The sequence below is a fragment of the Esox lucius genome, chromosome 10, assembly GCF_011004845.1.
Source record: "Esox lucius isolate fEsoLuc1 chromosome 10, fEsoLuc1.pri, whole genome shotgun sequence".
Taxonomy (NCBI): domain Eukaryota; kingdom Metazoa; phylum Chordata; class Actinopteri; order Esociformes; family Esocidae; genus Esox; species Esox lucius.
Genome location: NC_047578.1, coordinates 25,091,084 through 25,235,262, shown reverse-complemented (window position 1 = coordinate 25,235,262; position 144,179 = coordinate 25,091,084). Strand labels below are relative to the sequence as shown.

At 40.8% G+C, this 144,179-nt stretch overlaps 3 protein-coding genes and 2 long non-coding RNA genes across 14 annotated transcripts; 2 read left to right on the top strand and 3 right to left on the bottom strand.

Annotated features, from left to right (window-relative positions):
* Positions 1-17,623: 17,623 nt before the first annotated feature.
* On the top strand, positions 17,624-23,072 carry eomesa (eomesodermin homolog a). Of its 3 annotated transcripts, none has more exons than XM_010873860.4 (7): positions 17,624-17,957; positions 18,837-19,460; positions 19,974-20,128; positions 20,987-21,108; positions 21,476-21,634; positions 21,781-21,842; positions 21,985-23,072. In XM_010873860.4, exons 2-7 carry the CDS (start codon positions 18,943-18,945, stop codon positions 22,733-22,735), a joined length of 1,767 nt encoding a protein of 588 aa, XP_010872162.2. In that variant the 5' UTR covers positions 17,624-17,957; positions 18,837-18,942; the 3' UTR covers positions 22,736-23,072. The 3 variants fall into 3 exon arrangements, with proteins under 3 accessions (XP_010872162.2, XP_010872164.2, XP_010872160.2); XM_010873862.4 differs by lacking the exon at positions 17,624-17,957 and adding an exon at positions 17,988-18,088; XM_010873858.5 differs by lacking the exon at positions 17,624-17,957 and having other exon boundaries at positions 18,528-19,460.
* A 16,930-nt stretch (positions 23,073-40,002) lies between these two features.
* Positions 40,003-107,291, top strand: LOC105012779 (sodium bicarbonate cotransporter 3). Of its 6 annotated transcripts, none has more exons than XM_010873851.5 (27): positions 40,003-40,084; positions 64,855-64,936; positions 70,044-70,190; positions 72,184-72,322; positions 73,927-74,087; positions 74,635-74,823; positions 76,091-76,480; positions 80,070-80,152; positions 81,638-81,795; positions 83,390-83,477; positions 83,619-83,765; positions 86,650-86,762; positions 87,601-87,775; positions 88,586-88,719; positions 93,918-94,163; positions 94,740-94,845; positions 95,007-95,168; positions 95,397-95,510; positions 95,733-95,894; positions 96,508-96,633; positions 97,334-97,459; positions 99,353-99,421; positions 99,613-99,786; positions 99,991-100,128; positions 102,379-102,488; positions 102,630-102,681; positions 104,932-107,291. In XM_010873851.5, the coding sequence occupies exons 1-27, from the start codon at positions 40,043-40,045 to the stop codon at positions 104,974-104,976; spliced, it is 3,678 nt and encodes a 1,225-aa protein (XP_010872153.1). In that variant the 5' UTR covers positions 40,003-40,042; the 3' UTR covers positions 104,977-107,291. The 6 variants fall into 6 exon arrangements, with proteins under 6 accessions (XP_010872153.1, XP_010872154.1, XP_019905888.1 ...); XM_010873852.5 differs by lacking the exon at positions 40,003-40,084 and adding an exon at positions 45,951-46,306; XM_020050329.3 differs by lacking the exon at positions 40,003-40,084 and adding an exon at positions 63,194-63,317.
* Positions 84,325-85,559, bottom strand: LOC105012778. Its single transcript, XR_828178.3, has 3 exons — positions 85,443-85,559; positions 85,148-85,201; positions 84,325-84,772 (listed from the first exon to the last, which is right to left on the bottom strand). It is a non-coding gene; the product is annotated as an uncharacterized LOC105012778 (long non-coding RNA).
* A 3,317-nt stretch (positions 107,292-110,608) lies between the features above and the next one.
* LOC105012777 lies at positions 110,609-116,917 on the bottom strand. 3 transcript variants are annotated; one of them, XR_002197283.2, is made up of 10 exons: positions 116,742-116,917; positions 116,337-116,474; positions 116,063-116,168; positions 115,867-115,939; positions 115,581-115,638; positions 113,677-113,768; positions 113,209-113,281; positions 111,284-111,308; positions 110,900-111,019; positions 110,609-110,695 (listed from the first exon to the last, which is right to left on the bottom strand). It is a non-coding gene; the product is annotated as an uncharacterized LOC105012777 (long non-coding RNA). The 3 variants fall into 3 exon arrangements; XR_002197284.2 differs by having other exon boundaries at positions 116,395-116,474; XR_828177.2 differs by lacking the exons at positions 110,609-110,695; positions 110,900-111,019; positions 111,284-111,308 and adding an exon at positions 112,315-112,910.
* A 4,292-nt stretch (positions 116,918-121,209) lies between these two features.
* Positions 121,210-129,647, bottom strand: LOC105012776 (homocysteine-responsive endoplasmic reticulum-resident ubiquitin-like domain member 2 protein). Its single transcript, XM_010873849.4, has 9 exons — positions 129,496-129,647; positions 128,660-128,963; positions 126,058-126,135; positions 125,796-125,912; positions 125,362-125,495; positions 125,096-125,212; positions 124,667-124,960; positions 122,807-122,918; positions 121,210-121,946 (listed from the first exon to the last, which is right to left on the bottom strand). Exons 2-9 carry the CDS (start codon positions 128,816-128,818, stop codon positions 121,776-121,778), a joined length of 1,182 nt encoding a protein of 393 aa, XP_010872151.2. The 5' UTR covers positions 128,819-128,963; positions 129,496-129,647; the 3' UTR covers positions 121,210-121,775.
* Between the last annotated feature and the right edge of the window lie 14,532 nt (positions 129,648-144,179).

Here is a 144,179-nt window from a genome sequence, read left to right as displayed (position 1 = left end):
AGCATCTCTGAAACAGCAAGGCTTGTGGGGTGCTCCTGGTCAGCAGTGGTGAGAACTTACAGACAACCGCAGAGTGCCTATAATGAGCCCTGTCCACCGTTGAAAGTACCTACAATGGACACATGAGCAATGGAACTGGACCTTGGAGCTGTGGAAGAAGGTTGCCTGGTCCGGCGAGTCACGTTTTCTTTTACATCATGTGGACGGCCATGTATGTGTGCCGTCCATGATGCTCAGGCAATGTTCTACTGGGAAATCCTGTTTCCGGGGATTCTTGTGGAGGTCAATTTGACACGTGCCACCAACCTAAACATTGTTGCATACCAGGTACACCCCTTCATAGCAATGGTATTTCCTGATGGCAGTGGCCTCTTTCAGCAGAATCATGCGCCATGCCACACTGCTCAGGAATGGTTTGAGGAACATGATGAAGAATTTAAGTTGTTGCCTTTGTCTCCAAATTCCCAAGATCTCAATCCGACTGAGAATTTGTGGGATGTGTGGGACCAACATGTCCGATCCACAGCATCTTTGTGCGTTGGCCTTGGATATAAGGGGTTTCCGAATAGAAATCCTTACATAAAGGCCAGCTTTGTGAAGCTTACGATGTTGTTTTTGTTGACCAATTCTGTGGTCATTTTCTAAGCCGTGCTTTTGCAGTGTGAACTACTATCTTGTTAAGTTTCCATCTATACCTGTCAGGCAGCTTTAATTTGCAATTATTGTTCTTCTTTGCCGATGCCATTTTTCCAAGTTCTGTATATGTTGTCATGATTTTTGAGACAGTTCTCTTTGACATACTGAACATTTTTAAACATTTTGTGACTGATGCATCTGCAATTTGGGTAACTATGAGGTCTTTTTGAACTTAGTTGCCTTTGAGAAGTCAAAAATAGTGCTAATTATGAGACCATTTATAAATTACACATACGTACGGCTAATTGGCAGTTAATCTAATGTGACATATTCAGCTGTTTTTTTAAATGTGATTTTGTTTTTTAACAGTAAAAGTACTTTTCAATATGTTTTTATCTTTAATTTGTCCACCCCCTGCATTTAATAGTGGCTGTACCATACACCTTTTACATTGATAATTGAGGTAATAGTTGTGTACACTTTCTTTAGGTTTATTTTTAACAAATGTATTAACCAACATCGCCTTTAGCTGACATCAACTTCACCTAACCATACTCAGATGATGGCTAACTTACTAGAGATTAAAATTAAACAACAAACCAAGTACATCGCCCCTAAAAAGACATTTCTGTATTGTACATTTTTCATTCTAATATTTTGAGATACTGGAATTTTCTTTTCCATGAGCTGTAAGTCATAATAATCAAGATTGAAACAAAAAAAGCTTGTAATGTTTCACTTTTTTTAATTAATCTAGAATATATGAAGGTGTCACTTTTTGATTTGAATTACAGGAAAAATTAATTTTACCACAATATTCACATTTTTTTAGATGTACCTGTAAATACAGTGGATATAAAATTCTACACACCTCTGTTAAAATGGCATGTTTTTGAAGCATGGTGGTGGCAGCATCATGCTTTGGGGCTGTTTTTCTTCAGCTGGAACCAGGGCCTTAGTAGAGGGAATTAGAGGGTAGAGGGAATTATGAACAGTTTCAAATACCAGGCAATTTTGGCACCAAAGCTTCAGGTGTCCGTTAGAAAGCTGAAGATGAAGAGGAAGTTCACCTTTCAGCACGACAACGACCCAAAGCACACTTCCAAATCCACAAAAGCATGTCTTCATCAGAAGAAGATTAACATTTTCGAATGGCCCAGCCAGAGCCCAGACCTGAATCCAATTGAACATCTGTGGGGTGATCTGAAGATGGCTGTGCCCAGGAGATGTCCTTGCAATCTGACAGATGTGGAGCGCTTTTGCCAAAAAGAGTGCCACGTCAAGATATGCCATGCTAATAGACTCCTACTCAAAAAGACGTTATGGTCACATTAAAGGTGGAAAACGTTCAAACATGTTTTATCTTTTACATCACAAGGACCTGGCAGGGGTGTGTAGACTTTTTATATTCACGGTAGGTGTACAGAGGCCCATTATCAGCAACCATCACTCCTGTGTTCCAATGGCACATTGTGTTTGCTAATCCAAATTTGTTATTTTAACAGGCTATTTGATAATTAGAAAACCCTTTTGTGATTATGATAGCACTGCTGAAAACTGCTGTGCTGATTAAACAAGAAAAAAAACTGGTCTTCTTTAGACTAGCTCATCTTCAACATCATCGTTTGTAGGTTCGATTACAGGCTCAAAATGGGCCAGAAATAATTAACTTTCTTCTTTGCACCTTCGATTTGAACATGCTACCTTGCACCTTCGATTAGCGTTCATTGCACAGTTAGATCACATTTGTAACATACATTGTTCTTAATTGTTTCACTTGTACATTTTCTACACTCTTCTATTTGCACTTCTGGTTAGTTGCTATCCGCATTTTGTTGTACTTTACTTGTACTTGTTTTATGACAATAAAGTAGAATCTAATCTTAAATGATGGCACATCCATTGGAAACTAATTAATGTAAACTAATACAGTAATGTGCAAATAATTCTGTAGCTAGTAGATTTGCTTCAAATCTTTTAGGAAAAGCTGGCTTAGACCGCAACTAGGAACCTATTATACTAGGGAGCTACCTATACTATTATACTTGGGAGTTACCTACCAACTAGCTTACCTTCAGCAGCAAAACGTGAAAAATAATTATATCGAACCCATACCAAAATCACGTTTTTCGTCAGCAAAGGGACGTGTACAATCTTTGTAGATTATGTTTACCATACAGGTGTCGTTCATTGCTACAAATTTAACAAATATTTTTTCACCAGGTAGTTCCAGTGAGAAACCATGCAGTTACCCATAAGTACAGACCATGTCATGAAACAACGAAAAAAATATATCACTCTTTTAAATAGCACTTCCTGGGGAAAAAAATGCTTCTCTAACAACTTTGCATATAGCAAGGAACAAATTTAATATTGTTCCTTGCGCAGTTGAAGCCAGGTAAGCTGATAGTTTCTTCAGTTGCGGGCAAGTTAACAATCAGCCAGAACTACTCAGCGATTCAACACATTCACTAGATAAAACCTGATACAGCTAGACTAAAAAGCCTAAAACTAGCAAAAAATTATACTACTAGCTAGCTAGGAGAATGTTTATAGTGAATTACGTTAATTCTAATGTAACTGTCAATGTATTTACACTGGATTTACACTGGAGCATCATCATCACTTATCGAGGTACACTGAGTGAAAGACTCCAGCTCCTGAGTCCTTTTCAAAATGAAAGTGCAACAACTCTGGCGATTCGTCTTATCACTCATTATAAAAGTATTACATTAATTATTATGATTAATTTCATTTTGTATTATTATTGAAGGACTTTTCAGCAAATTGCTTCAATAGAAACACAGCATGTTTTAGAAAAATGATTTTTTTGTATACCTGTCCCCCCGCAAAAAAATGTCAAGGCTTTGGTATGTTGTTGTTGTTTTTTTTGCATGAACTTTGGCATAAAAAATATTACCCTTGATTTATCTGATGCTTTTTGAGCAACATCATTAGCATGATTGCATTAATAAAAATGCAAGTATTTGTTTGCAGGAGTAACAGGTCTTTTGTTGCCAGTACAACACACTTTTTGAGAGAACCCGGAGGATTAGTGCTGGGTTTGGGTCAGATGTTTCCAGGCTTCTCTGCCTTTCTGCTTTGCTGAACCATTATTTGAGAAACAGGTGAGTCTATATTCCATTACATTTCTTGATTCTTACCTTGCTTTTGCACTCTAAATGGTGCTGATCTCCAGTCAATAGATATATGTTGAATGTGGGAGTCCCTGCTGTTTCACTGACTGCCAGGCTCTCCTTTTGGTTCTTTGGCTCTAGAGCCATGCAAGACCATCTGATGTGGTCCCTCCATCTGACTAGTCATCGCCCATCCATCCAGCCTGCTGGAGAGATCCTAGAGTATGGGAAGGACGCAGATTGTTGTAGGCCATTTGCATGTAAATACAGAGACGAACGGCCTGCGCCTATGTTCAATATTGAAGGGGTCCGCTGCATGCAGGTCTGTGTGTCTGCATATATGAGAGTGTGGCCTGCTCCAATACATTTAAAACTGGCAGCTGCCAAATTAGGGAATGTTTTAATACAATTCCATTCTGGGAGCCCTAATTGCATGTTATCACTGGATTCATTACTTCATAACAGAAAATTGAACCAAGGATTTTGTTTTAAATATTTTTTTGAACCAAAGTTCACTCAATTTTTTCCCAATTTCATTATTATATAGTGATAACCTTATCTTATAGCAGCAGTTCTCCAGTACGCTAGGGACATGGGAATATCTTGATGTGCATCCTTCAAAACATTCTTTACCAAACCTTGCAGCTCCTTATCCACATTGCTCGTTAACCCGGAAGTTAGCCGAACCAACGTGTCGTCGGCAACAGTGTGCAATCACCTGACCAAACATAGTCATTGGAGTGCAGTGAGTCAAGCAATATACTCATCCCTAACCCAGACAGGGCTATATCTATTGTTACAGGGACATTGGTGTTTTTTGGGGGGAAATGCTACTAAAAACATTATTGTATTACAATATTATTATATAACAAGGATAAAGTGATTTTGAATGATATGTCAATGCACTGCTTAATAAAAATGTTTTAGTAACTTGTAAAATGGTCATTAATCACTATTAACTACAAAATGTTTTATGATTCGTAATTTAAAAAATCACTTTACAGCCCCATTATTTCATTCCAGAGAATACAAGTTTTCTTCAAGTTAGTAAGTGATATTAGCAACACATTTACTGAGATTGACAAAAAAACTGCACTTGAGAGCCAAGTCTAGCATTGTGAGTGCAGGCCCCTAGAGAGAGCTAGAGACCTCTAGCCAGTGGAACTGTTTCACCATAGGGTCAGTCTTAAACCATTAAACATGTCTACACAGCCATCCTCTGACTAGCATATGCCGCTGTAGTCAGTTAGGGCTTTCCTCTATGTTCCTCTAGAAGCTTTCATACCAGGAGGAAAGAAGTGTTAAAACTTTACATTCTCACTTCTGACTCACTGATTTAAACACACTGAGACAGAGCAGGAATACTCCTGTGGTGTAAATCTGTTTGTGTTCCCTGTCCAGAAAGGGTGGGGGAGGATAAAGAGGGGACTGAAATGCAGTTTCTGAGTCAGGGTTAGCAATGTGATAAAAGCCCACCTTGTTCGGCTGTAATAGTGCTTGTGGGATAGAGTACTGGGGGTGAGTAGCGCTTGCCGTGTCTTGGCGGCTGTGAGTTCGCTGAAGTGCAAGGCCGCCTGCCCACTCCCCTCCCCCCTGGCCAATAGAGTGTGCCTGTCAATGGTGTGTTATCTTTCAAGGCTTGATGCAGAGTCGATACAACTCCTCCACACCCCTTACGCCTCACGTTCCACAGAAGACATATATTCAGTCCGCGCTGTCAAACTTTTAGCACCTGTCATTTTGCCTTGGCCCTTCATGTCGATTCATCTGGCATTTCTGAGGAATGGGGTGGACGGGTAGAAGTGGGTCGACAAAGGTTGACGTTAAAATGGGGATGAGGGTGAGATGGAGGTCAAAGGACTGGCATCCATCTTGGATTTCACAAGATCATGTGACTTACTTCAGAGAATATTAAGGGTTGGATACATGTGTCAAAAATGATACAGTGCTGATTTAAATCGACTGACTAGCCTGAATGTGTTCTGACATATAGTTAGCCTGACACTTCACCATGACGTCTTTCGTCCATATTCTGCGCTTGTCCCAGGAGGTCTGACGGTGACACCTTCCGTAATGCAGTAATCCAAAAATCATGTTTGCTTTTCTTTGGGATCAAATACAGTCTGTGCGCTTTTCAATCCTTTCTCTTTCAGTAGGCAGAATTGGTACTGGCTTTGGATATCTACGGATTATCATTACTCCATAAAAACGTCCTTCTCATTTAAGTATTGAGCCTCATTCTACTAGGCCATACGAGATACAGGATTCAGGAAATAATCCACCCTTCCCTCCATTCTGATATAGTATACTGAGGCTTATCTGTTGAACGTTAAGTATCATTTGTTTGATTTTATGCAGTCATCTTTTTATTTATTTTTATGTAGCTTCAGTTCATACATTGGATTACTTACATTTTGCTGCATACATAGTGAAAAATTCCCACTGCTCCCTCAGTGACTGGCTGGCGGAAGATGTAGACAGGAGATATTTATTTTACATGATAATTTCCTCTGCCAGAGTGGAATGACTTTCACATCAAGCATGAATACATTTCACATTTTGCACAATGTAATAGGGTAAGCTAGTTTATTTATTTATTTAGATAGCAGCATGCTATCAAGAATATTAAGAATGTATGCATGACCAATTAGGCAAACACGGACCTAGAATTAAGACCTTTTAAGCCATACATTTTACCATTGATTTTCCAGCTACTAAAGAGGAAAAGCAGATGACAGAAAACAGAAGCAATGCTAAATGCAATTTCATAGCGATTGATGAAAGCAATTTATAACCAAATATAATTTGTGGAATCTATTTTGTGTGTTTCAAAGAAACAAATGCTGGTAACATAAGCTTTAAGTTGCATAAACACCATCCCTTTGATTCAATGTATGTAATTCCAAACAGTGGAAAATATACTGAGGGACCTTACGTGATCGAATTGTAAGATAAATTCTTTACAATAAAAATGTTCAGGAGAGGATGATGATTTGCGGAGGAGAGTCTGGACACGATTGTGCTCAATGCAGTTGGCTCTTTTCCCATCATGCCTCCCGCTAGGGGTCTTGGTAGCAGGGATGCACTAATGAGCTTGTTGTTATTAATCCTTGCAATGGGGTACATGAATTCACTCGCGAGCAAAGGCTTCAGCAGCCACCTTAGCCCGTAAAATCTGGAATGTATTCCTTTCATGTGCTCTGCTGATTATCTACTGTGACAACAATATGGTAAGACTTCCCTTCCCCTGTCGTGCAGACCCTGGCCTGGGGCCAACCAAGGTCATCTCCAACACACTTGGACTTTTATGTGTGGTCAAGGAACACGCTGACAGGTCAGAACGGTAGCTCCTTTACGAGTCGACCTGAACATCGGTCTCATTTGGAATTAGTTTATGTATAGGTGCTGTATAAATCACATTTATTCTGTTTTCTACTTTGAAACGGCATCCGCAGCTTTGGAGTCATTTTGGAAAAGCCTACAAAACTTGAAGCCATGTGGTTATTCCCTATATAATCATAACGGTTGCATTTTATTGTATGTTTTATCGAGTTTTTCTTGCCACTTGTTCAAGTCATCTGTGAAATATAGCTGTAAAATATAATGATTGGTTGTGAAATTATTCAGATCAACTGATTTTAGTTTTTACTGTTTTTTTCTTGACCGGTTGAAAAAACACCACTGTTTCAGGCTGGACTAATGTATTGATTGTCAAGTAATATCTCTTAATGAAATGTGTTATATTGAATAGACTAACTTCCTCATCCCTGCATATTTCCCCTAACATAGATTACTTTCACTTATAGATTTATGACGGTTTACTGATCATTCTCCAACTCATAAAACGCACAGTTGTGAAGTTGGACTAACGAGGTGTTGACAGCTTTTTGCTGATAAATGGCCTAGTTTTAAATCAACAAGATCTCAAGGTCTGACTTCAATATTTGACATTTTCCATCATACATTTTAATAGGTTTAACCACTAATAATGGTTAATACGGGTTAAACTAAAGATTATGGTTTGAGATATGATTTAATCAGATATAACTACAACCCTGTTTCCAAAAATGTTGGGACCTGTTTAAAATGCAAATGAAACAGAATGCAATTATGTGCAAGTCATTTATCCCTATATGTAAGTGGAAATAGTACAAAGACAACATATCAATGTTAAAACTCTTCTTTTAACAATACTCTTCTTTCACCTCTTCTTTTAACAATACTCTGTAAGCATTTGGGGACTGAGGAGACCAATTGCTGTAGTTTTGAAAGTGAAATGTATTCCCATTCTTGCTTGATATAGAATTGCAGCTGCTCAACAGTTCAGGGTCTCCTTTGTCATATTTTTTATTTCATAATACACCAAATGTTTACAACAGGGGACAGGTCTGGACTGCAGGCAGGGCAGTTTAGCACCCAGACTCTTTTACTACGGAGCAATGTTGTAATAAGTGCAGAAAGTGGTTTGGCAGAGTCTTGCAAAAATGAGCTTTGTTCTTCCTGTCTGGATGGCAGCATTTGTTGCACCAAAACCTCTATATATTGTTCAGCATCAATGGTGCATTCACAGATGTGTAAGTCACCCACGGCATGTCCACAAATGCACCCCCATACTTTCACGAATGCTGGCTTTTGAACTGTGCGCTGATTGTTCCTCTCCTCTTTAGTCCGGAGGACGTGGCGTCCCTGACTAATTTCAGATTTTGATTAGTTAGACCACAGGACAGTTTTCCACTTTGCCTCAGTCTGTCTTAAATTATTTTTACATTTTTACATCAGCAATTGTCACAAAGCGCGTTTACAAAACACCCAGCCTGAAACCCCAAAGAACAAGCAACAACAATGTTGAAGCACAGTGGCTAGGAAAAACTCCAAAATGTATGAAGAAACCTAGAGAGGAACCAGGCTCAGTGGGGTGACCAGTCCTCTTCTGGCTGTGCCAGGTGAACATTTTAAGAGTACAAGTTGAAATAATCATGTTACTGACCTGTTGTCAATTGACTGAATTAGTTGTGTGATATTCCAGGTTTTGTTTTTTAGTATTGCACAACTTTCTCAGTCTTTTGTTGCCTCTGTTAGTACTTTTTTTAAACGTGTTGCTGGCATCAAATTCAAAGTGGGCATATACACTCACCTAAAGGATTATTAGGAACACCATACTAATACTGTGTTTGACCCCCTTTGGCCTTCAGAACTGCCTTAATTCTATGTGGCATTGATTCAACAAGGTGCTGAAAGCATTCTTTAGAAATGTTGGCCCATATTGATAGGATAGCATCTTGCAGTTGATGGAGATTTGTGGGATGCACATCCAGGGCACGAAGCTCCCGTTCCACCACATCCCAAAGATGCTCTATTGGGTTGAGATCTGGTGACTGTGGGGGCCATTTCAGTAGAGTGAACTCATTGTCATGTTCAAGAAACCAATTTGAAATGATTCGAGCTTTGTGACATGGTGCATTATCCTGCTGGAAGTAGGCATCAGAGGATGGGTACATGGTGGTCATAAAGGGATGGACATGGTCAGAAACAATGCTCAGGTAGGCCGTGGCATTTAAACGATGCCCCATTGGCACTAAGGGGCCTAAAGTGTGCCAAGAAAACATCCCCCACACCATTACACCACCACCACCAGCCTGCACAGTGGTAACAAGACATGATGGATGCATGTTCTCATTCTGTTTACCCCAAATTCTGACTCTACCATCTGAATGTCTCAACAGAAATCGAGACTCATCAGACCAGGCAACATTCTTCCAGTCTTCAACTGTCCAATTTTGGTGAGCTCGTGCAAATTGTAGCCTCTTTTTCCTATTTGTAGTGGAGATGAGTGGTACCCGGTGGCCTTCTGCTGTTGTAGCCCATCCGCCTCAAGGTTGTGCGTGTTGTGGCTTCACAAATGCTTTGCTGCATACCTCGGTTGTAACGAGTGGTTATTTCAGTCAAAGTTGCTCTTCTATCAGCTTGAATCAGTCGGCCCATTCTCCTCTGAACTCTAGCATCAACAAGGCATTTTCACCCACAGGACTGCTGCATACTGGATGTTTTTCCCTTTTCACACCATTCTTTGTAAACCCTAGAAATGGTTGTGCGTGAAAATCCCAGTAACTGAGCAGATTGTGAAATACCAGCCCGTCTGGCACCAACAACCATGCCATGCTCCAAATTGCTTAAATCACCTTTCCCATTCTGACATTCAGTTTGGAGTTCAGGAGTTTGTCTTGTCCAGGACCACACCCCTAAATGCATTGAAGCAACTGCCATGTGATTGGTTGATTAGATAATTGCATTAATGAGAAATTACAGGTGTTCCTAATAATCCTTTAGGTGAGTGTATTTTTTAAGAAACAATAAAATGTCTCAGTTTCTACATTTCATACTGTACATTGTCTTTGTACTATTTTCTATTAACTAACGATTTGCACATCATTGCATTCAGTTTTTATTTATATTTTATGCAGGGTCTCAAATTCTTTGGAAACCGAGTTGTATTTTGTTAAGTTCAGGCATTCATTCGCACATATTTATTGTATGGCTTGGGATAGTGCTGTGCCAATAAAACAATAATAATAATCATATATTTTAGATTGACAACAGCAACCCTGTCATGATAACTTGATAGGCAAGCCCATCAGCTGTGGAGCTCGACTGGTTACTTGCTCAGTCTAGTAATGGAAAGCATTGTGGTAGCTGTGTAGCTTTCTGACTAGTTTCTCTCGCATTTCATTAAAATATGCTATTGCTAACTAGACCAATAATTGTCCGGTTTAGTCTGTCGGACTAAAATGAAGTTGTCTGCCCGCACAATGTTTCGCTTGTGCAGTAACAAATTGTCACTTTCACTAGCTAGCCAAGATGTAGTAATATTGTGCTTCGCTGACGAAATTGTCACTTGATCGTGATGAGGTCCTGCATCTGCCGAAAGATGTACGCCACATACTTCCCCTTATCATTTCTAAAACCTTGCATGTCTTGACATTTGCCTTGTTTACTTTATGATCACACATTATGCTTAGCTGTACGGACTTAATTTGACTTCTGGCTCAATCTGTCGTTTTATGCAAATTTAGACGTTCATTTCTTTCTTTTGATTGTTAATGGGAGAAAACAAATTAAATGATTCCAAGTTACACAAATGTTTTGTCAAATTAAAGAGTACGTTTTCTTTAAAACAAAGTTAGCTTGTAATTGTAATTTGGTTTTGGTGCTATGTCTGTTTGTTTGAAATATGTGAGAAAATATAATTTATTTTGAGAATTTTCAGTAATCAACAGCAGTATTCTAGAATTCTATTGGGGTCTAAAGGGGGGCTATATTTAAAAGTTAGGGGTTCATTAGGAGTTGCTAATGGGGATTAGTTTGTCCCTTCAAGTATTTAGCCTAATATTATTCGAGGTTTTATTTAGCACTTCAATAAGTATTGTGATTCAGTTGTGATATCGTGATGAATCGTGATGTATTGAATCGTAACATGTGTATCGTGATATATCGTATCGCAAGGTACTTGCCAATACCCACCCTTAGTTTGGGATAGGGTAAAAAAGAATGAAATGCATAAATCAAGAATTCAACTTAAAATTCACAAAGCAGGAGCTTTTAGTTTACAACTAAAACAATATAGCATTGACATCACCACTAAAGGCATCTGCTATTTGAATGTAGTCAAATAGGTGTGACCTTCAATATTATTATCTTATGATTCTTGATGGGAGGGTCATCCTTTGATCAAAGTAGTAATGGATTTCTACCACACAAACAAAGAACAAACGCCAATTTTATTACATAGGGGCATTTTTGTGATAAGCATAAATGATGGTGATAATGGTTACTGTTATCCCTAGTGGCTGATATCAAAAGTATATCCTAACATCCTGGGGACCATGGACAAACGTTACATTTTGCATTGTATCCATCTGTGACACTTCTGCTTTAATGACACAGCCTAAAGAAAAGTGCCCTCACTCAGAGACATGGTCTCGTGCATTTCTGCCCTTAGTACCCTGGATGTCAACTTGCGGCTATGATATGGCCTACCATCGTTTAGGGGTGAAGTATAGGCTGGTGCCTGAGGAAAGTGAGACAGCTGCACGGGTACACAATGAGATTTTACTGTCACATCGACTCTCTATGTGGAAGTGTGATGTGACAGGTGAAAGGAGCCAGTCTCTGTGTGTGTGACTACAGTTCTCTCTACTTTTTTTTCTTCATACATTTTATTGAAAGATTTACACAAATACACAAATACAATTCACAGTATACAAAATACACAACATGAACAAACCAAAGCTTACATTTCAGGGGAATAATTCTCTACTTCCTGACCCTCTGCTTACTGAAAATACTACATCATTTTCATTAGTACACCATAATTTCAGCATTTCAGATGTTTCCAGAAGTCAAATGGATGGATGGAGAAAAATACAGGGAACTATTGCAGAAAAACTGTTTTAGTCAGCTAAATTTTTTTTTGAAAAGGTGAAGGAAATTCACCTTTCAGCCAGACAATGATCCCAAGGCAGAAGTAACATTGGAATGGCTCAAGAAAAAAAGTGAATGTCCTAGAGTCAAATTTCTGATCTCTATCTCCAATGAGAATTTGTGGAACTATTTGAAAGTGTCATCCAACCAACCTTAGTACCATGGAGTAAATCACACAAAATCACAATGTTTGCAAAGTTGGCACAGAAAGAATTTGTCTCTTACAGATATTAATACACAAATTCTCTTTTTTGTTATGAATATTTCCTAAGATGAAATGTATGTATATTTATAGTAAGGGATTTAGTGGCAGTTTCAAAATTAAATATAAAACAAAATTAAATTGTTTTTGAAAGAAAAATGTTGTCCATTAAAATAACATAACATTCTTTAGAAATACAATGTAGACATTATTAATGTTTTAAATGACAATTTTAGCTGGAAACAGCTGCTTTCCAATGGGATATCTACCCAGGTGTACAGAGGCCCATTATCAGCAACCATCACTTCTATGTTCCAGAAGCACGTTGTGTTTGCTAATCCAAGTTTACTATTTTAAAAGACTAATTGACCATTAGAAAACCCTTTTGCAATTATGTTATCACAGCTGAAAACTGTTGTGCTGATTAAAGAAGCAATAAAACCAACCTTCAGTAGACTAGTTCAATATATGGAGCATAAGCAATTGTGGGTCTGATTATAGGCTTAAAATGGCCAGAAACAAACTTTCTTCTAAAAGTCATCAGTCTATTATTATTCTGAGAAATTAAGGCTATTCAATGTGTGAAATTGTCAAGAAACTGAAGATCTTGTACAACGCAGAGTACAATTTCCTTCACAGAACTGCACAAACTGGATCTTACCAGAATAAAAAGACAAGTGGGAGGCACCGGTGCACAACTGAGCAAGAGGACAAATACATTAGTGTCTAGTTTGAGAAACAGACGCCTCACAGGTCCTGGCAGCTCCATTAAATAGTGCCCACAAAACTGTCAACGTCAACAGTGAAGAGGCGACTCCAGGATGCTAGCCTTCTAGGAAGAGTTGCAAAGAAAAAGCCATATCTGAGACTAGCCAACAACAAGAAAAGATTAAAATGGGCAAAAGGATCACAAAGAAGGACATTCGTGCAACACAGACCAAATGGAACGATGCTGGAGGAGTGCTTGACACCATCTGTCAAGCATGGTGGAGGCAATGTGATGGTCTGAGGGTGCTTTGGTGGTGCTGAAGTGGGAGATTTGTACCGGGTAAAAGGGATTGTGAAGGAAGATTAAAACTCCATTTTGCAACGCCATGCAATACCCTGTGGACAGCATTTGATTGGAGCCAATTTCCTCCGACAACAGGATAATGGCCAAAAGCACAGCCCCAAGCTATGCAAGAACTATTTAGGGAAGAAGCTGTCAGCTGGTATTCTGTCTATAATGGAGTGGCCAGCACAGTGACAGGATCTCAACCCAATTGAGCTGTTGTGGGTGCAGCTTGACCATATGATACGTAAGAAGTGCCTATCAAGACAATCCAACTTCTGGAAGGTGCTTCAGGAAGCATGGGGTGAAATCTCTTCAGGTAACCTCAACAAACTGACATCTAGAATGCCAAAGGTCTGCAAAACTGTAACTGCTTTAAATGTAGAATTATTTAACAAAAGCAAAGTTTGAAGTACATACTTAAAATTAAGAATCAACTATTTCCTATTCATTTTGCTATATTTCCTATTCAAACTAATTTCATGTATGTTTTCATGGAAAACAAGGACATTTCTAAGTGACCCCAAACTTTTGAACAGTAGTGTGTGTACATTCATCAGAAAGAGAGAGAGACTCCCTAAACCAGAAGCTAAGCATATTGGTCTCAGTGCCTGTTGTTGTTCCAAGATTTAGGACTTCCACAATAACAAGGTGCTTATCATTGCCTCATGTTCTGATTCACTGTGTCGACGTTTCCCTAAAGCCTCAGAGACATAGAGAAGACACATCCAAGACAGTCCCTCATGATTTCGCCCTAGTCTAAAAGCAAATTATTGATTTCAAGTTACCCTGTTTCACCTAACCCTTTAGCCAAGGCTCTCCAGTGTAATCGTTTAAGAAGTTCCCCAGTAGGATTCGTTGTTTAGGAGTGGAAAAATCAAATCAGTTCATGATAGATTTGTTGGTTTGAGTGCATCAACCTTAAGGGGGTTAGCTAGACTTTGACTGACATGTTGTTCTATTTATCCCCAAATGATCTAGTGGCCCCCTGTTCCTTTTTTATGCCACAAACCAATCTGCCCACCATCCATGCATTCTCCTATCACCTAGCTTTCACCAATGTGTGTCCTCCTTTCCCCCAAATTCATCACATTCCCCGATTCCAGCTCACAACCTTAATTAGCTGTAGTACCACATGGGAGTGAGTGCACACACTGCCAGTAAGTCCAAACAGACACACAGACACACACACACACACACAACAGTGCCCATATGCTTAAATGCTTAAACACACACACACACGCACGCATTCACAACTGGCTGACCTCTCATGACATAGCCTATTGATTTTGGTTATTTGCTCTTGTATCACTTTGAGATTCTACATGAATAGTGCTATAGAAGTTCAATAAATTATTATTATTACAATTATTCATATTATGATTATTATACCTCAGCTGTCAAGCAACATAAGGATCATTTAGAGATTGTTATAATTCCATGCCCTTCTATTGCCCTCTCTGATGCCACTGTGTCAGAAGCAGTAACGGCCCTTTTGAATCCCTTGGACTACACAGCACTGGGGGAATTGGAAGATGACAATATACAGAGACACTTCTGCATGTAGCTCCTCCACAAAGTCAGGCTGTTTTGTGGAATGAATGCAACCATAGTCTTTGCTGGGACAGGGGACTTTACTTTCGAGAACTGTTTGTCACTCTCATTTGTTTGAAACAAATATAAGCACCCCATACTGGTTACTTGAATAAAGAAATCTCTTACTGATACTCAACCTGCATTTAATTTTTTGTCAAACACACATTCATGGATTGAGTCTTAATTTAAGAAACATTTTGTCAAAACATTTACTTTATCCACCAGTTTCAAGTATAGGGTATATTTCACTAGTGAACGCTTCCTGACACGTACATCCAACCCAATCTCCAAACTAAGTGCCACCACTCTTCTTAACTGCATCAACAGAGATACAACGTGGCTTGATGTTATAATTGCATTGCGTGGTGCTGTCTGTGATGCCATTTGTAGATTATGGTGTGTGTTGATGTTTTAATAACATCACATTTTTATGTATTTTTGCCGATAGCCAAACGCTTTGAAAATAAAAACAGTAGTAACATTTAGACATTAATTCTTAATAAGGTTAAAGCTTGGGAAAGACTTAAAATGTGAAAAATAGTGCCTAGATATTTGACTGAACATTTCTATGTGTCTCAGAGTCCAGGGCTCCATAGAAAATGCCCAAGAAGCCAGGAGATTTTTATAGGTATCAATAGGCGCTCACATTTCCCCTAGTGGACGGTAGCATACCTTTTACATTTTACCAGGTACTTTTCAGTCAGACCAACCTGGCATATTCCTAAATTGGATCCGTATTTCATGTTTTCATCATCATAACCCTGGTAAATAGGTAATCCTCCATTAATACCAAAGTAAGAAATAGTATTTAGCCTACCACAAACAACTGGTAAAAATCAGTTTAAACACCCCTTCAACTGGTAATTACTAGCTGTAACTGTGTCCATCATTCCTGAGCCACATTTCTCCATAACTCTGACCTAAAGGAAATAGCATAGATAACCGCATTTTTGGCCGTTTTTAATGCAACAACAAAAACGTATTTTTGTAAAATAAATTAAATTAAAAAAAGAAATCTATTAATATACTAACTAGCACTATAATTTATTTACAAGCGTGCTATTCTAGTTTATGGATGATGCAGGTTGTTGGAATTAGCCAATTAGCCAAGTTATAAGCATGTGAATGCAACTGGTATTTGCAACACGTAATTTCCGCCTTCCCACCTGAACAGTCCAAAAATGTATTTAGCAACCGCTTTTTGTCGTTTTAAAGGGAAATTGAAACTAATCCAGAGTGTATTTTCCTGTAAAAGTGATAATTATTATTTAATGTTTTGACAATTGTATTTGCTCTGTACGATTATTCAATAATTTCTGCATCCACTGGAAAACATCTTGTGTTCACCATTTCTAGGCGCTTGGTTGAGAGGCATGTAATAGCTCACCCTTTGACACACGTTTTTATCATATTATTTAGGGTTGTTTACATTAAATGACTGAAAAGGGGAATACGCATTTAATGATATTGGAAGATAGTAGCGTGATGTTATTTATGTTTGAGCTGTTCAAAATGTGTTATCCCAGACTGCATCATTGTGAGGGGAAAAAGGCTGCTGCTGCTCCAGATAGGCTCCGCAGAATATTTATCTGCAAGACTTCACAGTCAGCCGTGAACATCATCGAGCTGTAGATTTTGTATTTATACTTTTGTGGGGGATATTCGTTTTAGTTTTTGGGGACAATTATTAATCAGGATATACCCTTTTAATGTGTACCTGTTTGTGTAATAATAAGTTTAACCTGTTTTATCTGAACTAACCTATTATGGAAAATGGTGTCTAATATTATGTTATTTTCATATTTTCTTTACCATAACCACACACAAAGGACACTAATAACATAGGGTTAAAATATAATTAGCAAACGTTAAGACATCAGTAAAGTAGATGTTTTACCAATGGCTTTAATCATTGTCAACGTGAAGTATCAGTGCTGTGCATGCGGACACCCACTGCCAAAACATAGATGTCCTTGTCTTATTTTGGTGTCACCGGCCAGCGCGTGCCTGATTTAGGAGTTTATAGAACGCGGAGGCTCTCTCCCGAGCTGTCTCTTTATTCTACATCACCCGTTACCTCAGACGGAAACATTTTGTCCGTTTTGTTTTTCTTGAACCAATTTACTTTTCATATAACCGTTTGATTATGAGTAGGCCTATACGATCAGATGTTTTATTCACTGAAATATAAGCCTAAATTATTTTCGTTTTTAAAAAAGTCAAATATATAATAAAATGTCAAGACTATCAACTTGCTATTCCATTCAATGAATTGCCAAAAGTAAATAAGTCTATAAGTATATATCACATGCCAACATATAATTTCGTTCACCATTAGCCTATTGTTAAGTATATTTATTCAAGTTTATTGAATAGTTCTCAATTGATTGTAATTAATTAGGTATGGTTTACGAGTAGCCTTTGTGTGAGAATATGAAAATGAAGGTGCTAGAAGGGATTTTGTTTTTTCATCGCGCGAACCGCAGACCTCAGGTGACGCTCACTTTTTCCACGGTTTCCTGTAAACAAGCTCACAGTCACATACTGTTGAAAATTCTGTCATTTCTTCAAAAAGAACAGATGAGGAATGGATATTTTGAAATCGCATGCGTTTTAATCAATAGGCTAAATATGAGCTTATTTAAAATCATGTTATGCACACTTTCATTTATGATCGGAAAATACGCTGTTCAATGCCAGACCTCTCCATTCAAAAGATGACACACGTAAATGGTTGTTAACCGAGAAAATCACCAATAAGACAGTCAGATTGTATATGGAGTTGATACCGGGAGCCTAGACGCGACGTTTAGCGCACGTGTGGACTAATTGGATTACAACCTGCAATGAATTAATTGTGAGGAAAATACTGTTTTAAGTTGTTGTTAACTGTTGTTTTAACTTCACACAGCATGTATGTAAAGTATTTCGTGCAAATATTGGACGAACCCGCAAAGTAAAAATAATTATACAATGTTATATAAATAGGTGAGTTGCGTTTTCAGTTTTGTAGGCTATAATGTGCGTGGATATCTCCCAATTAGCCTACCTTAATAGTTTTTGGGAAGAAACTCGCTTGATTTCCAGTCCTTCAGGCAAACTCAACACACTTTCAAATGTTTGGCCAAAGACGTTATAGCCTACTGTCTTTTCATCCAGAATATTCCCAAACATTGCGAATCAAAAAGTTTTGCTAATTTTATATTTGAATGCAGAATAGTCAAATGATTTTCAGAATATTAAGTGTTCTCTTGAAGAGACCCAATGTTACTGAAACTATGTAAGGGGTTTAAAATGTAAATGTCGATTATGGCAGACTGTCTAATTTAATTAAAATATTGAATTGGACAAACGGGCATGGGAAGGGCTCTCGCTTATTCCATGGTTCCCCAAAAGCTCCTCCCCTGACGCTTGCGGTGAGTAGGGTGTGTGAATAATGCGATCTTATAAGAGAGGTTGAACAATTCATGTCCAGACCATAATCGCAGTTGAGCGTGAATCCGTAGGTGCAACTGAGAAGGTTCACTTTGGTTAGCGGAGGAGGGACGCAAACTGAGAGAAACGACCTACCAGGGCGCCAGTATTGTAGCGTCTTGGTAGTTGTGATTGTAGCCTATTTTGGGATCCTTAATCTGTAGTGTTAGCAATAAAAAATAATGCAGTTGGAGAATATTATTCCCAGCGCATCGACCATCAATTTACCCAAGACTTTTTATAACCTCTCCTCGTCAAATAGTGCAAATAATAGCCCGGGCTCATCGCAGATCGAATATCAAGTTGACCGGACGGAATCCGACCCAAGTAACGGTCCCAAGAAATATTTGAGCGGAGTGGGGAACGCCATGATGGGTGAGGGAGAGGGCGACACATTCACTGGGACTAAACCTGCCCCAGACGGAAGAAAAGGCTCACCGGTGCTGGGTGAGGATGACCTGTCCACTGGCCGGCGATATAACATAGATGAACTTGGCTCTGAAAGATATTTTATCTCGTCGTCTCAGACGAGTGCCGAAGTGGCAAATCAATGTTCCCTCTTTCCATACGCGGGACAAACTGGGACAATGTACAGCGGTTCGAATGGATCCAGGTATTCCTCCCTTCATTATGGATCGGTCTTGCCACCTACGGGGTTTTCATCCTCCGTGTGCACTAGCCGGAGTCAATTTGGCAGCAGCTACCAGTTTGGGCAGGGTCCAGGTTGCCTGTACCCCTCTTATCCGGGAACGGGTTCCAGTATTGGCTCTATGGCTCTCCCTGGGTCCACACCTGGAGTGAGGGCTCAAGTTTATCTTTGCAACCGGCCCCTGTGGCTCAAGTTTCACCGACATCAGACCGAGATGATCATCACGAAACAGGGCAGGTGAGACGTCAATTGAAATGCAATGTTTATGGTCTATCCAAATATATATTCACGTGATTTTCCTCTATTGAGAACTATAGTCCTACTAGCCTGTATTCCGTGTACATTTTTCATGATTACCAACTGCGCCTTATTTGTTTTAATGACTGAAAAAGGACCCGTTCACCTGAAGATTATGTATATTTATATATATATTATTTTAAATATATATATTTTTATATATATATATATATATGTATGTTTTAGATATTTATATATTGGCTAATTAAATGTGGCTAACTGGATGGCTACTTGATGGATAACATCAAGTATGTTTGTTTATTTGCTATACGTCTATCGATTTCTAGCTTATTATTTGTTTTTCTCTGCTAGGTGTTAAATCAAGTCATTGATTATTTTTTGCGTCATGAACGGCAATATAATTATGTACTACATAATATTTTTGTTGACAGTACAATTAAACAAGTTATTCAAACCGATGTTCTAACCATGCATCAATCATGTTATTTTCAGGCGAATGTTTCCATTTCTCAGTTTCAACATCACCGGATTGAACTTGACTGCACATTACAATGTCTTTGTGGAGGTGGTTTTGGCGGATCCAAACCACTGGCGATTTCAAGGAGGAAAGTGGGTTACGTGTGGGAAAGCGGACAACAACATGCAAGGTTAGAATATTAACTGTATGTTTAATGTTAGTATATACACAGACACCATAACTTTATATATACTTATAATGTTATTATTTAGAGCTGATCTAAGCAAGATTTTCACTCCTCTGTAGACTTAAGCAGCACATTTCTATTAATAATGATTTTATTTCAACAATCCATTGGTGTCAGTCAGTCAGCCAAACCTATCGTTTAAGGTAAATACAGACATTACACCCTGCAATTTACACAGCTTAATAACTGTCTGTCTGTTGAATTTTTTCATTTTAGAAGGCCAATAATTGTATTACCGATATTCAAATATTAGTTGGTTGATTATTTTATATAGGATTTGTCTGTCTAGTCTTGTAATGACTAAAAAAACAAAATAATGAACACAATCCTGAACTAGGAAAACTATTCAAACATTAGCTGGTTACATTTATATACCTACAACATAATCAATCATCAATTAAACTGGCTTCCTAATGTAATATAGGAATTGTAAACCTCACACACAATGTGATTTCTCTGCAAAATTTTACATTTCTCTGTAAACATGCTCTTCCTAATGTAACATTCATATTGTTAACTTGAGCTTTGCACAGTAGATTCACAACCTTACAATGTGCAATGTTATTGCTGATCAATTAAAATCCTAAGCACTTCATTAAACAATGGTTTCACTGCAAGTAAGGTTTTGTAAAATAAAGCATTTCACTGACTCAAATTGTAACTTGTTTGGGAATATACAGTTCCAGATTCAAGAAATTTAAATTATTTAATATTTAAATGTTTGTTTTGCTTTTGTGCTGCATTGTACTGTTTTTTAATGTTTTATTTCCCCCATACTTTGTTCAATACATTCAATCACAGGTAATAAGATGTATGTTCATCCCGAATCCCCAAACACTGGTGCTCACTGGATGAGGCAAGAGATATCGTTTGGAAAACTCAAACTGACCAACAATAAGGGGGCAAACAACAACAACACACAGGTGAGGCCTACAATATCAGTTAACAATATATTAAAGTAGGACTTCAATACATTGAGCTGGACCACACATACCCCTTTAGGCATCAGGTTTATACCTGTTTTTGACTCTATCTGTACACATTTCTGTATTTGTCAGGATTCATAATAAAGTAAAAAAATAAGAAATAATACTGCTTTTGCTATTTCAGTTGGACTCCCTGGTCAGAATTTGTCCAGAATCATAAAGTAAATTATAACAGTACTATTGCCAATAGACTTTGAAATGTAATTGGGATGTTACAAACGACTAACCACAGCAATAGTTTGAATTTATTTCATTAGGACCCTTGGCACTGAAGTAATTTTTTTTACACTTGTTCTGGTTGTAGATGATAGTTTTGCAGTCCCTCCACAAATACCAGCCTCGGCTTCACATTGTGGAGGTTACAGAGGAAGGAGTGGAGGACATGAGCAATGAGGCCAAGACTCAAACCTTCACTTTCCCAGAAAACCAGTTCATTGCTGTCACTGCCTACCAGAACACAGATGTAAGACTCCTACCATTGATATATGTGCATATAAACACAGTATCTATAAAACAAGCCTATGATTTGGCTGTTTTTTTTTTCTCTATGAAATGTACACTTTTTTTGGCAAGTCTGCTGACCAGGGCTTGAATATGACTCCTTTCCAGATCACACAGCTGAAAATTGATCACAACCCTTTTGCTAAAGGCTTCAGGGACAACTATGACTCGTAAGTGACAACCGTTTGCATCCTTCTCACATAGGGTTAGATTCTCATTTTTCCCCCGAACTGCTCTTAGTCTATCAACTATGCAAATTGCTCATCTTTGGAATCTCTTGGTCTCTTTCTTTTCCTTTCACTTCTATCACAGGATGTACACTGCCCCGGAGGGTGACAGGTTGACCCCTTCCCCAACGGACTCCCCTCGCTCTCACCAGATAGTGCCTGGCGCCCGCTATGCCATGCAACCTTTCTTCCAGGACCAGTTTGTCAACAACCTACCCCAGAACCGTTTCTACACTGGGGAGCGGGCCGTGCCCCAAACAAACGGTCTCCTCTCCCCTCAGGCAGAAGATGCTGGGGCAACCTCGGCCCAGCGCTGGTTCGTCACCCCAGTCCAGCAGTCTGGTTCAAACAAGCTGGACCTGGCCTATGATCAGGACTACTCTGCAAGCAGCCTGCTGTCTTATGGCATCAAGCCCCTGCCCCTCCAGAGCTCGCATGCTCTCAGCTACTACCCCGACTCGGCGTTCGCCTCCATGGCAGCTGGCTGGGGCACCAGAGGCACGTACCAGCGGAAGATGACAACAGGCCTGCCCTGGTCCCCTCGGCCCAGCCCCCCAGCCTTTACAGATGACCAGCTAGCTTCCAGCAAAGACAAGCTGCCTGAGGAGAGCACCACAGCCTCCACCTGGATCGAGCCGTCCCACTCTCTAAAGTCGGTGGACTCTACCGATTCAGGTGTGTACTCCATGGTATGCAAGAGACGCCGGATGTCACCCGGGGGGTCGAGCACGGAGAACTCCCCCACCATCAAGTGTGAGGACTTGAACACGACGGAAGAGTTCAACAAGGACAACCCCAAAGGCATGGGTTACTATGCCTTTTACACGAGCCCCTGAAAGACTGTATTTGTTTAAAAAAAAAATCTTTTTTGAGTCCTCCCCTTGACCATTTATGAACTTTTATCTAAAAGTGCCAAAGCTTCATGCTCAAAAGCAAGCTGCACAGACTATGTACCCAGGGGCAGCCCTATTCCACTCATACCTGACCACACAAGCATTGTGACAAATTGTTTTTAAAGCATGTCCACAGTTCATTTTTATTTAATTTTTTTCTGATGTGATTTTATTTAAGGTCATTTTGTTGTACAGTATTTGTGCACTTTAGAATGTGATGTATCTTGTACAAATTGTCTTCATGGAGGTGTTATGAAATAAAATCAAGCTTTTCATAAACAATCTTCCCACATTTGATGCTCTTGTTTTTGTACAGAATGCTTATACAGTGCATTCTTTATTTAAGGCCGGCCACTCCATGCTTTTATTAAAATATTCTCAATTATGAAAATGTTCAACACAACATAGACATGTATTATGATATGGCTAACCCAAACATAAATATTATCTACAGAATAACTAATAATTTCCAAATAATTTTGGTTAACCCATTATGACCTCGAAATTAATTTTGTTAATTTATATCGACCGAAATTAAACGGCATTATTTTTAGATGGTTTGAGACCGCGGCTGTACACTGCCTTGGTCTGACATACATGTACAGTCGCGTATTGCATGTTGGACTGAATTAATAGTAGTCTCTGTTGTCTCGTTTTTATATTGTTAATTAAATTAAAATGAAATGTGTTTGTAATGGGCCTAATTGTTTTAGCTGACTTTAATCTAAAAACATTTTAATTCTATTGAATTTACACAGCACAAGCACATGTATTATCCTATATGTAATTAACATCTATATTGTTTATTAATACTGTTATATGAAAACTACTACGAGTCCAATTTATGGAAGGTCAGTACCGCCGAAGATAGCCATTTATCAACATACACTGTAAGTAAAAAACGTGGAAGACTCAAACGTTTCACTCGTAGGCTACATCTTTAGCTCATTCGCACGTACGTAGGCTATGCTGATTGAACCTCTCGCAAACCTACCAAACAGAGAAGGTACGCATTTTTTTGTTGGGGCGGGTGGTATGGGTCATTTAGTCGTTATTCACGGCTATCCCACCATCCATAATGACGTATTGAAAGTGTTCAGAACATCTATCCTTACGGTTTGCAACAAAAAAAATCACTCGAAAATCATTAACAGAAAACACTTCGAAATAAAACTGGACATGCATCCATGAAATGTATAAAGAAATCACAAGCTTAGGGACTATATAGAAAAAGTGAATTTTTTTGTCTATTTTTTGGGGGGGGGGAATCCTCAAATACAGAAAAGGTTAAATTGTGCTTATTTTTTTTTTGTTTCAATTATTTTTATTGAACCCAACTCACGACAGACAACGTTAGATAGAAAATGTTATATGAAGCCTATGTATAGTCACATATCAAACATTTAATTTTACATTTTAGAGATTTTAGAGGTTAGCTTCATTGTCCAAATAGTACAGGGGAGCTATTCACTTTAAATGGAAGTAGAAGTGATGGGAATTATTTTTTCATTATCATTCCAACCACCTTAAGATAGTAAATTTCCTTGTTACCTTTATGCATATACATTCACCAATAAACTGATGTAGACAGACTGAATAAAAAATATCAGCCTTTTCACACTTTTGTGCTAGAGTCAATATCCAAATGCATAGTTTAAGTAAAGGAAGTTCACATTGAGAGAGCTCAACTTTAATTTTTTAATTAGTAAGAAAGGTAAATCCCCTCAACAATTACGATTTGAATTGATTTAAATACTCCATATTCTAATTAATTCTGTTGTCAGACTACTTGACAAAATGTGAAGAGTCTGACTAAATCCAATTAACACCTAGTTTTGATTGCTCTGTCCTCTCAGGAAGGAAGCATGCAAGAAATAGACTGTGGGGATAGAAACTATAATTGTACCTGGCTTGCTATGTGTTCATGTCAGCGAATCATTGCGTTCTGGAGCATCTGACGAAGAGGTGCTCTGGTTTGCTATTGTTGGACAGTCTGTACCATCAGGCGTAGCCAATCCATTGGCCATAGAGCTTGACATTTACATTTGTTAAGAGAATATACCATTTTTTCCAAGCAAATGTTATATATCTACATGCAATAATGCAAAGGGCCAACAATTAAAAGTCTCAAGTTGTCTTCAGTGCCATTTGCACAGGAGGCACATGGGGTCATGGTTTTAGTCTTGTATGAACCTTGTAAGAAAGACATATGCTGCATATGCTGACTGGCATTAACTATACATAAACTCCACTCACAGTTGTGAGAAGAGTGAGAGTGAAAGGAGAACCTAAAAACAACACTTTCTTTGTGGGGTGTTAATGTTATGAAAGGGGCCAGCTTGTGTTGAAGTTGTTTTGCTCTGCTCTGTTCAGTGTGCGCCATTTTCTAATTGCCCTTCTCCGTTTGTTGACTTAACAGGTATTTGTACGAGCCTAGGGAGCCACGACAAGGTCAGAACTGCAACAACAAGTCAATAGACTCCAGGTCGCGTTCACAAGTATTCATGCAAGGAGTACAGTAATCAATAGACACCTCAACAGCATGCTCTCAAAACTAAGACATTGTTGGCTAAAGGAGTGGGATGAAACTAGAAGGTTGTAGAGAATTCACTCAAACTGCCGATGGGGCATTGCTTATTTAGCTTCATCCTGTGTCTAAAGGTTTTTGATTCAGTGTCAGTTAGGTATCAGTTAACAATTGATTGAATTAATAAATTAGACAACATTTGAACATATAATGTAGGCCTACTGTATTCACTCTTGGTATAGGAGTGGGAGTACTGGGACTTTGCACATGCCCTTCCAATAGACCTTCAATGGTCCCATTGTTCTGTTCTCGCATAAGACATTGGTACCCAACCTTTTCGGCTACTGTACCCAGGTTAATATTGCCCTGCACCGATTACCCCTGAAGCATGTGCATTTACCAGTATGTCTATAGTCACCTGAGACTACTCAAGTACTGTACCCCCTTTGCGTAAACCAAGTACCAAGACCCCTGGTTGGGAATCACAGAATAAAAGACCTAAGAAAGGCTAACAAGGTTACAGAATCAATGAGCCAAGAAGGGTTGACATCCTCAGACCAGAACCTGAGGCCGTTTCCTCACCTATCCAGTCACACACTATCACCGCTCTCACTGGTTAAACGGGACCACAGGCAACAACATGTTTCTGGGTCAAAAAAAGTCACCAAAGGACACCACGTTTATGATGATGCTGGTGATTGTTGTTGGAGATGTTTCTTCTTTGTGACATTTCCTCTTTCGATGTGTTGGATTTTATGTCAGCCTATCATGTAAGATGTTTTAATGAAAAGTCAGTTGTCAAGGCAGATGGATCTGTAAAAAGAGAAGAGAAGCATTTCACTGACAACATCTGGCCTAGTGGAACCATGTCAAAGAATTCCTATGAGCCTTTTAGTTTTAGACGAAGATGGTTGATCCCATGTTGCAGCAGGACATGTGCACCGGAGGCAGCATCCACACAGGGAAATACACTTTCAACTGTATGTTTTGGCACAAAGAATTTAAAAAATTATGTATTGAAGAATTGTATTGAGAGTGGACTTTTACATATTTATATATATATTTGTGTTATTTTTTCAATGCTTTTTATTGAATTTATTGACTGGTGATGAAAGGTATAGAGGGGTATTTAACTCTGGTCTCTGGTGGGGAGCCGCATATATGCATAGGGCCCAGAGTGGTACCACTGGACAATGGCTCTGCACAATATTTTTTTTTCCTTTGGCTCTATACTTGGAAAGTTGGATTTAATATCCCCAAATAACTTTAAGGTAAAATATATCATTTCTAAGCGTGAGATTAATTGATTACTGTCATGTTCTGGCATTGCGGCCTTACAGCATAGTGTAAACCAAGTTAATAAAAAATAATAAAATTATAACTTGTTTCCTTAACTGGATGTGGTTGAAACTGGGTAAAGGCCATTGCACATTAAAGCGATTGTAGACCATTGACCACTTGATGCACGGTTTACCTCCAGTTGCTAACTCACCGCATGTTATGTTTTGATGACCAACATTATAACTATACATACAAGGCTAGCATCTAACTCTTAACGTTTTGTCATGTTGAATCTCTAGTTGCTAGATGCCAGCTCTGAGCCAGTCAGAATGTGGGAAAAGGAATTGCTATTAAAAGTCAAAGAGAGCAAGAACAATAGGATGTGCAAAACTGGTCATCTACTGATGATAAGTAGTCAGTGTGAACTTGACAATTTCTAATTGGGATGAGGTGCTAAGTGCTCTCGTGTCTGAGTGCAAACCAAGTGTCTGTTATGTGCCCTAGCCTTAAGGACTGGATCTGGGTTTGAAAGCACACCTGACTGATACAGTATGCGTTTGGCCTTTGTGTGTGTTGTGGTTCAACGTAGGGAGACACGTTTGCATGGAAGAGTGTGAGTATTGGCAGTAAGCCTCAGATGACATGTCTTGATGAATGTCTTGCAAAGTATCCCACCCTGTCCTCCTTGGGCCCTGGGAGTTTTAGCACAGCCAGCCAGGGCCCGCAATCGGTGGCGCATGGCTAATGCTGGATCGAGAGAGAGAGGGTCCCGTGGCTAGGCTGCACTTAGCAGTGCATTGATTTCAAACCCCCCAGTGCTGTTCCCCCGCACCTTGGATAGTTACAGGAACCCGCCCCCCAATCCCCAAACCACATCCCCTATCGGACAGTGCTTCCATTTGGAAGAACCAGACTGGTTGGGGCTCTCCATGTACCCCCCTCCCCCACCTCTCTCAAGGTGGGTGGTCTCATGGGAGCCACCCAGGGTTCATGGGCAGTAAAGGTCCCACAAGACCGCTGACATGGTTTAGTCTGAGGGGGGTTAGAGCCAAGTGGATTCAGTAGGCTGCCGAGTGGAACAGATCTGCGGTCAAAATCAATGCATTGGCACTTTAGAGGAGCGCCTCAGAGAGATTTGGGAATTTCATGTTCCTTATCCCTTTCTCTCAAAGTGCCTTGGAGAGCGTCAACCACTAGAGAAAAACAACATCCTGAGAATCTGTAGGGAAAGAGGAATTCCTCCAGGCTTTTGCACAAAACATGATCTGTTTGATAGTCATGATTGTGGAGGCCCGTGTTACGTTAAACACTTTCAATCCTTTGCATGGTAACTTTAAATCTGTTGGTTATGTTGAGGATATTCGTAAGCCAATCTGGAATATGTTGCTTGTATTCTACACTATCATTTCAATGTTTGGGGTCACTTAGAAAGTTCCTTGTTTTTATAATATTTTGTCCATTAAAATAACATCACATTGATCACCCATACAGTTTAGACATTGTTAATGCTGTAAATGACTGATATACCTGGAAACGGCTGATTTTTAATGGAATGTCTACGTAGGCGTACAGAGGCCCGTTATCAGCAACCATCAGTCCTGTATTCCAATTGCATGTTGTGTTTGCTAATCCAAGTTTATCATTTTAAAATATGTAATCATTAGAAAAGCCTTTTGTAATTATGTTAGCACAGCTGAAAACTGTTGTGCTAATTAAAGAAGTAATAAAACTAGGATATTCCATGCAAGAAATTGTCAAGAAACCAAAGAGCTTGTACAACGCTGTATATTACTTCCTTCACAGAACAGCACAAACTGTCTCTAACCAGAATAGAAAGAGAAGCAGGGGGCACAATTGAGCGAGAGGACAAATACATTAGATTATCTAGTTTGAGAAACAGACGCCTCACTGGTCCTCAACTGGCAGCTTCATTAAATAGTACCTGCAAATCACCAGTCTCAACGTCAACAGTGAAGAGGTGACTGGGATGCTGGCCTTCATGGCAGAGTTGCTAAGAAAAAGCCATATTTCACACCGGCCAATAAAAAGAAAAGATAAATATAGGCAAAAGAATACAGACACTGGACAGAGGAAGATTGGAAAAACATTTATAGACAGACAAATTCTGATTTCAGGTGTTTGGATTATAAATAAGAACATCCATGAAACGCAGACTAAATGAACAGATGCTGGAGGAGTGCTTGATGTCATCTGTCAAGCATGGTGATGGCAATATCTGGAGGTGCTTTGGTGGTGGTAAAATGGGAGATTTGTACAGGGTAAAAGGGATCTTGAAGAAGGAAGGCTATCACTCCATTTTACCACACCATGCGCGTGATTGAAGCCAATTTGCATTTACTACAGGACAATGCCCCAAAGCACAGCCCCAAACTATGCAAGAACTATTTAGGGAAGAAGCAGTCAGCTGGTATTCTGTCTAATGGAGAGGTCAGTACAGTCACCGGATCTCAACCATATTGAACTGTTGTGGGAGCAGCTTGACTGTATGGTACATAAGAAGTGCCCATCAAGCAAATCCAACTTGTGGGATCTGACTAACCTGAATGCACATCTAGAGTTAAGAAGAGTATTATCAAATTTACCTCACATAACAATATTACTGATTAGTTTGTCCCCCTTCCTTCCTTTTACAACAACAGATATTTCTATCATGACAAAATGTCAACTGCAAAGTCAAGATACCTCCCATTTATTTCAAACTGTGAAATCTGGGCCTTTGCTTTCTACTTAGGGGCCATTAGTGCAAAATGTCTCTCTGTCATGCATTGCACAGTAATAGGCCTTGCAATTTGCATCTGCTAGTATGTCCCAGTGCAGGCGGGGTGGCCTAAGCAGATTTCACATACGTGTTATTCTAGATTTGTTTCTCCCATTTTTCAATGTTTTAAGGAAGGCACACGGCGTGTTTCTCTGTGCGATAATGGGCTCCCAGCCTGTTAAGACTCAGGGCACAATTAAGAGGTGCGAGTTTGATCTCCCACCTCACCATTCTATTTCTGCTCTGCCGTGTGATTGTCTTTTGGAGAGATCTCTATTTAAAGGTAGGCTCCCATGAACACTGTTGAAAGGCAGGGTTTGGCTGATTGAACCTTGTTGTGATGTTCGATTGACTATGGGCATGTTATTTTAAAGATGTTGTTGGCATTTGGAAGTTGGAGTGAGATCTGATGCTTTCAAATGTTATGAAAAAGCTTTGTTGGTCAATGGCAAATAGTAGGTCAAGGGATGTTTTCATTTCACTGTAGTTGATCTAGGAAGTTAAATTATTATTTGAAATCTATTTCAATAAAGAAAATAAATGATATATTCCTAGGGGAAATTCAGCATATTTATAGTTTTGAATGTAACCTATACTAAAATACAAATGTAATTTTCCTTTCCATTTATCAATGGGGTCCCTTTTAACTCAAGCACCTGCAAAAATTTGACCATTCTATTCTTAGTATATCTGGTTTTGGGGTTTTGTTGAGTAACCTTATCTACACTTGTTTAGACTATTCCTGATCAGTCCAAAACTTTGTAATATTAGACTGCCACCCGCTGGTTATAATGAGTAAATGCACTTTGTTACCGTTGATGTACAGACTTCATTGACTTGCTTGTTAATTTTTGCCAACTTAGGCAACTCATAGCTAACCTTTGTTAAACCAGCTATAGGTGCTTGCAAACATTTCCTTTTTTTTTTTTATTCCTAGCAAATCAGATTACACACTTCCTCTTTCAATTCTAACTGTGTTGTAAAAAATAATGAAAAACAACCAATTTTTTTTTTAAAATGGCACTTACTTCTCCTTGTCATTGGCATTCACCTGATGATAAAACAAGACATCTGGAAGATAAAAAGCAATAGAATGTTGATTGGGTCGCTAGTTTGTCAGGGCAGGGTACAAGGAACGCAGTGTTAAAAGACAACTAAGGCTTATTTAATTGTATTATTCTTTTTAAAAATTATATTGTACCATAAAAAATTTATATAAGAAATAAAACTGTTTGGGAATCTACTCTTAAAAATTATTCACAATAATTTCACACTGAAAAATATCATTAAACATATACATTTTAGTCAATTAACTTTATTTGTTTTCATGTACAGGAGCTTCGGTGTAGCTTAAAATGCTGTAAATTTGTTCTCAGTAAAGTTATGAGCTAAGTCAGTGAAGGTAAAGACAAGTGTCTGTTTTATTTTTAAACTCATTCATTCATCTCCTTCCGCTTATCCGGGGCCGGGTTGCGGGGGCAGCAGTCTAAGCAGAGATGCCCAGACTTCCCTCTCCCTAGACACTTCCGGGGGGACACCGAGGCGTTCCCAGGCCAGCCGGGAGACATAGGACACGCTGGAGGGACTAGGTCTTCCCCGGGGTCTCCTCCCGGTGGGACGGGCCCGGAACACCTTCCCGGGAAGGCGTTCAGGAGGCATCCGAAACAGATGCCCAAGCCACCTCAGCTGACCCCTCTCGATGTGGAGGAGCAGCGGCTCTATTCTGAGCTCCTCCCGGGTGACCGAGCTTCTCACCCTATCTCTAAGGGATCGCCCAGCCACACTGCGGAGAAATTTCGGTCGGCTGTATCCGGGATCTTGTCCTTTCGGTCATGACCCAAAGCTCATGACCATAGGTGAGAGTAGGAACGTAGATTGACCGGTAAATCTAGAGCTTCGCCTTGTGGCTCAGCTCTTTCTTCACCACGACAGAGCGATACATTGACCGCATTACTGCAGAAGCTGCACCGATCCGTCTGTCAATCTCCCGTTCCATCCTTCCCTCAACCGTGAGCAAGACCCCTAGATACTTAAACTCCTCCATTTGAGGCAAGAACTCTCCACCAACCTGAAGTGGGCAAGCCAAACTTTTCCGACTGAGGACCATGGCCTCGGATTTGGAGGTGCTGATTCTCATCCCCACCGCTTCACACTCGGCTGCAAACCGTACCAGTGCATGCTGAAGGTCCTGGTTAGAAGGGGCCAACATGACAACATCATCCGCAAAGAGCAGAGATGAAATCGTGTGGTCCCCAAACCTGACACCCTCTGGCCCCTGGCTGCGCCTAGAAATTCTGTCCATAAAAATTACGAACAGACCCGGTGACAAAGGGCAGCCCTGCCGGAGTCCAACATGCACCGGGAACAAGTCTGACTTACTGCCGCCAATGCAAACCAAGCTCCTGCTTCGGTTGTACAGGGACCTGACAGCCCTTAGCAAAGGACCCAGGACCCCATACTCCCGAAGCACCCTCCACAGGATGCCGCGAGGGACACAGTCGAATGCCTTCTACAAATCCACAAAACACATGTGGATTGGTTGGGCAAACTCCCATGAACCCTCCATCACCCTGTAGAGGGTATAGAGCTGGTCCAGTGTTCCACGGCACGGACGAAAACCACACTGTTCCTCCTGAATCCGAGGTTCTACTATTGGCCGTATTCTCCTCTCCAGTACCCTGGCATAGACTTTACCAGGGTTGCTAAGAAGTGTGATCCCCCTGTAGTTGGAACACACCCTCCGGTCCCCTTTCTTAAAAAGAGGGACCACCACCCCGGTCTGCCATCCCAGAGGCACTGTCCCCGACTGCCACGCGATGCTGCAGAGGCGTGTCAACCAAGACAGCCCCACAACATCCAGAGACTTGAGGTACTAAGGGCGGATCTCATCCACCCCCGGTGCCTTGCCACCGAGGAGTTTCTTGACTACCTCAGTGACTTCAGACCAGGTGATGGACGAGTCCACCTCTGAGCCCTCAGCCTCTGCTTCCTCAATGGAAGACGTGACGGCGGGATTGAGGAGATCCTTGAAGTACTCCTTCCACCGCCCAACGACATCCCCAGTTGAGGTCAACAGCTGCCCACCTCCACTGTAAACAGCGTTGGAGGTGCCGGATGGTTTGCCAGAATCTCTTCGAGGCCAGTCGATAGTCCTTCTCCATGGCCTCACCGAACTCCTCCCAGGCTCGAGTTTTTGCCTCCACAACCACCCGGGCTGCAGTCCACTTGGCCTGCCGGTACCCGTCAATTGGTGAAGAGTCCATCCTCTCTCAAGGAGTGTTGTTCCAGAGCCCAAGCTGTGCGTAGAGGTAATCCCGACTATCTCTAGTCGGAACCTCTCAACCTCACGCACAATCTCAGGCTCCTTCCCCGCCAGCGAGAACTAGTTTTTTCCACGTCCCTAGAACTAGTTTCCGTGTCCAGGGATCGGGTTGTTGAGGCCCCCGCCTTCGACTGCCGCCTGATCCTCTACGCACCGACCCCTCCTGCAGGTGGTGAGCCCACGGGAAGGCGGCCCAACGTCGCTCCTTCGGGCTGAGCCCGGCCACCAGGCGCTCGCATACGAGCCCCAACCTCGGGCCTGGCTCCAGGGTGGGGCCCCGGCTGCGCCATACCGGGCGACGTCACAGTCCTCAAAATTTTTATCATCATTAAAGGGTTTTTGATTTTTGAACTGAGAAATGTAATTAATCTTTGAAGAGAAACCGTTTAAAAAAAAATCGGAACATAGGCTGGGACTTTGCATGAGGTAAAGCTGGTTTGTTCAGCTTTTTGACAGAGGGCCTCGTACTCATACAATTATTTTCTGACACAATGGGAAATTAATGGATAATTCTCTCATGTGAGAGCATTGCCAGCCCAAACCAACATAATTATTCTCCATTTATATACTCCACTGGAAAATGCAATGATGAACTTCAAACTGAATCCAGCAGATCTTTCTGTACTGATGGACGTTCAGAGTTACTGTAATGATACTTATTAATTTGATTTGATAAAAATTGAGGTGTACTCACTTTTTCCTACATAGTAAATTGTATTTTTATTCACTTAAATAAAAGATTGGAAAGTGTAGTGTTTTTGTTATTTTTTTAATTAGGGCACTTTTGTCTACCAGTAGCATGGAAAATTATCAAATATTTCAGGGGATGTAACCTCACTTTTTCACAGCACTGTGGTTCACTAGTCTCCAACACTGATACTTGCATGATTGAATATGCCTTCTGTATCTGGTTTCACTTGGGAAACTAAAATATTCTCTTGGGCCTATTGTAATTTGATCTAGACACTGGAGAGGTAATTCTCTACCAGGGCCTAAATGAACAATGCACCTCAGTGAGCTTTTGGAAACGTTTGGAAACACTGGTTGCCAACTGCTACAATCCCTTGCTGAATTAAAAAAGGACATGCCATTTTAATTGCCAGTGGCTTATCTACAGTATCATGGGCCCAGTGCAATAACATGTCAAAATGTACTTAAGACCCTGCTTTCATGTAACAGATTCAATAGATTCAAATGTGTCAAAAAGTTGATTCTCACAATGCGGAGTCGCAGGCTGAATGTGCACAGAATTCACATTGTGAACAAATATATAGAAAATTGGTGTACAACATGTATAACCATTTCTGTAAATATCTGGGAAGGCCAGCTGCAGGTGAATCTGAGTCTGTGTGGGTTCCCCTGATGGTAATTGGCTACTGTGTACTTGCACTGCTTGAAATGCCAGATGATACAACCCTGATCAATCCTATTATTTGTACCCTAATTTGATTGAGAGTATAGCCTCCATGAGACCATTACCTTTTTGTTTTTGTGTTCTCTGCAATGTCCTACATGTACAGTGAGGGAAAAAGGTATTTGATCCCCTGCTGAGTTTGTACTTTTGCCCACCGACAAAGAAATGACCAGTCTATATTTTTAATGATTAGTACTTGGTGGCAAAACCCTTGTTGGCAATCACAGAGGTCAGATGTTTCTTGTAGTTGGCCCCCAGGTTTGCACACATCTCAGGAGGGATTTTGTCCCTTTCCTCTTTCCAGATCTTCTCCAAGTCATTAAGGTTTTGAGGCTGACCTTTGGCAACTCGAACCTTCAGCTCCCTTAACAGATTTTCAATCCTTTATTGTCTTGGCAGTGTGTTTTGGGTCATTGCCATGCTGGAATACCCATCCACGACATAATTTATAATGCCCTGGCTCACCCAAGATATGACTGTACATGGCCCCGTCCATCGTCCCTTTGATGCAGTGAAGTTGTCCTGTCCCCTTAGCAGAAAAACACCCCCAAAGCATAATGTTTCCACCTCCAGGTTTGACGGTGGGGAGGGTGTTCTTGGGGTCAATGGCAGCATTCCTCCTCCCCGAAACACAGCTGGATTTTGGTCTCCTCTGACCACAACACATTCACCCAGTTCTCCTCTGAATCATTCAGATGTTCATTGGCAAACTTCAGATGGGCCTGTGCATGTGCTTTCTTGAGCAGGGGGACATTGCGGGTACTGCAGGATTTCAGTCCTTCACGGTGAAGTGTGTTACTAATTGTTTTCTTGGTGGCTATGGTCCCAGCTGCCTTGAGATCATTGACAAGATCCTCCTGTGTAGTTCTGGGCTGATTCCTCACCGTTCTCATGATCATTGCAACTTCAAAAGTGAGATCCTGCATGGAGCCCCAGACCGAGGGAGATTGAAAGTTCTTTTGTGTTTCTTCCATTTGTGATTAATCGCACCAACTGTTGTGACCTTCTCACCAAGCTGCTTGGCGATGGTCTTGTAGCCCATTCCAGCCTTGTGTAGGTCTTGGACAGTTCTTTGGTCTTGGCCATGGTGGAGAGTTTGGAATCTGATTAATGGATTGCTTCTGTGGACAGGTGTGTTTTATACAGGTAACAAGCTGAAATTAGGAGCACTCCCTTAAAGAGTTTGCTCCTAATCTCAGCTCGTTACCTGTATAAAAGACAACTGGGAGCCAGAAATCTTTCTGATTAAGAGGGGATAAAATGCTTATTTCACTCATTAAAATGTAAATCATGCTGTTTTAAAAAATATATATATATATTCTGTCTCTAAATGTTCAAATAAACCTGCCATTAAAATTATAGACTGATAATTTCTTGGTCAGTGGGCAAACGTACAAGATCAGCAGGGGATCAAATACTTTTTTCCCTCACTGTACATTTCATTATGAGAGAAATGTGTCAAAGGCATGTAGATGCACAACTTCCTCTTGACATTTAAATATAATTTTAATTACCGCTGCAATTGGCTTGTGACCAGTTCAGGTGTGGTACATTTCTAGCTTGAAAGCTATCTGTTTGCTTCTGACAAGTAAAAGATTAATTCAAACAATAAATATATACAGTATACTGTATATTGATATGGTTAAAAAAAGTTTTTACCACCCCTTAGCTTCACTTTTACTTCTGATAAAATCATTAAATTAAATGCCAGGTCAACAGTATCCTTTTCTTATCTGTGTTTACACAGGCAGCCCAGTGCTGATATTCTTTTCACCAAAATGTCAGAATTGGGTTGGTTGTGTAAACATACCAGACCAGTGAAATGCCATCAGACTATTGAGGCTGTGGTCATTTTACATTTGCAAACTTAGAGGCTGTTTTTAGGTTAGACAGGTCTGGCATATCATTCCAAAATGTTTGTGTGTGAGAGATTACACCAATAGGCACCCCCTATAGCTTTTTATCTGAAGATTTAATTTAGACTAGATTTGAATGATTTTAGACCTGGTCTGGACATACGAGACATACTTCAACAGGAACTACAGTGTTACTTAAAGGATGAAGGATAAAGGATATTGTCAAAGCCTTAGATAGGAAATTGAGCTGTGTTGCTCTGTTTGTTGATTGGTCAAAGGCTTTTGATACAGTTGATTACTCAATCTTCATTGAGCCTGACCATGGATAGGGGTTTCTGGTTTCAAAGGTACCTCAGTGATTGTACCCATGCTATAGGATTGATAGGATTGAATCTGAATTTCTTGTTATTAACAAAATACTTATAAAAGGTTCAATTTATTTTTTCACTTTATACATACATGCTGAACCTAACTGCTGCACAAGGTTTTGCTGATGAGACAGTGCTATATGTGTAACGTCTGCTCCAAGTGGCACAGCAGCTCTTCTTCATCAATGGTGTAATAACCACCGGCTGGAGACTGATGGCAGCAGCACTTCCAGAGGACACACCTGTTTCCACTCACCATTCATTTCTGTATATATGTGTTGATCTCACACTGCAACCCACGGATTATTGTTTGTCTCTATTGATTGCCATGAGGTGCTGTTGTTTTGTTACTTGAAACCTAACAAGTTATGAACAGGTTTTGAATCGCTATTGTTCATTTTTCGAGAAGGCAGGGCAACAATACAGCCTCGGAGTATGCCCTGTTGATCCGGACAGTGGCGGCATCCAGCGGGTGGAACGAGCCATGTCCGAGGACTGCTTTCCACCAGGGTTTGCGAATGGAGGTCCAGATGGAGCTGACATGCATAAGCAGTTCCATGTCACTGGATGGCTTCATTGGTTCCATGTCACCGGGCAATGGCTATCAATGGGCAGCTCTAGGACCGTGACTGCCTGGTGCGCCATTCCTATCTCCCACCCTCTCAGATGAATCCGGAGCCCGAGCCAGTGGAGCTGGGGAACACCAGGCTCCCCACAGAAGAGAGAGATTGTCAGAGTCTATCCCTGTTCTGTGGGGAGAAGGGGCATTTCCGGAAAGGGGTGCTCCTTGTCCCACAAGTGGAGCAGGAAGGGGTTGAGTACCCAGACAGTGCAGTTTGGTGCCTTATGTTTATTCAACATTGCCAGCCCTTTCTTTTGTCTGATTGTACTGTCTGATTGACTCTGGAGCTGTGGGGTTCTTCATAGACCAGTCCCGGCTTGATTACCCACGTGACTCGCACTATCACGCTCACCATCAATGGCTGCCATCGGGAGAGACTGGAACTACTGGTTATGTCATCGTCCGTACATCCCGTCACCCTGGGTCTTCCGTGGCTCCAACAGCACAACACCACCGTCACATGGAGCAAGCGGAGGATACTGTGATGGTTGACGAGGTGCCGGAAGACCTGCCTGGCCGTCATGTGTGGAGCCATGTCGGTGGAGAGCCCCGAGGGTGCCCTCCCAGCAAACATCCCGCCAGCGTTCAGCATGGTGTCGGGCCTCTGTAAGTACCTTTTCATGCTGTATGGGCTGACCAAAGCACCGTCTGCTCCGTCTGGCACAGCAGCTCCTTTTCCTCTCTGGTGCTCCACCTCACCAGTGTAACTAACCACCGGCTGGTGATTCCCAAGGACACACCTGTCTCCAATCACAATTCATTTCTGTATATACAGCTCTGGAAAAAATTAAGAGACCACTGCACCATTTTCTTTCCTTTTTAAAGAAGTTGAAAAGGAAGGTTTTGAGTGAGTAACAGATGTGTTCAATTTGCAGTGGTCTCTTAATTTAACCCCTTCTGTTCTTCACTGAAAACCTTCCTTTTCAACTTTTTTAGAATGAAAAGGAAAAGGTACAGTGATCTCTTAATTTTTCCCAGAGCAGTATATGTTGATCTCACACTGCAACCCACAGATTATTTTTTGTCTATTGATTGCTGTAAGGTGCTATCGTTTTGTTTCTTGAAACCTAACAAGATATATAAAGTTTTGAATCGCTATCATTTGATTTGTTTTCTTTCCCTTTAGCCTCACCTTTACGCACCAGCTACACTCACACCGTCACAATATGCTGTGGCTAATTCTTTTGCAAATGCTGTGATGCCCTTACTGATCGTAAGTTATAACTAAGTACAGTGGATATAAAAAGTCTACACACCCCAGTTAAAATGCCAGGTTCTTGTGATGTAAAAGAATGAGACAAAGATAAATCATGACAGAACCTTTTCCACCTTTAATGTGACCTATCACATGAACTATTCAATTGAAAAACAAACTGAAATCTTTGAGGGGGAAAAATAAAAAACTCACAGTAACCTGATTGCATAAGTGTGCGCACCCTTAAACTAATACTTTGATTTCATTACAGCACTCAGTCTTTTTGTGTAGGAGTCTATTACCATGGCATATCTTGACGTGGCAATATTTGCCCACTTTTCTTTGCAAAAGCGCTCCACATTTGTCAGATTGCGAGGACATCTCCTGTGCACAGCCCTCTTCAGATCACCCCACAGATGTTCAATTGGATTCAGGTCTGGGCTCTGGCTGGGCCCTTCCAAAACGTTAATCTTCTTCTGGTGAAGCCATGCTTTTGTGAATTTGGATATGTGCTTTGGGTCGTTGTTGTGCTGAAAGGTCAACTTCATCTTCAGCTTCCTAACGGACGCCTGAAGCGTTGGTGCCAAAATTGCCTGGTATTTGGAACTGTTCATAATTCCCTCTACCCTGACTAAGGCCCCGGTTCCAGTTGAAGAAAAACTACCCCAAAGCATGATGCTGCCACCACCATGCTTCATTGTGGGTATGGTGTTCTTTGGGTGATGTGCAGTGTTGTTTTTGCGCCAAACATACCTTTTGGAATTAGGGCCAAAAAGTTCAAAATTTGGTTTGAGGAAAATCTGTATTTTAAAACACACATTGCATTAGTGAAGAACATAAAGATTTAAATTGTTTTCTTTTATAGAAACAAATTATTTTTGCATATAAATGAAATTGTGCAAACAACATTTATGCCCCTGGAAGATTATGGTGATGTGCTCTAAATACCTGCCCCAGCTTCTGTACTGAAAATTCTGGATGCAATGTGGCATTCAGTATTTTCACACATCATTATCTATTTATATGTCAGTTGGCTGGGATGCCCTGACTTCGAAAAAGTTCAGACATTGGTTGATGTTTCTATATAAGGCTGTCAACCAGAAACCTCCTAACCAGCTTAGCATATACAAGTGGTTGGAAAAGCACCAGTTATCAAATATGGTTTCAAGATTGGCTAGTCCTAGAGGCATCACCTGCATTTTCAGAACTGGGTAAAATTAATTTTGAACAATATACTCCAAACACATGGAATGCCATTCAGAATTACCTTAAGCTGAACGTTTTAGTGTCCAGAAGCCAAAAAATGTCTCATGGATGAACCTTCATAGTTAATTGTGAGTTTTTTTAATGCTTGTATTTTAATATTTACATTCTCTGTTTTTTATTCTATTAATGCAGGGCAAAGCTATGAAAAAGACCTGGGTGTCAGTTAATTCCTCAAAGAAAAAATACGTAAAAAAAAACAGATTTGCGGTTGTCACCCATTGACACGAAATATGGAAAACGAATAACTTTTTGGCTTCAGAACATTTGGAGAGGACATGGGAGGAAACTATTGGACCCAGTATCTACCCACATCTACCTGTATAGAAAACACGTATTGAATGGAGTATTAACCTTTCATTACTTAGGTACAATTTTGGGTTCGCTAATTATTTAAGTAATAATAATTTGAAAGAATCATACGGTAACGCCTGGTAGAGTAGCTAATGAGCGTTAATTGGATTTTAATGCCTGTTCTTATGTTTTCTAGTGGGTCGAAAAACCTGTCAATCACAAAGGGTGTCTCCATTCGTTGGCTACTGTAGCGAGACCCGGGCGGGCACTTATTTTATTGTATGTGTCACCGGTAGATCTGCTAAGGAAGGCTAAAGGCGACAGGTGAAATGGAAGAAAAAAGAGAGCAGGGCAAACCACTCCTGAGGACAGTAAGTAGCTTAACGTACTTTTTAATAATGTTATGGTAGACATCATCAGGGCGCCCAAAATTATTTTGCGACCAAATACTGAGATGGAGAAAGATCCTCCGCGCTCCGGGAGGTATAATGGATAGTGAAAGAGATGCTATGTGATCACAGTGTGGTCCGGGCTCTAAACTGGATACGAAAGCTGTTGTTTAGCACGTAGATAATGAGAAAATACTCTTCATTTTTGGATAACTGCACTGTCCCAGCTTTAGGACGTTTTTTGAGATGCTAGCATAATTTATACAAGATGCTCGTGGCGAAGCTTTCTGTTTGTGTACTGTATGCATTTTGTACTTTTTTGACAGTTGAAGTTAGATTCACATGACAGCCTACTATAATGTGTCGTTTGCAAACAAACGGCTCTCGTGATTTGCCGACTTTTTTGTTGTTGCTCAATTTTGGGTGTCCTCATGACGGCCTTCGCAGTCATCAGATCTCAAATCACTTGAACACATATGGGAGAGTTTGGACCGACGTGTTACACAGCGGTCTCTACCACCATCACCAGAACACCAAATGAAGGAATTTCTTTTGGATGAATGGTTTTCCATCAGTAGTTCCAGAGACTTGTAGAATCTATGCCAATGGCGCATTGCAACTCTTCTGGTGGTGGCCAAACACCTTATTGAGACACATTTTGGTTTCTCCTTGAATTTGTCATCTATTTGCATATTTTCGTTGCACAAGATCTAATAATTAATAATTAGGACTAGTTAGATGCAGCCTATTTTTAACACTTTATTTTGGAGATTTGCACTTTTTGATGTTTCTGAAGTGTGTTTATTTCTCCCGGAGTTTAAAGCATCAAAGTTTCAATTTGCCTGCAGCTAGCAGTACGTTGGGGACATGTGTGCCTGAGATTAGTGACTGTAGCTTTCTTGTTGTATGGTTTCATCTTTAGTGTGTAATGTGATGAAGACTCAAAAGGTAAAAATATCTACCCAGTTTATTTCTTCCATCAATAGTGGCTTTGTGTTAGAGAGGTTAAGGTAAACTGATTCTCAAGACAAATCAGGAGACAAATGACTGCTAGGAAGGGACATTTTTAATGACGACTTGTCTTTGTATAATAAGTGAGTTTCTTCTTGACTTAAAGAATCTGTGACTGTTTGTCTGTAAGCAGAGCATTAGATCCACTACTGGTATGAGACTATATCTGGATGCTAGATACATGGCTCCCTCTATGTTGTTCTTGCCTTGCTCTGTCCACTGCCCATCAAAATGGACAGTATTGTCAAACAGCTGACGACAAACCTCACCTGTGCTCAGCAAGTCCAAATGCAACTATTAAGGTTTCTAATAACAGTAACTGTCTCTTCCTGTAAGTGAAACCCAAATATTACTCTTATTTTACCAAGTTGACTGATGACAAATTCTCCTTTACAGCAATAAACTCGGGACCAGTTAGTGTTAACCTCCTTAATCGAGGACAAAACAACACATTTTTCACCTTTTATGTTTGGGTATATGATCTACCAACCTTTCGGATACTGGTCAGATACTCTAACCGCTAGGCAACCAAATCCCCTATGTGAACATAACTTCCATTCATACACAGGATAAACAGTACATTCCATTGTGGGATCACTTTCCCTAGTAAATTATAGCTTATGGATATACAGGACACAGATCCCCTTTCACTTAATCGGTGGATATGCTCCTACAGGCTTTTTATATAGTGGGCAGCTATGGAAAGAAATATCTTTAATCAGAACCCAGACTATTTTTCTAATTGCATAATTTATTTCTTAAATGGATTGAAGAACAGTTATTTTCTGTTAGAAAATGCAATTCAATCATCATATTGTTTTAAAGTAGTCATTCTTATAGGGTGTGTCATCAAAAAATCCCATTCACAGTAACTATTTGTTTGCCACAATAAAAAAAGTTATACAAAGCAAAGTTAACTTAAGATATCAAATGGGTATAAGCGTCTAAAATAGTTTTAGTATAACAGGTCCACTAATCTGGGAACTCTTTCCATATCCCCTTTCCCTTATTCGCTGCATACATGGACCCCCCCCCCCCATATAGGGTATAACTCTTGCTTTTATCTGGCCTTTAACTCTTGTCTGTTCATAATGTGTTGAGCTTTTACCAGCACCTGCGTTCTACCTTAGCCCTACCACGGTTGTCATGGAATTGTACCTCAGGTGCCATCAGAATGGTGCCAAAAGGCTTTGTATCCTGCTGTCTTCCCCCACTAAGATCACATAGGTTCTTAGTTCAATAGGTTTAGGCTTCCTGCTCTATTCTATTCAAAGCCCTGTAGAAGGGTTGGCAATATAAAGTGGTTTCCTGGAGAAGCCTCCCTCTTACTCTATACATTTTATACTGTACACAAAACACAACGGTGCTTCTGATTTATATTAGGGCTAGTTTAGGATTGAAGCAAAGCACCTTACTGTTGGATAAGACTGTAAGCTTGTAAGTGCTTCTTTTCTTCTTTCTTAGTTGTGAAAGGATCACAACTAAGAATGTGAAAATAATACCTTTTTTGTATGCTTTCTTTACACTCACCATTCACTCACTTAAAATTTAATTATTTTCCACTTAATTAAATTACAATCATGAGAACTTGATTGAGGTCTTAGTACATTGAGCTTACTGCTTAGCCTTTGCAGAATTTGTGGCAGCGAATGGTAAAGGTAGGACAATGGAAAAATAGGAGAATTGGTCCAATGAAAATATGCTTTGTACTATGTAGCTTTTGGTAAATAATGGTGCTTGGTATTCCTCTGTTGTAGGTTCAATTCCCACAGGGGGCAAGTACAAACAAGTATGTAAAATGTATACACACAACAATTAGTTGCTCTGGATGAGAGCATCTTCTAAATTATTCAAATGTAAATCTAATGCTTGGATGTTGTGGACCTACTCCCCACTGTCAAGTTGCATTGTCTAATCTGATTTATTGGGTGTCTTCTGCAGTATATCAACTTGTCAGGAAAAGCAGCATGTTCAATTAAAGGACAGTCTGAAAGCAATTTGTGTCCTAGTGGTTAGTGGGTTAACTTTGCTGGTTCATGTTGAGTTAATTGTGTGGTTGTAAGAATTCAGAGCACAGCCTTATAGGATTCTGTGCACTAGGGCCTGTCTAGGGCATGTCTGAATGGTGAAACTGGAGTGAGACAATAGACTCTCTGTTTTACAGAATCTATTAGACTGCAACCTTTACTGCTCTGGATCAGGTGGCGAGAGGAGACTGGTTTGTGTGGGAGGGTGTGCAGAAATATCCCCCAACTCACTTATACCAGCTCCACCCCCGCCAAAAAGGTCATCTGATTTTTGAGAATCAGGTTTTTGGACATTTTTATGTTTCTGTAAATTCTGCTTTTTGGGCTACGGTAAGTAATAGTTGTAGCCTTTTAACAAAGGCATAGTTCCAGTCAAGGATTTCATATCCTTTAATACAGTTGCAGAAATGTCTTGAGTACCTCAGAAGAGAATAATTCAGATCATACCTTTCACTTTATCTAGCCTTGTTTGTGACAAGTCAGTTGAAGAGTGGTTTGTGACCTGTTTGGGTATAAGCTGCTACCTTTGGATGGATTCCACCATCTTTGCCATCTGGCTGACAATGTCATTGCTGCTTAGGTTATCCAACATGCTACTCTACCAGGTGTTAATAGGTTTTTTGGAAACTCCTATCTATTGAAGACCTCCATTTGGAGAAAAAAAACAAGGCTTCCTATAAGAAGTAACTTCGTTCTGTAGTTAGAATTTTTTCTGATCAGGCATGATCCCTATAATAGCTTTTATAAAGCTTTGTCCCATTGTAGTGTTACATACAAACCTATGGAAATTGGAGAACAACTGATATCACATTGGTTAAAAATCTTTAATTTGCGTCCAGTTATAACAGCCTTTTCGATAGTCCCTCTACATAGCAGATCTACGTGCACCCTCGTGTTGACTGAAGAACTTTGCTGCTGTGCTGCCACCACCAACAGCAAGAAAGATGTCTTGCTGTGAAAATAAGCAGTTAGGAGCCAGCAAGCTAGCTCATTCTCTAATCTACAACAGTAAGGTAACATGAGTTACCACATTGACTACAATCAAAGAACTGGTGCAAATATTTTTGGTTTACTTGACGTGCTGGCTGGCTTAATAAGTACTTAGCTATGTGACCTGTTAGCAAAGATTAATTATAGAAACAAATCATTGTCTCTAATCTCTGGGCTTAATAAGTTCATTTGTGTTAATAGATAAGATTGGAACCATAATGAGGTCTGGGGATGTTTTAAAAATGATCAGGAGGTCTATGGGCATTATCTCCCCGATCAGAAATAGTTTTTTTTTTTCTAAGGCACCGGACCTAATGCTGCTTGTTATGGGCAATTCCACAGTAAGGTTAGCCTGAGGATGAAAAAACTTTTTCCAATAAATACAAAATATTAACTACATTTGTAAAAGTCTGTTTTATAAAGGAAATATTTAGAACACAAATTGCATTATAATACTTCTATGGTCATCTGTAAATTCAGTTTACCACGAAGAACCAAAACATTGCCATAAATGTGCAAAATGTATTTAAAGCAAATTACTGGGAATTGTTTTTCAATGCTCAGGTTGACCCTACTGAGGGATTTCCCATTAGCTATTTACTAGATCAGCTGCAATCATTCTTATTATAGGCAAATTCCATTATTCATTTCGAAAGTGCATTGTCATTGAGCTAGTCAAAGAACTCAAAGATTGTTTGAAGTATGTTTAGAAACTGTCATAAAGATAGCAACATGCAGCAGAAAGTGACAGGTGAAACAAGCAGGATGTTAACATTTCAACATTGCTTTATCCTTTTGTAGCTCAAAGATTAAGTTACTTTTACTTTTGTCAGAAGTTATGGCTGAGTTGTTAGAGCAGCCTCCTGTCAAGCTAACAAGAATATACATTTGTGGGCTCTCAATTAAATTCTCAAATTATTATTGATTTTAAATTGCATTTCTTAATTGTCATGATGTTTTGACATTTTCTAATTTCATTACATTGTGTGTTGACATGTAATTTCAACTATCAAAAATATTAATTGGCATTGGACTTAAAGTAATTGGTCATTGTCAAACAAAAATAGTGCTACAGTAGTGCCAAATGCTGTTCTTTACAGTATGTGAGATCTCAGAATCGGCCATTAGATGTCACCATGGCCCCTCAGTTTCCAAAAAACGTGTCTTTCTATGGAATAGGTTGTCATTTGGCATGTAATGGCCTTGATTGGCCAATTATGAAGAGCTGAAAATCCAGTTAATCTGAATGCCAAAAATGTCCCAATACTTTTGACCTTAGGAAATGTTTATTGTGGATAGTTATATTGAACACATGACTCAGTCATCTCTACATGATCAGAAGGTCATGGCAGATAGTCTAACTGTTAGAGTACCTGACCAGTAAGCAAAAGGTCGCTAGATTGAATCCTGTAGTCATCAAATCTGTTGCACTGTCCTTGAACAAGCCAGTTTACTCTTGTAAGTTGCTCTGGGTAAGAGCTTTTGCTAAATAAATGAAATGTAAATGTGGTGCAGATGGTGCTGAAAGATGTGTACACTTGACCTTGATCATGAATGTAGTGCAATTAAATAAGGCTGTGATGATGATGATCATGAATGTAGTGGAAGAAAGACACTGAATGTCTCTGTCTGTCCTTTTCAATTCTCTGCCCTCTGGAAAATATCTGTCGTGTGTGTATGTGCGCACGTGTGCGTAGGTGGCGTGGTTTGGTGTGTGCCCTGAATGCCTGTGTGTGTGGGTGAGGGAGGGAGAGAGGTAGGAGGGATTTCTGTGTGTGTCCTCTGTGTCTGTGTGTTTTTTGTCCTCAGTGTGTCTGCGTGCCTGCGTTTGCTCTTGGCTGGTAAAATTAAATATTCATCGTGGCATGGGATTGGCTGCTGTGAGAGAATTGGGCTGTGAGAAGGGAGCAGGTCTGTTTTAAGGCAGGAAGCGCACTCGCGCTCTCACTGCGGAACACTGACGGTGCTGGCAACAACAGCTCAGGATTTCTGTTTCTCAGTGAGTGCTTTGACAGATACAAAAAAATACTCACAGAAACACACACACACGGGCGCGCGTGCACACGCACTGGGAGATAACGGAGAGACGGAGCCGGCTTACGCCACAGCTGCGTCTGTCGCCGCTGATGTTTTAGCCCAGATGGAAGGGAACCATGAAGGGGAGCATGTGCTGACGGTAGGTCTGTTATGCTCCCACTACACGCACGTGTGTTTCGGTTTGATTTGCGCGCGTGAATGTATGTCTCATCCACCTTTGATTCTGTCTGGAGAACAGTGGTCACGGTTGCTGAATAGTATAGAGACACGGTTCTCTTGGATGTAGCTCTTTGAAGAGGAAAAGAGCAATTTGCTTAAATGGTTGATGGTGGCATCACTTTGAAAGATGCCTTATTCACTAGCCCAGAGGATTCGGCTTGGGAGGAAATGAAAGAGAAACAGATATGGCTGCTTTGAGGAGCTGGACCAGGAGAGAAGAGTGGGCCGGCAGGCGAGAGATAATCCAAACAAAACCACATGCTCTTTCAATTTTAGAAGGGTGTTTGTTTGACTACTGAACAGACTTTGGTCCATTAAGGGAAGTAACAAGTATAAAGTAGATTAGATGAGTAAAAATTAAACTAGTGAGAAATGGGTGGGGGAATACATTGTCAGATTTGCATTTTCGGTTCCACATACAAGGAGAGGAAAATGTGTGTTGGAGAGGACTAGATATGGTTCCAATGCTGTGTTGCTTACCGATGCTTTGGCCTACATTTGCTTGGGCTTGGGAGCCCAGTACCGAATCCAACCCTTTGCCTTGTACATTTCACAGATGTGGTAATATGAGAGGGTTAGAACGGGGTAAGCAATCTGCCAATGGCTTGCCCTTCAGCTGGTATAGACTAGGTTTAAGATTCACCCCATAACGTTTAGCAATCAAATCTTCTCATATCTCGACAAGCACATAGGGGTGGAAGGCTCAGAGGTCGATTTCTTTATACGGCCCAGGTCTGGTATCTTTGTTGCATTGGGCACTGGGTGACCGTGACGTCAGAGATACAAGTCAGGAGACGTGTGCCTCTGGAGCTATGTAACTCTTCACTTACGTCACCCACACCCCTCCCGTCGCCATCCTTCTGGGAACAGGGCCCAGTAAAGACAGCCGTGAAAAGAGGGAACCTGGCTGGCTTTAAAATCACTCCTCCACTGTCACCTACTCCTATTGAATTTCACACACTGTCACAGTGACAAACACCAGTGTCCACTGCTTTCGTGAATTTAAATTTAGAATGGCTGTCCTCATTTTAACAGACACCATCTGTGATTACATTTCACATGTTTATCATATAAAACACATTTTACTAAATCACATTCTTCATGCTCATTTTCTGTGGGGTTTTTCTCTAACATACACTGATCAGCCATAACATTATGACCACTGACAGGTGATGTGAATAACACTGATAATCTCGTCATCATGACACCTGTAGGTGGGTGTGATATATTAGGAAGTAAACATTCTGTCCTCAAAGTTGATGTGTTAGAAGCAGGAAAAATGGCGAAGCGTAAGGATCTGAGCGACTTTGACAAGGGCCAAATTGTGATGGCTAGACGACTGTGTCAGAGCATCTCAAAAAGCACTTGTGGGGTGTTCCTGGTCTGCAGTGGTCAGTACAGTACCTATCAAAAGTGGTCCAAGGATGGAAAAGCAGTGAACCGGCGACAGGGTCATGGGCATCCAAGGCTCATTGAAAGCATGTGCAGAGCAAAAGCTGACTCGTATGGTGCGATCCAACAGATGAGCTACTGTAGCTGAAATTGCTGATAGAAAAGTATCCGAACACACAGTGCATCGCAGTTTGTTGCGTAGACGCAGACCAGTCAGGGTCCCATGCTGACATTGGAAGAAGGTGGCCTGGTCTGATGGATCACATTACCTTTTACATCACGTAGATGGCATGGTGCGTGTGCGTCACTTACCTGGAGAACACATGGCACTAGGATGCTCTACGGGAAGAAGGCAAGCCGGCAGAGGCAGTGTGAGGCTTTTTGGCAATGTTCTGCTGGGACACCTTGTTTGTGGATGTTACTTTGACATGTACATGTGCACCCTTTCATGGCAATGGTATTCCCTGATGGCATTGGCCTCTTTCAACAGGATAATGCGCCCTGCCACAAAGCAAAAATGGTTCAGGAATGATTTGAAGAACACCACAAGTTGAAGGTTTCGACTTGTCCTCCAAATTCCCCAGACCTCAAGCCAATCGAAGGATGTGCAGTGGGGTGTGCTGGAAAAACAGGTCCGATCCATCAAGGCCCCACCTCACAACTTATGCCTTGTTTCCACTGGTGCCAAACACTGCTTCTACCCTAAAGTCCAGAAATATTTCTGTTTTCATTGCAAGGCCCAGCGCCAGTCCACCACTAGGCCGTAGCCCAGTAGCTGGGCTCTCACTTGGTGCCAAACCTCAGACTTTAGGACTTCGGGCAGTTTGCAGGTTGACGTGTTACACAGCATGTTGTGCTATTCAAATTCATTTGCTTTGTATTAGGTTTCTCATAATGGTTTTTATCGGATCTAACAGACTATACAGCTAAATACTGCAACGTTTTCAATTTCAAGACTGAGCACCAACGATTCGAGCTCCACAGCTGATGTGCTCGCCCATCAAGTTATCACGTCAGGGTTACTATTGCTATCTAAAAGACATGGCCAACATTTCACAGCATCAAATATAGACAAACAGCAAACACATACCCGCAGTGTATTTGTTACTCACCACGACATCATTATCGCTTTCAAACAGCAAGGACATCTCCAACTTCGTATCCCCGAACAACACAGAACCTTCCTCTTCTAACGTAAGTCGTGGCCGCTTTGCTGCTAGCATTTTGAGTAAAGAAACAAAAAAAGTCAAATGACAACATACCCTTTTTCTGATTGATTATTCATAACAACATCCATAGGAATACAGTAACACGTTATCATCTGGTAGGTTTTGTGATATTTAAAAAATGTTGTTAAATAAATACAGCCGTCTGTGGCCGCTATGAGAATATGAGGGAAGACTGTTGACGGCCGTTAGTGTTAATTATTTTTAAGTAGGCTAAGAGAATGCATAGCATTGTATAGCCTTAAAAAATCAACGTACATTGCAAGACGACAAAAAATAGGGTTCCTCAATGTTTATTATTGTGTTTTATATTGTAATAACAGTAATACATTGTAAAGTTGTATAAACAATCTAAACAAAAAACGAAGCTAATTCAGCCTTATAATCCGATGCAGCTAAAAAAAAGATCTGCAATTGGTATCGTGGCTGTATTACATAAAAAAATACAAATGCTTTACTTGATGTCCATATACATCCTCGAATGCATTCCAGATGTTTTTCTTTGTTTTCTCTGGCCTGCATTTATTTAGTCACTCTTATTTCAGCTACCCTACTAGTGTAAACATTTCAGTAATCTTTAAATGGTTTATTATTGAGACATTACGTAGAGGATTATCTGCACGATTAACATTTTAGTGCTAAAATATGCTTTTTATTATTTGGTAAACAGGCTATACAGTAACTGCTCTTTTCACAAATGCACACAATTACAATAAATTGGTCTGACTTATTTTTTCCAAGCAACATCAAAACCATATAGATAAACCACGCCCACACATGCTCAGATTGCACGCAGCGTGAAGGCTTTCATCTTTTAGTAATTTAACGCTCTTATCCTGAGAGAGTTAAGGCTTCTTTCTACACACATACAAACACTTCTGTTCTCCTGTGTCAGTCCCTTGAGAACATAAAGCTGTCTGTCTGGCTTCGTCTGAGACTATGAATTATTCCCTCTTTTCTCTCTGGGGGATAAGTGCACACAGACAGAGGCACCTTGCAACCAGACACACAGGCAACTGTTAAAGTCAGGCTTTTTTTGACTGCAGGAGATCCCTTGCCTCACCTTAATCTTTCAAGTCCTGTTTGGGAGAGCAGTTTAACTAGTTCTCATTAGAAACAACAAAATATAGCAAAATACATAAACATGTAAACATGTTTACATAATGAACCGAACAAGATGGTCCAAATTCAAACAGGTCAAGACTTTGATATAAGGTCAGTGATGTTTTTCTCTTGGAAAGTGTCACAAGCAGACCGCTGTGATAAAGGGCAGGGTAGGAGGTGGCTCTTCGGGGAAGTGTGCTAGTTCTGGGGCCGAGGAGTTGCTTTGTTATTGTTATTAAGGTCTCCAGCCAGCCTAGTCCCCTCCCTAACGGCTGCCTTGGAACGAGCAGGCTCCTCCCACATTAGACCCCATGCACGCCTCTAATTCTGGTGCTCTCTCACTTGATGTTATTGCCCCAGGAGGCAGACTTTGACATTCCAGCCAGGACAAGATCGCAAAATACCTTACCTTTACATTTGCTAATTTAGCTGATGCTTTTATTCTGAGGAACTGACAGGAGCAATTATGTATAAGTGCCATTCTTAAGCAGACAGATTGAAATCTCAGAGCTGAATAGGTGGACAAACAAGCAATCTTTCATTTACTGGCCCAATGCTCTAACTTGTAGGCTGCCTTCGTTCAAAAGATTGCCTTTGTGTCAGCCGACCCCTGAGGTCGTAGTGCTGGTTTCTTCAATGAGCAGCCATAGGTTGCATCATGTGTATTCAAATTAAAAGTGGAATAAACCAGCTCTGATTCCAAAAAGGCTTTCCAAACCTGCTGCCTGACACCCATGCGATATAGAGCTTTGCATGCCTATATACGTCATGCCAACAGAACAGAATTGCATAGGCACAAGGACTTTCAGAAACTTGGAAGAAAAAAATTAACACTGAATAGTCTGCTTTTCTGAAATGTAAACTTTGGCTTAGAATAGTCTGGGGCTTTTTTTGTGCCTAACGGTCAAGGTTTTCAATGGATTCTGCCGTGAGGGTTCTCAGGTTTCTGTCATATTGAACAACACTGCACAGCAGTAACGCCATACAACCCAGACATTTTTTATCACTCCATTATTGCTTGCCCGTGTTCAAACCCCTTTCTTCCTAGTTTTACCTCTTGTTCTCATTGCCTCAATCGAGAGACTCTCAGAGTTTCAGTTCAGGGAAATGCACAAGCAGTGCAACGATGACTGAGCCATTGACACGCTGGTGCCAGCTTTACCAAAGGGAAATTATTATGGGGAAGCATGAGTGGTGGGAAGGCAGTACTAAATGGCTATGTATGTTCTGTCTGTTTGCTGATAGACCGTGTGTGTGTGTGCGTGTGCGTGTGCGTGTGCGCGTGCGCGTGCGTGTACAAGCATTTAGAAAGACACATGCCACGTGTGCTGTGACTGACAATAATATTTTGATAAAAATAAATATATGATTGTAGCCCTTTAATAATTGTAAGTATTTTAAGCAGGTGTTTGTGAATCCCCACAAAGATAAAGTAAAACAAACCTAGGTTGGGTTTAGGGTAAAACTCAAAACTAGTGTTAGGTTTATGCAGCAGGCTTAGGCCATGTTGAGGCATAAAGGTTTATTGAGTCTGGGTTAGGATAAGGATTAGGATTACGGTTAAGGGATAGGGAAAATGGCAACAAATGTGTGTATGTTACAGTGTAGTTGCTACCATACGCAACTGCAATACAGTGGAAGCTTTGTGGAACCTCTTCCTCTTTCCATTGTAGTTCAGTGGAGAGCGGGGTCCAAGCAAATGAGACCCTGTTGCCAGAGAGATGTGCTCGGTGCAAACCCGTTCCTATCCTCCCACATCCTCACCTATTGTGTCAGCCTTTTCTGCTGCTTAGCAGAATTGCTTCTCTGTGATAGGTTGAATATCGTAATGCCTCCTCCAATGGATGAGCTGTTGCATTTAAAGCCCATACAAATGTTGATATCCTTCCTTGTCCCTTACCAACCAAGTACTAAAGCAAATGTCCTCTGTCTTAGCTACAGTGTGTTCTACGTGCTGCTTTGATTGTTTCTTAGCCATAACTGAACAATGCAGTGAACCGCATTCTTGAGTTTTACTAGCCTCAGAAATGCACTATCCCTGTTTAGCCATGCAAATGTAACCAGTGTGTTCACTGTAGCTACTGTACATATACACTGCTCCAAAAATTAAAGGAATATGTAATCATCTCAGGATAACAACAAGTCCGTTACACTTCAGGGACATCGATCAGCCAATTTTGGTAGCGAAAGCAAATGTGAATCAGTGTCACCTGTTCTGGTGCAAATGAAAATGACAACAGGTGCACCGGAGAGACAACAGCAAGACAACCCCAAAAATGTAGTGGTTGCAAAGGCAGTCCAGCTCCTCCAGGATAGCACATCCATATGTGCTGTTGCAATCTCAAGAGCATGGAGGAGATACCTGGAGACAGGCTGTTACATGAGGAGAGCTGGACACGGCGGTAGAAGAGCATCAATCCAGCAGCAGGACCAGTGTCTGCTCCTTTGTGTGAGGAGGAGCACTGCCAGATCCCTACAAAATGACCTTTAGTAGGCTACTGGTGTGCATGTTTCTTACCAAACAGTCAGAATTAGACACAATGAGGGTGGCACGAGGGGCCGACATCCTCTAATGGTACCTGTGCCCACAGCCAAGCACCGTGCAGCTCGATTGGTATTCACCAGAGAACACCAGAATTGGCAGGTTCGCCATTGGCGCCCCGTCCTCTTCAAAGATGAGAGGAGGTTCACACTGAGCATGTGACAGATGTGAGTCTGGAGACGCCATGGTGGATGTTATGCTGCCTGCAACATTATCCAGCATAACCAGTTTAACGGTGGGTCAGTGATGGTCTGGGGAGGCATATCCTTTGAGGGTTGCGCAGACCCTGACTGCTGTTAGGTACCGGAATGAAATCCTCATACCCATCGTCAGAACTTACACTGGTGCATTGGACCCTGGGTGCCTCTTGGTGCAGGAAAATGCCCGTCCTCTTGTGGCCAGAGTGTGTAGGCAGTTCCTCGATGATGAAGGCATTGATGCCACTGACTGGCCCTCACGTTCCCAAGACCTGAATCCAATTGAGAACCTCTGAGACGCCAAGTAGCACCTAAGACTGTCCAGGAACTCACTGATGCCCTGATCCAGGTCTGGGAGGAGATCGCAGAGCAGAGGACAGCCTCTGCTATCTCATCAGAAGCTTGCCCAGATCTTGTTGGGAGTGCATGCAGGTAAATGGGGGCCTTACACACTACTGAGTCACATTATGAGTTGCTGTGTTGGAATTCACGCTTCAAGTTAAACAGCCTGTGATTTTAAATTGTTAACTTTGATTTTCTGTGTATGTTTGAATCCAGCCCTGAAACGGTTCGGGATTTTGGTTTCCTTTGACCGTTTTTACTTCATTATGTTCTCAATGAATTACACAATGTACAGTAAAGATTTTGATATTTAATATATTTCCTTCATTGAGACCCGATGTGTGATTTAAGTGTTCCATTTTTTGTTTGTAGTGTACAACCATGCACTACATTGGCTAGATGAAAGTAAGTTTGCTAGGACAGCTCTGATTTGGGGGGTATAGTCTAAAATATGCCATGTTTTGCACTGGAAGTGGATTCGCACCTGTTAATGCCTGATAAAAAAATTTAATCTAAAATGTTTACATATGACGAAATACCATGACATTTATAAAAAGTACATGTTTTTAAGTCATTTCTATGACATGTGCTCTGTAATCGGAAATTGAGCACGGACTCTGTCTACTTGTCCGATGTTAGGTCTTACTGACCCCTGGCCAGCATGCCATCAATAATGTTGAAGCCTGGTCCTGTGGACGCCATGTCTTCCGGACTAAAGAGGAGAGGGACCATCCAGCTTCTTATCAGCGCACAGTTCAAAAGCTAGCATTCGTGATGGTATGGGGGTGCATTAGTGCACATGGGTGACTTGAATGTCTGTGAAGGCACCATTAATGCTGAAAAATGTTTACAGGTTTTGGAGCGACATATGCTGCCCATCCAGATAACATATTTTTCAGGGAAGGCCCTGCTTATTTCAGCAAGACAATGCCAAATCACATTCTGCAGGTATTACAACAGCATGGCTCCGTATTAAGAGTCTGGATGCTAAACTGGCCTGTCTGCAGTCCAGACCTGTCCCCCATTGAAAACATTTGGAGCATTATGAAACATAAAATACGATGAAGGAGACCCTGTTGAGCAGCTGATATCCTATATCAAGCAAGAATGGAAATACATTTCACTTGCAAAACTACAGCAATTGGTCTCCTCAGTTCCCAAACACTTAAGAGTATTGTTAAAAGAAGAGGTGATGCAACAAAGTGGTAAACATGCTCCTGTCCCAACTTTTTTGAAATGTGCTGCTGGCCTCAAATTCAAAATGGGCATATAGACCAATTAGGAATGGACGTCATGGTTACGTCACTGCAGTTGCACAGGCATTGTGGAAAACTGGCAACAAGTGGACTGAGTATTGTATTAGCCCTACAGATAAAGCATGCCATAATATTTCTAATAGTTTGAACATATATTAAACCTGTGTTTTTCAACCCTGCTCCTGGAGGTACCACACCCTGCATGTTTTAGATCACTCTCTCTTCAAGGACTTGATAATGAGCTGATCATTTGAATCAGGTCTGATAGAGCAGGGAGAGATCTAAAACATGCAGGGCGGTGTGCTGCCAGGAGCAGGGTTGAAAAACACTGCATGAAACAATGAAAAACATTTAATACGAACCCATGCAGGTGCAGTACGCTGTCAGTGGACCTGTGTAGCATAGAACCCCCCTATTATCAGCATAGCCTACAGCAGTTTTGAAAAACGTCTTCTTGCGCCGACTAATAATTTGTCAATGTTTAGTGATTATTACAAATATACAAATGTTAACTAGCATGTCATTAATTAGCATTTCTGAAATGTCAGTGGAAATATAAATATTTTCAGCTATTAGCAACTGGGAAAAAATACGACCACCTATTATCAGGCACTCTCCTATCAGCCACTGTACAATTTTGATTAAGGACGTTATATTTCTTTTTTCTTTGTGTTACAAATGACAGATCGGTCTTCTCTTACCTGTTTACTAGAACTTTTTAACTACCTTTCATGCCTTCAGGAGAATGCCGTCTTGTCGTGCAAATCAAATTTTATGATTTGCAACATCTAAAACAATTTCCATACATAACAAGTAGATAAGCTCCATACCATACATCTCTATTAAAAATGGTGTTGGGCTAGCTGAAATGGTATATTTAATAGTGTGATGTTAGCTAGTTGTTTGAGTTCATAGTGCATCATAGTTCATAGTGCATTCTAGAGCAGGAACCAAACATGGCGTAGTACGAGGCAAAGCAAACACAATAATTATTGTTATCATGGAAAGAACTGGTTCCGTAGGGCGAAAACCATAATGGCAAAGGGACACGTGTACTGTCGTAAATGTCATGCGTTCCTGATGAAAGCGGATAATGCAGGGTTTATCAAGAGAGCGAACAACTACCGTCTACACCAAGCGTGCCGCACAAGCCCTGAAAAGTGAAGCCAAAACGTCTCGATCGCCCCCTGGTGAGTGGTCCCAGTATAGGTCATAAACCCCGCCCTCCCCATGTTATTCAATGGGACGCGAGATCAACTAAACAATTAAATTACCCTTCAAATATATTTTTTCCGAAGCTGGTTTCTGTCATTTACTGTAGTTTGTATCACGCTAATGTAAATTCAAGAGTTTGTTTTTAAAATAAGTTTGTTTTTAGTTAGTTATTTAATGCTCTAAAAACGGTGGTGTGACGTCGTGATTCACAGCTGTGATTGACAGCTATCTGAGCCGAGGAGCCACTGAATCTTCGGAGGACTGAGGAGATTGGAACTTTACATTTAATCTCTAAATTTCTATAATTTATATAATTTCACACGGACATAATGGGTTGTTCTGCAGTACATTGTGCTAACCGATCTGGCATTTCCAATCGATCTTTGAATTTTTTTCGGTAAGTTACATTTATAAGCTATTTAATTAGTAAATAAATGTAATGGGCTAGCTAACGTTAGCTAAAAGACAACAAGCCTCGTTAATAGCCATGTTAATAGCTAGCAGGTGATCGTTAGCTAGAAGTTACCAATTATTTTTGTATTAGGCCTATTCTAAATTAAGGTTAAACATGATGTAAGTTAGGCTATAACATATCGTCTAGGTTTAACAAGCAAAGGTTGTACTGTACTTGGACTTGCGATTGATTACGGTATGCGCATTTTGCGAGGGAGAGTGAGGGCGGGGCACAGGGGTGGCGCCGTTGATTTCGCGGCTTTACGGCTTTACTTCCTTCTCGCTACTGCGCATAACTACTGCGCAGAACTGGTCCCAAGATCGCTATCTGCGCAGACGCAAGTCCAAGATGTCAGCGCCGTATCAGGACACTGGTGGCTTCATTTTTCACCAATGGGAAAGAGCGAAAGGGCGTCGTCCATTATATATACAGTCTATGGTCTACACCAATGAACATCTGCCTGCTTCGAATGAATGATTGAGGTGCCGCATTGCCAAATTGGAAAAAAAGATTTATGACCACCAATCATGTTGTGAAGAGGGAGAAACCATTCACCGACTATGTCCATGACATAGTCCGTGAATATGGATAGAGAAACCATACAAAGATGTTAACTACCATACAGCGCTTGCTAGCAGTGACACAAGAAGCCAGTCAACCAACTAGTGCAAGTAATGTTTTCCGCCATATTTATGTAACCATACATATAATGACTACATTATTTAAGCTTTTAGGCCATATCAAATAATCAAATATCTTCATGAAAAGATGATGGTAATATTTTGATAGACATTTTTAATGTCATGATGTGTGTTGCATAATTTATGTAAACAGTACTTGCTTGTATCAGCTCAATAATCTGATATATTTACATACCATATAAATGTACAATACAAGTGTATTGTTTTTTGTCGGACCCCGTTAGCGGAGCCGGCTTAGAAGAGCGAATGTCTCTTATGACCCACCGACCGGGTCGACCGACTGACCCTTGTTAAATAGCGTATTGGTTAGAGAAGCGGACTTGGGAACTATATGTCCCGAGTTTGTATCTCCTCGCAGGCAAAGCAAAGTATGCATTGTAAATTATTCTGTATTGGCAAAAACTTGGCTAAAACTGAAAACTGAAACTGTATACGGTTATATTGCGACTGTTTCTGGCATGGAATAGTTCATCTTTAGTCTCGCTAGCAATTGCTAAATTCTTATGATTATTCCTAGGAAGTTAGTAGATACTAGTAAGCCTATTATTGGCTAATAAGCTTTTAAAACGGCCAGTGGCAAAAGCAATACATAGCCGCTATTTGTGGTGGAGGTTAACTTAGTAAGAAAATAAGTTTAACTGTATCAATGTTATTTACGAATGGCCAATTAACTATAAAAACGGCCAGTGGCAAAAGAGGATTTGTTCAGGATAGAGACAAGAAACGATACTGACACCCAGCAAATGTACAGCTCCGTGGTGTAGTGGTTAACGACACAACCATTTACGTGTCGACCCGGGTTTGATAATTTACAATCTCGAGGTGGCAACATTTTCTATTTTCTAGGCTTGCCTGGTTTCTTGTTTTTATTCAGTTCGGCCCAGTAGATTTCATACCAAGGGCCAGTGAGAAAAAAAGTTAGTGTTTTGAATAAAAAGTATGGACTAATCCCATTGAGATTCCGCTTGTAATCTCGGGAAGATAAATCTTTTAATTATACAATTGTGTCTAAACAGTGTTTTGCACGCCAAGTTTTTGTAGTCCGGTGCACCTTTTTTTAATTGTAACATGATAAAACTGTTGTGTGCTACGGGCTGCTAGAGAAGTACTCTTGCGACATATTACATCCTCCCTGATATGTGACCTGAAGTGTGGCCAGTGAAGAGGGCTGGCTAGCCAATGACTGGTAAGATCCCAACTGTGATATCGGGATAACCTAAAATGGGCACAATTGTGCATCTGGTCACAATCCACAATATACATACGAGGTACATGTGTACGTAACCCAGAAACAGGATCTGTGCTTTCCAGGTCCAGGGAGGTTATCGTGTGTCACTCTGACTGCACTGGATTCCCAACTGCACACATTGTTACAGTCTCACTCTTGACTGGTGCACAAACCGTGCTGATTGTTTTTGTGGTTTTCCTGGAGCTTGGGCCCACACATCTCCCAGACATGAAAGCAAAGAATGATGCACCACTTACATAGTATTGTGTTTGTCTGTCTGTATGTTGTCTTTTTTGTGTGAGTTTGTGTTATTGACTGTGAAAAAAAGGGAAAAAAGTGGGGGTGCAGATGTGAAAAAAAAGTTAGCGTTGGACCCTGCAGGACAGTTATACACTTTGCCTCAGTCCATATTAAATGAGCTTCGGTCCAGAGAAGGCAGCGACGGTTCTGGATCTTGTTTATGTAGTGGGGAGAACAAGTATTTGGTACACTGTTGATTTTGCAGGAAATCCTACTTACAAAGCATGTAGAGGTCTGTAATTTTTATCATAGGTACACTTCAAATGTGAGACGGAATCTAAAACAAAAATCCAGAAAAGCACATTGTATGATTTTTTTTATAATTAATTTGCATTTTATTGCATGACATAAGTATTTGATCACCTACCAACTAGTAAGAATTCCGGCTCTCACAGACCTGAATAGAGCTTTTTGGTCTAAACTCCACTCGCCGTGTTTGGAGGAAGAATAAAGATGAGTACAACCCCAAGAACACCATCCCAACCTTGAAGCATGGAAGTGGAAACATCATTCCTTGGGGATGCTTTTCTGCAAAGGGGACAGGACCACTGCACCGTATTGAGGGGAGGATGGATGGGTCCATGTATTGCGAGATCTTGGCCAACAACCTCCTTCCCTCAGTAAGAGCATTGAAGATGGGTCGTGGCTGGGTCTTCCAGCATGACAACAACCCCAAACACACAGCCAGGGCAACTAAGGAGTGGCTCCGTAAGAAGCATCTGGCCTAGCCAGTCTCCAGACCTGAACCCAATAGAAAACCCTTGGAGGGAGCTGAAAGTCTGTATTGCCCAGCGACAGGCCAGAAACCTGAAGGATCTGGAGATGGTCTCTATGGAGGAGTTGGCCAAAATCCCTGCTGCAGTGTGTGCAAGCCTGGTCAAGAACTACAGGAAACGTATGATCTCTGTAATTGCAAACAAAGGTTTTTGTACCAAATATTGAATTATGCTTTTCTGATGTATCAAATACTTATGTCATGCAATAAAATGCAAATTAATTACATAAAAATCATACAATGTGATTTTTGGGATTTTTGTTTTAGATTCTGTCACTCATAGTTGAAGAGTACCTATGATAAAAATTACAGATTCATACATGCTTTGTAAGTGGGAAAACCAGCAAAATTGGCAGTGTATCAAATACTCAAATATTAGATGGTAAAATTATTCCCTACACTATACATTAGTTTTTCATTGATGTGTTTCACCGTACTTTGCTGCATCCATTTTGCCCACTAGATTCAAAAGCTTTCCAGGTACCCTTATCCATAGAAGAATCCCCATAGCATGTTGCTACCATCACCATGCTTCACGGTAAGGATAGTGTTCTCAGGTATATGTGCGATGTTAGGTTTGCGCTAAACATAGCGCATAGCATTGAGGCCAAAACGCTCTATCAGATCATTATCTTCCACTTGGTCTCGTAGTCTCCTACATATGACTTGTTCTAGACAGATTCACAGTTCTGCCATATCTCAATTTCTTAAAAAGGGTCATTACTGTCTTCTTTTCTATATTCAGTGCCTTGGATACACTCACCTAAAGGATTATTAGGAACACCTGTTCAATTTCTCATCAATGCAATTATCTAATCAACCAATCACATGGCAGTTGCTTGAATGCATTTAGGGGTGTGGACAATCTCCTGAACTCCAAACTGAATGTCAGAATGGGAAAGAAAGGTGATTTAAGCAATTTTGAGCGTGGCATGGTTGTTGGTGCCAGACGGGCTGGTATTTCACAATCTGCTCAGTTACTGGGATTTTCACACACAACCATTTCTAGGGTTTACAAAGAATGGTGTGAAAAGGGAAAAACATCCAGTATGCGGCAGTCCTGTGGGTGAAAATGCCTTGTTGATGCTAGAGTTCAGAGGACAATGGGCCGAGTGATTCAAGCTGATAGAAGAGCAACTTTGACTGAAATAACCACTCGTTACAACCGAGGTATGCAGCAAAGCATTTGTGAAGCCACAACACACACAACCTTGAGGCGGATGGGCTACAACAGCAGAAGACCCCACTGGGTACCACTCATCTCCACTACAAATAGGAAAAGAGGCTACAATTTGCACAAGCTCACCAAAATTGGAGCGTTGAAGACTGGAAGAATGTTGCCTGGTCTGATGAGTCTCGATTTCTGTTGAGATATTCAGATGGTAGAGTCAGAATTTGGCGTAAACAGAATGAGAACACGGATCCATCATGCCTTGTTACCACTGTGCAGGCTGGTGGTGGTTGTGGTGTAATGGTGTGGGGGATGTTTTCTTGGCACACTTTAGGCCCCTTAGTGCCAATTGGGCATCGTTTAAATGCCACGGCCTACCTGAGCATTGTTTCTGACCATGTCCATCCCTTTATGACCACCATGTACCCATCCTATGATGGCTACTTCCAGCAGGATAATGCACCATGTCACAAAGCTTGAATAATTTCAAATTGGTTTCTTGAACACGACAATGAGTTCACTGTACTGAAATGGCCCCCACAGTCACCAGATCTCAACCCAATAGAGCATCTTTGGGATGTGGTGGAATGGGAGCTTCGTGCCCTGGATGTGCATCCCACAAATCTCCATCAACTGCAAGATGCTATCCTATCAATATGGGCCAACATTTTAGAGCAGTTCAGCAGGAAGCATGAACTGCTCAAAAATGTCCTGGTATTCGGCTGTGTTGACCTTGGACCTCAGAAAACACAGTGGACCAACACCAGCAGATGACATGGCAACCCAAACCATCACTGACTGTGGATACTTTACACTGGACTTCAAGCAACGTGGATTCTGTGCCTCTCCTCTCTTCCTCCAGACTCTGTGACCTTGATTTCCAAAGGAAATGCAAAATTTACTTTCATCAGAGAACATAACTCAGCAGCAGTCCAGTCCTTTTTGTCTTTAGACCAGGCGAGACGCTTCTGACGCTGTGTCTTATTCAAGAGTGGCTTGACACAAGGAATGCGACAGCTGAAACCCATGTCTTGCATACGTCTGTGCGTGGTGGTTCTTGAAGCACTGACTCCAGCTGCAGTCCACTCTTTGTTAATCTCCCCCACATTTTTGAATGGGTTTTGTTTCACAATCCTCTCCAGGGTGCGGTTATCTCTATTGCTTGTGCACTTTTTTCTACCACATCTTTTCCTTCCTTTCGCCTCTCTATCAATGTGCTTGGACACAGAGCTCTGTGAACATCCAGCCTCTTTAGCTATGACCTTTTGTGTCTTGCCCTCCTTGTGCAAGGTGTCAATGGTCGTCTTTTGGACAGCTGTCAAGTCAGCAGTCTTCCCCATGATTGTGTTGCCTACAGAACTAGACTGAGAGACCATTTAAAGGCCTTTGCAGGTGTTTTGGGTTAATTAACTTATTGGAGTGTGGCACCAGGTGTCTTCAATATTGAACCTTTTCAAAATATTCAAATTTTCTGAGATACTGAATTTGGGGTTTTCATTATTTGTCAGTTATAATCATCAAAATAAAAAGTAATAAACACAAAATATATCAGTCTGTGTGGAAGGAATGTTTACATTATACAAGTTTCACTTTTTGAATGGAATTACTGAAATAAATCAACTTTTTGATGATATTCTAATTTTATGACAAACACCTGTGTATTGTTTCTTCTTGGCATGGTAGTTTTAACTTGGAGTTGTGGATGCAGCGACGTACTGTGTTCACAGACAATGGTTTTCAGAAGTGTGCCTGAGCCCATGCAGTGATGTCCACTACAGAATCATGTCTGTTTTTAATGCAGTGCCATCTCAGGGCCCGAAGATCACAGCCGTTTAACACTGGTTTCCGGCATTGTCCCATGCATACAGAGATTTCTCCGGGTTCTCTGAATCTTTTAATGATATTATGTACCTAGTTCTTCCTCTGTCCAGTGGTTGTGTTCTTTTGCCCAACTTAATCTTCTCCTTTTATTGGCCAGTCTGAGATATGGGTTTTTCTTTGCAACCTAGAAGGTCAGCATTCTGGAGTCGTCTCTTCACTGTTGACTTTGAGACTGGTGTTTTGCGGGTGCTATTTGATGAAGCTTCCAGTTGAGGACTGTTTCTCAAACTTGAGACTACACATTCATTTTTTCTCTTGCTCAGTTGTGTACAGCCAGATTGCCAGATTGCCCTGTTGTGTGAAGGGTGTACGAGATCATTGTTGTACGAGATCTTCAGTTTTCTTGCATGGAATCACCTTCATTTCACAGAACAAGAATAGCCTCATGAATTTCAGCCATTTTGAGTCTGTAATCAAACCAGAAATGCTGATGCTGAAGATCCTGAACCAGTCATAAGAAGAGCATTTGTATTGCTTCTTTAATTAGTACAACAGTTTTCAGCTCTACAAACATAACCCAGAATGGGTTTTCTAATGATCAATTAGCCTTTTAAATTATAAACTTGGATTAGAAAACATACCGTGCCATTAGAACACATGACGGATTGTTGCTAATAACCCATGTACAGTAGATATTCCATTAAAAATCAGCCATTTCCGGCTACAATAGTCATTTACAACATTAACATTGTCTACACCGTATTTCTGATCAATTTGGTGGGTTTTTTTATGGACGAAAATAACATTTAGTTTAAGTTCTACTCAGCTTTCTAGATTTAGTCACTACTCAGTTCATTTAATGAGTAGGGCAATTATATTTCACAGTTTATCTAGAACATGTAACTCCCACTGTTCAAAATCACTTCTTGATAATTGCTGACATTGCTGGTTAAAGTCATTTCAAAGTCCATCTAGGGTCTGATACTGCAAAATTGGTCATGCATAAAATGTTTTTTTCTTCCAACATTGTCAATTTTGTTAAAAGAATGCACACCCCTGCTCAACATTAAGAGTCTCTCCAGTCTGACAAAATAGAATATAACTTTGCGGCTAAAGTTCTGAAGGTTGCAATTGTTTGTGTACAACATCTAAAGATCAGCGGTCCACATATTGCAGTATGAGCCTGAGAAGGTCCATTGCTGGTGGGGTAAGTTTTTCAAAACCAAGTGTATATTTTAAGGAAACGTGTGAGTTCACTTTAAGTATATGCCAATTACATAAAACATTGGATGGAAAAAAATTTATAATCTTGAACCTGTCCTTAAGTATAGATTGAGCAATGCCTAAACTATTACATTTAATGCATTATGTTTGAAACTCTTTCAAAGGACTAGTAGAAGCTGATGCTATATAGTTTACCTCCATGAAAAGAGTGCATGGGACAGGACAAGACAAATTCCAAAGTTACGTCTTCTTTAAACCACTACAAACTTCAGTTAGCTGTTGACACCACTAGCCTTTGCTCTAGGTTTGTCATATGAGAAAAAGAACGCAGTTAAAAAATAGCCAAATCACTTTTTAATTTCTTGTTATTGTGTATCTGTATATCAGTACATGTATGCTCTGTGATACATCCACTTACTCTCACTAAAGTTTGATTTGATTGCTGTCTTAGGCTCATGCTTCAAAAGTGAAAAAGGCCTTGTTTTTGCTATCTTTTTGTCCTTAAGTGATTCTGATGTTAACGGCACAAGGGGGAAAAAAGTGTTCCAGAACTCTGCTCATTCTACCTGGAAAAATATCAAAATATTTTAAAATTAAGGGATCTCTGCAAAATACATTATATTAATTATGACTGCTATGGGGGCCATTAATGTTTTTAGATTTAGCTCGCATTGTACCTTCCAAAACCTGATATGTATATTTAGGAAGTTTTGGTTCTGTATTTTTATGTTGTATGTACCCTCTGTGCTGTTATTTTGACCAGGTCCCTCAGAAAATAGATTTTTAATCTCAATCTCTGAGTATCTGCTTGAATGATGGTTCAATATATAAAAATCTTACCCATCATGGTCCAGGTCCTGAGAAACATGATAAGAAGTGGAAGCAGCTTGAAGTCCAGATTTGAATTTAAGGTACTCTAGTGTATCACAGAGACACTGCTTAATTCTGTTGTGCTATGTGGATTCAGTGAAATTAACCTGAGGTGGGGTGGTCAGTGGTGGTTCACGCTACAATTTCCCAGTCCAGGTGTAGGAATAGGTAGACTGTCAGGTATCTCTATTCCACAGAAAGCAAAGTGTTTATTTTAAATTCAATATTAATACAAAATATTTAAGCTATTCATTTAACTTTTACAGTAAATGCCAGGATATTTAATTCAAATTATTGTGTAGACTGTCATTACAAATTAAGCCTGACCCTGCTATTCCCAGAAACAACACATCATGGTAGCCTGAAATTCTTGAATCCTAGCATTAAAATCCAAAACACTGATTTGTGTCAAAGCAGCTGCAATATCCATTGACAGTGATATTTTTTTTTGTCCAGACCTAGGCTTGATCTGTGTCAGTGAAACCAGCCCGGTTTGCAGTACACTGCGGCTATTTAGTTTATAATTTGAGGTGGTTTTATGTACTGGTCTCAGTCCAGTTAGTCAGATGGCATGTTGCTGTCCCCTCTGTCTCAGGCTGGTTCACTGGTCTGTTGATGTTCTAACATCTCATTCTGTATCTTTCTGTCAGGGTCTGGATGAGGAGGCCATTGTTGACCTTGGGAAGACCAGCTCCACCACCCACACCAACTATGAGATGGAAGAGCTGGAGAGTAAGTTTAGTCTTTCACCCTAGTTACTACAAGCCTTATCCCTTGACTTAGTCTATGCCTGCATGTCACTTAATGTACTCATAATGAATATTTTTAGCAGTCAGGTTTGATTGAAATTATATTGAAGCCATTCACGGCCAGTATGTTTGACTCTGTGTGAGTTTCTGTGTTTCTCTGTGGGTGCTTCCTGTCCATGTAGATGCACAGAGCAATGCTGTGAACAGAAATAACAGGTGTTGCTGATTTTGTATCACAGTTGGCCTTGGCAGGTTGACTCCAATCCCAGTCTGGCTCCTACTTTCCAGAGTCAGTATGTTTGTTAGCCAGGGGTAAATAAGCCCGTAGGCATACATTGTACCTCTAACTGAGCTTGTGTGTCATGTACATCCTTATTTAATTCCAGCTGGAGACTTTGTGTTGTTGGTTGAAATATCCTGCACACATACCTGCTAGGTTAAAATAAAACAAGAAAGAAAAACTAGGCAAGCCTAGTTTGGCTGGGCCATGAGTAGAAGTGATTGTGGTGAACAAGGGAGGGGGTTTGAAGAGCAGCTATTTATGGGCTAATGCCAGCTTTGTTGTGGGAAATAGCCAATACTCTGTTCCTGTGCTAATCTGAAACCTAGTGTATGGAATGCCATTTGCGAATAACAAATGTACATTTAATGCCTTTAATTAGAAACCGATTACTGTAGATGTAATAGCTATAGTCTAGAGTGCCTATAATGAAAACAATGACAGTCAACTGGTTATTTTCGATGTTCATAATGATTTTGTTTCAGGTTACAACATTCATTTACTCTATTAAAACAGTTGAACTTAAAAATCGATAGAAGAGGAACAGAAACTAAAATACTAATTGTTTGTATACAACTCAGTGGTGGGAAACATCTACTACTTATACATTTGTCAATCAACATAATATATTTTTGTTGATTGTTTTTTGCATACTAATTTCTTCACAAAGTTCTATCAAGCGGTTTAGTTGTGAGAGAGAAATATGTTCCGTTGCCCTCACTCAAAACTGCTCTTCCTGGGTGAGATAGCAGCGTGTTTCAAGACAAAGAGTCCAACACATCAAGCTATTTAGGATGTTAGACATGTCATTTGCAGTTCCTCCATCCATCACTGTTTAACTTTTGCCTATATGTAGCTACTGAAGTTTTTAACCAGTGAAGTTTTAGTTAATCCTCAACTAATTTGTTTTGTCCCTGGCTGGATTCGATAACTGGTTTGCTGTGTGGCAGACTGGGTCTCTGACCACTACGTTATTGAACAATGGGTTGTCAGTCACTCAGTCAGTCAGAGACATTCGCTATTCTTGGCCGGCTCCGCCTACGCGGTCTGGAAAAAATGTATTAATGGATTTCCATTGGATGATTTGTTATCCCAGTACAGTAGAAAATGTCCTTGTTACTAGAAACTGGTTATTATGTAATTTCTTACAGTTTTCCTATTTGATACTGTAGTATCAGCTGTGGTACTGTAAAAGATAAAAGGATTACATTCATATTAGTTGGCTTGGTCCGAAGTTCCAACAGAAATGTCCCTTTTGGTGAAATTTTGGTGAACTGTTTGCTTTAAATGTCACGCTCAAGGACAGAACAACAGATTTGTCACCTTGTGGGCTGAGCTTGTGGTTGCTGGTCAAATGCGCTAAACACTGTAGTGTCGTATCACATGCAAGCCTAGTGAATTACACAGTGGTGTCTCATTACCTGAAACATTCTCTACCTAACTTAGATTAGGACATGATTAGCTGTCCATATGGTCTCTGCTTATCTGGACTATCTAGGTTTACCAAGCTAGCACTCTGTTCCTGAGCTTTAAGTTACAGGGGATTTCAAACCAAACATGTGATCATCTTTAATGGTGGTATGGAGCAAAGACAACATCTATCAAGTTGATTAAATATTTTGTTAGAGGATTAGTATACTAATTGGATGACCAAAAGTGTACACAATGGCTTATGTGAAAACTAAAATAATCGAAAGAAACATTTAAATATGGGCACCCAGGTGGTGCAACATTTAAAGGAAAAGTACCAAGCTGTTCATTAGGTTCAAGCCCTGACTGCTCTGTTGGCAGAAGTGTTGCTGTGGCAATGCATATTGGGCAAGGACTGCCAGGGTTGTGGGGGGCTTGGTGTTAACGCCTAGACGGGAGATGTTGCGATATTCACAGCTCCTGCTGTGATGAGTTGGAGACACAATCGCCAAATTTGGGAGGGAAGACAAAAGGGAGTAAAAACAACTATATTACATATAGAATGAGAAAAAAACTATGAAGATGTTGGAGTTATATTTGATCATTATTTCATTGTCTGGAGAATGTAGCTTGTAACAGTGTCATTGCAATTTTTATCCCCATGGTCTCTCGCTTCATATCTGTTCCTCTTTATACAACCATGTTTCCAAAAAAGTTGGGACACTGCGTATAATGTAAATAAAAACAGAATGCAATGATGAGCGAATAATTTAAATAGAAAATAGTACAAAGACAACATATTAAATGTTGAAACTGAGACATTTTATTGTTTCTTGAAACACACAAATCACAAATGGGTGCTTGATGAAGGAAATATATTAAAGATCAAAATCTTTAATACATACCCTTGAATGTTTGGCCTTGTTACAGACACACAAGTTGACATGCACAGGTGAAAATGGCAATTAAAGGTGAATTTCCCACACTTGTGGCTTTAATTTCCCACAATTAGTGTCTGTGTATGAATAGTCAATGATTTTGTTAGCTCTCACGTGGATGCACTGAGCAGGCTAGATACTGAGCCATGGGGAGCAGAAAAGAACTGTCAAAAGACCTGCGTAACAAGGTAATGGAACTTTATAAAGGTGGAAAAGGATATAAAAAGATATCCAAATCCTTGCAAATGCCACCCAGTACTGTTCAATTACTTATTAAGGAGAAGAAAATTCGGGGATCTATTGATGCCAAGCCAAGGTCAGGTAGACCAAGAAAGATGTCGGCCAAAACTGCCAGAAGAATTGTTTGGGGTAAAAAGAAAAACCCACAGGTAACCTCAGGAGATGTACAGGATGCTCTGGAAAAATACTGTGTTTTTTATTTTTAAGGAGCACAATATGAGGATACTTGAACAAAAATGAGCTGCATGGTTGTGGTGCTAGAAAGAAGCCTTTACTGCACCAATGCCACAAAAAAGCCTGGTTACAATATGCCCAACAATACCTTGACACGCCTCACAGCCTCTGGTACACTGTAGTTTGGAGTGATAAGACCAAAAAATTGCTTTATGGTCACAACCATATACCAGTACAGTGAACAGAATACCATCCCTACTGTGAAGCACTGTGGTGGCTTACTAATGTTTTGGGGGGGGTGTGAGCTCTAATGGCACGGGGAATCTTGTCAAAATTGATGGCAGTTGAAGACAGCAATTCATCAGAAAATACTGGCAGACAATTTGAATTCTTCTGCACAAAAGCTGCGCAAGGGACGCTCTTGGACTTTCCAGCACGACAGTGACTCTAAGCACAAGGCCAAGTTAACCCTCCAGTGGTTACAGCAGAAAAAAAGACAGTATTAGGTAAAAAAAAAAAAAAGGAAAAGTTGTGTAATGCTTAAACACTAAACCTGATGCAATATCTTGAACTGATTAGTTCAATTTGCAACAGTTCAGTAACATAATTAGGTACTAAACAATTGCAAAAAAAAGATTTAAACATTCCAGAGAGGATGGGCCTGTCAGAATCTCAGAATAATATTTCTCAATGCAAAATTGCAAAGAGTTTGGGGATCTCATCATCCACGCTACGTAATGTTATTTAAAGATCCAGAGAAATCTCTTTATGCAATGGACAAGGCCGAAGTTGATTTTAAGGTGGGCTGAGGCAAGTCCTGTGGTCTGACGAATCACAACTGTCCTGTGGTCTGACTAATCAAAATTGTTTTGGGGAATCATGGACGTTGTGTCCTCCGGACTAAAGAGGAGAGGGGCCATCTGGCTTGTTATCAGTGCAAAGTTCAAATGCCAGCATCCGTGGTGCATTAGTGCACATAGCATGAGTGAAGGCACCATTAATGCTGAATATATATACAGGTTTTGGAGCAACATATGCTGCCATCCAGACAACGTCTTATTTCAGCAAGACAATGCCAAATCACATTCTGTACGTATTACAACAGCATGGCTCTGTAGTAAAAGATTCTGGGTGCTAAACTGGCCTGCCTGCAGTCCTGACCTGTCCCCCACTGAAAACATTTGGTGCATTATGAAAGGAAAAATACGACAATGGAGACCCTGAACTGTTGGAGCAGCTGAAAACCTATATCAAGCAAGAGTGGGAATGCATTTCGCCTTCAAAATTACAAAAATGTAACGCTTATAGGTTGTTGTTAAAAGAGGTGTTGCAACATAGTAGTAAACATGCCCCTGTCCCAACTTTTTTGATACTTGTTTATGGCCCATATTTAAAATGGGCATAATTTTTCAAAAACAAAACAATTTCTCAGTTTCAACATTTGATATGGTACTTTTTTAAATTAAATACAGGGATAAATGATTTGCACATCATTGCTTTCAGTTTTTATTAGTATTCTACGCAGCGTCCCAACTTTTTTGGAAACAGGGTGGTACATACATTACATTGTGTCCCTCTCTATCTCTCTTCCTCTTGCTCCATAATATTTTTCCTCCTCCTGGTGTTCTGTTCTAGTATGTTTCGTTGTGTTATCCCTTTTCATACACCTGCCATCTTCCTCCTTTCATTTTCTTTTTGGTTTATCCATCTGTTAGTCTCCTGCATTTGTCTAATCCCTTCCTTGGTATTCTCCCCTGAATCACACCGGGTATTGTTTATTCCCTTTCTTCCAGAGTCTTGAAAGCGGTATGACTCATACAAAAACTAACTCTTGGCACAGAAATTAGGACATTTGCATATTAGTGCAAATATCCAGCAATCCATTGGAAGAGAAAAATTAATGAGTTAATGTAGAAAAAGAAAACATACGGAGAAAAAAAAGAAAAAATGCAAAGAAATATGTATGACCCTTTTCCCTGCCTCAAGTAGGTTATTCACAGGAAATAGATACCTGCTTGTCGGTAAAGGTATGGTGTGGTGTGTGTCAGGCCACAGGGCAGTCTACGTCGGGGTCCACGTGCCACTGGGCCGCGAGAACAAACGCAGGCACCACCGCAGAGGACACAAACACCACCGCAAGAGGAGGGATCGGGAGGAGGAGCGTGAGGACGAGGACCGCGAGGACTCCAGCTATGGTAACTAACTTCCACACCAAAGGTTCTTCTGCAGGTTCATACACAGAGCATTAGATGCAAGGACTACCAGGATATTAAATTCATAGTTTCGACCGTGTGTTTAGTAAACAAGTTTTGACTTGGGAAATAAGGATCTTTTAAAAGTCTAAATAATAAGATTTATTGAAGTCCAGTAGAAAATGCTTACTGTTGTAAATATTAGACCAGGTGCTGACTAAAGGAATAGGAAACTTTACAGAACAACCATGTCTGACACTTTATATGCTGACAACAGTTTAATAGGTTAACAATTTTCACCCATTAGCCAACTGTTAAAGATATTAATAGAGATCCTGACTAAAGGAAAATTAACAGTCAAACATTACATAGATACAATGTTGGCCAATTTTGAACTTTTTATTTTGAAAAGGAACATTTTAGCCATTTATCTCAGAGACCTGTAAGATAGAAATGCCCGGCAACGTTGACATTGACAAACAGCTGTCTTGATCCCATTAATAACCTAGGCCCAGGAGACATGTTGTATTTAGAAGGAAAATAATATGCCTTAAAACTTCCCAGTTTCACTGACTCAACCAATGTTGTGCTTGTCTTCTCAGCTCAGTTACTGGTGATGCCAAAAGACTCTGTAGTTGTAATAGAGACAAAAATACTTTGTCCACCTACAGTCAATTTGGGGTTTTTACTGTGACTGTATGTAGTAATCCATGAGAAAGACCTATTTTGGTTGCATTCTGTTCACTGAGCAGTTTGTGTTGTGTTAGCAACTGCAGTAGGTTATCCCTTGTAAATGCCATGTAGGCTATAAAAAAACCTGTATTGATAAAGAAAGTAGAGTCCTACTGGATCTAGTATTCTGAATTATTTCATTCCTTTCTGATTACATCAGTAGGTAAAATGTTTTATTGTCAGCAAATTTATTTTTTATGTATCAGGAGCATCTCCACTCTCCCTGCATCTATGATTCTATATGGAAATAATTGAAGTACTGTGCTGACCCTCTTCCACTCTTGCAAAGCAGAGTATGGGATTGAAAGATCAGTTGAATTTCATTCTAGTTCAGTGAGCAGTAGAGTTACCCGCTTCTCACTCGCCAAAGCAAAGTCCACACTTCAAGGCTGTCTTCAAGGCTACAATGTAGTGCAAGTGCATACCTCATGCCTGGGCCAGCCAAACCTCAATGGTCATCCCAAGCTGCATACCCTATTGGGCTTGTTTTGAAATACACTATTATTTACATAGTTCATTGAGTTAATATAATTAACAAGGAGGCAAGTCAAATTAATTCTGGTTGCTCTGGGTTACAGTGTCTGCTGAATGACTGAAATGTCAATGTAAAATTTGCTTTTATCATAAATGCGCATTGCAAAGATTTAACATTTGTAAAAACCAAGAGGTGTCTGATCTTCAAAGTAACTCACTCCTGAAATCCACCTGTTACCCTTGAGCATTTTGCATAAACGTTTTTGATTATTATTTTAATTTATTAGTGTTGAGTCGTTTTTCAAAGGCCATAACAAAAGCCGTCCTGACAATCAGATATCATATGTTTGGCTGAGCTCTCAACCTATTTGTCATTTACAAGTAGTTCATGCTGTGAATGGAACATCACTCTTAATGGCAAACCCAGGACTCCAGGAGCAAGCAGTGACACCGACAGACAGACACAGCCCCTTTGGAAAACTACACTGCATGACAAATTGAAATGTCTGACTGCCTTTTATACAATCACTCTTTTAATCTATCTAATGTCAAATCCTCTTCCAGTGATGATTGTATCTCCAGGAATTCAGGCATCATTGCTTTTTCTCTGCATCTTGAACGTTGGCCTATTACTAATCCCACACACGGTTGGGTGTCTAACTTATTTATGTATTCCACTCACAACTCCCAGCGCTCCCCTAAGAATTTCAACTAATTGGACCTCTCTGCCACGCTCTCCCTTCCAGTTCTCAGTCTCCCTTGTCGTATTTCCCCGTCTCCCCCCACGTAGACACGCCCTCCCAGCGGGTGCAGTTCATCCTGGGTACAGAGGATGATGATGTGGAGCACGTCCCCCATGACCTGTTCACCGAGCTAGACGAGTTGTCCTTCAGAGACGGGAGTGCCACCGAGTGGAAGGAGACCGCCAGGTTTGTCAAAGCCCGGCCCATGGTGCATCCCTCACACTCCAGGGTCCATGCAACATAAGGGCAAGTTGGCTTAATTGAATTCCTGATCCAGCAAGGTGAAAAATCTGTTTTTCTGTTCATGAGCAAGATCTTTCTCCCAGGTCATTGTGTTTTCATTCAACTTACTTGCTAAAATAAGTTTTAAAAAACAACTTTGTGCATTTAGGTCTAGATTCAACAGCACTTTTATTGTCAGCATAGGTTTTCTCAGAAACCGTTCTCCATAAAATACTGGAAATGTTCTACAGCTGTTAAAAGCATCTTGACAGGCTGCATTGCCGCTTGGTATGGCAACTGCAGTGCCTTTGATCACAAGGCTCTTCAGGGGTTGGTAAAGCCGGCTGAGCTTATTTTGGAGCCAAGCGACCCGTCATCCAAGACCTGCACACAAGTTGGTGTCAAATGTACCCAAGCCATAAACCTTTCTCTATAGTACCGCATAGCAGGCCTGACCTGTGATGTCACTGACTCAGCGGTATCACAGTTGAAATGGTAGAAAATGCACAGCGCATGGTTTGGTTTTCTGAAGTAGCCTAGAATTAGCTACCCAGCTTATAGGTTGTCTTTTTGCCGGATCGTGTAAGTGGAGCTGGCCAAGAAGAGATTCGGCAGCAACAATAAGACTTCCTGTTTTTGTATATTGCAATGTAACATATATATGATATTCATCTTTTTTTGTAGGAACAATATAAAAAAAGGATAATATATGAAAGAAAAATACTATTTGAATGACATTTTACATAAGGTATAGAATATTATTAGGTGGAGCACATTTTGATTATATTTTTGATTATATTATTGTTGCTAATTTGCTGGTGCTAATTATCTTTTGACAGGGATTGTGATATAAATCTTACCACAGTATACTTTATGATATACAGGGAGGAAGTTTTAGCAATACATTAAAAAAGAAATTGTATCATTTAACGCATCTACCTTTTGTGTTGTTGGTATCGGCGCTCCACATCCCCACCCACCCCCACTGCTGGAAAAAGCTATATGTACATAAAATAACATTTCACTGTTATTCTCCACACATGTTGTTTAGAAAGCAGTTTTTTTGCTGTTGTTAAATCAGGGCAGCTGATCTTGTCTGAAAAAATGGTAGGCTTTTTTAAACACCCTTTCTAACTGCTAGCGTGGTGTGGGGAATGAAAAGTTGTGTGATGTGTGTTAGATCGGGTGATGGGTAGAATTGACAGATCTCTACTGCCTGTGCTTCTCCCCATGAGTCAGTCAACTTTTTGAATCCTTCATAACTATGCATTGTTACTATACCAAACTACGTCAGCCAACCCTCACGGGCTCATAAATAAATACCCATGAATTTACTGCTCTTAAAAATAAGATATGCAGCAAATACACAGCAATTTATCGCTCTAAAGCAACCGGTTGAAACTGGTTTAGCCTGACAGGAGGAAAAAGCATTAAAAAAGTCTCAAAATCATCTTTGTTTTTGGCCATATTTGTTGTACTGGTCACGCTGTTCAGGATAGAGACGTTTGACTATTTTAAGCAATAATATAGCTGTATGGTGTGTTTGTTTATTGTGTGCTGGTATGTAGGTGGCTGAAGTTTGAGGAAGATGTGGAGGACGGCGGGGAGCGTTGGAGCAAGCCCTACGTGGCCACCCTGTCTCTACACAGCCTGTTTGAGTTAAGAAGCTGCATCCTCAAAGGGACTGTTCTGCTGGATATGAGAGCCACCTGTATCGAGGAGATCGCAGGTACATTCATATCAGAAGTGTGTGTGCGCCTGCAGTAGGCCGGGCGTATTCAACCTTTACCCTACGTCTGGAGCCTGCAGGTTTTTTGTTTCCGCTTCATTGTTCTTTTCACCCGCCTGGTGTTCCAGGTCTAAATGAGTCCCTGATTAGACGGTTGAAAACAGAGTGGAGCTAACCTTGAGAGTCCAGAGTGGTTTGAGGGCTCTAGAAGTACAAAAACTAAACAATGCATAAACAAAGCAGTTAAAAAGGTTTATTGAAACATGATTGTTCCAAATACATTGTTTGTTTGGATTTATTAATGAAAATGAGTGTATGACTCATATAAGTTTATTTTTTAAAACGGACAAAGAGATTGATTTAAACAAAGTAGCCAACCCAATAAATATGTAATAACGTGTGTTGCACAAGTATAGAGTGGTGAAGGATGGAGATTTAGCGTGTGCGTGTGTGCGTGTGGGTATACAAATGGTCAAAACATCCAAAATGAGCGATAATACGAGAACGTACAGTGTTCTTGTTTGTGTTTACACGTGGATTCTTCCAGACATGTTGATCGACAGCATGGTGGCGTCCGGCCAACTAGAGGAGGAGCTGCGTCTGAAGGTGCGTGAGGCAATGCTAAAGAGGCACCAACACCAGAACGAGAGGAAGCTCAGCAACCGCATCCCACTGGTGCGCTCCATCGCCGACATAGGCAAGAAACATTCCGACCCGCTCTTGCTTGAGAAAAACGGTGAGACCCCACCGGCCACACACACCCTATTTCTTTTTCGTCATCCTCGAAGGGCTTCAAATAATGTTTGTCATTCATTTTGTATTCCAAAAAAGGAAAGATGATAGCAGCACCCACGTATGATCACAACAAGGTTTGCAATGAATGCTATGTAGTAGTAGCTTTTAAGTTTATTCACAGCATTATGAGCGCATACATTTTACTATGCGGTGCCCCAGCGGGATTTGAACCCGCGACCCCGTCCAAGGTCTTTGCGCCAGTGGGCCAAATCCATGGTGCTAGTTCAGGAGGTTGCAAACTTGCGAGCAGATACTACAATTTGGACGTAAGCCTCAGAGACAATTACAATGCCCCCAAACTTGAAAGAGAAATCTGGGTGCGGATGACACTGACATTTTCTGCTGGGGCGGGCTCAGGGTTTGGCCTCCAAGGACTAACTATGGCTTCCATGCTGGATATGGTAATGCTCTCGCTGTTCGACTTGTTTGTTTGTTCCCTTCGCTATGCATGACCTCAGGGCACTGACTTCAGGGCGGGGTGTGTGTCAGAGTATGGCTTTTGCCTGCGTAAATCTAAATAATTAGTTGGGCTTCAGCTGTTACATCTGTATCCAGAGTCTCAGGGTTTTTCTAGTGTCACAATGTGTTCTGATGAATGCAATGAATGCATAGTTGCATGGGTAACAAACTGTGTGAAATGTCAGGTACAAATGTATACAATACTGGTATCATGTTGCACAGCTTGCTTGCACTGTATGTATTTCAAACAAGTGGACCGATTTGACTGGTTGATTGTCTGGTTCTGTGTTTCTACGTGCACAGACGCTGTGTGTGCGAACACCCCTTCTGCCTGCAAGCATCCCTCTATCGAAAATGCCCTCCTTCAGTCTGTCACTGTGTGATTGATTGATGAACCCGCAAGCTAATTGGTCCATGTGGACACCGCCCCTACCCTCCCGTCCAGTCACGCACGTCTCTCACGGTGTCTGTTTCAACACACAGCTGGGCTATTTCTCGCCTTTCCCTTTCAGTAACCACTCTTGTCCCAGTCTCTCTGGCTTTCTCTCTTTCTCTGTCAATGTCTTTGTATCTCTTTCTTGTTTTCTTAGTCATTCTCTCTCTCTCTTTCTCTTTCCTTCCCAGACCCTACCTCTCTCTCTCCGTAGAGAATAAAAGTCTCCCGTTAAATGTTTCTCCTTTTACCATCCTCTCCCCATTTCTCCTCCCTCCTTCCCCTCCTTTGTCGCTGTGTCTTCCTGCCGCTCCAGGGGAGGGCCTCTCCGCCTCCTGCCACTCCCTGAAGCCGGGGTCCTCCGTCTCCAGCCTGTCCCAGAGGCGTGAGTCGCGGGTCTCCGTCCTCCTCAGCCACCTCCTGCCCTCTTCTTCCTCTACCGGGGGACCCTCTCCAGGACCCTCGCCCTTCGCCACCCCCCACAACACGCCCCCTACTCCCCGCAGATCCCCAGGCCCTGCCCGCACCCCGGGCCCTCCCTTTGGCCCTGGCCCCTCCCCAGGCCCCCAGGCGATCCCGGAGGTGGTGGTGTCGCCGCCGGAGGACGACGAGGCACCGATCACAGCCGCAGCAGGGGACGGCGAGGCGGATTCGGCTCGGCGACCATCACTGCAGACTGCCGGGCTCCAGCGGCTGCCCTTAGAAGGCAAATATCTGTGTAGCCTGCCAGTGTGAGTCACGGCTTGAACAGAGAACACTAGCACCAGCATGCTGGCTCTGCCCCCCCCCCCCATCCATTATCAGCCACCCAGTAAGGTTACCTTTTTACACCCCCCTCCTCCTATTCACTCAACAAGACGTCACATAGCTCAGTGTTTCTCAGTCTCCATATCTGTCTCGCACCTCTGTCGGTCTCTTTCTCTCTCTGTCGTCTATCAAATAATATCCCTGCACTGTTTTCTCTCCTTTCTTTCCACATTCACAGGCTATTTAGTGTTCACATTCCTTTATCTCGCTATTTCCACCTTTCTCCATCCAGCCCTTTCACATCCCCTGCCTGCCTGGCCTGGTCCCTCCATTTCCCCCCCCGCTCAGAGCATGGCTCCTCCAAAATGTTTCTTACTACCCAGTAGTTAGACCGTATTTATTTCTCCGTTTACTTTATAGAAGCCGGTTGTCTCATTCATTCCTGAAATAAAAACCTCTTGGGGTTTAATGGACTGCACGTTTTCCATCCCTTATTTTCCATCCTTTGAGGGGCCTGTTTAGTCCAGTGAGTGTGAGAGATGAGTCGCTGGACTTGCAACCATGGCAACAGGACTTTTATCATGGCGTATCTTCCCCTGCTGTAACCTTCACTGATCTTCACGACTGTACCATTGTGATTACACAGTCGGGACAGACGTAAACAATGTAATCCGTCATTGTCTTTTCTTCCAGAGCTGCATCGTTTCGCCTTACTCCTTCTCCCATAATTCCAGAGTGTAAACAGATCAGACGTTTCCCCCCATAAATAGTTAAGCGAGAGACTTTAAGATGTGCAATAGCCAATTCTAAATATAAAGCCATGGAAAGGTCGGGGTGGGAGGCCTGAAACGTTGGTCATGTGGCTCTCTGTTCCACTGACATCCAGAGTGACTTTTTGTACTTCCTGGACCTGGGTAGTATTTTGGCTCTGTATTTATAGCAGCGTTTGTAGAGGAGGTCTGTACATAAAAGGTCAGGTCATGAGAACTAGAGACTGCGGGTTTGGAGAAAAACATGCTTTAAGGTAACTGGCGGCTGGTTATAGGCACTAGTGTAGTTCTGTAATATTCCACTTGTTTAGTGTAGGAGGACTGCGTTCGTCAAGAAACTGTTATACTGTACCTGAAGATTGAATCCCATGCTTGCAAACGTGATAACATTTGCCAAGACATTGTGTACAGATGCAGGATCTCCATTTGATCGTATGATACAGGAAATGTAAAATGTATTTGTGAGTTTGTGAATTCCCAAATTCCTAATCCACTTGACAATTCATTTGTCTAATTCTGCAGAATTGTTTAGTGTCTGACAGTCCTCCCCCTCTCCTGACTTGACTTTTTTCTGAGTATCGTTAAAGATTGAGTTGAGGGTGAATCCCAAACTTGAATACAGTCAGTTTGGGATTGTAGAATCTATTCGGGCAGATGTTATAGCACCAAAGCCAGCTATCTAATCTGCAAGGTTTCGTGGTAAGCCATCCCTCCCACAAAGGTAATGGAGAGTGATAGTAAGTTCAACAGAGTGTAAAATGCCCTAAGTGAATCCCACATCCAGCACATCCCCGATTCAGATCTGGTCCTGGGGTCACTCGAGGCTACTTATGGAGAGATAAAACATTATTTACAGTGTCAGACATTCTGTCGCTATATAGAATGACAAAAATACCTGTGAAGTATTTTCAACAACACTTTATAGCTCCAAGGACAGTGGAATATTAGTCTTCTTACCAATGCTTATATATTTGATGTCATACCTGTCCAATACATGGTTTTCTGCCCCCTTGCACTTTTATTGTGGCACCGCATTAAATCAAAATTGAAAGTTTTGCCACTGATCAATACGAAAAAAGTCTGTAATGTCAAAGTGAAAAAGGAAAATCTGCATTTTTGTAAATGTAAAACTGATTTATTGCATAAATATTCACCTCCTTTGCTGTGACACCTAAATGAACCATTTGTCTTTAGAAGTCACATAAATAGTTGGATGGAGTCAAACTGTGTGTAGTCACCTGATTTCAGGTCAAATAAACCTGTCCTTGGGGGTCCCACAGATAGTTAGCACAATTCCTAACAAAAACTGCATAATGACAAAGAACATTCAAAGCAAATCCAGAATAAGGATCTTTAATAGCACCAATCAGGGGTAATCTGAGGGACACTTCTGTAACAATAGGCTGGGTGCTTCACAAAAGTGGATTATGGGAGAGTGGCAAAAATAAATCACCCTAATCTTGGCAAGATTTTGATACAAGGCATGTGGGAGACTCTGAGACCAAGTCAAAAGTAACTTTTTGGCCTCACCACTAAGCACTGTTTGGTATAAGTAACATTGCACATCATCATTAGAACACCATGCCGCCAGCGAAGCAAGCTGGAGAATGACCCCAAACAGACAAACCCAAATATTGACTAATGTTGGTGAATACACATGCAGTGTCTGTTTTGTATTTCTAATTAATTTAGAACTATTTGTAGATTTTAACTTTCACTTTTTGGTATTGATCAGTGCCAAAACTCTCTAATCCATTTTGTTTTGAGGTTGAAACACAATGAAGTGTGTCGAAGTCGAAGGGGGTGAATACTTTTGTGAGGCACTGTATACCATAGGTTTCAGCCAATTATCAATCAGGGTGGTGAAACACCTGATTAACAAATGTAAGTGAATATGCAAAAACATGTAATGTAATGTCAGCACTTAAGCGTGCCTCTGGTCTTTTATTGAAATAGTTTAATCCGCTGCTGGTGTACATAGCATAGCCAGAGCCCACGTCACTCCCCTACACACCCCTGCCCCCCAACGCCACTGTTTCGAATGTCCAGCGTGGAGCATGCATTCCAGACTAAATCTTCCTGAATGTGTGCCCGTGGATGAAACCCAGGCTAATCCCTGTCACTCCCAGGGGCTTTGTAGGGAATGTGGGTAATGGGGCTCCTGTTCATCCCAATATGGCTACTTTGAGTTCCAACAGGCAACAGGTCAATGTGGAATGGAAGGGGGAAAATGTCAACCATTCATTTTGATTTAAACATTCATTCACATTCTAGGTGATTGACACAAATTTCTGTGGTCATTTTCTCTTCTCCCTGGCTGAAGTGCTGGCGTTTCCTGTTTACGGCTTATCTCACATGGCTTTAGGGCACATTGAAGAAACGGGGAGGCGGATGTGCAATTGTTTGAACGATTCTCAATGCAAGCTGTAAATCATATTTTCTTATTGTCAATTTAATGTCTTTGAATTAATGTCTTAAATTCAGTTTTGTTTCAAATACTTGTCTAAGGTATGCTTCTGTAGTGTGGCTATTCAAAATAACCTATTTAAGAAAACTTTGTTTTGAGTTTCTATATAGATTAAGGCTTCTGAAATGTTACTGACATTAAATGCTTGGCCACCTTAGTGGTCTCTGGAAAAAAAAAAGTCAGTTGTAGATTTTCAAAACATCAGAGAGTAGGCTGAAGAACACACTAGAGCAGTGTTTGTCTAGGGTCCTCCAGAGCTGACATTGCTGACCCTACTCTGCCAATGTCCCTCTTTTCGTTTGTCCTTCCAGGGCCACTGGTGTCCACTCACTCTGTCCCCAGCAACCTGGATGGCAGCAGCAAGGCCGGAGACAGGAGGCCCTCCAAAGTTGGGGTCAGTAAAAACAACTTAACTAAACTACATGGTTTACGATGGTCTTAATTGAGGTCTAAGGTGGATGGACAGGAAGTACAGCATCATATAAAAGACTGTTCTGATGAAAAACATGGATTTTAACACTGAACAATAGTCATGATTTATTATTAGGGTGCTTATGTCGTTTTTCACTACAACATACTTTTATTTTACGTCAGAGCTCCAGTTCACCCATACTATCCTTGCTGAATTTTGTCATGAACTGTAGGGCTCAGTTTAATCAGCTTGTCAGTAAAAAAAAAAACGCAGTGTGGACTTCAGTTAAGTAACCACTGGTAACTCATATTACTGGGCAAAGAAACCCTCTCTTCAACCACTTTCTTCCTGAGGTTTAAGACACCAGTCATCAGTCAATGACGGTCAGTAAATCACTTTGCAACTCTTGCTATCATTAAATAATTAAGCTTGCAGACAACAGCTTCAAAACAGCTTTCATGTTTATTAGGAGTGGAGGAGTGATCAAAAGATGAGGGGACCACTGGCGGGAGCGGCCGGGGGGTGGGTTTGTGGAAAAGACAAAAACCTTGAAATAGAGGGAGAGTGTGGGAAAGACAAATGTTTGTGGAAAAGAGAAAGAGATGCTGATATGATGCGTCTGGTGGACAAAGTCTCCAGCTCTGGTCCTGTACTGGTGCTGTAGCTCAAACAAGCAGCCATGTGACGCTAGTTACTGGTTTGCTCAGTACTGCACTTACAGCATGTCTTTATGCCAGGAACACTGTTTTCCCCCAACCCATAGTTGCCATCTGCCACTCAGCAGGATTCCTCCATTCCCATTATGTGCCTTCGTTCAGGTTCTTTCCCTTCTATGTTCTGCCCATTGGTCTCCAGGTTGTTATTGTGATTGAAGTGCTTGTATTTTCAATACAGATTCACCCCATTTCCAATCTTCGTTATCTTCTGGTCACTATTGAATCACCTCTAGCCTTTATTGATGTGTAGGTGGAGAATCACACTGCAGTTGTCTTTTCATTGCTAATTATGAAATAGACTATATCTTAGGCTCTGACAACGACTAAAATGTCTGCAATGTGTAAGTGGCACAAGTCGGTGTCCCTATGTCGATTCAATAAAAAATGTAATCTACCCAATTGTTAATGAAGCCTAATAGTACAGCAGCCTAATATATTATGAAACTTTGGTATAACCTATTTATTATGTTATTTTAAGGAATTTTGAGCATGCCAGGTTGGCAAAACAGCTGAAAAACCATTGCAGTTAAGGACATTCAGGACAAGTCTTTACAGGGACATTTGGGAGTCCATTTGGTATAAAAAGCAGGAGGAGCAAGTGGGAATGGGAAGAAGTCAGTCCTACATTTACCACTGTTTCCCAGTCTTGGGAACTATTGTTGCTGGTTCTGTAACACATATATTTTTTTTATTACAGATCTACAGTAGCATTTATGTTTAGTCAGTCCTTCTGACCCATTGGGCTTTTCAGGTGGACATGAACTTCATGAAGAAGATTCCTCCGGGTGCAGAGGCTTCCAACGTGCTGGTAGGGGAGGTGGACTTCCTGGAGAGGCCCATCATTGCCTTTGTCCGCCTGTCCCCTGCTGTCCTCATCACAGGGCTTACGGAGGTGCCTGTTCCCACCAGGTATGTTCATTACACCTACAGAGCCACTCTTTCCACGTAAGTTTCTCTATAATGGTTCAAGGTTTCATGATTATTTCTGCTCCCTACCAGCATACTCAAAAGCATCTGTTTAACAACATATGTTCTATGTTGAGTTACAAACTTTTGTTAACTTGCCCAAAAGGTCAAAGTTTTCCAGAAATCATGGTTGAAGGATTCCGGAATTCCAGCTCACTGCCTAATAATTCCTGGAATCTTTCATCCATGAATATCACAAAGTTATATGACCAAAATAACTCAATTATGTTGGGTTATACACTCACCTAAAGGATTATTAGGAACACCTGTTCAATTTCTCATTAATGCAATTATCTAATCAACCAATCACATGGCAGTTGCTTGAATGCATTTACGGGTGTGGTCCTGGTCAAGACAATCTCCTGAACTCCAAACTGAATGTCAGAATGGGAAAGAAAGGTGATTTAAGCAATTTTGAGCGTGGCATGGTTGTTGGTGCCAAACGGGCCGGTCTGAGTATTTTACAATCTGCTCAGTTACTGGGATTTTCACGCACAACCATTTCTAGGGTTTACAAAGAATGGTGTGAAAAGGGCAAAACATCCAGTATGCGGCAGTCCTGTGGGCGAAAATGCCTTGTTGATGCTAGAGGTCAGAGGAGAATGGGCCGACTGATTCAAGCTGATAGAAGAGCAACTTTGACTGAAATAACCACTTGTTACAACCGAGGTATGCAGCAAAGCATTTGTGAAGCCACAACACGCACAACCTTGAGGCGGATGGGCTACAACAGCAGAAGACCCCACCGGGTACCACTCAACTCCACTACAAATAGGAAAAGAGGCTACAATTTGCACGAGCTCACCAAAATTGGACAGTTGAAGACTGGAAGAATGTTGCCTGGTCTGATGAGTCTCGATTTCTGTTGAGACATTCAGATGGTGGAGTCAGGATTTGGCATAAACAGAATGAGAACATGGATCCATCATGCCTTGTTACCACTGTGCAGGCTGGTGGTGGTGGTGTAATGGTGTGGGGGATGTTTTCTTGGCACACTTTAGGCCCCTTAGTGCCAATTGGGCATTGTTTAAATGCCACGGCCTACCTGAGCATTGTTTCTGACCATGTCCATCCCTTTATGACCACCATGTACCCATCCTCTGATGGCTACTTCCAGCAGGATAATGCAAAATGTCACAAAGCTCGAATCATTTCAAATTGGTTTCTTGAACATGACAATGAGTTCACTGTACTGAAATGGCCACCAGATCTCAACCCAATAGAGCATCTTTGGGATGTGGTGGAACGGGAGCTTTGTGCCCTGGATGTGCATCCCACAAATCTCCATCAACTGCAAGATGCTATCCTATCAATATGGGCCAACATTTCTAAAGAACGCTTTCAGCACCTTTTTGAATCAATGCCACGTAGAATTAAGGCAGTTCTGAAGGCGAAAGGGGGTCAAACACAGTATGGTGTTCCTAATAATCCTTTAGGTGAGTGTATGTCAAGTATATATTTTTGGGTGGGGTGGATAGCTATGTACAAATGTTTGCATCCAGTCTAATGTGTACAAATGGTTTGCATTCCCTTGCAGGTTTCTGTTTCTGCTGCTGGGTCCACATGGTAAAGGCCCTCAGTACCACGAGATCGGCAGATCTATGGCCACGCTCATGACCGATGAGGTTAGAGGACAGGATATGTTTTGTTGGTAGCTGCTTACTACCCACTATCTGTTTACTTTTTACACTTCAGGGTGATTTGTAGGTGTGGAAATATTAGATCACTATATGTTAAAGATATATTTTTTGTGTTTGTCAATAAAGATATTTCATGATGTCGCATACAAGGCCAAAGACCGGACGGATCTGCTGTCTGGGATAGATGAGTTTTTGGACCAAGTGACAGTCCTGCCCCCTGGTGAATGGGACCCCACGATACGAATCGAGCCACCGAAGAATGTCCCATCGCAGGTGAGGGTTTAAGGCTTTGCAAAATGCAGCAAAGTGCCGTGTCATCTCATTTTCTTCACCCTAGCAAGAACACAGGCTTCATGTGTAGTTAAGTCAGAGGTTATTGTTGACCCGAATCAGATGTGGTGAAGCATCCCTGGATTTGGACATTCCCACCACCATGCTTGACTGTTATTTGGTGGTTGGCTGTTGGGTTTTTGCCAAACATAGCTGTTTTGATTGTGACCAAAGAGGTCTTTTTTTGACTCATCTGTTCAGAGAATACACTCCATTCTCTCCTAAAGATCCCTCCATTTTGTACCCTCGTTTACCCACCTGATTCTACTTAAAGTACCACCTTGATTTAACCAGTGCAACTTGGGGTTGGTTCACTTATTTTTGCACATGCAGTAATTCCATGTTTAATTTTGTTTTTCTACTGCTGTATGATTTCCTCTAAACCAACATATGGAATTTGTAACTAAAATCCTATTTTGTCAGATCGAAAGACTTGTGTGTATAAAAAAAAGATTTGGTGAACACCAGTCTATAATTGAACATTAATCTTTAATTGAACAAGGTGTTCACTTGCTTGCAAGCAGAACTGTATCTGCATTTATAGTGGAATAATGCTGGTTCACAATATTTATCCAGAAATACGTTCTGTTCCAAAGAAAAGCACATCCTAAAATGCACAAGACTATCAGTAGGAAAACAGAAGGACTGGCTTTAAATGATAATTATAAGTGTCATTATAATCTCCCAGTCAAACACATCTATGAAAAACTAATGTATAGTGTAGGGAATCATTTTGCCATCTAATATTTTAAAAATATAGGTTTAAGCTGGTCAGCCAAAAGTAAAACACTAGCATGTTTTATGTCCACCGTTCCATCCCTAAGTTGTTCCAGAGGCTGGAGGACTTGAAACAAAATGCTGCCTTTCCAAGTCTCTTCATCCTAGGCTTTGGGATAGTTAATCTGCTGGTGAGAGGACCTCAGGAATCTTCTACATGCCTCAAAGCATGTCTGTAATATATTGGGGTAGACAATTGTAAAATGACTTTATTAGTTCTTTCCTAATTGGACCATGGATATTTTTATATATTTTAAACCTTTATGCAATTAAAATAAACAGAAATGCAAATGTTTGTGCACCTCTACCTATAGAATCCCATAAAATGTCTAAAATTGGAATCAAGTGCACCAAAAGAGGTGCAAATTATTAGAAAAATATTACAGAGTAATTTGACTGTCCAGCCATCCATAAAGATTAAGAAACTTCTTGTTTGCTCTTAACCATATGGATGTATGGTAATACATGCCACGATCTTCGAGACTCCCTCAGAAGCAAAACTACAACAGAGTCAAAACCCAGGTCTTAATCTTATTGAAATGACAAACCTAAAGTGGGCCGTGCACACAGGAGCCCTCAAACATGACACGGTTGAAGCAGTGCTGTAAAGAAGAGCTGATGTTAGAGACAGGGTCAACAGTTGGAGGAACTGTACCAAACACAGAAGACAAGACTGGTGGAAACAAGACGACCTAAGACAGAACTGGAGTTAAACAACAAGAATGCTGCGGTTTCTAGGAAAAACACAAACACAGATAGGGAAAAGCACAGGTAAAGAAACAAGCAAGGACCTTGGCATAGACGTATCCTCTAATATGCTACATGAAGAAACCAGAGTCTTACTTGTTCGTTTGCACGCCTAAGCAATACAAGAACTAGTCCATTCAGAGAATAAGCATAAAACTGTGTTCGCTTTCCTGGTCCGGTTTGTGACCATACATTCAGCTTTCTGTTTGTGGTTCAGTTCAGTGCATGGGCTCCTCCACAAACTGAGGAGCACCTGCTTTATGGGGGACAAGGAAACAAACAATTACCCCGACAGGTGCTCACAATTGTGTGATTTCACAGACATACGGGGCTGCGCTGCTGCTGGGTCTTAAGCGCTGCGGGACTGTCAAACTGCCACAAGCGTGACAAAAGATTGCTACATGAAGTTACACATTCGTAATGTGTAGTCCAAAATGTAGCTCAGTATCTAGGAGGAAATGCAGGTTGTATGCAGCTTTTTATTTGAGTGTCTGCATTCAAATTTGCAAATGACCCCCTAGCTGAGTGGCATTGTACAAAACAGTGGTCAGTCATTTGCATATGGATCATCTCTTTCACTTTACTCACTTGTGTTCTGGTCTGGTGTGGTACAAATCAGACTGAGACCATGTTTATGGAACCAATCAAAACATTTAGTAGAGTTGATTTAATGAGATCCAGACTGCTTGCTGACATCTGTGGATAAAAACTTTGCCACGCATGCTTAGGGACATGAATATTTTGATGAAACTTTGAAAATGTATGTGTTTTGCCATAGAGATTTGGCATAGACTGACTTGGCCCAGTGCTGACTGGCCCGAGGGAGAGTGGCTTCATTAGTTGGGGTTGACATTTTTACTGTCAGTTGGTTGCTAGGTTGGAGGAATAGGCTGCACTGCACCAGATTTAGGTCTCCAGGACCATGATTTTGGAACAGTGAGCTAACATGGCAGACCTTTCTATGCATATGACACGGGTTGAGCAGAACTATTGAAATCTTATCCTATGGCTGGTTTTCTATTTTAACTCATCATTAATTGCACCCACCTGTTGACCCAGGTTTAAATACGTCCCTGATTAGTGGGTTGCAAAGAAAAAAATGGAGTGGGATTGGCTTTGAGGTCCAGATTTGAACACCACTCCAGTACAGGATATGACTGCCGTGTAGATAGTTCATGCAGGTACTTCATGCATGTATTCATGCATATGGGGTATGAGAGGCCTGGTGGAAATTGTAGCGTGTGAAAATTGCTGCACTAATAAATGATCTACACAGAGCCTGTAATCACTTTCTCACCTGCAGATGAAGAGGAAGATGCCCTCCCAGGTCAACGGGTCATCTTCGCCCACTGGGGACACATTAAAGGAGGATGAGGAAGGCCATGGAGCAGGGCCCGAGCTGCAGAGGACTGGGCGGTGAGTTCAACATGTTACTTTACAGCCACAGATCAGACCTTGTTCCTGGCCTCAAGCATTTTCAGTGGAGATTCCCTGCCGAGTTTGCTTTTAAATCCAGGACTAGGCTTAATCTGTGTTTGGGAAACCACCCTGTGGAGTTAGAGTAACAATGTACATTTTAAATGGCACCCCATCCTGTGTGTAGGACTTAGCATAGTCTAAAGCCAACGCTCTCTTTTTACTGTACCATGTTTTCATGTCATGTTAATTTGTTTTATTTACAATTACAAACCATTTCAGATTTCAAGGGGAATTTGTTGTTGAATGTGCTATTGAAAGGCAACATTAACAACATACTTTGAAGACCTAAATAGTCATTACCATGCCTGCTACTGCTCATAACAATTACACAGCTTCACACTGCACACTTTACTGCTTCAACTGTGACATAAACCAATGGAAAAGCCTCTGACATAACCTGGCCGTCCAGCTAGTAACGTGTGGTTTTAGTATTTCCTTACTTCAGTTGCGCAGGACACACTTGCACACCTCCCAGACTGGTCACTGCATTATTTACAGTTCCACTTTCTTCTGTGCACACTATTTAAAGACACAAGGAGAGGAACAGAAGGAGAGAATAAAGGCAATGAGGGAGGGGAAGGGGGAGGGAGACAGAGATAAAATGAAATGGAGGAAGAGGAACGGTAACAGAGAGATGATTTACTGATAAGGGATAGCCATGAAGTGGTTGGGGACTTTGAGCAGCGAGTTCCACCCCTGTAGGTACTTTACCACAACCGTTATACGATGCCCAAGACTTTAGCAAACCTCTAAAGTGTTTGGCCACTTTCTCTAGGATCTTCGGAGGCCTGGTGATGGACATCAAGCGGAAGGTCCCATTCTACTGGAGCGACATCCGAGACTCGTTGAACCTGCAATGCCTGGCCTCCGTCCTGTTTCTGTACTGTGCCTGCATGTCCCCGGTAATCACCTTCGGCGGGCTTTTGGGCGAGGCCACCAAGGGTAACATAGTGAGTCTTTGCTTATCCCTAAGTGATTACGATTGGATCTTTCTGTTTGCCTTCTACCTGCACTGTGTCACCAAAAGTACCCAAGTTGAATGGTAAAACGCGTCGAACAAAGTTTACACCTCAAATTAGGTTTCAACCTTTGCCAAAATGTCTTGTTGAAATGTGTTAAACCATTACCCCAGGGCAGCCAGTGGTGTAGTGGTTAGTGCCAGGCCAGTAACTGAAAATTTGCTAGTTCAAATCCCAGAGTGGCCAATGTGGAAGAGAAACAAAATCTGACGGTGGGCCCTTAAGCAAGACACTTAACTCCTTCAGGTCAAGCACCTACACACCCATTTTTCAATCCGTACAAAGTAAATCACCTGAGTTTGAACTTTGATTTGCTTATAATTACCATGTTATCTTTGACCCTGACAATGACACACACACACACACACCCTTCCGTAACCCCCGGACGCCTTTATTAGAAGGGAGACATGTTGGCATAGCGAGCGTCAGCGCACCAGGGTGTGTGATGTGTCTGAGTAAACTCACTGGGCCACAAGCGTTGGAGGAATATAAGCGCAGACAGCCTGACGGGGTGGAAAAAGTAGAACAGATTATCCATTCAGCCCGATGCTCGGCAGCCCGAGCCAGAACGCCTGTATAAACCAATTTTAGGTTGTGTGCTCTTCTGTCCGTTTTGCTTATTTTGTTTTCCAGCCCTCATCTTCCATTTGTTATGGCATCCTCTGTGATTTGCCTTTTTTTCTCCCTCCCCGACTCACCTTTTCCTTCCCCCCTCCTCCCCTCCCTCTCTTCTGTTGATAGAGTGCCATAGAGTCTCTGTTTGGGGCATCGCTCACCGGCGTAGCTTTCTCTCTGTTTGCGGGGCAGCCCCTGACCATTCTGGGCAGCACGGGGCCTGTCCTGGTTTTCGAGAAGATCCTCTTTAAGTTCTGCAAGTGAGTGCTACCTCTACGTCAATCCCGGTTATCTTTATGCACTGTCGCCCTCTGGTGGTAGCAACCTGTATGGACAAGGCCTCTGCTGCCATTTTTTGTTTGTTTCTGATCAGTGAGAGTTTTAAATACAGTTTTGTAAATATAATGTTTAATGTATAGGAATAGAAAGCTGAAGTGCCTGGAGATTTTCCTGGTCTTGTCACATGGCACTAAAAAAACATTAACTGGATGCACAAATGACACGGTTGATCTAATGACATGATTCAGTCCACATTGGACATATTTAACCCCTGGTGCCAGGAGAGCTTCTGAAACCAAATGGCATCGATACCAAATACCTTATCATAGACTTTATGAAGTCACCATCCATGACTTCAGTGGGGAAGTGTTATTAAAATGTCAATCCAAACTGAATGGAAGGTTGAACATCAGTTCCTTCCACAGTCCTTTTACCAATCTGTAATTTAATCTGTCTTAACATATAATGTAGTTGCCTGTTCGAACTCCCTCATTTTCCCCAAACTAGGATGCCCCAGAGAAAGTAGTGACGTTGTCCGTGTTGGTTAGGTTGTTATGACAAAAGAAAAAATCTTTGAGACATTTACAGAATGTGCACATGTAAGAGGTAAATAAATCCCAATAGATCTTACATCACAAATGAACAGCTAGTATGCAGTACTGCTGTCAGGTTGCAGACTACAGTTTTATTAATTTGTGTGGCCTCTTTAGATAGATTACATTGTAAATACCTTGTACCAGTCAAAAGTTTGGGCACACACTGCCCATTCAAGGGCATTTCTATAGTTTTACTATATTCCACATGGTACAATACCAGTGAAGACATCAAAACTATTAAATAAAAACTATAGAATAATGTAGCAACCAAAAAGTGCAACCAACAGCAACCAACAGATCAAAATATAAATGTAATATTGTAAATGTTTCAAAATAGCCACCCTTTAGCTTGATGACAGCTATGCACACTCTTTGTATTCGCTCAACCAGTTTCATAAGGTCACCTTGAATGCATTTCATTTAACAGGCATGTCTTGTTAAAAGTAAATTTGTGGTTTTTCATTCCTTCTTAATGCGTTGGACCTAATCAGTAATCTTTTTGACATGGTAGGGTTGGTATACAGTCTGTACAGTAGTAGTCCATATTATGGCCAGAACAGCTTAAATGAGCTAAGAGAAATGACAGTCCATAAGTACTTTAAGATATGAAGTCAATACAGAACATTTTAAGAACTTCAAAAGTGTAGTCACAAAAAGCATAAATTTTGACCTCTGCTTTACCTCTGCTGCAGAGAATACCTTCAATAGAGTTACCAGCCTCAGAAATCAGCAATAAACTGCACCTCAGATTGCAGTCAAAATAAGCTTCACAGATTGCAACCCAAATAAATGCTTCAAGTAACGGACACATGTAGTTAGGTCTGGACATATTTGGACACTGGCACTATTTTCATAATTTTGGCTCTGTATGCCACCACAATGGATTTAAAATGAAGCAACCGAAATGCAATTAAAGTGCAGACTTTCAGGTTTAATTCAAGGGTTTGAACAAAAATATTGTATGAAATGTTTAGGAATTGCAACCATTTTCAGACCCAGTCCCCTTATTTCAAGGGCTGAAATGTAATTGGACAACTGAACACAATTATTAATAAAATGTTCATTTTTAATACTTTCTTGAGAATCCTTTGCAGGCAATGACTGCTTGAAGTCTAAAACGCATGAACATCACCAAACGCTGGGGTTTCCTCCTTTGTGATGCTTTGCCAGACCTTCACTGCAGGTGTCTTCAGTTGTTGTTTGTTCGTGGGTCTTTCTGCCTTAAGTTTTGTCATCAGCAAGTGAAATGCATGCTTGATCGGGTTGAGATCAGGTGATTGACTCGGCCATTGAAGAAATATTCCACTCCTTTGCCTTAAACTCCTGGGTTGTTTTGGGTCATTGTCCATCTTTAAAGTGAAGCGGTGTCCAATCAACTTTGTTGAATTTGGCTGAATCAATACAATACAGTACATCCCTATACACTTCAGAATTAATCCGACTGCTTCTGTCTTCTGTCACCAATAAACACTAGTGACCGGTGCCATTGGAAGCCATGCATGCTCATGCCATCACACTGCCTCCACCGTGTTTTACAGATGATGTGGTATGCTTCGGATCATGAGCCATTCCAAGCCTTCTCCATACTTTTTTCTTCCCATAATTCTGGTACAGGTTGATCTTAGTTTCATCTGTCCAAAGAATGCTGTTCCAGAACTAGGCTGGCTTTCTTTGATGTGTTTTGGCAAAGTCTAATCTGGCCTTTCCATTCTTGAGACTTTTGAATGGTTTGCACGTTGTGGTTAACCCTCAATATTTGCACTTATGAAGTCTTCTCTTTATGGTAGACTTGGATAATCATATGCCTACCTCCTGGAGAGTGTTCTTCACTTGGCTGGATGTTGTGAAGGTGTTTTTCTTTATCATGGAAAGGATCCTACAATCATCCACCACTGTTGTCTTCCCTGGACATTCAGGCCTTTTTGTGTTGCAGAGCTCACCAATGGGTTCTTTTTTTCTCTGAATGTACCAAACTGTTGATTTGGCCACTCCTAATGTTCCTGCTATCTCTGATGGATTTTCTTTTTTTTGCATCCTAAGGATGGCCTGTTTCACTGCATTGAGAGCTCCTTTGGCCACATGTTGTGGCTTCACAGCAACAGATTCCAAATGTGAATGCCACACCTGGAATCAATTCCAGACCTTTACCTGCTTAATTGAAGAAATAACAAAGGAATAGCCCACACTTGTCCATGAAACAGCTTTTGAGTCAATTGTCCAATTAATATACTTTTGGTCCCTTGAAAAAGAGGGGCCTACATATTAAAGTGCTGTAATTCCTAAATCCTTCCTCCAATTTAGATAGGAATACCCTCAAATTAAAGCTGAGAGACTGCATTTTACGCCATATTCATTATTTAACTCATTCATCATTCATCTTCTTCCGCTTCATCCGGGGCCGGGTCGCGAGGGCAGCAGTCTAAGCAGAGATGCCCAGACTTCCCTCTCCCCAGACACTTCCTCCAGCTCTTCCGGGGGGACACCGAGGCGTTCCCAGGCCAGCCGGGAGACATAGTATTTAACTGTAACTTAAATATATTTTGATAAAATAACAACTTGTGTCAGTGTCCAATTATTTCTGGACACAGAATCATCGCTGTATCATCATCAATGTTCAGAAAAGACTGCGTGAATCAGGCCTTCATGGTCGAATTGCCGCAAGACATTCACTACAGAAGGACACCAGTAATATGAAGAGACTTGCAAAATGAGAAATGGACATTAGACTGGTGGAAATCTGTCCTTTGGTCTGATGATTTTTGGTTCCAACTGCAGTGTCTTTGTGAGATGCAGAGTGGTTGAACTGATAAAATATGCATGTGTGGTTCCCACTGTTAAGCATGGAGGAGGAGGTGTGATGGTTGTGGGGGTGCTTTACTGGTGCCACTGTCAGTGATTCATTTAGAATTCAAGGCACACTTAACCAGCATGGCTACCTCAGCATTCTGCAGCGATACGCCATCCCATCTGGTTTATGCATAGTGGAACTGTTATTTGTTTTTCAACAGGACACTGGCCCAAAACCCACCCCCAGGCTGTTTTAAAGGTTATTTGAACAAGGAGAGTGATTGAGTACTGCATCAGATGACCTGGCCTCCACAGATTGTAGGAAAAGCAGCTAGCAATGCTCAGCATATGTGGGAACTCTTTCAAGACTGTTGGAAAAGCATTCCAGGTGACTAACGCACAAAGCGGATTGAGAGAATTCCAAGATTGTGCAAAACTGTCATCAAGACAAAGGGTGGCTACTTAAAATAATCTAAAATATGAATTTACATTACCGTTTGGAGTCACTTAGAAATGTCCTTGTTTTCGAAAGTTAATGTAATGGTCTCGGGGTGCAATGGTGGTGGGTAAAGTAGGACATTTATAGAGAGTTAACAGGATCTTGAAAAAGGAAGGCTGTTTTGCCATGCTGTACCCGGTGGATGGTGCTTGATTGGAGCCAGTTTCCTCCTAAAACAAGATAAACAGGACAAAGCAGAGCTCCAAACTATGCAAGAACTATTTGGGGAAGAAGCAGTCGGCTGGTATTCTGTCTTTATTGGAGTGGCCAGCACAGTGAATGGATCTCCATCGTATTGAGCTGTTGTTGGAGCAGCTTGACCATATGGTACGTAAGAAGTGCCTATCAAGACAATCCAGATTAACTCAGATTAACTCAACAAATTTACAACTGAAATGCCAAAGGTCTGCAAGGCTGTAATTGATGCAAATGGTGGATTCTTTGACGAAGCAAAGTTTGATGGACAGAATTATGATTTCATTTAAAAATGTAACTTGTCAATAACTATATTTCCTATTCATTTTGCTCTATTTACTATTCAAACTAATTTCATGTTCTCATGGAAAACGAGGACATTTCTAAGTGACCCCAAACTTTTCAACAGTGTTGTATTTTGATTTGTTTAACACTGCATGAGTCCATTTGCGTTATTTCATAGTGTTGATGTCTTCACTATTAATCAACAATGTGGAAAATAGCAAATACAAAGAAATCACTTTGAATGAGAGAGGTGTCTATTGAGTAGGGGTGTCTTGACTGGTACTGTAGGTTGCTGTTTATGCATTTCAATTTATCTTAACAGACTTACCAGATCAGCATGTAAAAATCCTCTGGTCATTATTGGAAGGGGTAGTAGACTCACCATACAATATAATCACAATACTTAAGTGCTCGTAGAATATGTCATGCCATTATCACAATTTAATATGTATTGTCATTCTCATGATTGAATATGTATTGAAATTGCAATGATTCAATGTTTTTCCATTTTTATAATTCAATATCTATTAGATTCTCTTGATTCAAAATGTATTTCCATTCTTATGATTTGATATGTAATGCCATATAAATGTTAGTATTGCATTTTGATTATGTTCCAAACATATTGCTCATTCAAAATAGATGCTGAATACACTGGCTCAACCTTACGGCTTGTTGGTAGAAAGCTGATACATCTGGTGTTCTAGGATACAGTATCTTCAAACTTGCTTCCATTCCCTCTGAAACACTGGATTTGGGGACACCCTACTGCACTGCTATGAAGGGTCAATCTAACCTACTCTCTTGTCCTACCCAGGGACTACGGCCTGTCATACTTGTCTCTGAGGACTAGCATTGGCCTGTGGACGGCGTTCCTCTGTCTGGTCCTGGTTGCCACCGATGCCAGCTCCCTGGTCTGTTACATCACCCGCTTCACAGAGGAGGCCTTCGCCGCACTCATCTGCATCATCTTTATCTATGAGGCCCTGGAGAAGCTCTTCCACCTGGGGGAGTACTACCCGGTCAACATGCACAATGAGCTCGACAACCTCACCTTCTACACGTGAGTTTGGAGAGTATTGGTCAAGTATTGGCAAAGAAGAAGCAGGGACTGACATTTTATTAATACTTCAACAGGATTGCTGCATAAACATTTTCTTCAGGAAATCTACCTTTTCTGTTTTGAATTTGTTTTTAGATTAAGGTGTACTTACTAGGAATGTATTTGTTTTTTTTCTCCACATATAGTAGCCAGCTATCTTAAGATACAGCTCCGGAAAAAATGAAGAGACCACTGCACCTTTTTCTTTCCTTTCCAATAAAGTCAAAAAGGAAGGTTTTGAGTGAGGAACAGAAGGGTGAAAATTAAGAGACCACTGTAAATTGAATGCTTCTGTTCCTCACTCAAAACCTTCCATTTAAACTTTTTTTTTGGAAAGGAAAGAAAAAGTTGCAGTGGTCTCTTAATTTTAACCCTTCTGGTTCCTCCCTCAAAACCTTCCTTTTCTACTTTCTTTTGGAAAGGAAAGAAAAAGGTGCAGTGGTCTCTTAATTTTTTCCAGAGATGTAAATGCACTAAACTGTGAGTACCTCTGGGTGAGTCTGTGCCTTAAATTTGATTGCAAATGGTTTGACACAGGTGCCAGTGTTCTGCACCAGCCAACGCCTCTGCTCAGATCTTACAAACGTGGAACGAGACAGGACACACACAGGACTCAATCTCCTGGAACAGCCTAAATGTGTCGGTAAGGCACAGGATGGACGTGCATGCACGCACGCACGCAGGCAGGCACACAAAAAAAAAAACTGCATGCACGCAGACACAATTACAGTAACAGTCACGCACATATACACACCTCAAATACATAGACAGAGTAACCCTCCGACCCTTTTCGATCCTTTCCAGATGTGTAACCTGCTCCACGGAGAGTTTACCGGATCTGCATGCGGTCACCGTGGCCCTTACATCCCAGACGTCCTCTTCTGGTCCATCATCCTCTTCTTCACTACCTTTTTTCTCTCCTCCTTCCTCAAGGAGATCAAGACTGAACGCTACTTCCCTACAAAGGTGTGTTATTCACTGAAAAACAGGGCATGGAATGGTCGTTCATGTCTTCAGGGTTTCCTAAATATTCTAAACATGTAAGCTGATTAGATGTTTGCGTCATTATTCAGTTACTTTCAAGGTCTTTCATCCCGTTTGCTTATGTGTGTAGGTGTTCCCGAGGAGGGAATTGTAACGGCCATGTTGTTCACACTTTAAGACGATTATGTGATTTTGTTATGTGTTGTGTAGGTGCGCTCCACCATCAGCGACTTTGCTGTTTTCCTGACCATCATGATCATGGTGCTGGTGGACTATCTCATGGGCATCCCTTCTCCTAAACTCAATGTACCTGACCGTTTTGAGGTAGGATGTTTTGTTTGTTAAAGTTTTTATTTTTCTCATATTGACTTTGTTGGTAGCTACTACATAAAAAAACCCTTTTTACTGGGTTGTATGGTAACCCCTCATAGATGTCTTGAGATGAATGAACTAGGTTGCACTGTTTAATGACACTTCCTTGACTGCTAGCTGTTAGCATTAATTGCAACGTTTATTTAAATTCTAACTGCGTGCCCTGGACTACAGCCTACTTCTAAACATCGCGGCTGGCTAATCTCGCCGCTGGGCACCAACCCCTGGTGGACCATGCTGGTGGCAGCGCTGCCTGCTCTGCTTTGCACCATCCTAATTTTCATGGACCAGCAGATCACGGCCGTCATCATCAACCGTAAGGAGCACAAGCTCAAGGTGAGATACTTCTCTTGTCTACACTACAGGATCACTGTCGAGGTAATGTAACACAGCAGGCGTCAAAATGCCTGGAACTGGTGTCCCGATATACTGGTAGTCAAATGGCAAGAGGTGCTCTTCAACACTGCTCACCCAATCCCGTACATTTGACGTGAATCATCGTTTCCATTCCATTGTTGTTTAGTAACTTGCATCTAAAATGTTGATGTCTCTTGTAATCAAGGTGAGTTAGAACCGAAATAATGGCAATAAAAGTCTTGCAAAAATCCTGATCTATGGAGGTACATTTCACAACAACTAAAAAATATAAGCAAAAATATTTCTGTCACTCAATCTATAAGGTCATACTTAAAACATATATTCTAAACATATTTTATTGTAATTACATTTCCATCTTAGAAAAGCAAACACAGTGGGCCAGCCAGCCGCAAAAGCAGCCTCCGCTGCAAATCTTCTCTTACAAATATGTTGAGTTGTCATGCTGTTCTGTCCGGCATATTATCAGTCACTGTTTCAAATGGCGCTTGTGTTTTTATGTTATGTATTCACTACCTAGTACGTTGGTGTCCTAATGACTTTTCTTCCTTTCTATTAACCACTCCCCTTGTAGAAAGGCGGTGGCTATCACCTGGACCTGCTGGTAGTAGCGGTGATGCTGGGGGTGTGCTCCATCATGGGCCTGCCATGGTTCGTAGCAGCCACCGTGCTCTCCATCTCCCACGTCAACAGCCTGAAGGTTGGCAGCAAGGAACAATCTTTTGTTAATTGACTTGTCAAACTCAGTACTTGGAGGGCGGTGTCATTTAATTAGGATTCTGGAACTGCCACGTTACCACGGTCTTCCCAGGATGGACATTTAAAGGAAATAACAAATGACCGCATTGGAAGTGTAAAGTTATCAATTATTATTGTGTATATTTAAAGATTCATTCTGGGATCGTTGGCCACTGGCTGTAAAAGTGGTTCAATGTCCCTATCTGTCCCATGTCAAAATAACTCTCTTTCAAACTTGTCTAGAGATATTGATTCTACTTAGATTATGCACTTTTAAAAGCATATTACACCTCCTGCCTAAAATTCAAAAACAAAATATTTGCAAAAGACTAAGTTTATACAAAAAGGCTCAAGAGGTTATGCCTGGATACAGCTCTTAGCTGTGGTATATTGGCAATTTACCAGAAACCCTGAAAAGTAAACTATTTACTCATGTAGCTGGAACAGTTAATACTTCTTAACATATCAATGGTATAACATCCATTCTAAAATGAGTAGATCAAATTTGGAATTTTATTGGCTGAAAGCCAAGATTTTTTCAACTGTACCACAGGCATGACATCAAACTTTTGTTATACTTTTGTACATTTCCCAAATTGGTGGTATTTTGTCCATATACCACACCCTTCTCATGCCTTAATGCAATCTAATTCAATCTGAAGGTGGAATCGGGCTGCTCGGCCCCTGGGGAACAGCCCAAATTTCTGGGCATCAGAGAGCAGAGGGTCACCGGCTTCATGATCTTTGTCCTCATGGGCTGCTCCGTCTTCATGACCTCAGCGCTCAAGGTGACAGCCCTCTGGGTTTTAGAAAAGTAGTAGTTTGAAAATAATATGCATGTTTAATGCAAGTCAGCAGCTACTGGAAGCCAATGCCATTAAAGGCAATGAGAATAAAAAGCAGTTGGACTCTTGTATATTCACTGTTAACATACAGTGGATATAAAAAGTCTACACACTCCACAAAAATCCATGTAAGAGAATGAGACAAAGATAAATCATTTCAGGACTTTTTCCACCTTTAATGTGACCTATAACGTGAACAATTCAATTGAAAAACAAACTGAAATCTTTAAGGGGGAAAAATAAAAAATAAACTCACAATAACCTGGTTGCCTAAGTTTGCTCACCCTTAAACTAATACTTTGTTGAAGCACCTTTTGATTTTATTACAGCACTCAGTCTTTTTGGATATGAGTCTATTAGCATGGCGCACATTTTTGCAAAAGCGCTCCAAATCTTTGAGATTGCGAGGACATCTCCTGTGCACAGCCCTCTTCAGATCATCCCACAGATGTTCAATTGGATTCAGGTCTGGGCTCTGGATGGGCCATACCAAAACTTCTTCTGGTGAAGCCTTGCTTTTGTGGATTTGGATGTGTTCTTTGGGTCATTGTCGTGCTGAAAGGTGAACAACTTCAACAACTTCATCATAACGGACACCTGAAGGTTTTGTGCCAAAATTTCCTGGTATTTGGAACTGTTCATATTTCCTTCCACCCTGACTAAGGCCCCGGTTCCAGCTGAAGAAAAACAGCCCCAAAGCATGATGCCACCACCATGCTTCGCTGTGGGTAGGGTGTTCTTTGGGTGATGTACAGTGTTGTTTTTGCGCCAAACATATCTTTTGGAATTATGGCCAAAACTTTCAACCTTGGTTTCATCAGACCATATCACATTTTCCCATGTGCTTTTGGGGGACTTGATGTTTGTTTTTGCAAACAAAATTCCTGCAGTTCCTTTAATGTTGCTGTAGGCCTCTTGGAAGCTTCCCTGACAAGTTATCTTCTCGTCTTTTCATCAATTTTGGAGGGATGTCCAGTTCTTGGTAATGTCTCTGTTGTGCCATATTTTCTCCATGGTATATCTAATGCTTTGGAAATGATTTTGTACCCTTCTCCTGACTGATATCTTTCAACAATGAGATCCCTCTGATGCTTTGGAAGCTCTCTGTGGATCATGGCTTTGCTCTGAGATGCAACTAAGATGTCAGGAAAATCCTACCAGAACAGCTGAACTTTATTTATGATTAATCAGCGTCACTTTAAATGATGGCTGGTGTGTAATGACTTCTATTTAATATTAGTTTGAATGTGATTGGTTAATTCTGATTCCTCATCCCCAGTTATAAGAGGGTGTGCACTCTTATGGAACCAGATTTTTGTAAGATTTTTAATTTTTCCCCCTCAAAGATGTCAGTTTGTTTTTCAATTGAATTGTTCACATTATAGGTCACATTAAACGTGGAAAAATTTCTGACATGATTTATCACAAAAACTTGGCATTTTAACAGGGGTGTAGACTTTTTATATCCACTGTATATACAGCTCCAGCAAAAATGAAGAGACCACTGCACCTTTTTCTTTCCTTTCCAAAAAAGTTGAAAAGGAAAGTTTTGAGTGAGGAACAGAAGTGTTCAATTTGCAGTGGTCTCTTAATTTTAACCCTTCAAAGAGACCACTGCAAATTGAACACTTCTGTTCCTCACTCAAAACATTCCTTTTCAACTTTTTTGAAAGGAAAGAAAAATGTGCAGTGGTCTCTTAATTTTTTCCAGCGCTGTATATTCAAAGGTGCTGCAAATCCCATTTAATTTTAATCCAGTTTAATTTACTGTAGTGACTTAATATGTTTTCATTATAATCTTGTATTTGTCATTATAATGTATGTTAACCCCTCCAGTTCATTCCTATGCCAGTGCTGTATGGGGTCTTCCTTTACATGGGTGCCTCTTCACTTAAAGGCATTCAGGTGAGATTGTTTTTAATGTTTTCTTAAAGATATAAGCTGTAGATTTGTATGATCAACATTAACTCAATGCCTTGTCATGGCATTGTTTAACTAGACTGTTTAATCAATACAACATCTTTTTTTTATGTACTTCCTGACCACACAATAAAATGACTGATTAATGCACAATCTTATTCACATCCCTGTCTTAGTTCTTTGACCGTATCAAGTTGTTTGGAATGCCAGCCAAGCACCAGCCTGACCTGATCTACCTGCGCTACGTTCCCCTGTGGAAGGTTCATGTGTTCACCCTGGTGCAGCTCAGCTGCCTCGTACTGCTGTGGGTCATCAAGGCCTCCGCAGCCGCCGTCGTGTTCCCTATGATGGTAAAACCAAAAGAGATTAACAGTCCTCTGTGACAACTGCCGTTGTTCTATCTCTGGGGTAATATCCCTCTCCATACAAACATGTCCAGCAACAAGGTGTCTTAAAACCTCGAATATGAGTGTGTCTTTTTTGTTTCTTTCTTTACTCCTCTTTCACTCACATCTCTCTTTTACTCGACCAACACATTGTGTTTCTTCTTCAAGGTGCTGGCCCTTGTTTTCATTCGGAAGCTTCTAGACTTGTTCTTCACTGAGAGGGAGCTCAGCTATCTGGATGACTTGATGCCAGAGAGCAAGAAGAAGAAGGAAGATGACAAGAAGAAAAAGGAGAAGGAGAAGCGGGTAACACAATAGCACATTTACTGTCTAGCATGCCAACATCTTATCTCCATAGAAATTGAATTACTAAAACAGGGTAAGCTCCCTCAGACAATAGCAATTTTGATTGTGTTGGTTCAAGTTGAGCAGCAGTCAACATTCTCTAGACACTGTAGAAAGAGGAGACAATTGGAAAAAGAGAGGAACAAAAGTCTAAACGCCCAGATCAAGTTGTTTATTCATTCATGACCAAGAATAGTGCATAAATAAAAGGTAAGAACTCAACACTAATTTCTCACCATCAAGAAAAAATTATAATTGCATGTTGACAGATTTTATCCTGCAACATTGAAAGAAATATAAAGAAGAGTGAATGTCTCTTACCGAGTGAGTGAGTCCATCTGTCCGTCCCTGACTGACTACCCCTTGTTAAACAGTGTAGTGGTTAGAGACGCGGGCTAAACAGAATTACACTTTTGCAGTTCTTTTTAAAAAGATGGATTACTTTTGGTAGCAATGATGGGATTCCCTGAGCTGTAAGATTGCACGTTATTTGCCTACAGAGACTCAAATAAAAGAAAATCCAGTGTGGAGACAGGTGGCCAAGATAGTTGGTGCTTCTGGTGTCAATATTAGATACCTTAGCTGACTGGTGGCTACCTAATTCTATCAAGCTGGTTTGCTAGCTAGCATTGCAGGTTGTAAGAATTACATCTATGAGGCATATGAAATGAGTAAAGATATATAAAATGTCAAAATGTATTAAAATACGTTTCTATTCCAATTTAAACCATTGTAATAATCTGATGTTCCTTCATACAAATGTGCTATTCTCAAACCTTAATACACAGCTTACCTGCTGTTATGATGCTAGTTCGCCCAAAGGCCCACCCACAAGTATGCTACAGGCGAAGCACTCTGGGCGATGCTATTGTTGGCTATGCAACATTTTGTGAATAGTGTGAATGTACCGTCAGTCTAAACACATTATGCCTGAGGTTCAGACAGACAAAAACATTGCTGGCTATAACCTTATGTAGTTCTGTAATAGGGAGCCTAAAATAAAACAGTTATGGTGGATATTAGGATTTGTTCAGGATAGACAAACACTTTCCTGCATACATCATTCTCTCATCTTTTCACTTGACAAAAGTCAGTTATCGTCACCTATATTGATAGGTACTCAATGTCATTCAAGAATGGCTAAAAAGCTGTGAAAGCGGCCAGTGGTAAAAGAGGATTTGTTCAGAATAGACAGAAATGTCGCTGGCTACAACCTTTTGTAGCTATGGGAAGCCTAAAATGAAACTGTTTACTGTAGTGATGGCCAAACGAGGCTTCATTAGTGTTATTTTAGCAGCAGGATATTATGCTGGCGGCACTTAGATTTTCATTATCACAATAAAAGCCAAAACAGACTAGGTTGTTAACTATATCGCCTTATATAATTCAATGATTACTTTTATTTTGAATAAGAAAATATGAGTTAGCATAATATCCTGCTGCTAGAAGTACAGCCATCACTAGTTTATTGTTATATTGTGACTATTTCTGGTGGATTTATGTCTTAGGATTTCTTCAGGATAGTCAAACACTTCGCTGGCAACACAATTCAGTAGTTATCAATGTCATTCACAAATGGCTAATAAGCTGTTAAAACACCCAGTGGCAAAAGCCATATAGTTAATAGATGCTATTTGTGGTGGTGGTAAAATGAATAAGAAACATTACAAATGGAGACCCCGGGGAAGACCTAGGACACGCTGGAGGGACTATGTCTCCCGGCTGGCCTGGGAATGCCTCGGTGTCCCCCCGGAAGAGCTGGAGGAAGTGTCTAGGGAGAGGGAAGTCTGGGCATCCCTGCTTAGACTGCTGCCCCCGTGACCCGGCCCCGGATAAGCGGAAGATGATGGATGGATGGACTCAGTTTAACACGATGGTTAATGGTGTCTAACTAAATATTCCAACTCGACGTGATGTTAATGCATGATAATATTAAATAATGTAAATATGCTATACTGACACCCGGCAGTATAGAATATTAGACACTGGATTCTGTGGGATAATGGGTCCTGAGAAGGAAATCATCACTTTCTATTGTGGGCCAGCTGAACTAGGCTTGCCTGGTTTCTTGTTTTCTTCACTATTACATTTTGGGCACCATGCTGTTCATTTTTGCCCGTAATTCTAAATTTTCTACAGAGTGCAACTCTTTATCCCTTCCAATTGGGCTGCACCCTCGCGAGTTGACTCAACTGTAATTCTGTGTCTCAGGAGGCCTGTGCTTTACTGCACACAGTGGAAGAGGTGGGCATGAACGCTGTGAAGGTCCAATATGACGGCGGGAACTTGCTGAAGATTCCCGTCAAAACTCTTTCAGGGAGGTGAGTGTGTCCCAACCACCATTCATTAGACTTCCTTGTTCTCGTCTTTTTTGACTTCATGATTTTATGGTATTTAATCGACTCACATCTCCACATTCCACACTGATGGTAGGAGTGCTAAAACATGTGTATTTTGAACAGATCATACAGAATAATCGCTCGTGCCCTTCCAACGGATGAGGAGGTGGTAGTGGTGGGTGTCTGATACATTGAGTTTTAACCCCACTCAGTCAAACTCAGTAACAGCAATGAGTGCATGGCCATAATAGTACCTTTTTTGACACCTTTTTCTGGATTAAAAACACACCTGTGTTGTTTTCCAGGGGATTGTTATGGTGATACGTAATGCTCCACAAGTATCATGGCAAGCTAAAAAGGCTATAAAACTCAGTACTAATGACCAAGGCACACGTTAATAATGTAGAGAGTTCATCCAGGACAATCAAATTCCAAGACTTGCCTGCCACAGCTGTTGATAAAGATATTTTCCAAACATATTTTTATTGGAAGAACCAATGCTAAGTGGCCTTTGACCGAGAACTGATGCTAATAGCCCTGTGTTTTTTAACAGTGGTTTGTTTATAAAAAACACGCATGTCTGTTTCCCCTTTTCTGGTTGCCCTTTCTTCAGTGTGGTTTCCCGATTATTCCATTTGTCCAGAGACACATGCATATATTAAAATATACAGCTCGGGAAAAGATTAAGAGACCACTGCACATTTTTCTTTCCCAAGGTTTTGAGTGAGGAACAGAAGCGTTCAATTTGCAGTGGTCTCTTAATTGTAACCCTTCTGCAAATTGAACGCTTCTGTTCCTCACTCAAAACTTTCCTTTTCAACTTTTTTGGAAAGGAAAGAAAAAAGTGCAGTGGTCTCTTAATTATTTTCCGTAGCTGTATATGAATGCTTCTTGGAATATACATTGCACCATAGAAAAGGTTCCAATAAGCTCTGCTTTGAAAGGTTCTGGGCCTGCCAAGCCCCGTGTGTGAACCACAGCATATTCTTAGAGAATGCAATGAGCTTAAGGAAAGGTTTGCTATTTTTGATCCTGGGGCCTTTTTTCAGATTATGGAGCCTAATTATGGACTTTTTTTGGATACAGTTATGAGAGTTTTTTAAAAGGAAGCCTCTTCCGGCTGCAATGAGAGTGAATGGGGAAATGGATGTAGCGTGTGAAATTATTCGGTTTTCCAAAATGGGAAGGCCACAGTGTATTGATATGTCTCCATATGTTCTCCTGAAAAAAAAAAAAGTATTGTATAAATGTATCAATGTTCTGCGTAAAACCAAACTAACAGCACAGTACTGTTTCAAAACAGCTGAACTACGGTGCTTACCTCATTGGAGTTTACTAGCTGGCAACAAGCACAATTTACGGTATTTATCAAAATGTGTCAAATGTGCAGTCCCCTATTGTGTTAATAAAATGATCTAGCTAATTGTCTAAAAGACAGGCCGTCATTCTGGAATTCTATCTGTCAGGGAAAATAACTGACGTGGCAGTAATAATTTCAGTACTTACCCATACTATTCATGCAGAACAGGACTTACAACAGAATTATCCAAATATTTTTTACTGTACATTCCTACTTACAGAATTGAGGGTGGTCTGTTTGGTCCCTCCGGCCTCTGCCTCTTCCAGTTCCTTTGGGGACTTGGAAGGTTTCCGAAAGTGCCCGGTTGAATAGAGCTTGAAAGTCAATGCCATCTGTTGCACACGCTTGAGCCGATTCAGCCTCATCCATGGACATATCAATGATATCGATGGCATAAATCCCACTCCTAACATGAGCTACAGTATAGCAAACAAACCCGGTTGCTGGATAAATCCTCCTTGCAGACAGATTTGTGTCGGTTTTCAAGCAGCTAATTCAATTTGCTGGCATTTTTGTTTGAGATAGTAGTCTATACTAGCTAACGTGAGCTACAGTTCTGTAAACAAAAAAGACTGTTATGGATTCAGCCTCCACAGACAGATTCATCCACGCGGCAGATGCTTATCCATTTTCCAGAAAGAATAAACAGCGATAACCTTTGAAACAATGTTCATTTTGACACATTGTTTTCGGGGGAATATATGAAGACCTATATCAATATACCTTGGCCTTCCTGTTTTGGAAAACCGAATGTAACATATAATTTTGAATGCTATATCCGTTGCCCCGTTCATTTTCATTGTAGCCTGGGAGAGGCTTCCTTGTAAAAAACTGTATTAATTCCAAGAAAGAATGTCTCCACAGTCCAGGATTATGCTAGATAACCCAAATAAAGGCCCCAGGATAAAAAATGGCGAACCTCTCCTTTAAAGTTCAACTTTAGCATCGTTGTCTGATGTTCTCTCCTTGCTCATCCCTGGCACATCAGCATCCTGGGTGAGCGAACCACAACCAGCCCACTGATGTTTCTCTTCCCCATCTGTCTCCCTCCCTTGTCCCTGGTAGCCAGGAGAAGGTGGCCTGTGTAAGAGTCAACATGGACACCTCTGAAGCAGTAGAGACAGCCTTGTGATGGAGGAGATCCTGTCCTACCCCCCCTTCCCCTTAAGCACACAGAGGGCCAGCTGAATACAGTAAGCAAGGTGAGAGGGTGAGCCAAGACTGGAGCAGGTCAGTTGTGCTGGTCTTTTGGAAAGCCTCTCGTGCAATTCTACTTGGACAGCAGTTGACATCCACTGGCCTTCACCAACCCAGTTTAGTTTTGGTGATCCTGAAAGCCCCCTAAAGTGCACAGAGGACTGACTTCTGCGGTGGCCCAGTACATAGGTGGGAAACTTACCAACCTTACCGACATTTCTCACTGACCCTCACCTTTTTGGGTCAGAACTCCATGTCAACCAATCATTAACCTCGCACTGCCACCCAATGCCAAAGGACAGGGCCACCACCACCACGCTAATGCCGAATCTTTTTCGATTGTCACATATGCATGAATTTAGGTCATTTAAAAAGTTGTATTTTCTCATGCAAATGTTTTTGCAATATTTTATTACAATTTAAGAGATTTACATTTACAACCTGTGGTTTGAAACAGCGCAATTCAGATCTGTGACTACATTTTTTCCTTAAAATAAAGAATAATAATATATATTTACAACATTTACTATACAGTACATAAAACATCTAAACCAGCCAAACCAGCTACACCAGCTCAAATCACTAAAGCCATGATTCAGGTTATTTTGATTTTATCAGTTTCTACATGTTAGATGAATACTGGACTGCTAATGAAAATGATCGAACACCAAGAGAAGAATGTACACATTATAACTCCAATCCCCTATAATCTGTCTTGATTGTCAAAGAGACCTAAAATGTTGACAGAAAGGTTGGAGTGGCAAGATCTTTTCACTGTACTGTATTGTATTGTACTTTATACTCCAGTAAGCTGTAATCTCTGTATTGATATCGTTGCCCAAATCAAGTTGTTCAGCTGGAGAAGGTGTTTTAAGTGTATGTCACTGTTATGGTGTTTCAGTGGTTTTTATGTTGTACGTTTTAATGGACAATTCTGTAAGGCCATATTAATTGAAGGCATCGGTATAATGGCTGTATTACTTTAGATTTGTTAGGTAGTAGCAAGTAGTACATAGGTTAACATTTTGTTAGATATGAAAGAACATATGAAGAACTCTTGCTAAAAGATCAATCAGCATAATTTCTGATTGTGGAAGTGCTTTACAGTCATTATCGATGTTGGTCACTACTTATCCAGTCAGATTTATGAGAATAGTAATGAATAGACCTATTCTGTTTCTGCTCATTCAACTCTCACAGTATTGTACCATTTTATGCTGCTGATGTTTTGATACAGCACTACCTGTTAAATGTATCGGTAACTTAAGTGTTTGAAAATGGATTTGTTGAAACAGTAACATTTGTTGTAATTTCATAGTTATTGTTCGCTTCGCACACATGCTCCTTTTTTAGCAATAATAGAGAAGTGCAATGCAAATATCTACAGTGATAGCTCTTTTTAGCATTCTAAGAAGTGTTAGGGCAAAACAAATAATGTGCACCCTACTGGGTCCCAAAGACAACACTGGGCTAAGGGGAGTTTGACAAACCCATCTGCTCTTGATTATATTAATGTTTAGCTGACGACAGACAATGGCTTACGTGCCTTGTGGATGCTATTTGTGTGTCTCTTCATATTGTAAACATGTAGTATTAATGTCTAAGTAGGACACAAACGGCCTAGAATGCCAAAGAAAGACGAGGAAACTAGGATGGCGTATCATCCGGCTCATATTTGTTGAAACTGAAGTTAAATATGAAAATAGTTGTGATCTGAATGTTTTTGTCAAAGTCATATCTTCCTCGACCAAATTGACAGGTGAACTGAGTTGCATTCGGTTTGCTACGTTCCTGAACTATTTGTTCTCACACAACATTATTGAAAGGATTTGAATGTACATTTAGTCATGTTTCATTGTTTTTTGGCAAGGTGTTGCTTACCTTACGTATGTGAAAGACAATGGCCATGTTTAACCCACAAGAAACCTCTTCTACATTCTGGTAGGCTTTGGAACATAAAAATTAACAGAACGCAACATAGATGTTACGTTATAAATATTAATTAAATAGTACTTCTTCTATCCTACCCATTTTCAGTAAATACATGAACTGTACTGTATGTCTTGTACATCACAGATCTACTGTTTGTTAAAAATGGTTCGAATTGTAATGTGCTGTAGTCAATGTTTCATGTGATATTCTGAATTAATTTTGTTAAATGCATTAGTGATTATTCACCAAATTAATGTTAACACATAACACGGGAAAATTAAAGAAATCTATTATATTTTGCCAAAACATTTGCTTTGAATAGCACTCTCTCTCACTCTCACTCACTCACGAGATAGATAGACATTGCTCAAAAAGGTTAAGGGAACACAGTCATCTCAGTATAAAAACAAGTCAAACTTCAAGGATATCAGTGTCAAATGAACAACAGATGCACTGGAGAGGCAACAGCAAGACAACCCCAAAAAGGGAAAGGTTTTGCAGGTGGTGGCCAGAGACAATTGCTCTCTCCTTATCCTTACTGACTGATTATTCTGTACTTTTGCATTTTGCTAGTGTCCTTGTCACTACTGGTAGCATGACGCAGTAGCTGCAGCCCCTTCAGATTACACAGGTAGTCCAGCTCCTCCAGGATGGCAGATCCATACGTGTCGTTGCAAGGTTTGCTGCGTTTCCCAGTACAGTCTCCAAAGCATGGAGGAGATACCAGGAGATGGGCCGTTACACAGGGTGAGCTGGACAGGGCCGTAGGTCATCAACCCAGCAGCAGGACCTGCGCCTTTGTGTGAAGAGGAACAGGAGGAGCACTGCCAGAGCCCTAGAAAATTACCTCCAGCAGGCTACTGGTGTGCATGTTTCTGACCAAACTGTTAGGTTGGCATGAGGGCCACATAATTTTTGTTGTGTGAGTGTATGTGGGGAAGGGTTATAGATTTGTCCAGTTGAGGGTTGTGTGTGTATGTGGGGAGCGGGCTATGGTCAGTTTGGCTCCAGGGGCATGTTAATGAGGCCTACTGCTGTAGGAAAGAAACTGTTCTTGTGGCGAGAGGTTTTGGTCCTGATAGACCTCAACCTTCTACAGGAGGGGAGAGTTCTGAATAGTCAATTTCCAGGGTGAGAGGGCTCAGCCCCAATCTTAGCTGCTCGCCTCCGTGTCCTGGAGTTGTGTAGGTCCTGTGGAGACGGCAGATTGCAGCCAGTCACCCTCTGCAGATCCGAAAATGCGCTGCAGCATGCTTTTGTCCTTGGCAGTGGCTGCAGTGTACCTGACTGTGATTGAGGAAGTCAGGATGGACTCTATGATGGCAGAGTAGAAGTGCATCAACATAGTCTTTGGCAGGTTGACATTTTTCAGCTGCCACAGGAAGTACATCCTCTGCTGAGCTTTCTTTCTCAAGCTCCCACTTGAGGTCCTGGGTGATGGTGGTGCCCAGAAAGCGAAAGGACTCCAGAGTTCACTGGGGAGCTACCCAGGGCGATGGGGGAAGGGTAGCTGGGTTTCTCCTGTAGTTCACTATCATCTCTACTGTCTTTTGGGCATGTTCTGACTGCACCAGGACACCAGATGGTCGACCTCCCACCTGTAAGATGACTCATCTCCATAAGAAATAAGTCAGATGAGGGTGGTGACTGGAGGTGCAGCTGTTTGTGTACAGGGAGAAGGGGACAGAACACAGCCTTGAGAGGAACCTGTGCTGATGGTCAGAGGTTCAGACAGGTGCTTCCCCAGCCTCACGTGTAGCCTCCTGTTGGACAGGAAAGCTGTGATCCGCCTGCACTCGCAGTTGGGATAGCTTGTCTTGACGCAAATTATGGGGAATTATGGTTTTAAATGCAGTACTGAAGTCCACTGGCAGTTGTTACGTCATTTTGTTCTCAACGAATTACACAATGTACAGTAAAGATTTTGATCTTCAATATATTTCCTTCATCGAGACCCGATGTGTGATTTAAGTGTTCCCTTAATTACTTTGAGCAGTGTAGTTAAGTCAATTTAAAATCACAGCACCCAATTTGAAGACATGCTATCCCATGTGACCATTTTGAGATGGCGGAAACAACCCTTGCAAGTGTCAATTCAAAAACAGATTAGATCCAAGTTGAGGCCTTTAATGTATGTCCCATTGAAAATGGCTGTTCATTAGGGACATGTATTACAGTGACCTCACTACTGCTGTTAGCTGAACACAAAAGCATTATATTATACTGTATATTGTTGAGTACAGTAATAAACAAAACAGTTTTATAACTTGGTTGATGGAAAGCAATAAAATAATTATGTACATTTGTTATTGCATATTATAAACTAGGTGGTTCAAATCCTGAATCGGCTAAGACCATATACCATGGGTATGACATCAAATCACTTTTACCACCTCTATGTTGGTAACTAGTTTATAATAGCAATAATGCATTGTGAGGGTTTGTGATATATACTCTACGCATGAACTGCTCTTTACCATGGTATATTGGCCCTCTCATGCCTTATTGTTTAATTAAACCCTAGACCTCAGTACACCATCAACAATGTGACAGTAAAATGTGCTCTACAGAGCTTTTTAAGACGACATAAAAGGTATTGTCCTTTAGAGGTGAAAGAAGAACTTCAGACTAAGTTATTAAAACGTTACTGTATAACTGAACAGGTTTTCTTTTGTATATATTTGTATTAGTCATTTTTCTTCACTAGGGGATACAGAAGGGAAGTGTTTAATCCAAATGATGTCCTTTCACTTTACAAATGTATTTACATGGCATTTTTGTATATTTTAAGCACTTTGCAGACGTTGTTCTCGGACATAGTAGTGAAGTGAGGCTCGGACTTGATGGACATCAGGGTACACAAGTGCACCGTGCCCCTGTTCTCCGGATCCACCACATCCCAAATTTCAGGCAAGCTGCATCCGGACCAGTGGAGCACCGATAGCAGTTGGAAGACAGGGCACCCAAAATGGAATGTAACATGACGAATAACAATCTCAATCACAACAATCATTTTTATGGTATGCTTAGAAGTACCACCCAGTTAACCTGGAGCGCCGGTTAAACCAGGAGTCATCCAGAACGAAGTAGTCTGCCTGCAGGTTTGTCAGACTCTTCTTGACTTCCTTGGTACAAGTTGTACACCAACTTGGTCTGTTCCCTGTTAGAATACAGCATGATGCACTGTGGTGCTTCTAACAACAGATGGCACTGTAACGCAGAAGGCTTTCCTCTCCCAAGTGTCCTCATAGTGGGGGTGATTCACTACGGCTCTACTGGTGGAAAGCTTCACACTTGCCATGGTTGGCATGGAGCCGGGGAAACATGGCATCTTGGACCACACACACAAATACAGTACATTCCTTGTAATTCCCTGTCAGCATTGCAATAATTTGCATCCATCCTGGGTAGTAAGTCACCTACTGAGCTTGGCAGCAACTGAACTAGCTCAGCGTTTCCATGGTATGCCCAGTAATCTCTTGTCCCTCTATAACTCCTGAGGGCTTTTTTTGTACAATGACCTACCAGGCATGGTGTTGGCATTGATCCACTGCAGGAGCTGCTCCTGAGGCAGGATGCTAAAGTCTCCCGTAATGCCTCATTGACTCTGAAAGTTGGCCAGGCCTTGGATATCCATGACGGACAGTATGCCAAACACAGCAATTTGGTGCTTGAAGCGCTCCTCTATCCAACCAAACAACTGGGAAGCAATGGAGAGCAGACATACAGATGGATCCATCAGGCAATAATAATAATAAAAGCCTGCCAGTGATGGAGAGCTGAGCTGTTTCATTGTACTGGCCACCTGTCGGCTCTTTACACTAAAACAATAAGGCTTGACTGGTTGGTGTGACAGGATGTCAGTTAATGAAAGTGGTGATTTGATTTTTGTCAGTCTTTTCACCTGTGTGGAGCAGATCAGGGAGGCCGTAATGCACATGAGTGGCGCCAGGAAGAGTTTGATCCTCATGACCAGGACCGCCAGCACAGCGAAGTCCACAAGCTGCAGACTGTGATACACTCCCTAAATTGCGCACACATAAATGGGGAAAACACAGATGTCAAGAATTATGTATACATCCATCATCCAATTGAGTCAGTCACTGAAGAGTTTTGATGATGAACTTCTGTGATATTTTCCATTGAAGATATGACATTTATATAAACAATGTACTCCACATTTGGGCCTTTATGGAAAACCGTAACAATACAGTGTTCAATTTTTTTGACACTCTGCATAGCTGTGATGTCGCTTTGAAAGTAAAAATGAATAACAAGATTGACTCACCTCTCCATTATCAAACTGTGCCAACCTAAATTATGGAAGACAAAATGTTTTCATGAGTCACACGCCACTGAATTGTTGGTCTGGTCTGTCTGTAGACCTAAAAGACAGTAGGGGGTGCTACTGCACAATGAAAATGATAACTGAAGCTACTTGGTGGATTGGAAAACACTCACTGCTCAGTGTCAAAGATGATAATTTATTTGAAGTCAACACTGATGTTTCAGAAATCTCCAGAATATCTGGTATACATTTAGAGCTGAAACAATTATAACCTGTTTGAATATTGTCAAGGAGGGAGAATCACAAATTTGCCCGCATGTTCAGTGGACAGACAGTGATAAAATTATCCTAGAACAGTTCCACCAGGAAACAATTCTGATTTGCTGAAGCGATATTGTTGCCAGCAGTACTCTGATGCTATTCACATGCATACTTTAATTTCTTCTCTGCAAGGACTTGGGTTAACACGTCCCCAAAGACTTCCTGGGCGCCAAAACGTCAGTACCATCTGATAATGGAAACCAATATGTTTAACCAAAGCCAGAACATCCTTTCATAAATTCATCATTTTGGTTTGGTTAAATATCTATATCTATTCGCTGATGTCTTTGTTTTATACTCCACCACTTATTCATACGTCAACTTAACAACTGCAATTGCAGTCTCAGACTGAAATATGTAGTGAACGACAGCACAGTGGAGGATATCAGTTTGTATCATCAGGCAATCATGTAGTACTGACAAAATAAGCAAAGATAAATAAGACAAAATAAACCCTACTTCCAGCTCCATAAAGTCACATTCTGGAGTGCAGGTGCACATCAATGTTTGGAAATCCTTGTATTTGGAAAACTTGGATCTGATCAAGTTGCCAATGTTAGCCTATGGAGAACAACTGTGAGGTTACAGTCATCTAAGGATGCACACCTTTATATGTAAACATCAAAAGAGTTAGTGGTAGCATTAAATTAAATGTGTGACTTCATTTGCAAAAGACAAAAAAGAAGAATAAGGAATCGTAAGATGCGGGAAAGAAAAACATTTTATTTTGTACGTGGCACTGAGAACGAATCCACTTTAACCAAAAAACTTTACATCATCGGTCACTCCGAGGATGAACGTCATGGAGAACTTGAGAAGCAATGTGGTGGTAAACCTGGCAACACCCTGAACAAGCATGAGGATTCAGAAGGACAAGGTGGCACTCAAAAACTAGTGTAACACTGTCTCTAAATAATTGCTCATCAACTCCACACTCTATGAACCTAAAGTACTGTAGGTTTTCACTCGAGCTCCCTTATTAGGAACTGAATTAGACCTGGGACACCAGAATAGAAAAGTAGCACTACTCCCAGTCCCCAGGCTTGGAGTTAAGAACCTTTTTCAAAACAATTCTTGAAATAGGATTTCATATAATTGTGATGATTCCAGATGAGCAGATATGTGCTATATTGTCTCTCAGTGCAATGATGGCCTGGAAAACATCACTTGAGAAATAAGATTTTTGACAGACCGGCATAGTGTATTCCAAGTTTTCTCACCCAGGCAGCAACCAGGGAAAAGTGTAAAAAGACATGACAAGTGTCAAATTCCCAAACTGCATGACAAAGCAGAGAGCAAGGGAGACCTGAAGAAAAAGAAAAACTGTTCAGCAAATCAGAATTGTTTCCTGGTGGAACTGTTCTAGGATAATTTTACATACTGCTGGTACTACTTTTTCTTTAAAGCCTGTGATTATTGTTAAAAAACTAAATGTACATTTTAGGCATTTCTTCTAGACAATTTAAATAGCATTGGGGTCTGACTTGGAGATGTAGAAATGGCGATTGAAACCTGGTCTCCGTGGTTGCTTAAACCCACCAAAACTAGAGGCCTGCATGAGCCTGTGACAACTGTCTACTTATCAGTTAAGTGGTAATACTTACAAGGTGCACAGACAGTATTGTCTTCATCCTGGCACTAGTAGACAGTCAAGTAACAGGTAAACAGGCATGCAACCTGGCAGACAACAAAGGCATTTTAATTCCTTCTCATTATTATTGTACAGCCGATGGTCTACAGTGCATGTCTTGTAAATTCCCTTTTGTAGCCCAGGAATTCTACCAACCTATTTTTCCAACATAAGGATTTATTTACCTAACTAAACAAAACAGACTGAGCAAACGGCCAAGGAAGAAGGAACAACAAATTGCATTCACCAAGAGCAAATATTGATCTTCCTGCAGTGTTGGAATGCCTACCAAATAATACAAAAACACTCAGTGGTACATGTATCAATCACTGGAGATCAACATTTTGATCAAAGTTTAAAAACCGATAAGTTTATGAAAAGGATCGTGAAGCTCTTGATGGATGTGAAACGTATGGATAAATGGCATGTGAATGGATGATACCTGAGAATGCGGGATAACAGCAGCATCTGCAGAACAAAGAAGGAATAGGAGAAGCTCTCTCTCAGCGGTGGAGTCCACATGACACGAGTGCTCTGGAATACATAGCATAAGTTACAATTCTGCAGCCAATCAGGATACTTTTCCCATAAAGTACACTGTTTAGAACCTTAAAATGAACCTTAACCACAGAACAAGAATTTTATACTAGGTACAACCCAGTTTCATAAAAAATTAAGATGCTGTGTAAAATGTAAATAAAAACTGAATGCAATAATGTGCAAATCATTTAAACCATATATTCAATCGAAAATGGTACAATAGATATTACAACATGTAAAATGTTGAAACTGAGACATTTTATTGTTTCTTGAAAAATATATGCCCACTTTTATTTTGATGCCAGCAACATGTTTCAAAAACGCTGGAACAACTCAAGAAAAGTTGTGTAATGCTAAAAAAGAAACCTGGTGGAATATCACACAACTAATAAGGTCAATTGGCAACAGGTAAGTAACATAATTGGGTATTAAAAGATGATTCCAGAGAGGATGGGGAGGAGTTCAACACTCTGAAAGACTACGTGGGCAAATAGTGATTCAATTTAAGAATAAAATTTCTCAATGTAATATAGCGAAGAGTTTGGGGATATCATCATCTATGGGTCATAATATCATTAAAAGATTCAGAGAATCCAGAGAAATCTCTATGCGAGAGGTCAAAAACCAATATTGGATGGCAGTGATCTTCGGCCTTCAGGTGGCACTGTGTTAAAAATGGACGCGATTCTGTAGTGGACATCATTGCATGGGCTCAGGAACACACCCAAAAACAACTGTCTGTGAACCCAGTACGTCGCTGCATCCACAAATGCAAGTTAAAACTATATCATGCAAAAAAGAAACCATGCATAAACAAGATCTGTCATAGCCAGAAGAGGACTGGTCACCCCTCTGAGCCTGGGTCCTCTCTAGGTTTCTTCCTAAAATTCGGCCATCTTAGGGAGTTTTTCCTAGCCACTGAAATCCAACACTGTTGGATTTGCTCCTTGGGGTTTAAGGACGGGTGTCTCTGTAAAGCACTTTGTGACAACTGCTGTTGTAAAAAGGGCTTTATAAACACATTTGATTGATTGGGATCTAGAACCGCCACCGCTTTCTCTGCACCCAAGCTCCTTGCATATTTCAGCAAAACAATTACAAACCACATTCTGCCTGTATTACAAAAACATGGCTCTGTAGTAAAGGTCTGTGTGCTAAACTGGCCTGCATGTCACCCATTGAAAACATTTGGCGCATTATGATAAGAAAAATACGACAAAGGAGACCCCGAACAGTTGAGCAGCTGAAATCCTGTATCAAGCAAGAATGGGAATACATTTCACTTTCAAAACTACTGCACTTGGTCTCCTCAGTTCCCTCAGAGTATTGTGAAAAGAAGGGGTAATCCAGCACATTGGTAAACATTCCCCTGTCCCAAAAAATTTTTTAACGTGTTGCTGGCATCAAAATCTAAATGGACATGTATTCTTCCAAAAACAATAACATTTCTCAGTTGATATGCTGTCTTGGTACAAATTTCTATTAAATATAGGGATAATGATTTGCACATCCTGGCATTCTGTTTTTATTTGCATTTTACGCAGCATCCCAAACTTTGGAAACCGGGTTGTAATATAGATGTCAGTATGTGTAGAAAGCTTCAAATATAGAGAAGGATTATACTGTACGTGGCCTAGAGTGGACCAGTTAAGCCACAACCTCTAGTTCACATATATTGCTTTAGCGTGGGTTTGAATCCTGCCCACTACTTTTATATTCTTGCGTACTATCTGTCAGTAAAACATGACAAGCCAAAAGAAAAAAAGAAAAAGATTCTATAGCTTTGGTTCCAACTGTGAAACTCACCTCTTCGTAGTTGAAGAAGAGACACAGGACAGTGGCAACACCACCAAGACAATTGCCACTGCAAAGAAAACATCAAATTGTCACCTAGAGTTGCTATAGGTGCTCTAGGTACTCAAAATAGTGGATATCCAAGATAACCATTTCATGACTCTCCCTAGTGATGAATTAACCCGTGTACCAGCTGGTTTGTGCCATCATGCCTCTTCATGGACTACATTACAGCATGGTGTGGGAAGTAAAACAAACATAACTGGGAACAGACTGGAAGTAACCAACAACTCTTTACCTGAGGTAAGTGCCATATAGGAAGAAAAGGCTCATCAGCGCCCGATTCAAAAATGAGGCTGCATCCCCTAAGACTACAAAGGGGAGAAAATAATTGCAGGTGGTAACCAATTTATTGTGCCTCCTAGACGGAATAGTTTGACATGACCACAGGAAGCTATTTACACTCAATTGGTATGTTCTAAGATTGGTTGTACCATCACACGTTTATTCCAACAGGCCTTGATTGGTATCCCAAAAAAGTCCATGGTGCCAGTGTAAATCCGGAATAGACTGTAAAGGAAAACCTACCGACAAAGGGCTCTGCAAGGAAATACAACAGTTGTCGATCACTGTGCTACAGAATTAAATGGTAGCCATTTCTCTTTTGTTTAGTAGAATAAATAATGTTTGCACTTGCATATGATGCATTGCAAAATTATGATGAAACATTACAAGGGAAATAATAGGAGAAAGTTTCAACTCCAACACCTCTGGATATAGGTTGAACCACTTCAGAGCATTGATCACATGAGGGTATTTAGAGAACCTGTTGTTCATGATCAGGTGGAGCCCATGCAAAAAGGATGGTGCAGTGATGAAGTCCTTGAAATTTGAATAATACAGACCCTGCAGAAAAAAAAAAGAGTGAGGCGAGTTTACGATCCGAGGTAAGACTCCAATCGCCACAGCCTTTAAACAGTCTCTCCACTGGCAATGTTTTACAACAACCAAATGTTGCCCGGGCCTCCAAAAAGGTAGGTTGGCCTACATTGGAGTGAACTGGATGCTTCATTTGCAGATTGGTCTATTTTTCAATGTCTTCAATAATAAAGGATTTCAAATCTAAAGCCCATTTGGTTTGGCACCAAGTAATAATCTTAACATGCCACTTACCGTCTCTGTGCGGAAAGACATTTATTTTTCAACTGAAGTCAGGTGTGAAAACTGTCTGCTATTTTCAAAAAGGTTTGATAGATGAACCCTAAACAGATAACAATTCAGACATCATATTGTGAAGGGAAGTGTGTCTGAAAAACAAAATGGCTCACTGACTGGCTAAAAGAAGTATTCGCCTTATTCACCCACGTCACTTCCTTTAAACCAAAACGAGGCTGTGGGGTACGGAAGTAACGTTGGCCTGCCCATCTGTCATAACGTTACCTACAATGCAGCTGCATTGTTGTGTTCCCAAATGTACATCTTCAAAGAGAAAGAAATCCCATACAAGTCAAACATTCCATCGTTTCCCAAAAGATCCTGTATTTTGCCGTGAATGGACTCCGGTCGCCATTTCAAGGTAAGATATTAACATTAGTTTACGATGCTAACGTTAGCCATATTTTTGTTAACTGTCATAGAGATAGCTAGCTAAACCTTCTGGCTAAATAGACATGACTTGATTAGCCACGAACCGGTCCTTTTTAAGTTATAACAAGCGAAGGGCTGATTCGGGGGTAACGTTAAGCAAGTAGTTGCTCTTTTTACTAGCCTGGTCAGCTAACGTCCTGCCGTGGGTAGCATGTCTTACAGCAAAATATAAACAAGACGTGATCTGTGCCTGTTTATGATAATAACAATTGCTAATCTAGACCATGTTAAGCACACAACTACGTATAAACAGTGGATAAACAGCAAGCGTATTTGTTCTAACAGTGGCACCACTCCGCAAACCGAGCAGTTTATCCACAGTCATGACACCTGAATGTTGTAAGGTGCCTTGTCTCGCTCGTCTTGACTGTCGGCAAAATAATTTATTGTTAACACTCAAAATAACAGTCAGGCTGTTGTGGTTAATATATCTTAACAATGCTTTGCATCAGCTTGTAATGTTGTCACGTCCTGTTGTTTTATCTAGCTAACAAGCTAACTTCAACAGTAACGTTAACTAATGCTGATTTCAGAAAAAAAGCTGTGATCGTCCGTGCATTACCTTCCACGTCGTGCACATATCCCTCGATCCAGTTGCTGTATCCTTTAAGCAAAACAGCCCGGGGAATCATGCAGTCCTTATTGGCCCATTTTTCGACATAGTCCACTGTTATGTTGGGAAGACATGAAAGATTTGATGTCCACAAAGGTATCGCCATGATGATAGACGCCCGCTGCTGCGCTCTGTCAATGAACTTCCGGTTAGAGTGTACCCCCCAGCCTCGTTTTGGATTTCAAGATGGAGGCGCGGTGATAAGGTCCATTGGCGTCATCCAGGGATACCACTGAGGTGGAGGCATCCCCAAAATGGGTTGCCTGAGCTTCCTGGGAGGAAAGGGGGACTTTGGCTTACCTGATTTAAGGGGTAAAAAGGAAACATGTATCAGCAAGTACCAGTACCAGCAGTCAAAGTTTGGACACATACAGCTCTGGAAAAAGAGACCACTCCTAATTGTGTTAAATCAGCATCTCTACATGTATGGTAGCCATTCCATTCCAGTGTCTGTTAAATTCCAACACAGGCATACCTCATTTTCCTTAATGAGGTACTGATTCGATGATTACCTGAACCAAATCTAATTTAACGAGGAAAAGTATAAAAAAAACACTGCTGTGGTCATCACTATCCTCTTGCAATAGGACCAGCTGGATGTGCAAAAACAGTGCAAGTAGTACCTCAAAGGTAATTTGAATGAAAAAATAACTATTCAGCATGATAAAAGAGCTGAAAAGATTTGAGTGAGGAGCTTTGAGTGAGGAAAAGAAGGGTTCAATTCTGGCTTTACTGGCAGAGGGATACAGTGAGCGTCAGGTTGCTTCCATCCTGAACATTTCAAAGACGGCGGTTCATAAGAACAAGGTTGAGCAACAGACATTGGGGACAACAAAGCTACAGACTGTCAGAGGGCAAAAATGACTGTTCACTGACCGAGATGACCGTCAGCTCATTCAAATGTTACTCAACAACCGTAGGATGACATCAAGTGACCTACAAAAAGAATGGCAAACAGCAGCTGGGGTGAAGTGCATGGCGAGGACAGTTCAAAACAGGCTCCTAGGGGCAGGGTTGAAGTTGTGCAAAGCTAGAAAAAAGCCCTTCATCAATGAGAAGCAAAGAAGAGCCAGGCTGAAGTTTGCAAAAGGATTGGACTGTAGAGGAATGGAGTAAGGTCATCTTCTGTGACTAGTCAATTCTTCAGCTTTGCCCAACACCTGGTTGTCTAATGGTTAGACGAAGACCTGGAGAGGCCTATAAGACACAGTATCTCACACCCACTGTGAAATTTGGTGGAGGATCTGGGGATGCATCAGCAAGGCTGGAATTGGGCAGATTTGCCTTTGTGAACGACGCACAAATCAAGCCAAGTACAAGGTTATCCTGGAAGAACACATGCTTCCTTCTACTCTGACAATGTTCCCCAACTCTGAGAATTTGTTTTTCCAGCTTCATGCCTCCAGCCAGGTCAATCAAGGTGTGGATGTTTTGTAGCAATATTGGCCAAAATTTGCCCTGAACAGAGAACTCGTTATTGGCCTTTAAACCCACGATAAGACTCTTAATATGAAATGGTTAAAACATTTGAAGAGGGATGTGCTTTCCAAACTGGATAGCACTGAGGCAGAGCATACTCATAATAGGGCTGTTAAATTGATATTTGATAAAAACAAATGGCAATAATAAAAATGGCATTCTTGCCAAATTTCGCCATCTGAGAGAATACTCTTTTCCATAGCCAGACACATTGTGATAGAAAAAGATCTGCATTTGGTCCACTATCTTCAATGCTTGGTCGGGTTGTAAGAACAAGATTACCCAGCTTGCTAGTTAACTTACCAATGTAGAAGTCCGGCCGAGACAGCTGTCAAATTATAGGAAATTCAAAAGGGCAGGGTTTGTTAAATTAATTCATGCTCAGTCACTGTCAGTTATTAATTATAAACTATACTGTAGCCGAAACTTACCAAGAATGACTGTGATTCCCATTTTTGTCTCGTCTTAGTTCAACATAGACATTATCTATAACGAAGGAAAACTTGTCTATAACACATTTCCATGGATGTCGAGAGAAACATATTTTCAAATAGGTCGTTCGTTGGGATGACTTACAAAAACAATGCGTTTACCCCCTTTGTATCATCGCTGGGGGTGGGTTGGGTTGTTTTTAAAATAACGTTATCCGCATCATCACTTTTGCAGATAAAGTGGGCCGGTTTGCGTAACCGGCGGGTCTTCACCATCGCTGTGGCTACTTTGAGTAGGTATTTTAGAAATGTTTTGGTAATTCAAACGTTTAGTGAAATATTGGAACTTGCTAACTTTTAAACTAGCATAACCACTCAATAGACCTTCACTTTGGTAAGCTTTAGTAACCATGTTGACGGTTGCTGCTATAATGGTTTCAATTGCTCAAGCATTTACCCGATTCGCACGAGCACCAGGGTTGCCAGATTTTAGCGAGAGCCTTTCGGCCCAGTCACCCGGAGACACCACGAAAATAAACTCCCTAACAAAAATGTTACTATACAACTTATGGAGCTAATATCAGCTCAAAAAGGCGCACTTTGTATATCACGAGTCTGCAACTTACAAATACTGCTTTGCGGATACAACTCAAGTTCTACAGATAAAAATCTTTAAGGTTAAAATTACGGAAAGTTACAGTATGTGTAAGTAAATCATATAAAATATTGTCTGTTGCGTGCCATGTGTTGGTAAATGTTTTTTACTCTTAACACTAGAACCGCAAGCCCTTTCAGACCCACTGTATCCACCAGAGCCAACGCCAGTCATAAGCACACGAATCATCCACATGCACATTCTCCTCCTCAGCCAGCCAGCCACAGCATCAGTTCATCCACTGGGTCGTTGTCAAATGTAAACACAACATTCTTTCAAGTACAGTAGTTTCAGACGGATGTCGACATGGTCATTTTATATTTTTTGTATTTGGCTGTGAGGCAGTGCCACAGTCTACCGCATGCCCTGTTGTGGACCGTCCCTTTGGCGCTGGAATTAGATGAGGGACATCTGTAATGAGGCCCACCACTGTAGTGTTGCTGGCAATCATTGATGATGTTGTGGATTCGGTCCTGGCACCGCAGTTGTGGGTGAACACCAGTGAGCAGAGCTCACAGCTTTGGGGGGCCTGTGCTGAGAGTGGTGGTGCTTGATGTTCTGCTGCTTGTGGTTAGGGTTAGTGTTTGCAGCTTACAAATCTGCAAGGCAGGATCTGTAAGTTGCAAACTCAAGATTCTACAAGTACATATTGTGACATACAATTGTGCATTTTTGGGTTGATATTAGCTCCATAACAACCCTACCTGTAACTCAACCCGCCCAAGCCCATTTTTGCCCGCACACTGTCATTAGAAATAGCCCAATTGTGCCAGAAACCGCCACATCTGGCAACACGGACGAGCACTATACATTTGTTTTATGATTTCAATTAAAGAAACACAGGGGTGCACATTAAGTGCCGAACACAACACATGATAATGGGTAGGATACAAAGCCAGACCTAGATGTTTATATTACACACAATGTTTTTATATTACACAGCCTGATTTTATAGTTTAAACAAATATGCAACTTGCAAAAGTATACAGTCATTACACACCTGATAACCTTATCACACAAATGGAGCTAAATCTCATGTTATTATGCACAATTTACAGGGATCAATGTTCTGTCTAACTTGACTTACAAGTCATACTTTCCTATTCTAAAACAGGTTCTGCACAAGATCATTGTACACAATATTATTTGGATCTCATGATTTTGAAGGTTTCAATTTATGCCGATAATCAACTGTGATCAACATATTTGTTGATACGATGTCTCTCAATTGTTCACAAGTTAAAGCCCTTTTGTTTTCGTGGCTTAGTGACCCACTCTGTTCATCTGTGGTGCCCTGTGATCCGGACCCCAGGCTACAATTCACTGGGGATACTAAGATAGTGTTGTTTTCAATCATTTCAGTTTTCCCATGGCTCATTGGCTCAATTGACTGCATTAGGTGGCCCCTCGGGTATTAGTGACATGAAGAACGTGACAACAAATGACCAAGTCGTGGAAAGGATTCCAGCATGGGGAATACCATTGTGATCCTCTGGTCCATCCTCTCCACTGTCCCCATCGTCGTCCCCCAAACCTTCATCCATCACCCGCTCCTGTGTAGGTCAAACATGGCAACAGGGATTTACCCATTGTACAGAAACTGGAATATCATCCCTTCCTTCTACAATGTGCAACATTTACTAATTTGTATTTTTTTTATATTAGGCATTCATTTCTAATGGTTACAGTAACAAGCTAATCATTATCAGCCTAGAAGTTGGCTTTTGAGTAAAAGCAGTTTGTGTCTTCCCTGAGTCTGTTTTTCCTTTGAATTGGTGCCCAATTATGACCTAAACAACCAGGGGCAATATACTAAGAAATTAGTGACCTAATTAATCAATGAAGTACAAGGTACAAGCTAAAACCTGCAAAGATTCGGCCCTACATGGAAACGGTTTAACACCTGCGACCACTCCCCGTCTCCGATGCATGCATACTGTGCTACGTCTAGTAAATGTTGTAGGACCAAAGGCGTCAAAATGAAACATCTAAAACAGCGTTTCTCAACCCTGCTCCTGGGCGCCCCCCTGCCCTGCACCTGATTCAAACGATCAGCTCATTATCAAGTCCTTAATGAGCTACATCAGATATGTTGGGCACCGGGTGTCCTGGAGCAGGGTTGAGAAACACTGATTAAACATGTGATTTAAAAAAACGAATAAATGGCACATTAGTCTGACATCTTTTATATAATTCCACTTTCCAAACCAAGGTTAAATACATGATGCAGGCACTACGCTCAAGGTGGAAACAGACCCAGCTAAAAACGTAGGTTCCCTTTATTATGGGCATGGGAACATTCCCTGAACACACCAATGTTACCAAAAGGTTTCCGTGGATGGGTTTCTACATCCATTGTCAGTTGTCTGGCCTGACATTATGCAGCTAAATTAAATGTTTACAGTTGGCCTACCATCTCTTGGAGGTCATGATTAAGGTTGGCCTCCATCTCATCCTGGTGGGCCTCGTCTGCAGGGTGCTGAAGTTCATTCTCCAGGTTGAAGGGGAACCATCCTGCCTGGTGCCTATTGTAGACACAATTGCCAAAACAGCATTTCACAACATTTGTAGAGTTAAAAGACGCGAATGAACCAGAGAATGAAAGCTATAGTGGCAACAGAGGTACTAAAAGAAATAATATACAGTGGGGAAGACAAATCTTTTGCAGGTTTTCCTACTTATAAAGCATGTAGAGGTGTTTAATGTTTATCATAGGTACAATTCAACTGTGAGAGACAGAATCTAAAACAAAAATCCAGAAAATTGTATGATTTTTAAATAATGTATTTGCATTTTATCACATGACATAAGTATTTGATCACCTACCAACCAGTAAGAATTCCAGCTCTCACAGACCTGTTAATTTTCCTTTAAGAAGCCCTCCTGTTCTCCACTCATTACCTGTATTAACTGCACCTGTTTGAACTCATTACCTGTATAAAAGACACCTGTCCACACACTCAATCAAACAGACTCCAACCTCTCCACAATGGCCAAGACCAGAGAGCTGTGTAAGGACATCAGGGATACAATTGTAGACCTGCACAAGGCTGGGATGGGCTACAGGAAAATAGGCAAGCAGCTTGGTGAGAAGGCAAAAACTGTTGGCGCAATTATTAGAAAATGGAAGAAGTTCAAGATGACGGTCAATCTCCCTCGGTCTGGGGCTCCATGCAAGATTTCACCTCGTGGGGCATCAATGATCATGAGGAAGGTGAGGGATCAGCCCAGAACTACACGGCAGGACCTGGTCAATGACCTGAAGAAAGCTAGGACCACAGTCTCAAAGAAAACCATTAGTAACACACTACGCCATCATGGATTAAAATCCTGCAGCGCATGCAAGGTCCCGCTGCTCAAGCCAGCGCATGTCCAGGCCCATCTGAAGTTTGCCAATGACCATCTGGATGATCCAGAGGAGGAATGGGAGAAGGTCATGTGGTCTGATGAGACAAAAATAGAGCTTTTTGGTCTAAACTCCACTCGCTGTGTTTGGAGGAAGAAGAAGGATGAGTACAACCCCAAGAACACCATCCCAACCGTGAAGCATGGAGGTGGAAACATCATTCTTTGGGGATGCTTTTCTGCAAAGGGGACAGGATGACTACAACGTATTGAGGGGAGGATGGATGGGGCCATGTATCGCGAGATCTTGGCCAACAACCTCCTTCCCTCAGTAAGAGCATTGAAGATGGGTCATGGCTGGGTCTTCCAGCATGACAACGACCCGAAACACACAGCCAGGGCAACTAAGGAGTGGCTCCGTTAGAAGCATCTCAAGGCCCTGGAGAGGGAGCTGAAAGTCCGTATTGCCCAGCGACAGCCCTGAAACCTGAAGGATCTGGAGAAGGTCTGCATGGAGGAGTGGGCCAAAATCCCTGCTGCAGCGTGTGCAAACCTGGTCAAGAACTACAGGAAACGTATGATCTCTGTAATTGCAAACAAAGGTTTCTGTACCAAATATTAAGTTCTGCTTTCCTGATGTATCAAATACTTATGTCATGCAATAAAATGCTAATTAATTACTTAAAAATCATACAATGTAATTTTCTGGATTTTTGTTTTAGATTCCGTCACTCACCGTCACAGTTGAATATGATAAAAATTACAGACTTCTACATACTTTGTAAGTATGAAAACCTGCAAAATCGGCAGTGTATCATACTTGTTCTCCCCACTGTATATGTTCTATTTAAATGTGTATAGACTGACACGTTTTCTCAGCAAGCAGGTACAACTTGTACACAAACTAAGAATGCAACGGTACACTCACAGATATAACAGCAACATGGCGCCCATCACCATGACAAAGCGGCTAAAGGAGGAGTAGAAGTAGATGATGCTGAGCAAGATGGCGGCCCGCGACACAGTGTACACCCAGTCTAGCCAATCGTGGTTCTGTTCCTCCTCATTCGGTGGCGCATCCCCTCCCTGGGCATTCATCTGAATGTCGGGGTCACCACGGCGCTCCTCCAGGGGAGGGGGTGTCAGAGAGTCAGACTGACTGGGCCGGGTTGAGAGCAGGTCAGGCCTGAGGTGTTGAGCTGACATCGCCGCCAACATTTGACTGAAATGTGTGTATGAGAGAGACAGTTACGGAAAATGTCCTAAAATAATAATAACAACGGAATCCCAGCAACCGTATGACAGCGCACAGTTAATTGAATATATTGTGCCAGTTGTTCAGGGACGGCAGACTTACTTATGCATGTAGTATTGCTGGGCATACACCTGCTGCCACCAAAGCAATGTCATAGGATTGTACTGCATCCCAGGGTAGGAAGGAATGTTGCTGGGATGGAACTGGTTCAACATGTACCTGCAAGATAAGGAAGTAGCTACTCATTGGGTTTGGGCACCAGTAGTCCCAAATCTATTACGAAGTGAGACTACAACTCTTAGTCAGTCATAACAGAGTGGCCTGAACTAACCATATTTTAATTAGGATGTTGGTGTATAAGGGCTCACCCTTGAATAACAGTGGGCTGTGCTGCACTGTCTGGGGCGGGGCCTGTGCGATGTCTTATCCCATCAGAGCTCTCTCCAGTGGAGGCAGATTGGCCACCCTGGATGGGGGTGGGGACACTGGGGTTCTGACTTATCTGAGAAAACATACATTCAGAGAAACACCTTTTAGTTTTTTACTCCTCCAAATCAACTTGACACACAAAGCATTTCATTTAAATAAAGATCTTACAGACAATAAGAGACAGTAGGTCTAAATTAACCTGATCACAGATTTTCTCTACTCTAATCCAGCTCATTGTCAAGCAACTGTTTAGAAAATAAGTGACAAGCTAAATGACAAGAGACCGGCATACAGACTAGCTCTCTGTGCCCTTAGGTGATGAAATGAGAGGCAATTCATGATGCAGTGATATGGGTGCGTTGGGTCAATGTACCGTGGCGCTGGTCGAGGGGACTCCAGGGGCATTGTTACCGCGGCTGTTGTGGAGCTTGGGGGACCCAGGAGGGGTGCGTGAGGCACACACCAGGTGAACCATGTGGTACCCATCGTGCTGTAAGAGTCATTGGTGGCCATTAGCAAGAACCGCCACACTATTGCGTCGACTATTGCGTTCAACATTTAGAATATGAACTAGGATGACCAAATGGGTGGCTCTGTACAGGGCATCAGTGTGAATAGGAAATATGAATACAGACCTTTCTGAGCACCTCCTTCAGTGTTAAATGGTCTAAAAGGAGCTTCCCAGAATACACCAGCCTCTGGTCTTTGGAGCACTACAATAGAAAATGAAGATATTTGAAAACAAACAACAGGATTATTATTATCTATAAAGATCTAAATGTCTTGAACAATACATCTAGAATGGCCACCATTAATTTCATCCTAGCTTCCTGCCACTGTGTCCCTACATCTGCATTGCTTGTGCTTAGCAGTTTCAGGCTAAAACGGGCTTCATAGCTTTATTCCCTTTGCTTTCTTTAATTGTGAGTCTAGTAAACATTCTCTTTGAATTGATGAGAAGCATAAAAACTCAAGTAAACAAATACAACTAAAATACTTTCAATGAGCCTTAGCTATCAGACTGTGGTGGACAAGACATGGGAGAAAGCTCTAAACTAGTCTTAGAAAAGTTCAAAGGGTAATTACAGACGGCCCAAATGCATACCACTAGCTAGTAGAAATATAGGGCAGATTATTTAATTGGATTGACAGGAGTAAAAAAAAACAGGGATTAGACTAGACGTAGTAGCTTTGGTAGAGTAATGTCAGTGTCAGCTGTAGTGTGCTCAAGTCTTTTGAGTTTACGTTACACCTTTTAATAAAGTTTAAATATAAGCCAAAATGGTATCCTTTCAAAAGAATTTAAGGAAGGGTTTTTGGCATCCTTCAAAAATGTTGAGGGGATACTGAGTGCAGGTGCTTACACGCAGTATAGTATACATCGAAACAGCTTGAAAGAGTTATCTTAGAAACTTCTGCCAATTCTAAGTTTAAATATAAGCATGTAAATCTCTGCCAAGGAAATCTATCAAAATTTGGGCAGAAATACAGTATTATTAAAACTATCTTGCACCAGTGCTGGTTAACAGACAAATTGATGTCAGAATGGTATCTGAAGGGCTTGGGACTGAACTAATCACATGCACACACCTTACTTTACAAAGCTGCAGGCAGAAAAGCAATGGTCATAATTATAAACTGGGTGGTTTCAAGCTTGAATGCTGACTGACAGAAAGTCACATAGTATACGTCTGAAGTGAGGTTACTGATTTAATTACGCAATTAACATCCCAAATAATGCTTGGCATGACCAGCTGCCTGCTATCATGGTTTGAAGAGACCACAAGCCATTGAGAGAGGGGTGAATTATTGAGGCAATTATAGCAGGAGGTTCAGTGATGAAGCCTGCTCAACTAGCTGATAATTGTACTTTGTATCTATGAGTGGTAGAAATCTAAGTCATTTCTGAACAGTGGCCAGATTTATGAAACATAATGACCGCCTCTGGTCACATAATATGCAATATTGAAAATATAATGTGCTTTTATTAACCACTTAGTGGTTTGCAGCAACAGAAAAAAATGCATTACTGAAAACAATTATGATAGAATTGATCAACCATAATAAGCTTATCAATAGGGCATCCCTGTTTTCTCACAGACAATTTTTTGTCTGTGTTCAATACAGCCGATCTGTAAAATATACATTTCAGACACACTTTTAGCTATAGATGTTAAAAAGGCTACTGGGAAAGATATGCTTGACCTGTGTCTTCACTACAGAAGCTATCTGACTTTTTTTTTATTTAAACAAATAGGTTAGTTCAAAAACCTGCATGATGAAACTCAATGCATATCTGTCCAATTAGACAAAATGTTCTTGGCATCATCAAATAAAACCAACAGCACTCCATACTACTGTTAACAATTTATATGATCTTCTATTTATTTTTGGCCTTCATCTCTATGTGACTGACAGTTACCATCTTATACAGCAGAACAGGCCATTTATAGTCTGTCTGCCCAGAGTCTACAAATACCAGAGTCTACAAAGGCCCTGAAAATTAACAGATATCCAGGCTAGGGCAATTATCTCTATGCTGCAGAAAAGCAATTATCAAAAAGTGATACACAAGATACTGGTGCCGAGAATGTTGTGACGGTAAGTTTAGCTAAGGTTAAATGGTAAAGACCTTCAGTACTGTAGTCTAAATAAATTAGGTCAAGAACACCACAGAGCACGGTTTATAAACCTTGTACACTTAGTGAATCATTACCATTCAAGCAAACATTATTTTCCTCTCCAACAAAAGGTCTATCCATCTACTTACAAATTGGATTAAGCCCTCATCCACTTCTACAAAGGCTCCAATTCAAATTAGTCTTAGACTAGGCTATGTCACTTATACTCTTGCATCACATAGACTTCAGACACTCATGCCTCTAACCTGCTCTGGATGAGTGTCTGCAAAATAATTACAATGTAAACAAAGTATAAATGACCCTGAATTTAACCGTGCATCCAAATGCAACTCTGGAATGTAATAGAAGTAGGGCTACGGTACCAGCAGTTTAAAAAACAAGTAGTCTGTCTGTTTTTAAAGAACGTGTCGGGATAAATTGTCCCATATGGCAGACTAGAAACATTCCATGTTAAAAAGTGTCTGAAAATATATGCAATATATTTCTGAAGTAATTTCTAATCCCATCTGAACAGACATCATTGGGAATGAAAACCAGCCATGATACTGATAATGAAAAGAGCCATGCAACTGTAAATAACTCACTGCCTACTCACCGGTTTACTTGGATATACATTGGAAATGTGGGTTTTTAGTTTCTCCACTGTCCAGTTCAAAAAGCAGTTGATGGTCTGGTCATCATACTTTTGGTTGGGTGCCTTGATGACAAGGATGACTGGACTCTCAGCAACACCGTGGTCCATTTTTAAAACCATCTGTTAGTGTCCTCATGGAAGTATTATGGTGCCTTTCGCATAGCCCAGATATGTTGGGCTTCAACAGTTGAACGGTCTATTCCAATGGAGAAGACAACTATGCTACAATAAGCTGATTGTTAGCTTATGCTTGGTGATTACAAACCTGGAAAATAGATTAAATATTGTATTGTTAGAGGAAGCTTAAACCATTGACAGCGAATGTGGTTTTACAATGTTTGTAATAACAAGGTGCTAGAATGAGGATAACATCCAATTAAACTTTCAGGTAACTAGGTCCCGGGTGAGGTTGATGAAATCTTTATAGACTTATTGTAGACCTTTTTAAACAGTTCTGTACTAGGTTAGCTACTAACGAGTAATAGCTAGCTAATTAAACAACATTACATGGACAACTATGTAAAATCACGCTAACAAGCTACTAGTAAATCTAAGCATGATGTTTTATCTGGAAGTAAGACATAGACAGTTAATGTTTGTTTGTTAGTTAGCTAGCTAGCTAGATAGATAGATAGATAGGTGACGTAGAGGCACCATTAGAAGTTGGTTGACAGAGCTAACATGCTAAAGTAAAAACAGTCTACTAAGCCAGTTAGCTAGCTACTACTATATCTGACTTTGGCAACGCATATGAAAATTATCAGATTTCTAAATTCAGGCAGATGAAATATATTTACCCATCCCAGCATCCAGAGCATGAACTTTGATTTGATCTCCTGTAAAGGCGTGTTAGCTATAAGTCCTTGAATATTCGAGCTGTATTGAATGTCCTGCTCATGAGATTTCTGAAAAGTATCTCCGCCTTCTCTCCTGCTAGCTAGATCAGCGTCACCACCGTCTTGTGAGCGACATAAAAAAAACACTTCCGGGTCACGAAAATTAGGAACTTTTCAAAATAAAAGAGACTAACGTATTACTTCAAAACTGACATAAATTGAATGTATTGTTTAAGAAAATGTACCTTTCAAAACATCGACATCAATTAATATTTTAATATTCCACAGAGAAACCAATGTAGAAAATGTTCAGGAGAGTGTATAGGGTAAGACAAACCTGTGGGAATGGTGAATGGTGAATGTTTCTGTATAAGGAATGGTGTGCTACATCTAGCAAACACAATATTTTCCAAAGCAAAACACTATAATAGACTATATACATATTGCCCTATACAGAGACAAATATTCTTTACACCGCCGTGAATGTATTGTAGGAAATGTTCAGAAGTCTATAGAGTGATCATATGCAAAAAAAATTCAAGGGGCACTGTGTATTTGCAATTGTTGCTGGCATTTTACTCTGCCCATACCATTGGCCACAATGTAACTCAATGGATATGAAATACATATTCACTCATACAGAAAAAACTATTATATACGCTGTATTAAATGTATTGTAGGAAATGTTCAGGAGACTCTATAGAGTGATTATATACAGAAAAAATCAAGGGGCACTGTGTATTTGCAATTGTTGATGGCTTTTTACTCCACCCATACCATTTGCCACAATGTAACTCAGTGGATATGAAATACATATTGACTCATACAGAAAAAATTATTATATACGCCACAGTGAATGTATTGTACGAAATGTTCAGAAGACTCTATAGAGTGATCATATGCAAAAAAAAATCAAGGGGCACTGTGTATTTGCAATTGTTGCTGGCATTTTACTCTGCCCATACCATTGGCCACAATGTAACTCAATGGATATGAAATACATATTCACTCATACAGAAAAAACTATTATATACGCTGTATTAAATGTATTGTAGGAAATGTTCAGGAGACTCTATAGAGTGATTATATACAGAAAAAATCAAGGGGCACTGTGTATTTGCAATTGTTGATGGCTTTTTACTCCACCCATACCATTGGCCACAATGTAACTCAATGGATATGAAATACATATTCACTCTTACAGAAAAAACTATTATATACGCTGTATTAAATGTATTGTAGGAAATGTTCAGGAGACTCTATAGAGTGATTATATACAGAAAAAATCAATGGGCACTGTGTATTTGCAATTGTTAATGGCTTTTTACTCCACCCATACCATTTGCCACAATGTAACTCAGTGGATATGAAATACATATTGACCCATACAGAAAAAATTATCATATACGCCACAGTGAATGTATTGTACGAAATGTTCAGAAGACTCTATAGAGTGATCATATGCAAAAAAAAATCAAGGGGCACTGTGTATTTGCAATTGTTGCTGGCATTTTACTCCGCCCATACCATTTGCCACAATGTAACTCAATGGATATGAAATACATATTGACTCATACAGAAAAAAAAAGATTCTATACGCCGCACTGAATGTATTGTAGAAAATCTTCAGGAGACTGTATAGAGTGATTATATGCTAAAATCAAGGGGCATTATGTATTTGCAATTCTGTTTAGGGCAATATGTATTTCATATCCAATGAGTTACATTGTGGCCAATGGTATGGGCGGAGTAAAATGCCAGCAACAATTGCAAATAGGGGAGACCGTTGATAATTGTAACATTTTGGAAATTTCTGTCATTTCTGTCTGTATCTTGAAGCTCTTTTAAGCCAGTGCACAAGGAGTGAAATGTTACAATTCACCCCATAGTCTGGGTCAGTTGTAACATACCCTGGGGTGGAATGTAACATTATAATATACACTCACCTAAAGGATTATTAGGAACACCTGTTCAATTTCTCATTAATGCAATAATCTAATCAACCAATAACATGGCAGTTGCTTCAATGCATTTAGGGGTGTGGTCCTGGTCAAGACAATCTCCTGAACTCCAAACTGAATGTCTGAATGGGAAAGAAAGGTGATTTAAGTATTTTTGAGTGTGGCATGGTTGTTGGTGCCAGACGGGCCGATCTGAGTATTTCACAATCTGCTCAGTTACTGGGATTTTCATGCACAACCATTTCTAGGGTTTACAAAGAATGGTGTGAAAAGGTAAAAACATCCAGTATGCGGCAGTCCTGTGGGCGAAAATGCCTTGTTGATGCTAGAGGTCAGAGGAGAATGAGGGATATGGCTTTTAAAAAATATGTTTGAATTGTGATTGGAAAAAAGTAAATAATAAAATATGACCAACCTTCTGTTATCATTAGAGTATTTTTAAATCTCGTAACTGAAGGTAAAGAAGAAAGTCCTCAGCATTTGTCCAGTATAAAGGATATCAGCAAAGAGAATTAAAAAAATAAAGAGGTTTGCTGCTTTTGACTTGATTATTTGAGAAAGTTGTACACAGACACAGGATTTCAGCGATATAATTGCCTTTATTTAACAAGCGCATAGAGGAAGAACTGAGTTGCTAGACAAGTTCCTCTTACTGGTTTGAAGTTAGACCTCTCTTTATCTTAAGGACAATAAAGAGATGCACATTCCATTGGTGTGGTGACAGGAAAAAAAGGGAACAGATGTTTTATCCTGGTATATGGGTTAGGATGTGTGATAACAGTTTATTGCAATATTCCGAAGATGGGAAAAAAAGAAGCTCTTGATAGATATATTTCATATGTTCATCAAAGGAGAGGTCAGGGTTGAGGATAAGGCCAAGGTTTCACACAGGTTTTTGGGATACGACCATACAACCGTAGAGGTTCACTGTGAGATCTGCCAACAAAACTCTTTGTTTCTTGGGTCCTAAAACAAGCATTTCTGAGTTTAAAAGCAATAAGTTCTCTGTCATCCACTTCCTAATATCTGAAACGCATGCTTCCAATGTAGCACATTTTGGAGCTTCTCCATGCTTCATTGAAATATACAATTGTATGTCATCAGCATAACAGTGAACATTGACATTGTGATTCCGGATTACATCTGCCAGAGGCAGCATATATTGTGGATACAACAATGGGCCCAAAACATAACTTTGATTTGTCAGAAGACATGACATCCACACATACGAACTGATATCTTTCAGATAAATAAGATTAAAACCAGGCTAAAACGTGTCCGCGAAGCCCAATATGGGTTTCCAGTCTCTCTAAGAGAAGGGAGAGATCAATAGTAGCAAAGGCAGCACTACGATCAAGAAGCAACAGAACGGATGCGAAATCTCTGCAGCCATTACAAAGTCATCTGTTACCTTCACAAGTACAGTCTCAGTGCTATAATGGGGTCTGAAACCGGACTGGAGCATTTCATAAATGTTATTTGTCTTCAGAAAGGCATTCAGTTGTTGGGAAACGCACATTTCTAAGATTTTGGAGAGGAACGGGAGGTTCTTTATTGTTGAATATATTTAGATCCAGATTAAAATTTTTCAGAAGAAGCTATTTTTTGTGAGTTTGGTACACATCTGGGGGATAGGGAGTAATTCATTATGTACAACTTACTTAAGTAGTTTTGTTGACAATTTGTCGGTTTTGAACTGATTACAAATTTAGTGAACATGCTGAGCGATACAGGGTAAAAAAACTAAATCTCCCCAGATCCTTTAGATTCTAAAGACCAGCTCATCCCACAGGTTGGCTATGGGGTTTAAGTCAGGGGACTGGGATGGCAATGGGAACAACTTGATTTTCTGGTCTGTGAACAACGCCCAAAAATCCACCACCATACTGGGGACTTTTTTGCATGGCTATTTTTCTGTCTATGCCAAAACCCACCTCTGGTGTTTGTTTACCAAAAGCTCCATTTTGGTCTCATCTGACCATAGAACCATGTCCCATTGTTAGTTCCAGTAACATTTGGAAAACTATAGGCACTTGAATTAATTGTTTGATGACAGCAAAGGCATTTTGGCAGCACTTTCAAATAAGCATTAACAATTACAGTTGTTACAGTAACATGAACGAATGATGAACAAAGATATTAACAAAAATTATTAATAATGATAACCCCTTATTATTATTTACAAATGCATTAACTAACAGTGTGTACTTTCAATTCATGCTGACACAGGACATAAATGTATGTCACTTTGGGCAAGAACACAGTATGTACTGTAATTTGTTAATGTTGATACAGGACATGCATTCATGTAACAAGTTGTTTGCTTAAACATATTTATAAAATAACAAAATGTGTTAATATGATTACAGTGGGCTAGATAATGATAGTTTAACATCATTAATTTATAATAACTAATGGTGAAGTATAAGTTATAAACAGTATAGATGCCAATGGCTGATTTTTAGAAAAAGACTTATCTCAGACTGGCCAATAAAAATAAAAGATTAAGAAGTACAAAAGAACACAGACACTGGACAGAGGAAGATTGGAAAAAAGTGTTATGGACAAACAAATCTAAGTTTGAAGTATTTGGATCAAAAAGAACATTTGTGAGATGCAGACCAAATTAAAAGAGTGATTGACACCATCTGTTAAACATGTTGGAGGTAATGTGTTGGTCTGGGGGTGCTAAGGTGGTGGTGAATTGGAAGATTTGTACAGGGTAAAAGGGATCTTGAAGGCTATAACTCCATTTTGCAAAGCCATGCCTTACCCTGTGGACGACGATTGATTGGAGCCAATTTCTTCCTACTACAGGACAATGACCAGAAGCACAGCCCCAAACTCTGCAATGATTATTTAGGAAAGAAGCAGTCAGCTGGTATTCTGTCTATAATGGAGTGGTCAGTACAGTCACCGAATCTCAATCCTATTGACCTGTTGAGGGAGCAACTTGACCATACGGTATGTAAAAAGGGCTGCTCAAGTCAATCCAACTTGTAATCCCATCAGATTACCTCAACATATTGACAACTAGTATGCCAAAGGTCTGCAAGACTGTAATTACTGCAAATGTAGGATTCTTTCATGAAAGCAAAGTTTGAAGAAAACAATTATTATAATAATAAAAAATCAGTATTTCTAACCTTCTTAGTGACTATATTTCCTATTCAAACTCAATTACTATATTTTTCATGGAAAACAAAAATACTAAGCAACCCCGGTAGTGTATATACACTGCTCAAAATAAAAAAGGGAACACGTAATCATCACAGTATAACATTAAATCAATTAAACTTCAGGGATATCAATCCATCCAGTTAGGAAACTATAGTGATTGTGAATCAATGTCACCTCTTTTGGTGCAAATGAAAGTGATAACAGGTGCACTGGAGAGGCAACAGCAAGAAAACCCCCCAAAAGGGATTCTCCTAAAAAAAGTTTTCTCTCCTTATCCTTCCTGACTAATTGTTCTCTAGTTTTGCATTTTGTGTCCTTATCACTACTGGTAGCATGAGGTGGTACCTGCAGCCCACTCACGTTGCACAGGCAGTACAGCTCCTCAAGAATGGCACATTCATGCGTGCCGTGGCAAGAAGGTTTGGTGTGTCTCCCAATACAGTCTCAAGAGCATGGAGGAGATACCAGGAGACAGGCTGTTACACAAGTAGAGCTGGACAGGGCCGTAGAAGGGCATAAACCAAACAGCAGGACAGGTATATGGTCCTTTGTGCCTGGAGCAACAGGAGGAGCACTGCCAGAGGCCAACAACCTCCAGCCGGCTACTGGTGTGCATGTTTCTGACCAAACTGTCAGAAACAGACTCCATGAAGTTGGCATGAGTGCCCGACGTCCTCTAGTGGAACCCCTGCTCACAGCCATCACTGCTGCTCGACTGGCATTCGCCAGAGAACACCAGAATTGGCAGGTCTGCCATTGGCATGCCGTTCTCTTCACAGATGACAGCAGGTTCACACTAAGTGGATTCATATCCTCAGAGGCTTGCACAAACCTCCACATGCTAGACAACGGTACCCTGACTGCTGTTAGGTACCGGGATTAAATCCTCAGACCCAGCATCAGACTTTACGCTGGTGCAGTGCGCCCGGGGTTCCTCCTGTTGCAGGACAATGCCCAGCCTCATGTGGCCAGAGTGTGTAGGCAGTTCCTGGATGACGAAGGCATTGATGCCATTGACTGGCCTTCACATTCCCCAGACCTGAATCCAATTGAGAACCTCTGGGATCTTATGTATTAATGTATCTGACGCTGCCAAGTAGCACCACAGACTGTCCAGGAATGCCCTGATCCAAGCCTGGGAGGAGATCCCCCAGGACACCATACGCCATCTCATCAGGAGCATACACAGTTGTTGTCGGGAGTGCATATAGACACGTGAGGGCCATACATACTACTGAGTCACATTATGAGTTGCCGTATTAAAATTCACACAAGTTGGAACAGCCTGTGATTTCGGTTGTTTACTTAGATTTTCAGTGTTTGAATCCAGCCCTCAATCAGTTGATGATTTTGGTTTCCATTGACCGTTGTTATGTTATTTTGTTCTCAACTAATTACACAATATACAGCAAAGACTTTGTTATTCAATATATTTCCTTAATTGAGACCCGATGTGTGATTTAAATGTCTTCATCATTGGGCAAGTCAGTTCCTCTGGAACTATTTCCACTTTGGCCTTGGCTGTTGGTTGTATTCAAGAGCTGTGGGTGCTTGTGTTACCACTGCCTGAGCCTACTGCCCCTGTAGGAGGTGTTGTTGCAAGGTAGCAAGGTAAAAGCAAGAGCAAGGTAAAGGCTCCAGCCACACTGCCCTGTTTTGAGCCAGCTGTCAGACAGTGATGCCAGGATGGATGTCCATTCCACATGGCTCCAAATGGAGATGGAAGGTGTGATTGAAAATTGAAAATTTTAAGTCAGAACCATTTGAGGCAAGTAAGGTAGAGATCCAATTACTCTTTAACACGAATACCGTTTATTAATATTTGCAAATAGAGACAGAAAGACACTAACTAAAGATCAGTGACAGTCTGTCTGCCGTACAGTTCAGAAACATCTCCTTTTTTAAGGGCAAGAAGGTGGGACAACATCTCACAGAATAACTGAACTTTGAACTACACATGACTGGTCTTAATCAGCCTGGTCTTGTTCCTTTGATTAGTTTAGCTCTGTATTAACACATCTTGCATTTTCCTACTGTCTAAATACATGGACTCAGTACTTTACTGTCAACACAGAGGTAGCTAGTGATTTTTAACTCTCCTATACAATGGTATAATTAATCAATACATCAGCTCAATACATTTCTATAATAATGGAAGTGTATGATTTAGGTGAGAAAATCTCCACTTGGAGACATGTGTGATGGTAATTCCATCCATAGACATTCTTAAAGGAGTAAGTACAGAGACACAATTCCCTTGGCACGATTAACAGTTTATTTTCAAATAGAGAGATGCGTCCAAAGCTTACAGAATAATCCTCGGAGGAATCTTTAAGGTAGATACAAGAACAGTCCATATTTATTACTGTTAAAAGGGGTGTGGTAAGTTACTGCCCAGCTGTCTTATGTCAGGTTTTACCCAAAGGGTGGGCTGTCCCCCCACCTTATCCTTCCTGCAATAATGTTCACTGTTGTGTTTACCTAAAGAGGCCAATTGCCCCAAGGGCCACATTCCTAAGGAACAAAGGACAGATACCCTTACTGGGTTAACCTGTCAGGGATAAGGCAAAAAAAGTCAATTTCCTCCTAAAATGGTGTACCCAAATCTAAATGCTTGTAGCTCATGACCTGAATATAGTAGAAACATATTTTTGGTTCCATTTGAAAGGAGACACTCTGTAGTTTGTAGGAATTATAAATGAATGCAGGAAGGTATAACACAATAGATTTGGCAGAAGATAAAACAAACCAAAAACATGAATAGTGAATTGCAGTGGGGAAGGCCAAACATGGATTATGAACTTGGAGGAACTTTCCACTTGATCCACTAGATGTCAGTAGGATCTGGGTAAAGTTTTATGGCCATTTGATATAAAATTCAGTGATCTACTTAGTCATTTTAAAATGCAAGGCCAAAGTGTCCTTTCCAGATTAGCCACCTTGTGCCAAATTGGACACTTTGGACACATTATGCATTTTCAAGTTCATACATACCCAGAACAAACAACAGTGCAAAGGTGATTAAAATAAGGGTTACACACTCCCAGGAATGTTATACATGATGGAAAATTTGCTTCCCTTCATAAAGGTACTAACAGGAGGCGCGACAAGGAGGTGGATCCAATGATCTAACGTGTGGTGTTTGCATCATATGTGGTTATCTAACATTATATCTGGTATCTATGCCTCCTTACACACATAGATAGTAAGCAAACAGTTGGCAGGAGTAGAAAGGAAAAGAGTAGAAGGGAATAGGAGAAAGAAGGTGGAGACTTATCAACTTCTGGGAAAGCTCTGAAATGGACAGTGTCAGGGAAATTTCTTGAACTGATGTATTCTTACTGATTAAAGGACTGAGTCCCCATGTTTAGATAAGAAGAGGAATGTGGGAGAGGGGGATCTGGTATTTGTCTAAGGGGGCATCCTTGACTGGTATCAGCAGATTATAGGGTTACTCGTAAATCTGTAGTTCGTCCAGATGCTTTAAGTCCTCCTTAAGGGTTGAGAAGGTTACCCGGGTGGGGGAGGACAACATGTCTGGGCCTGGGATATGTGATAGAACAAAGGGAATGTGTTGTATTGACATAAGACAGATGGGCAGCATCTTCCCACACCCCTTTTTCCCCTTTAAGTACTGACGATTGTCCTGTATTAATTTAGAGATTATTCACTGTTACTTTGTAACCTGTGTACTTTGGACTTTAGAAATTGCCGTCACACCAGCCAGATGATGGCGTCACAGAGGGGTGGGGGGTCAAGAGCCAGAGGGAACTCCTGAATCACTGTTGGGTATTCAGGTAGAAATATGGGGATGAATGGGCCATAAGAAACAGTCACAAAATGGCATAGCCAAATCGTATAGACAATTGTTTACATATAAGGACATTATGAACTGAAATATACTATAATGACGTGACCCAATTGTTAGTAAGACGCTCAGAAACTATATGACATAGCCTAATATAGCCTAATATGCTAATGCTGATATACTGTATGTCTTGGGTAATCAATCTTATTGTACTCACCAAGTTGCTTGATTCACAGTCCATGATTTCTTTCAAAAATCTAGTTCAAATTGGTCTCCTCTTTTGCTTTTCTACTTAGGAGTAGCCATTTAAACTTTAAATGCTGAGTATAGTTTCGTGAGCAGCAACAGCTATGCATCTTGTGCAGTAGTCAAGTTTGGTTGAAGATTTGTGGGGGTGGTGCGCATTTGTGGGGGTGTGTGTGTCTGAAGGTGATCATTCAACAATTGCCATAAAGTGTGGCTTGTGTGCTCTCAACCTAGCAAGTTTCAAATCCATTGGTTGTAATTTGAGGAAGATACATGCTACCAAAGATATAAGCCTGTGCGTAATCGGTGCCAGACTGCATGTCTTTGTTGACGTTGTGCGAAACATAGAGGCCACGTAGAAGGATAAACTATGTCTGGTTAAATGCTAGAGACTCTCTTCTTTTCAGAAATACCAATTATGCTGTGTTAAAACCTAGTAAGGGTTTTGAATACCATGAATAGTTTTGATCGAGTTGGATTTCGCTGTGAAGAACATGAATCGTTTTCGATTATAAAAACCAATTTTATCAAAAAAAAACGATGCTTTGCTATATCTCTGGGACCATCAAGATAAGAAATCAGAAGAAGACGGCTCATTCTAATTACAAAATGTATCATCAGATCTGAAACCAGCGACCCTGGTGCCTGTTGTGTGGATGTTGACTATACTCAAACACTTGCATAGGAGTTAGTCGCCGTAATAGCTAAGTTAAATTGTGTACTGCAGTTAGATTAACAAGATTCTAAGCTTTCTGCACATGCAACTATTCAACTATTCACACACTTTGTGGCATAAATTATGCCTATTGAGAACAGGTTTTAAGCAGATTAACAGATGGTCAGTACTTATAGTTATCTATATCCTCTGATATTATACAGACATGTGTGTCACAAACAAAGACCAGAGTTACAAACCAGATAATAGAAAAGCAGACATTTCTCAAATGTACCTTAGTTCAAGAATTTCCAAAACACACGTAAACTTGCGGCAGACCAGGAGATGCATAAACTTGTGTCACGACTCCCTCCCCTGGGGCTCCCTCTGCTGGTGCGCCTGGGCTCCAGCGGTCGGCTTCACCAGCCTTCTGAAGCCACCGACCTCTTTTACTCTGCAATCACCAGGTTCATCTGTTCATTGTTGTGTAATTAGCTTAGGTATATGTCTGTCTGTTTGTTAGGGGGAGTTGTGGGTTATTGTATGTTGGCACCGTTCTGTGTGTATATATGTTCTTGTTTACTGGGTATCCTGTTATTGCCCGGCATTTACCATGCCTGCCTGTTTGGGCACCCTCCTACGCTTGTTTAGCCATGAATAAAATGCAATAACTCTCAACCTACCTCCCTGCGTCGCAAGCTACCTTGAACTTGACCAGGAGATGTGTAAAGTGGAGTTGGAGGCAGAGACAATGAGGCTAGCCCCCGTTCCTGCTGTGCTTGCTAGTGAGCCATCCTCACCAGCTGTGTCTTCCAACACTTTTGATATTAGTAGGCTGATCACCTTAGTACCTGTGTTCAGAGAGTCAGAGGTTGACTCCTGTTTTTGAATGTATAGCAGTAGCATTGAAATGGCTGGAAAAAATATGGTGCCTAGTACTTCAGTTTAAATTATTTGATAAAGCCCAAGAGATTTTCTCTGCACAACTTCTTGAAGATGAAATCTAAATTATGATGTGGTAAAAACTACTGTTCTTCGTGCCTATGAGCTTATTCCTGAGGCATATCGACAGAAATGTAGGTCTCATAAGAAGTCTTCTAGTCTGAGTTATTTGGAATTTGCTAGATACAGGAAATCTGTTTGACAAATGGCATGCTTCTAGCCAGGTAACTGATTTCAACTCTCTCTGGGAGTTAATCTTGTTAGAAGAGTTTAAAAACTGCTGACCCAAATGGGTTGTAGTTTAGCTAAATTCCTAAATTAACAGAAAGTATCCTCATGATCAGAAGCATCTATATTGGCAGAAGAATTTGTGTTTTTGGCACATACAGAGAATTGAGCCACAGTGTTGCCTGTTTGTACCCTTAGTCAACCAGCACGCCCAAAAGATGTGTATTACTTTTTATTGTCATAAGGCGGGACATTTGATTAATAATTGTTTTATGCTTAAACGCAAACAAGGGATGCCCCTGCACACCAAGCTGCCAAAAGGAGTTGGGCTAATTCGTAAGGCAGTGAGATCTGAAGCTAAACAGGTGCCTCATGTTAAATGTAGTTTGAATATCGCAGTCCCAGACTGTAGCTATATGAAACATTCATCTGCGATGGGTTTGTTTCTCTAACAGATGACAAATTGTCTCAGTGTCCTGTTAAGATCCGTACAGATATTGGTGCTGCACAGTTGTTTAAACTGTCTGATATGTTGCCTTTGTCCGACAATACATGCTGTGGTTCCAGTCTGTTAGTTCAGAGTATTGAAATGGGTTTTGTCCTAATAGCATTGCACTTGTGAAAAATACACACTGAGTTAATCAGTGGATCGTTCAGATTTGGAGTACATCCTACGTTACCGGTAAAGGTTGGGACATTTATTAAAGGTAATGATATTGTTGGAGGAAAAGTTACACCCGGATTGGAAGTCTTAGATCACTCTCTTCTGATCTGGCACAGAGTTATCCAAGTGTGCTATCACAAGCACGACAAATGGATGACGTGATTGATTTGTTGAACACTCTTCTGTCCAAAGAGTTTGACAAAGAGGATAGTTTGTGTGCTACCTCTAGGAAGCTGTTGCATTCTGACGAACAGCCCAGGGAAACATTTAAGTATGTTGAATCTGTTGCTTGTGAGCACTGACTGTTCACCAAAAGGTTGACAGTAGTTTTGCTAAATGTTTTTCTAGTGTTGTCTCCTTGGAAGAGGTAAAAAAGAAAAATGTGTTTTACTTCATTGATGGTAATCTCCTCATGCATATGTGGAAATTCCATTGTTGACTAGTCGGAGATTGGAGAGGCTGTTTATCAAATAGTGATTCCTACAGCCTTTCGACAAAACATTTTATCTCTTGCTCATAATGACCAGTGGTCCGGTCATTCAGGAGTCACAAGCACCTATGATCGGGGCCTAAGACATAGGTAAGTCCTTCCTTGTCGATTACACAATGTGTGTCAAGCACATATCACCCAGTGTTTTAGGGTGTGCTTTAACTGAGTTTGGCCACTCAGTGAATATCCTTATAAAGAACAGTTTCTGTCGCAAGAGTGTCCAAATAAAAATGGGTTGGATTATATTAGTTGCCACATTTCTTGTTATTTTAGGTCAATTTAAGGAAAGTGAATCAGTGTGCCTGGTTTTTGTCTTATATAAGTTTGAAAATATCAACTGTTTAATGTTTCATTGCGACTATGATTATATCCTTAATTATCAAAAGGATGTAATGTAATATTTTGTTTATCAGCCCAGATTGTACTTGAATTCCAGAAAAAAAACCATTGGCAAAACTCTCCAAATGAATATGTTCTACCTATTATACAGTACAAATTTCTAATAGCCCTTGGCTCGCTCAGTCAAATCATTCAACTATAGATCAGAAAATGTGTTCTCTCATTTTCTGTAGAATGACTGGGCAGAATCCGGGTCACCATGTACTTTTACACATGAACCACACACTGGAGGATTTTCTTGGAATTAAGGTGCAAATGGTAGGCTACTTTTTTAGAACACAATGTTTTGAGAGTTTATGTTGAAAACTAACTGGTGGAATATTCCTATAAACTTTCACTGCCACCTGTGGCAAATGAGATAGACACTGGTGATTACAGGAGTCTCCACACGTTGCCAGGGAGACGAGCACTGCAGCCTGTGCATTCTAGTGCCCTTTAATGGTTTGTGCTACATTAGCCGCTCAGAGATGTCCAATTTATTTCATTTCCTTCTTTCTGTGCAAATAAATACATCATTCGTTCTTCACACAAATAAATATAGTTTTTTTCCCGCAAACCTGCCACAATCATCCTTCCATTGATGAGACACTTCCTGTCTGGTGTTGGAGTAACTGCAACAATAGCAGGGGTCTGAATAAGAACAGCAGTAGATATGAGCTGTACACAAATGGATGTAATGAGGTTTTTTACTCACCTAACTTTCACTTTAAAGCTTTATTCATTGATAAAAAAAAGAAAAAAAATGCATATACACTACCTCAAGTTTTTATTTAAGTCAAATCCAGAACAAGTCCAGTGAATAACCTGAAATGGTATAAAGCTAAGCGGTAAACTGACAGGTGTTAATAAACCCTCTTAAGCATTACTTGGACATTATTATACTGTAGGAAATAGTCTATTGCAATCATAATGAGTAGAAAAAGCAACTAGCAAAGGAAGATAGACAGACCAATACAAGCCTTAAAAGTGTAGGTCTTTCCTTCAGAGAAATTGCAGAGAGCCTAGCTGTCAGTGAATACAGTTTCCTACACCATCAAAAGGCACTTGGAAAGTGAAGGAAACTGTGACCGGAAGAGATCTGGCAGATCCAAAGCCAGACAAAGAGTTGTGAGTCAACAGCAAAAGGTGGCTACTTTGATGAGTCAAAAATCTAGATAACATTTTCTTAAATAAAACTATTCCATAATTTATTTTGTCTCAAATTGTTTATTTGTTCTATTATTTAATTTCAAAGTATATTAAGACATTAAACTGTGTGAATTTCTACCAAAAAAATAAAAAATAGGTGTTCTAAAACGTTTGACCGGTCGTTTACTGTATAATCCTATATAATTAATGTTGCAACAAATTGTTCTGAGAATAGCCCATCACCAAAATAGGGTTAGGGTTATGAAATCCTATTGAATCATTTACATTTAAGTTATTTAGACACTATCCATATTAACATAATCAGATTGTCCATAGGCCTGAAATATTCTGATCGAAACAATGTCATAAGTCAATTCAAAGTGTAAATTATGATAATACGGAATGGATTGATCAGGTGATATACATTACAAAATTCTATCAATTTGTCTACAGGTTGGTTAGAAGGGGATAAAGTGGTTACTTATAGAAAGACTAATCATAAATGACTTTTATTGTAACTTGAAAATATTGAATAAATACCTTTTAAAGCCCTTATATAGGAATCGGATCCCGGATACGTACCAGATTATAGGCACTCCTGAAGTCTAATTTGGTGAAAAAGCGGGCCCCGTGCATCTTCTCCACCTCCACAGAGATCAGAGGGAGTGGGTAGCGGAACGGGATGATGATCTTGTTCAGAGCCCTGTAATCGATGCACGGGCGCAAACCACCGTCCTTCTTTTTCACAAAAAAGAAAGTCGAGGAGACCTGTGACCTCAACGTACGTGGCCATTGCCGCCGTTTCGGTATGGGACAGTGGATACACGCGACCCTTAGGGAGTGCGGCTCCGTCAATGGGGTCTATCACGCAATCCCCCGGCCTGTGTGGTGGTAAAACAGTAGCCTTAGCTTTGGAAAAAAACGCAGCCAAGTCCCTGTATTGG

Coding starts and splice junctions, on each gene's coding strand:
- LOC105012779 (XM_010873851.5), top strand. CDS start 40,043: ATGGAAGAAAAAAGAGAGCAGGGCAAACCACTCCTGAGGACA. Junction 94,164..94,739: donor GACAACCTCACCTTCTACAC/GTGAGTTTGGAG, acceptor GGTTTGACACAG/GTGCCAGTGTTCTGCACCAG. Junction 95,169..95,396: donor AACGCTACTTCCCTACAAAG/GTGTGTTATTCA, acceptor TGTGTTGTGTAG/GTGCGCTCCACCATCAGCGA.
- eomesa (XM_010873858.5), top strand. CDS start 18,757: ATGCAGTTGGAGAATATTATTCCCAGCGCATCGACCATCAATTTACCC. Junction 19,461..19,973: donor ATCATCACGAAACAGGGCAG/GTGAGACGTCAA, acceptor TGTTATTTTCAG/GCGAATGTTTCCATTTCTCA. Junction 21,843..21,984: donor TTCAGGGACAACTATGACTC/GTAAGTGACAAC, acceptor CTTCTATCACAG/GATGTACACTGCCCCGGAGG.
- LOC105012776 (XM_010873849.4), bottom strand. CDS start 128,818: ATGGTTTTAAAAATGGACCACGGTGTTGCTGAGAGTCCAGTCATCCTT. Junction 125,496..125,795: donor TCCCCTCGACCAGCGCCACG/GTACATTGACCC, acceptor ATGTTTTCTCAG/ATAAGTCAGAACCCCAGTGT. Junction 121,947..122,806: donor ATCATGACCTCCAAGAGATG/GTAGGCCAACTG, acceptor TGACCTACACAG/GAGCGGGTGATGGATGAAGG.